Genomic DNA, 144,179 nt, shown 5'->3' on the forward strand with positions numbered 1-144,179 from the left:
TATTGATTCCGATGCTTCACTCCAAGTTTTCTGTATCCCTTGGACCATCTTATCGACGATGAAAAACAGAAATTGCATCGGAATTAAATACAAAACGCACAATGTCGACTTAAGTACAAGAAGACTGACTCTACCTAATGTCTATGGTTTGAACCATTCCTGTGACCCTAGTTATAGATTCCGATGCTTCCCATCAGATTTTCTGTATCCCTCTGACCTTCTAATTGACGATGAAACACAGAAATTGGAATTAAATACAAAAGGCACAATGCTGACTTAAGTACAAGAAGACTGACTCTTCTTACTGACTATGTCGTGAACATTCCCTGTGAGACCAGTTTTAGATTCCGAAGCTTCACTATATGTTTACTGTATCCGTTGGACCTCCTTATTGACGATGAAACACAGAAATTGCATCGGAACTAAATAGAAAAGGCACAATGCCGACTTAAGTACAAGAAGACTGACTCTTCTTACTGTCTATTTTTAAACCATTCCTGTGACACTAGTTATAGATTCCGATGCTTCACTTCAGGTTTACTGTATCCCTCTGACCTTCTTATTGACGATGAAACACAGAAATTGCATCGGAATTAAATAGAAAAGGCTCAATGCTGACTTAAGTACAAGAAGACTGACTCTTCTTACTGCTTATGATTTGAACCATTCCTGTGACACTAGTTATAGATTCCGATGCTTCACTTCAGGTGTACTGTATCCCTTCGACCTTCTTATTGACCATGAAACACAGAAATTGCATCGGAATTAAATACAAAAGGCGCAATGCGGACTTAAGTACAAGTAGACTGACTCTTCTTACTGTCTATGTTTTGAATAATTCCTGTGACACTAGTTATAGATTCTGATGCTTCACTTCAGGTTTACTGTATCCCTCTGACCTTCTTATTGGCGATGAAACACAGAAACTGCATCGGAATTAAATACAAAATGCACAATGCCAACTTAAGTACATGTAGACTGACTCTTCCCACTGTCTATGTATTGAACCAATCCTGTGACACCAGTTGTAGATTCCGATGATTCACCTCAGGTTTTTCTGTATCCCTCTGACCTTCGTATTGACGATGAAACACAGAAATTGCATCGGAAATAAATACAAAATGCACAATGCCGACTTAAGTACAGGAAGACTGACTCTAACTACTGTCTATGTTTTGAACGATTCCTGTGACACTAGTTATACATTCCGATGCTTCAATTCAGGTTTACTGTATCCCTCTGACCATCGTATTGACGATGAAACACAGAAATTAAATCGGAATTAAATAGAAAAGGCACAATGCCGAATTAAGTACAGGAAGACTGACGCTTCCTACTGTCTATGTTTGAACCATTCCTGTGACACTAGTTATAGATTCCGATGTTTCACTTCAGGTTTACTGTATCCCTCTGATCTTCATATTGACGATGAAACACAGAAATTGCATCGGAAATAAATACAAAATGCACAATGCCGACTCAAGTACAAGAAGAATGACCCTTCCTACTGTTTATGTTTTGTACCATTCCTGTGACACTAGTTATACATTCCGATGCTTCACTTCAGGTTTACTGAATCCCTCTCACCTTGTTATTGACGATGAAACACAGAAATTGCTTCGGAATTAAATAGAAAAGGCACAATGCCGACTTAAGTACAAGAAGACTGACTCTTCTTACTGACTATGTCGTGAACATTCCCTGTGAGACCAGTTTTAGATTCCGAAGCTTCACTATATGTTTACTGTATCCGTTGGACCTCCTTATTGACGATGAAACACAGAAATTGCATCGGAACTAAATAGAAAAGGCACAATGCCGACTTAAGTACAAGAAGACTGACTCTTCTTACTGTCTATTTTTAAACCATTCCTGTGACACTAGTTATAGATTCCGATGCTTCACTTCAGGTTTACTGTATCCCTCTGACCTTCTTATTGACGATGAAACACAGAAATTGCATCGGAATTAAATAGAAAAGGCTCAATGCTGACTTAAGTACAAGAAGACTGACTCTTCTTACTGCTTATGATTTGAACCATTCCTGTGACACTAGTTATAGATTCCGATGCTTCACTTCAGGTGTACTGTATCCCTTCGACCTTCTTATTGACCATGAAACACAGAAATTGCATCGGAATTAAATACAAAAGGCGCAATGCGGACTTAAGTACAAGTAGACTGACTCTTCTTACTGTCTATGTTTTGAATAATTCCTGTGACACTAGTTATAGATTCTGATGCTTCACTTCAGGTTTACTGTATCCCTCTGACCTTCTTATTGGCGATGAAACACAGAAACTGCATCGGAATTAAATACAAAATGCACAATGCCAACTTAAGTACATGTAGACTGACTCTTCCCACTGTCTATGTATTGAACCAATCCTGTGACACCAGTTGTAGATTCCGATGATTCACCTCAGGTTTTTCTGTATCCCTCTGACCTTCGTATTGACGATGAAACACAGAAATTGCATCGGAAATAAATACAAAATGCACAATGCCGACTTAAGTACAGGAAGACTGACTCTAACTACTGTCTATGTTTTGAACGATTCCTGTGACACTAGTTATACATTCCGATGCTTCAATTCAGGTTTACTGTATCCCTCTGACCATCGTATTGACGATGAAACACAGAAATTAAATCGGAATTAAATAGAAAAGGCACAATGCCGAATTAAGTACAGGAAGACTGACGCTTCCTACTGTCTATGTTTGAACCATTCCTGTGACACTAGTTATAGATTCCGATGCATCTTTTTAGGTTTACTGTATCCCTCTGACCATCTTATTGACGATGAAACACAGAAATGGCATCGGAATTAAATAAAAAAAGGCCCAATACAGACTTAAGTACAAGATGACTGACTCTTCTTACTGTCTATGTTTTGAACCATTCCTGTGACACTAGTTATAGATTCCGATGCTTCACTTCAGGTTTACGGTATCCCTCGGACCTTCCTATTGAAGATGAAACACAGAAATTGCTTCGGAATTAAATAGAAAAGGCACAATGCCGACTGAAGTACAAGAAGACTGATTCTTCTTACTGACTATGTTGTGAACATTCCCTGTGAGACCAGTTTTAGATTCCGATGCTTCACTATATGTTTACAGTATCCCTTGGACCTCCTTATTGACGATGAAACACCGAAATTGCATCGGAACTAAATACAAAAGCCACAATGCCGACTTAAGTACAAGAAGACTGACTCTTCTTACTGTCTATTTTTAAACCATTCCTGTGACACTAGTTATAGATTCCGATGCTTCACTTCAGGTTAACTGTATCCCTCTGACCTTCTTATTGACAATGAAACACAGAAATTGCATCGGAATTAAATAGAAAAGGCACAATGCTGACTTAAGTACAAGAAGACTGACTCTTCTTACTGCTTATGATTTGAACCATTCCTGTGACACTAGTTATAGATTCCGATGCTTCACTTCAGGTGTACTGTATCGCTTGGACCTTCTTATTTACCATGAAACACAGAAATTGCATCGGAATTAAATACGAAAGGCGCAATGCGGACTTAAGTACAAGTAGACTGACTCTTCTTACTGTCTATAATTTGAACCATTCCTGTGACACTAGTAATAGATTCTGATGCTTCACTTCAGGTTTACTGTATCCCTCTGACCTTCTTATTGGCGATGAAACACAGAAATTGCATCGGAATTAAATACAAAAGGCGCAATGCGGACTTAAGTACAAGTAGACTGACTCTTCTTACTGTCTATAATTTGAACCATTCCTGTGACACTAGTAATAGATTCTGATGCTTCACTTCGGGTTTACTGTATCCCTCTGACCTTCTTATTGGCGATGAAACACAGAAATTGCATCGGAATTAAATACAAAAGGCACAATGCCAACTTAAGTACATGTTGACTGACTCTTCCTACTGTCTATGTTTTGAACCATTCCTGTGACACTAGCTGTAGATTCCGATGATTCACCTCAGGTTTTTCTGTATCCCTCTGACCTTCTTATTGACGATGAAACACAGAAATTGCATCGGAATTAAATAGAAAAGGCACAATGCCGAATTAAGTACAAGAAGAATGACTCTTCCTACTGTCTATGATTTGAACCATTCCTGTGACACTAGTTATAGATTCCGATGTTTCACTTCAGGTTTACTGTATCCCTCTGATCTTCATATTGACGATGAAACACAGAAATTGCATCGGAAATAAATACAAAATGCACAATGCCGACTCAAGTACAAGAAGAATGACCCTTCCTACTGTTTATGTTTTGTACCATTCCTGTGACACTAGTTATACATTCCGATGCTTCACTTCAGGTTTACTGAATCCCTCTCACCTTGTTATTGACGATGAAACACAGAAATTGCATCGGAATTAAATAGAAAAGGCACAATGCCGACTTAAGTACAAGAAGACTGATTCTTCTTACTGACTATGTTTTGGACCATTCCTGTGACACTAGTTATAGAGTCTGATGCTTCACTTTAGGTTTACTGTATCCCTCTGACCTTCTTATTAACGATGAAACACAGAAATTGCATCGGAATTAAATACAAAATGCACAATGCCATCTTAAGTACATGTAGACTGACTCTTCCTACTGTCTATGTTTTGAACCATTCCTGTGACACTAGTTGTAGATTCCGATGATTCACCTCAGGTTTTTCTGTATCCCTCTGACCTTCTTAATGACGATGAAAAACAGAAATTGCATCGGAATTAAATAGAAAAGGCACAATGCCGAATTAAGTACAAGAAGAATGACTCTTCCTACTGTCTATGATTTGAACCATTCCTGCGACACTAGTTATAGATTCCGATGTTTCACTTCAGGTTTACTGTATCCCTCTGACCTTCTTATTGACGATGAAACACAGAAATTGCATCGGAAATAAATACAAAAGGCAGAATGCCGACTCAAGTACAAGAAGAGTGACCCTTCCTACTGGTTATGTTTTGAACCATATCTGTGACACTAGTTATACATTCCAATGCTTCACTTCAGGTTTACTGTATCCCTCTGACCTTCTTATTGACGATGAAACACAGAAATTGCATCGGAATTAAATAGAAAAGGCACAATGCCGACTTAAGTACAAAAAGACTGACTCTTCTTACTGACTATGTTTTGAACCATTCCTGTGACATTAGTTATAGAGTCTGATGCTTCACTTTAGGTTTACTGTATCCCTCTGACCTTCTTATTGACGATGAAACACAGAAATTGCATTGGAATTAAATCAAAAAAGCACAATGCCGACTTAAGTACAAGAAGACTGACTCTTCCTACTGCCTATGTTTTGAACCATTCCTGTGACACTAGTTATAGATTCCGATGTTTCACTTCAGGTTTACTGTATCCCTCTGACCTTCGTATTGACGATGAAACACAGAAATTGCATCGGAAATGAATACAAAATGCACAATGCCGACTTAAGTACAGGAAGACTGACTCTAACTACTGTCTATGTTTTGAACGATTCCTGTGACACTAGTTATACATTCCGATGCTTCACTTCAGGTTTACTGTATCCCTCTGACCATCTTATTGACAATGAAACACAGAAATTACATCGGAATTAAATAGAAAAGGCACAATGCCGACTTAAGTACAGAAAGACTGACTCTTCCTACTGTCTATGTTTTGAACCATTCCTGTAACACTAGTTATAGAGTCCGATGCTTCTTTTTAGGTTCACTGTATCCCTCTGACCATCTTATTGACGATGAAACACAGAAATGGCATCGGAATTAAATCAAAAAAGGCACAATACAGACTTAAGTACAAGACGACTGACTCTTCTTACTGTCTATGTTTTGAACCATTCCTGTGACACTAGTTATAGATTCCGATGCTTCACTTCAGGTTTACGGTATCCCTCTGACCTTCCTATTGAAGATGAAACACAGAAATTGCATCGGAATTAAATAGAAAAGGCACAATGCCGACCTAAGTACAAGAAGACTGACTCTTCTTACTGTCTATGTTTTGAAGCATTCCTGTGACACTACTTACAGATTCCGATGCTTCACTTCAGGTGTACTGTATCCCTAGCACCTTCGTATTGACGATGAATCACAGAAATAGCATCGGAATTAAATACAAAAGGCACAATGCCGACTTAAGTACAAGAAGACTGACTCTTCTTACTGTCTATGTTTTGAACCATTCCTGTGACACTAGTTATTGATTCCGATGCATCACTCCAGGTTTTCTGTATCCCTTGGACCTACTTATCGACGATGAAAAAAAGAAATTGCATCGGAATTAAATACAAAAAGCACAATGCCGACTTAAGTTCAAGAAGACTGACTCTTCTTACTGTCTATGTTTTGATCCATTCCTGTGACACTAGTTATAGATTCCGATGCTTCACTTCAGATTTACTGTATCCCTTTGACCTACTTATTGACGACGAAACACAGAAATTGCCTCGGAATTAAATAGAAAAGGCACAATGCCGACTTAAGTACAAGAAGACTGATTCTTCTTACTGTCTATGTTTTGAACCATTCCTGTGACACTAGTTATTGATTCCGATGCATCACTCCAGGTTTTCTGTATCCCTTGGACCTCCTTATTGACGATGAAACACAGATATTGCATCGGAACTAAATACAAAAGGCATAATGCCGACTTAAGTACAAGAAGACTGACTCTTCTTACTGCTTATGATTTGAACCATTCCTGTGACACTAGTTATAGATTCCGATGCTTCACTTCAGGTGTACTGTATCCCTTGGATCTTCTTATTGACCATGCAACACAGAAATTGCATCGGAATTAAATACAAAAGGCGCAATGCGGACTTAAGTACAAGTAGACTGACTCTTCTTACTGTCTATAATTTGAACCATTCCTGTGACACTAGTAATAGATTCTGATGCTTCACTTCGGGTTTACTGTATCCCTCTGACCTTCTTATTGGCTATGAAACACAGAAATTGCATCGGAATTAAATACAAAAGGCACAATGCCAACTTAAGTACATGTTGACTGACTCTTCCTACTGTCTATGTTTTGAGCCATTCCTGTGACACTAGCTGTAGATTCCGATGATTCACCTCAGGTTTTTCTGTATCCCTCTGACCTTCTTATTGACGATGAAACACAGAAATTGCATCGGAATTAAATAGAAAAGGCACAATGCCGAATTAAGTACAAGAAGAATGACTCTTCCTACTGTCTATGATTTGAACCATTCCTGTGACACTAGTTATAGATTCCGATGTTTCACTTCAGGTTTACTGTATCCCTCTGACCTTCATATTGACGATGAAACACAGAAATTGCACCGGAAATAAATACAAAATGCACAATGCCGACTCAAGTACAAGAAGAATGACCCTTCCTACTGTTTATGTTTTGTACCATTCCTGTGACACTAGTTATACATTCCGATGCTTCACTTCAGGTTTACTGAATCCCTCTCACCTTGTTATTGACGATGAAACACAGAAATTGCATCGGAATTAAATAGAAAAGGCACAATGCCGACTTAAGTACAAGAAGACTGATTCTTCTTACTGACTATGCTTTGGACCATTCCTGTGACACTAGTTATAGAGTCTGATGCTTCACTTTAGGTTTACTGTATCCCTCTGACCTTCTTATTAACGATGAAACACAGAAATTGCATCGGAATTAAATACAAAATGCACAATGCCATCTTAAGTACATGTAGACTGACTCTTCCTACTGTCTATGTTTTGAACCATTCCTGTGACACTAGTTGTAGATTCCGATGATTCACCTCAGGTTTTTCTGTATCCCTCTGACCTTCTTATTGACGATGAAACACAGAAATTGCATCGGAATTAAATAGAAAAGGCACAATGCCGAATTAAGTACAAGAAGAATGACTCTTCCTACTGTCTATGATTTGAACCATTCCTGCGACACTAGTTATAGATTCCGATGTTTCACTTCAGGTTTACTGTATCCCTCTGACCTTCTTATTGACGATGAAACACAGAAATTGCATCGGAAATAAATACAAAAGGCAGAATGCCGACTCAAGTACAAGAAGAGTGACCCTTCCTACTGGTTATGTTTTGAACCATTTCTGTGACACTAGTTATACATTCCGATGCTTCACTTCAGGTTTACTGTATCCCTCTGACCTTCTTATTGACGATGAAACACAGAAATTGCATCGGAATTAAATAGAAAAGGCACAATGCCGACTTAAGTACAAAAAGACTGACTCTTCTTACTGACTATGTTTTGAACCATTCCTGTGACATTAGTTATAGAGTCTGATGCTTCACTTTAGGTTTACTGTATCCCTCTGACCTTCTTATTGACGATGAAACACAGAAATTGCATTGGAATTAAATCAAAAAAGCACAATGCCGACTTAAGTACAAGAAGACTGACTCTTCCTACTGCCTATGTTTTGAACCATTCCTGTGACACTAGTTATAGATTCCGATGCTTCACTTCAGGTTTACTGTATCCCTCTGACCTTCGTATTGACGATGAAACACAGAAATTGCATCGGAAATGAATACAAAATGCACAATGCCGACTTAAGTACAGGAAGACTGACTCTAACTACTGTCTATGTTTTGAACGATTCCTGTGACACTAGTTATACATTCCGATGCTTCACTTCAGGTTTACTGTATCCCTCTGACCATCTTATTGACAATGAAACACAGAAATTACATCGGAATTAAATAGAAAAGGCACAATGCCGACTTAAGTACAGGAAGACTGACTCTTCCTACTGTCTATGTTTTGAACCATTCCTGTAACACTAGTTATAGAGTCCGATGCTTCTTTTTAGGTTTACTGTATCCCTCTGACCATCTTATTGACGATGAAACACAGAAATGGCATCGGAATTAAATGAAAAAGGCACAATACAGACTTAAGTACAAGATGACTGACTCTTCTTACTGTCTATGTTTTGAACCATTCCTGTGACACTAGTTATAGATTCCGATGCTTCACTTCAGGTTTACGGTATCCCTCTGACCTTCCTATTGAAGATGAAACACAGAAATTGCATCGGAATTAAATAGAAAAGGCACAATGCCGACCTAAGTACAAGAAGACTGACTCTTCTTACTGTCTATGTATTGAAGCATTCCTGTGACACTACTTACAGATTCCGATGCTTCACTTCAGGTGTACTGTATCCCTAGCACCTTCGTATTGACGATGAATCACAGAAATAGCATCGGAATCAAATACAAAAGGCACAATGCCGACTTAAGTACAAGAAGACTGACTCTTCTTACTGTCTATGTTTTGAACCATTCCTGTGACACTAGTTATTGATTCCGATGCATCACTCCAGGTTTTCTGTATCCCTTGGACCTACTTATCGACGATGAAAAAAAGAAATTGCATCGGAATTAAATACAAAAAGCACAATGCCGACTTAAGTTCAAGAAGACTGACTCTTCTTACTGTCTATGTTTTGAACCATTCCTGTGACACTAGTTATAGATTCCGATGCTTCACTTCAGATTTACTGTATCCCTTTGACCTACTTATTGACGACGAAACACAGAAATTGCCTCGGAATTAAATAGAAAAGGCACAATGCCGACTTAAGTACAAGAAGACTGATTCTTCTTACTGTCTATCTTTTGAACCATTCCTGTGACACTGGTTATTGATTCCGATGCATCACTCCAGGTTTTCTGTATCCCTTGGACCTTCTTATCGAAGATGAAAAACAGAAATTGCATCGGAATTAAATACAAAACGCACAATGCCGACTTAAGTACGAGAAGACTGACTCTACCTAATGTCTATGTTTTGAACCATTCCTGTGACACTAGTTATAGATTCCGATGCTTCCCTTCAGATTTACTGTATCCCTCTGAACTTCTTATTGACGATGAAACACAGAAATTGGAATTAAATACAAAAGGCACAATGCCGACTTAAGTACAAGAAGACTGACTCTTCTTACTGACTATGTTGTGAACATTCCCTGTGAGACCAGTTTTAGATTCCGATGCTTCACTATATGTTTACTGTATCCCTTGGACCTCCTTATTGACGATGAAACACAGAAATTGCATCGGAACTAAATACAAAAGGCATAATGCCGACTTAAGTACAAGAAGACTGACTCTTCTTACTGCTTATGATTTGAACCATTCCTGTGACACTAGTTATAGATTCCGATGCTTCACTTCAGGTGTACTGTATCCCTTGGATCTTCTTATTGACCATGCAACACAGAAATTGCATCGGAATTAAATACAACAGGCGCAATGCGGACTTAAGTACAAGTAGACTGACTCTTCTTACTGTCTATAATTTGAACCATTCCTGTGACACTAGTAATAGATTCTGATGCTTCACTTCGGGTTTACTGTATCCCTCTGACCTTCTTATTGGCGATGAAACACAGAAATTGCATCGGAATTAAATACAAAAGGCACAATGCCAACTTAAGTACATGTTGACTGACTCTTCCTACTGTCTATGTTTTGAACCATTCCTGTGACACTAGCTGTAGATTCCGATGATTCACCTCAGGTTTTTCTGTATCCCTCTGACCTTCTTATTGACGATGAAACACAGAAATTGCATCGGAATTAAATAGAAAAGGCACAATGCCGAATTAAGTACAAGAAGAATGACTCTTCCTACTGTCTATGATTTGAACCATTCCTGTGACACTAGTTATAGATTCCGATGTTTCACTTCAGGTTTACTGTATCCCTCTGACCTTCATATTGACGATGAAACACAGAAATTGCATCGGAAATAAATACAAAATGCACAATGCCGACTCAAGTACAAGAAGAATGACCCTTCCTACTGTTTATGTTTTGTACCATTCCTGTGACACTAGTTATACATTCCGATGCTTCACTTCAGGTTTACTGAATCCCTCTCACCTTGTTATTGACGATGAAACACAGAAATTGCATCGGAATTAAATAGAAAAGGCACAATGCCGACTTAAGTACAAGAAGACTGATTCTTCTTACTGACTATGTTTTGGACCATTCCTGTGACACTAGTTATAGAGTCTGATGCTTCACTTTAGGTTTACTGTATCCCTCTGACCTTCTTATTAACGATGAAACACAGAAATTGCATCGGAATTAAATCAAAAAGGCACAATGCCGACTTAAGTACAAGAACACTGACTCTACCTAATGTCTATGATTTGAACCACTCCTGTGACACTAGTTATAGATGCCGATGCTTCACTTCAGATTTACTGTATCCCTCTGACCTTCTTATTGACGATGAAACACAGAAATTGGAATTAAATACAAAAGGCACAGTGCCGACTTAAGTACAAGAAGACTGACTCTTCTTACTGTCTATGTTTTGAACCATTCCTGTGACACTAGTTATAGATTCTGATGCTTCACTTCATGTTTACTGTATCCCTCTGACCTTCTTATTGGCGATGAAACACAGAAATTGCATCGGAATTAAATACAAAAGGCACAATGCTAACTTAAGTACATGTAGACTGACTCTTCCTGCTGCCTACGTTTTGAACCATTCCTGTGACACTAGGATTAGATTCCGATGATTCACCTCAGGTTCTTCTGTATCCCTCTGACCTTCTTATTGACGATGAAACACAGAAATTGCATCGGAATTAAATAGAAAAGGCACAATGCCGAATTAAGTACAAGAAGAATGACTCTTCTTACTGTCTATGATTTGAACCATTCCTGTGACACTAGTTATAGATTCCGATGTTTCACTTCAGGTTTACTGTATCCCTCTGACCTTCTTATTGACGATGAAACACAGAAACTGCATCGGAAATATATACAAAAGGCACAATGCCGACTCAAGTACAAGAAGACTGACTCTTCCTACTGTTTATGTTTTGAACCATTCCTGTGACACTAGTTATACATTCCGATGCTTCACTTCAGGTTTACTGTATCCCTCTGACCTTCTTATTGACGACGAAACACAGAAATTGCATCGGAAGTAAATAGAAAAGGCACAATGCCGACTTAAGTACATGAAGACTGACTCTTCTTACTGACTATGATTTGAACCATTCCTGTGACACTAGTTATAGAGTCTGATGCTTCACTTTAGGTTTACTGTATCCCTCTGACCTTCTTATAGACGATGAAACACAGAAATTGCGTCGGAATTAAATCAAAAAGGCATAATGCCGGCTTAAGTACAAGAAGACTGACTCTTCCTACTGTCTATGTTTTGAGCCATTCCTGTGACACAAGTATATATTCCGATGCTTCACTTCAGGTTTACTGTATCCCTCTGACCTGCGTATTGACGATGAAGCACAGAAATTGCATCGGAAATAAATACAAAATGCAGAATGCCGACTTAAGTACAGGAAGACTGACTCTAACTACTGTCTATGTTTTGAACGATTCCTGTGACACAAGTTATACATTCCGATGCTTCACTTTAGGTGTACTGTATCCCGCTGACCTTCTAATTGACGATGAAACACAGAAATTGCATCGGAATTAGATACAAAAAGTACATTGCCGACTTAAGTACAAGAGGGCTGACTCTTCTTACTGTCTATGTTTTGAAACAATTCTGTGACACTAGTTTTAGATTCCGATGCTTCGCTTCAGATTTACTGTATCCCTTGGACCTTCTTATTGACGACGAAATACAGAAATTGCATCGGAATTAAATACAAGACGCACAATGCCGACTTAAGTACAAGAAGAATGACTCTTCTTACTGTCTATGCTTTGAATCATTCCTGTGACACTAGTTATAGATTACGATGCTTCACTTCAGATTTACTGTATCCCTTGGACCTACTTATTGACGACGAAACACAGAAATTGCTTCGGAATTAAATAGAAAATGCACAATGCCGACTTATGTACAAGAAGACTGACTCTACCTAATGTCTATGTTTTGAACCATTCCTGTGACATTAGTTATACATTCCGATGCTTCCCTTCAGATTTACTGTATCCCTCTGACCCTCTTATTGACGATGAAACACAGAAATTGTATCGGAATTAAATACAAAAGGCACAATGCCGACTTAAGTACAAGAAGACTGACTCTTCTTACTGACTATGTTGTGAACATTCCCTGTGAGACCAGTTTTAGATTCCGATGCTTCACTATATGTTTACTGTATCCCTTTTACCTCCTTATTGACGATGAAATCAGTTGCAGAATTTTGGAACACGTATTGTGTTCGAGTATAATGACTTTTCTGGAGACTAGAAATCTACTCAGTAGGAATTAGCATCGGTTTCGAAAAAGACGGTCATGTGAAACCCAGCTCGCGCTATTCGTCCACGAGACTCAGAGGGCCATAGACACGGGTTCACAGGTAGATGCCGTGTTTCTTGACTTCCGCAAGGCGTTCGATACAGTTCCCCACAGTCGTTTAATGAACAAAGTAAGAGCTTATGGACTATCAGACCAATTGTGTGATTGGATTGAGGAGTTCCTAGTTAACAGGACGCAGCATGTTATTCTCAATGGAGAGAAGTCTTCCGAAGTAAGAGTGATTTCAGGTGTGCCGCAGGGGAGTGTCATAGGACCGTTGCTATTCACAATATACATAAATGACCTGGTGGATGACATCGGAAGTTCTCTGAGGCTTTTTGCAGATGATGCTGTTTTGTACCGAGAGGTTGTAACAATGGAAAATTGTATTGAAATGCAGGAAGATCTGCAGCGAATTGACGCATGGCGCAGGGAATGGCAATTGAATCTCAATGTAGACAAGTGTAATGTGCTGCGAATATACAGAAAGATAGATCCTTTATCATTTAGCTACAAAATAGCAGGTCAGCAACTGGAAGCAGTAAATACCATAAATTATCTGGGAGTACGCATTAGGAGTGATTTAAAATGGAATGATCATATAATGTTGATCGTCGGTAAAGCAGATGCCAGACTGAGATTCATTGGAAGAATCCTAAGGAAATGCAATCCGAAAACAAAGGAAATAGGTTACAGTACGCTTTTTCGCCCACTGCTTGAATACTGCTCAGCAGTGTGGGATACGTACCAGATAGGGTTGATAGAAGAGATAGAGAAGATCCAACGGAGAGCAGCGCGCTTCGTTACAGGATCATTTAGTAATCGCGAAAGCGTTACGGAGATGATAGGTAAACTCCAGTGGAAGACTCTGCAGGAGAGACGCTCAGTAGCTCGGTACGGGCTTTTATTGAAGTTTTGATAACATACCTTCACCGAAGAGTCAAGCAGTATATTGCTCCCTCCTACGTATATCTCGCGAAGAGACCATGAGGATAAACACAGAGAGATTAGAGCCCACACAGAGGCATACCGACAGTCCTTCTTTCCACGAACAATACGAGACTGGAATAGAAGGGAGAACCAATAGAGGTACTGAAGGTACCCTCCGCCACACACCGTCAGGTGGCTTGCGGAGTATGGACGTAGATGTAGATGTAGAACTAAATACAAAAGGCACAATGCCGACTTAAGTACAAGAAGACTGACTCTTCTTACTGTCTATTTTTTAACAATTCCTGTGACACTAGTTATACATTCCGATGCTTCACTTCAGGTTTACTGTATCCCTCTGACCTTCTTATTGACGATGAAACACAGATATTGCATCGGAATTAAATAGAAAAGGCACAATGCTGACTTAAGTACAAGAAGACTGACTCTTCTCACTGCTTATGATTTGAACCATTCCTGTGACACTAGTTATAGATTCCGATGCTTCACTTCAGATTTACTGTATCCCTTGGACCTACTTATTGACGACGAAACACAGAAATTGCTTCGGAATTAAATAGAATAGGCACAATGCCGACTTATGTACAAGAAGACTGACTCTACCTAATGTCTATGTTTTGAACCATTCCTGTGACACTAGTTATAGATTCCGATGCTTCGCATCAGGTTTACTGTATCCCTTGGACCTTCTTATTGACGACGAAACACAGAAATTGCATCGGAAGTAAATACAAAAGGCACAATGCCGACTTAAGTACAAGAAGACTCACCCTTCCTATTGTCTATGTTTTGAACAATTCCTGTGACACTAGTTGTAGATTCCGATCCTTCACTTCATGTTTACTGTATCCCTCTGACCTTCTTATTGAAGATGAATCACAGATATTGCATCGGATTTAAATAGAAAAGGCACAATGCCGACTTAAGTACAAGAAGACTGACTCTTCTTACTGACTATGTTGTGAATATTTCCTGTGTGACCAGTTTTAGATTCCGATGCTTCACTATATGTTAACTGTATCCCTTGGACCTCCTTATAGACGATGAAACACAGAAATTGCTTCGGAATTAAATACAAAAGGCACAATGCCGACTTAAGTACAAGAAGACTGACTCTTCATACTGTCCATTTTTTAACCATTCCTGTGACGCTAGTTTTAGATTTCGATGCTTCAATTCAGGTTTACTGTATCCCTCTGAAATTCATTTTGACGATGAAACACAGAAATTACATCGGAATTAAATACACTCCTGGAAATGGAAATAAGAACACCGTGAATTCATTGTCCCAGTAAGGGGAAAATTTATTGACACATTCCTGGGGTCAGATACATCACATGATCACACTGACAGAACCACAGGCACATAGAAACAGGCAACAGAGCATGCACAATGTCGGCACTAGTACAGTGTATATCCACCTTTCGCAGCAATGCAGGCTGCTATTCTCCCATGGAGACGATCGTAGAGATGCTGGATGTAGTCCTGTGGAACGGCTTGCCATGCAATTTCCACCTGGCGCCTCAGGTGGACCAGCTTTCGTGCTGGACGTGCAGACCGCGTGAGACGACGCTTCATCCAGTCCCAAACATGCTCAATGGGGGACAGATCCGGAGATCTTGCTGGCCGGGGTAGTTGACTTACACCTTCTAGAGCACGTTGGGTGGCACGGGATACATGCGGACGTGCATTGTCCTGTTGGAACAGCAAGTTCCCTTGCCGGTCTAGGAATGGTAGAACGATGGGTTCGATGACGGTTTGGATGTACCGTGCACTATTCAGTGTCCCCTCGACGATCACCAGTGGTGTACGGCCAGTGTAGGAGATCGCTCCCTACACCATGATGCCGGGTGTTGGCCCTGTGTGCCTCGGTCGTATGCAGTCCTGATTGTGGCGCTCACCTGCACGGCGCCAAACACGCATACGACCATCATTGGCACCAAGGCAGAAGCGACTCTCATCGCTGAAGACGACACGTCTCCATTCGTCCCTCCATTCACGCCTGTCGCGACACCACTGGAGGTGGGCTGCACGATGTTGGGGCGTGAGCGGAAGACGGCCTAACGGTGTGCGGGACCGTAGCCCAGCTTCATGGAGACGGTTGCGAATGGTCCTCGCCGATACCCCAGGAGCAACAATGTCCCTAATTTGCTGGGAAGTGGCAGTGCGGTCCCCTACGGCACTGCGTAGGATCCTACGGTCTTGGCGTGCATCCGTGCGTCGCTGCGGTCCTGTCCCAGGTCGACGGGCACGTGCACCTTCCGCCGACCACTGGCGACAACATCGATGTACTGTGGAGACCTCACGCCCCACCTGTTGAGCAATTCGGCGGTAGGTCCACCCGGCCTCCCGCATGCCCACTATACGCCCTCGCTCAACGTCCGTCAACTGCACATACGGTTCACGTCCACGCTGTCGCGGCATGCTACCAGTGTTAAAGACTGCGATGGAGCTCCGTATGCCACGGCAAACTGGCTGACACTGACGGCGGCGGTGCACAAATGCTGCGCAGCTAGCGCCATTCGACGGCCAACACCGCGGTTCCTGGTGTGTCCGCTGTGCCGTGCGTGTGATCATTGCTTGTACAGCCCTCTCGCAGTGTCCGGAGCAAGTATGGTGGGTCTGACACACCGGTGTCAATGTGTTCTTTTTTCCATTTCCAGGAGTGTACAAAAGGCACAATGCTGACTTATGTACAAGAAGACTGACTCTTCTTACTGTCTATGATTTGAACCATTCCTGTGACACTAGTTATAGATTCCAATGTTTCACTTCGGATTTACTGTATCCCTCTGACCTTCTTATTGACGATGAAACACACATATTGCATCAAAATTAAATAGAAAAGGCACAATGCCGACTTAAGTACAAGAAGACTGACTCTTCTTACTGACTATACTTTGAATCCATTCCTGTGACACTAGTTGTAGCCTCCGATGCTACACTTGATGTTTACTGTGTCCCTCTGACCTTCTTCTTGATGATGAAACAGAGAAATTGCATCGGAATTAAATAGAAAAGGCACAATGCCGACTTAAGTACAAGAAGACTGACTCTTCTTACTGTCTATGTTTTGAACCATTAGTGTGACACTAGTTATAGATTCAGATGCTTCACTTCAGGTATGCTGTTTCCCTTGGACCTTCTTATTGACGATGAATCACCGAAATTACATCGGCATTGAATACGAAATGCACAATGCCGACTTAAGTACAAGAGGACGTACTCCACTTACTGACTATGATTTGAACCTTTCCTATGAGACCACTTATTGATTCCGATGCTTCACTTCAGGTTTACTGTATCCCTCAGACTTCTTATTGACGATGAAATACAGAAGTTGCATCGGAATTAAATAGAAAAGGCACAATGCCGACTTAAGTACAAGAAGACTGACTCTTCTAACTGTCTATGTTTTGAACCATTCCTGTGACACTAGTAATAGATTCCGATGCCTCACTTCAGGTTTACTGTATCTCATGGACCTCCTTATTGACGATGAAACTCCGAAATTGCATCGGAATTAAATACAAAAGGCACAATGCCGACTTAAGTACAAGAAGACTGACTCTTCCTACTGTCTATGTTTTGAACCATCCCTGTGACACTAGTTATAGATTCCGATGCTTCACTTCAGGTTTACTGTATCCATCTGACCTTCTTATTGACGATGAAACACATAAATTGCATCGGAATTAAATAGAAAAGGCACAATGCCGACTTAAATACAAGAAGATTAACTCTTCCTACTGTCTACGTTTTGAATCATTCCTGTGACACTAGTTATAGATTCCGATGCCTCACTTCATGTTTACTGTATCCCTCTGACCTTCTTATTGATGATGAAACACAGAAATTGCATCGGAAATAAATACAAAAGGCACAATGCCGACCCAAGTACAAGAAGCCTGACTCTTACTACTGTCTATGTTCAGAACCATTCCTGTGACACTAGTTATAGATTCCGATGCTTCACTTCACGTTTTCTGTATCCCTCTGACCTTCTTATTGACGATGAAACACAAAAATTGCATCGGAATTAAATACAAAATGCACAATGCCGACTTAAGTACATGTAGACTGACTCTTCCTACTGTCTATGTTTTGAACCATTCCTGTGACACTAGTTATACATTCCGATGATTCACTTCAGGTTTACTGTATCCCTCTGACCTTGTTATTGACGATGAAACACAGAAATTGCATCGGAATTAAATAGAACAGGAACAATGCTGACTTAAGTACAAGAAGAATGACTCTTCCTGCTGTCTATGTTTTGAACAATTCCTGTTACACTAGTTATAGATTCCGATGCTTCACTTAAGGTTTACTGTATCCCTCTGACCTTCTTATTGATGATGAAACATAGAAATTGCATCGGAAATAAATACAAAAGGCACAATGCCGACTCAAGTACAAGAAGACTAACACTTCCTACTGGCTATGTTTTGAACCATTCCTGTGACACTAGTTACACATTCCGATGCTTTACTTCAGGTTTACTGTATCCCTCTGACCTTCTTATTGACGATGAAACACAGAAATTGCATCGGAATTAATTAGAAAAGGCACAATGCTGAATTAAGTACAAGAAGACTGACTCTTCTTACTGACTATGTTTTGAACCATTTCTATGACACTAGTTATAGATTCCGAAGATTCAGGTTTACTGTATCCCATGGACTTTCTTATTGACGATGGAACACAGATATTGCATCGGAATTAAATAAAAATGCACAATGCCGAATTAAGTACAAGAAGACTGACTCTTCTTACTGACTATGATTTGAACGATTCCTGTGACACTAGTTATAGATTCCGATGCTTCACTTCAGGTTTACTGTATCCGTCTGACCTTCTAATTGACGATGAAACACAGAAATTGCATCGGAATTAGATACAAAAAGCACAAGGCCGACTTAAGTACAAGAGGACCGACTCTTCATACTGTCTACGATTTGAAACATTCCTGTGACACTAGTTATAAATTACAATGCTTCACTTCAGGTTTACTGTACCCCTTGGACCTTCATATTGACGACGAAACTCAGAAATTGCATCGGAAGTAAATAGAAAAGGCACAATGCCGACTTAAGTACAAGAGGACTGACTCTTCCTACTGTCTATGTTTTGAACCATTCCTGTGACACTAGTTATAGATCCGATGCTTCACTTCAGGTTTACTGTATCCCTCTGACTTTCTTATTGACGATGAAACACAGAAATTGCATCAGAATTAGATACAAAAAGCACAAGGCCGACTTCAGTACAAGAGGACCGACTCTTCATACTGTCCAAGTTTTGAAACATTCCTGTGACACTAGTTATAGATTCCGATGCCTCACCTTAGGTTTACTGTATCTCATGGACCTCCTTATTGACGATGAAACTCCGAAATTGCATCGGGATTAAATACAAAAGGCACAATGCCGACTTAAGTACAAGAAGACTGACTCTTCTTACTGACTATGTTTTGAACCATTTCTGTGACACTAGTTATAGATTCCGATGCTTCAGGTTTACTGTATCCCATGGACCTTCTTATTGACGATGGAACACAGAAGTTGCATCGGAATTAAATAAAAAGGCACAATGCCGAATTAAGTACAAGAAGACTAACTCTTCCTACTGGCTATGCTTTGAACCATTCCTGTGACACTAGTTACAGATTCCGATGCTTCACTTTAGGTTTACTGTATCCCTTGCACCTTCTTATTGACGATGAAACCCAGAAATTGCATCGAAATTAAATACAAAAGGCACAATGCCGTGTTATGTACAAGAGGACTGACTCATCTTACTGTCTATGTTTTGAACCATTCCTGTGACACTAGTTATTGATTCCGATGATTCACTTCAGGATTACTGTATCCCTTGGACCTTCTTATTGACGACGAAACACAGAAATTGCATCGGAAGTAAATAGAAAAGGCACAATGCCGACTTAAGTACAAGAGGACTGACTCTTCCTACTGTCTATGTTTGAACCATTCCTGTGGCCCTAGTTATAGATTCCGATGCTTCACTTCAGGTTTACTGTATCCCTCTGACCTTCTTATTGGCGATGAAACACAGAAATTGCATCGGAATTATATACAAAAAGCACAAGGCCGACTTAAGTACAAGAGGACCGACTCTTGATACTGTCTAAGTTTTGAAACATTCCTGTGACACTAGTTATAGATTCCGATGCTTCACTTCAGGTTTACTGTATCCCTTGGACCTTCTTATTGACGACGAAACACAGAAATTGCATCGGAAGTAAATACAAAAGGCACAATGCCGACTTAAGTACAAGAAGACTCACCCTTCCTATTGTCTATGTTTTGAACAATTCCTGTGACACTAGTTGTAGATTCTGATCCTTCACTTCATGTTTACTGTATCCCTCTGACCTTCTTATTGAAGATGAATCACAGATATTGCATCGGAACTAAATAGAAAAGGCACAATGCCGACTTAAGTACAAGAAGACTGACTCTTCTTACTGACTATGTTGTGAATATTTCCTGTGTGACCAGTTTTAGATTCCGATGCTTCACTATATGTTAACTGTATCCCTTGGACCTCCTTATAGACGATGAAACACAGAAATTGCATCGGAATTAAATACAAAAGGCACAATGCCGACTTAAGTACAAGAAGACTGACTCTTATTACTGTCTATATTTTGAACCATTCCCGTGACACTAGTTATAGATTCCGATGTTTCACTTCAGGGTTACTGTATCCCTTGGACCTTCTTATTGACGATGAAACACAGAAATTGCATCGGAATTAAATACAAAAGGCACAATGGCGACTTAAGTACAAGAAGACTGACTCTTCTTACTGACTATATTTTGAACCATTCCTGTGACACTAGTTATAGATTCCGATACCTCACTTCAGGTTTACTGTATTTCTTGGACCATCTAATTGACGATGAAACACAGAAATTGCATCGGAATTAAATACAAAAGGCACAACGCCGACTTATGTACAAGAAAACTGACTCTTCTACTGTCTATGTTTTGAACCATTCCTGTTACACTAGTTATAGATTCCAATGTTTCACTTCGGATTTACTGTATCCCTCTGACCTTCTTATTGACGATGAAACACAGATATTGCATCGGAATTAAATAGAAAAGGCACAATGCCGAATTAAATACAAGAAGATTGACTCTTCCTACTGTCTACGTTTTGAATCATTCCTGTGACACTAGTTATAGATTCCGATGCTTCACTTCAGGTATGCTGTTTCCCTTGGACCTTCTTATTGACGATGAATCACCGAAATTGCAACGGCATTGAACACGAAATGCACTATGCCGACTTAAGTACAAGAAGACGTACTCCACTTACTGACTATGTTTTGAACCTTTCCTGTGACACCACTTATTGATTCCGATGCTTCACTTCAGGTTTACTGTATCCCTCAGACCTTCTTATTGACGATGAAACACAGAAATTGCATCGGAATTAAATACAAAAGGCACAATGCCGACTTAAGTACAAGAAGACTGACTCTTCTTACTGACTATATTTTGAACCATTCCTGTGACACTAGTTATAGATTCCGATACCTCACTTCAGGTTTACTGTATCTCATGGACCTCCTTATTGACGATGAAACTCCGAAATTGCATCGGAATTAAATACAAAAGGCACAATGCCGACTTAAGTACAAGAAGACTGACTCTTCCTACTGTCTATGATTTGAACCATCCCTGTGACACTAGTTATAGATTCCGATGCTTCACTTCAGGTTTACTGTATCCATCTGACCTTCTTATTGACGATGAAACACATAAATTGCGTCGGAATTAAATAGAAAAGGCACAATGCCGACTTAAATACAAGAAGATTGACTCTTCCTACTGTCTACGTTTTGAATCATTCCTGTGACACTAGTTATAGATTCCGATGCCTCACTTCATGTTTACTGTATCCCTCTGACCTTCTTATTGATGATGAAACTCAGAAATTGCATCGGAAATAAATACAAAAGGCACAATGCCGACCCAAGTACAAGAAGCCTGACTCTTACTACTGTCTATGTTCAGAACCATTCCTGTGACACCAGTTATAGATTCCGATGCTTCACTTCAGGTTCTCTGTATCCCTCTGACCTTCTTATTGACGATGAAACACAAAAATTGCTTCGGAATTAAATACAAAATGCACAATGCCGACTTAAGTACATGTAGACTGCCTCTTCCTACTGTCTATGTTTTGAACCATTCCTGTGACACTAGTTATAGATTCCGATGATTCACTTCAGGGTTACTGTATCCCTCTGACCTTCTTATTGACGATGAAACACAGAAATTGCATCGGAATTAAATAGAACAGGAACAATGCCGACTTCAGTACAAGAAGAATGACTCTTCCTGCAGTCTATGTTTTGAACCATTCCTGTTACACTAGTTATAGATTCCGATGCTTCACTTCAGGATTACTGTATCCCTCTGACCTTCTTATTGATGATGAAACATAGAAATTGCATCGGAAATAAATACAAAAGGCACAATGCCGACTCAAGTACAAGAAGACTAACTCTTCCTACTGGCTATGTTTGAACCATTCCTGTGACACTAGTTATAGATTCCGATACCTCACTTCAGGTTTACTGTATCTCATGGACCTCCTTATTGACGATGAAACTCCGAAATTGCATCGGAATTAAATACAAAAGGCACAATGCCGACTTAAGTACAAGAAGACTGACTCTTCCTACTGTCTACGTTTTGAACCATCCCTGTGACACTAGTAATAGATTCCGAAGCTTCACTTCAGGTATGCTGTTTCCCTTGGACCTTCTTAATGACGATGAATCACCGAAATTGCATCGGCATTGAATACGAAATGCACAATGCCGACTTAAGTACAAGAAGACGTACTCCACTTACTGACTATGTTTTGAACCTTTCCTGTGAGACCACTTATTGATTCCGATGCTTCACTTCAGGTTTACTGTATCCCTCAGACCTTCTTATTGACGATGAAATACAGAAGTTGCATCGGAATTAAATAGAAAAGGCACAATGCCGACTTAAGTACAAGAAGACTGACTCTTCTAACTGTCTATGTTTTGAACCATTCCTGTGACACTAGTTATAGATTCCGATGCCTCACTTGAGGTTTACTGTGTCTCATGGACCTCCTTATTGACGATGAAACTTCGAAATTGCATCGGAATTAAATACAAAAGGCACAATGCCGACTTAAGTACAAGAAGACTGACTCTTCCTACTGTCTATGTTTTGAACCATCCCTGTGACACTAGTTATAGATTCCGTTGCTTCACTTCAGGTTTACTGTATCCAGCTGACCTTCTTATTGACGATGAAACATATAAATTGCATCGGAATTAAATAGAAAAGGCACAATGCCGACTTAAATACAAGAAGATTGACTCTTCCTACTGTCTACGTTTTGAATCATTCCTGTGACACTAGTTATTGATTCCGATGCCTCACTTCATGTTTACTGTATCCCTCTGACCTTCTTATTGATGATGAAACACAGAAATTGCATCGGAAATAAATACAAAAGGCACAATGCCGACCCAAGTACAAGAAGCCTGACTCTTACTACTGTCTATGTTCAGAACCATTCCTGTGACACTAGTTATAGATTCCGATGCTACACTTGACGTTTTCTGTATCCCTCTGACCTTCTTATTGACGATGAAACACAAAAATTGCATCGGAATTAAATACAAAATGCACAATGCCGACTTAAGTACATGTAGACTGACTCTTCCTACTGTCTATGTTTGAACCATTCCTGTGACACTAGTTATAGATTCCGATGATTCACTTCAGGTTTACTGTATCCCTCTGAACTTCTTATTGACGATGAAACACAGAAATTACATCGGAATTAAATAGAACAGGAACAATGCTGACTTAAGTACAAGAAGAATGACTCTTCCTGCTGTCTATGTTTTGAACCATTCCTGTTACACTAGTTATAGATTCCGATGCTTCACTTCAGGTTTACTGTATCCCTCTGACCTTCTTATTGATGATGAAACACAGGAATTGCATCGGAATTAAATAAAAAAGCACAATGCCGAATTAAGTACAAGAAGACTGACTCTTCTTACTGACTATGATTTGAACGATTCCTGTGACACTAGTTATAGATTCCGATGCTTCACTTCAGGTTTACTGTATCCGTCTGACCTTCTAATTGACGATGAAACACAGAAATTGCATCGGAATTAGATACAAAAAGCACAATCCCGACGTAAGTACAAGAGGACCGACTCTTCATACTGTCTAAGATTTGAAACATTCCTGTGACACTAGTTATGAATTCCGATGCTTCACTTCAGGTTTACTGTACCACTTGGACCTTCATATTGACGACGAAACTCAGAAATTGCATCGGAAGTAAATAGAAAAGGCACAATGCCGACTTAAGTACAAGAGGACTGACTCTTCCTACTGTCTATGTTTTGAACCATTCCTGTGACACTAGTTATAGATCCGATGCTTCACTTCAGGTTTACTGTATCCCTCTGACTTTCTTATTGACGATGAAACACAGAAATTGCATCAGAATTAGATACAAAAAGCACAAGGCCGACTTAAGTACAAGAGGACCGACTCTTCATACTGTCCAAGTTTTGAAACATTCCTGTGACACTAGTTATTGATTCCGATGCCTCACCTTAGGTTTACTGTATCTCATGGACCTCCTTATTGACGATGAAACTCCGAAATTGCATCGGGATTAAATACAGAAGGCACAATGCCGACTTCAGTACAAGAAGACTGACTCTTCTTACTGACTATGTTTTGAACCATTTCTGTGACACTAGTTATAGATTCCGATGCTTCAGGTTTACTGTATCCCATGGACCTTCTTATTGACGATGGAACACAGAAATTGCATCGGAATTAAATAAAAAGGCACAATGCAGAATTAAGTACAAGAAGACTAACTCTTCCTAATGGCTATGCTTTGAACCATTCCTGTGACACTAGTTATAGATTCCGATGCTTCACTTTAGGTTTACTGTATTCCTTGCACCTTCTTATTGACGATGAAACCCAGAAATTGCATCGGAATTAAATACAAAAGGCACAATGCCGTCTTATGTACAAGAGGACTGACTCTTCCTACTGTCTATGTTTTGAACCATTCCTGTGACCCTAGTTATAGATTCCGATGCTTCACTTCAGGTTAACTGTATCCCTCTGACCTTCTTATTGGCGATGAAACACAGAAATTGCATCGGAATTAGATACAAAAAGCACAAGGCCGACTTAAGAACAAGAGGACCGACTCTTGATACTGTCTAAGTTTGAAACATTCCTGTGACACTAGTTATAGATTCCGATGCTTCACTTCAGGTTTACTGTATCCCTTGGACCTTCTTATTGACGACGAAACACAGAAATTGCATCGGAAGTAAATACAAAAGGCACAATGCCGACTTAAGTACAAGAAGACTCACCCTTCCTATTGTCTATGTTTTGAACAATTCCTGTGACACTAGTTGTAGATTCCGATCCTTCACTTCATGTTTACTGTATCCCTCTGACCTTCTTATTGAAGATGAATCACAGATATTGCATCGGAATTAAATAGAAAAGGCACAATGCCGACTTAAGTACAAGAAGACTGACTCTTCTTACTGACTATGTTGTGAATATTTCCTGTGTGACCAGTTTAAGATTCCGATGCTACACTATATGTTAACTGTATCCCTTGGACCTCCTTATAGACGAAGAAACACAGAAATTGCATCGGAATTAAATACAAAAGGCACAATGCCGACTTAAGTACAAGAAGACTGACTCTTATTACTGTCTATATTTTGAACCGTTCCTGTGACACTAGTTATAGATTCCGATGTTTCACTTCAGGTTTACTGTATCCCTTGGACCTACTTATTGACGATGAAACACAGAAATTGCATCGGAATTAAATACAAAAGGCAATATGCCGACTTAAGTACAAGAAGACTGACTCTTCTTACTGACTATATTTTGAACCATTCCTGTGACACTAGTTATAGATTCCGATACCTCACTTCAGGTTTACTGTATTTCTTGGAACTTCTAATTGACGATGAAACACAGAAATTGCATCCGAATTAAATACAAAAGGCACAACGCCGACTTATGTACTAGAAAACTGACTCTTCTACTGTCTATGTTTTGAACCATTCCTGTTACACTAGTTATAGATTCCAATGTTTCACTTCGGATTTACTGTATTCCTCTGACCTTCTTATTGACGATGAAACACAGATATTGCATCGGAATTAAATAGAAAAGGCACAATGCCGACTTAAATACAAGAAGATTGACTCTTCCTACTGTCTACGTTTTGAATCATTCCTGTGACACTAGTTATAGATTCCGATGCTTCACTTCAGGTATGCTGTTTCCCTTGGACCTTCTTATTGACGATGAATCACCGAAATTGCAACGGCATTGAACACGAAATGCACAATGCCGACTTAAGTACAAGAAGACGTACTCCACTTACTGACTATGTTTTGAACCTTTCCTGTGACACCACTTATTGATTCCGATGCTTCACTTCAGGTTTACTGTATCCATCTGACCTTCTTATTGACGATGAAACACATAAATTGCGTCGGAATAAAATAGAAAAGGCACAATGCCGACTTAAATACAAGAAGATTAACTCTTCCTACTGTCTACGTTTTGAATCATTCCTGTGACACTAGTTATAGATTCCGATGCCTCACTTCATGTTTACTGTATCTCTCTGACCTTCTTATTGATGATGAAACACAGAAATTGCATCGGAAATAAATACAAAAGGCACAATGCCGACACAAGTACAAGAAGCCTGACTCTTACTACTGTCTATGTTCAGAACCATTCCTGTGACACTAGTTATAGATTCCGATGCTTCACTTCAGGTTTTCTGTATCCCTCTGACCTTCTTATTGACGATGAAACACAAAAATTGCATCGGAATTAAATACAAAATGCACAATGCCGACATAAGTACATGTAGACTGACTCTTCCTACTGTCTATGTTTTGAACCATTCCTGTGACACTAGTTATAGATTCCGATGATTCACTTCAGGTTTACTGTATCCCTCTGACCTTCTTATTGACGATGAAACACAGAAATTGCATCGGAATTAAATAGAACAGGAACAATGCCGACTTCAGTACAAGAAGAATGACTCTTCCTGCTGTCTATGTTTTGAACCATTCCTGTTACACTAGTTATAGATTCCGATGCTTCACTTCAGGTTTACTGTATCCCTCTGACCTTCTTATTGATGATGAAACATAGAAATTGCATCGGAACTAAATAGAAAAGGCACAATGCCGACTTAAGTACAAGAAGACTGACTCTTCCTACTGTCTATGTTTTGAACCATCCCTGTGACACTAGTTATAGATTCCGATGCTTCACTTCAGGTATGCTGTTTCCCTTGGACCTTCTTAATGACGATGAATCACCGAAATTGCATCGGCATTGAATACGAAATGCACAATGCCGACTTAAGTACAAGAAGACGTACTCCACTTACTGACTATGTTTTGAACCTTTCCTGTGAGACCACTTATTGATTCCGATGCTTCACTTCAGGTTTACTGTATCCCTCAGACCTTCTTATTGACGATGAAATACAGAAGTTGCATCGGAAGTAAATAGAAAAGGCACAATGCCGACTTAAGTACAAGAAGAGTGACTCTTCTAACTGTCTATGTTTTGAACCATTCCTGTGACACTAGTTATAGATTCCGATGCCTCACTTCAGGTTTACTGTATCTCATGGACCTCCTTATTGACGATGAAACTCCGAAATTGCATCGGAATTAAATACAAAAGGCACAATGCCGACTTAAGTACAAGAAGACTGACTCTTCCTACTGTCTATGTTTTGAACCATCCCTGTGACACTAGTTATAGATTCCGATGCTTCACTTCAGGTTTACTGTATCCATCTGACCTTCTTATTGACGATGAAACACATAAATTGCATCGGAATTAAATAGAAAAGGCACAATGCCGACTTAAATACAAGAAGATTGACTCTTCCTACTGTCTACGTTTTGAATCATTCCTGTGACACCAGTTATGGATTCCGATGCCTCACTTCATGTTTACTGTATCCCTCTGACCTTCTTATTGATGATGAAACACAGAAATTGCATCGGAAATAAATACAAAAGGCACAATGCCGACCCAAGTACAAGAAGCCTGACTCTTACTACTGTCTATGTTCAGAACCATTCCTGTGACACTAGTTATAGATTCCGATGCTTCACTTCACGTTTTCTGTATCCCTCTGACCTTCTTATTGACGATGAAACACAAAAATTGCATCGGAATTATATACAAAATGCACAATGCCGACTTAAGTACATGTAGACTGACTCTTCCTACTGTCTATGTTTGAACCATTCCTGTGACACTAGTTATAGATTCCGATGATTCACTTCAGGTTTACTGTACCCCTTGGACCTTCATATTGACGACGAAACTCAGAAATTGCATCGGAAATAAATAGAAAAGGCACAATGCCGACTTAAGTACAAGAGGACTGACTCTTCCTACTATCTATGTTTTGAACCATTCCTGTGACACTAGTTATAGATCCGATGCTTCACTTCAGGTTTGCTGTATCCCTCTGACTTTCTTATTGACACTGAAACACAGAAATTGCATCAGAATTGGATACAAAAAGCACAACGCCGACTTAAGTACAAGAGGACCGACTCTTCATACTGTCCAAGTTTTGAAACATTCCTGTGACACTAGTTATAGATTCCGATGCCTCACCTTAGGTTTACTGTATCCCATGGACCTCCTTAATGACGATGAAACTCCGAAATTGCATCGGGATTAAATACAAAAGGCACATGGCCGACTTAAGTACAAGAAGACTGACTCTTCTTACTGACTATGTTTTGAACCATTTCTGTGACACTAGTTATAGATTCCGATGCTTCAGGTTTACTGTATCCCATGGACCTTCTTATTGACGATGGAACACAGAAATTGCATCGGAATTAAATAAAAAGGCACAATGCCGAATTAAGTACAAGAAGACTAACTCTTCCTACTGGCTATGTTTTGAACCATTCCTGTGACACTAGTTATAGATTCCGATGCTTCACTTTAGGTTTACTGTATCCCTTGCACCTTCTTATTGACGATGAAACCCAGAAATTGCATCGGAATTAAATACAAAAGGCACAATGCCGTCTTATGTACAAGAAGACTGACTCATCTTACTGTCTATGTTTTGAACCATTCCTGTGACACTAGTTATTGATTCCGATGCTTCACTTCAGGATTACTGTATCCCTTGGACCTTCTTATTGACGACGAAACACAGAAATTGCATCGGAAGTAAATAGAAAAGGCACAATGCCGACTTAAGTACATGTAGACTGACTCTTCCTACTGTCTATGTTTTGAACCATTCCTGTGACACTAGTTATAGATTCCGATGATTCACTTCAGGTTTACTGTATCCCTCTGACCTTCTTATTGACGATGAAACACAGAAATTGCATCGGAATTAAATAGAACAGGAACAATGCCGACTTCAGTACAAGAAGAATGACTCTTCCTGCTGTCTATGTTTTGAACCATTCCTGTTACACTAGTTATAGATTCCGATGCTTCACTTCAGGTTTACTGTATCCCTCTGACCTTCTTATTGATGATGAAACATAGAAATTGCATCGGAAATAAATACAAAAGGCACAATGCCGACTCAAGTACAAGAAGACTAACTCTTCCTACTGGCTATGTTTGAACCATTACTGTGACACTAGTTATAGATTCCGATACCTCACTTCAGGTTTACTGTATCTCATGGACCTCCTTATTGACGATGAAACTCCGAAATTGCATCGGAATTAAATACAAAAGGCACAATGCCGACTTAAGTACAAGAAGACTGACTCTTCCTACTGTCTATGTTTTGAACCATCCCTGTGACACTAGTTATAGATTCCGATGCTTCACTTCAGGTATGCTGTTTCCCTTGGACCTTTTTAATGACGATGAATCACCGAAATTGCATCGGCATTGAATACGAAATGCACAATGCCGACTTAAGTACAAGAAGACGTACTCCACTTACTGACTATGTTTTGAACCTTTCCTGTGAGACCACTTATTGATTCCGATGCTTCACTTCAGGTTTACTGTATCCCTCAGACCTTCTTATTGACGATGAAATACAGAAGTTGCATCGGAAGTAAATAGAAAAGGCACAATGCCGACTTAAGTACAAGAAGAGTGACTCTTCTAACTGTCTATGTTTTGAACCATTCCTGTGACACTAGTTATAGATTCCGATGCCTCACTTCAGGTTTACTGTATCTCATGGACCTCCTTATTGACGATGAAACTCCGAAATTGCATCGGAATTAAATACAAAAGGCACAATGCCGACTTAAGTACAAGAAGACTGACTCTTCCTACTGTCTATGTTTTGAACCATCCCTGTGACACTAGTTATAGATTCCGATGCTTCACTTCAGGTTTACTGTGTCCATCTGACCTTCTTATTGACGATGAAACACATAAATTGCATCGGAATTAAATAGAAAAGGCACAATGCCGACTTAAATACAAGAAGATTGACTCTTCCTACTGTCTACGTTTTGAATCATTCCTGTGACACCAGTTATGGATTCCGATGCCTCACTTCATGTTTACTGTATCCCTCTGACCTTCTTATTGATGATGAAACACAGAAATTGCATCGGAAATAAATACAAAAGGCACAATGCCGACCCAAGTACAAGAAGCCTGACTCTTACTACTGTCTATGTTCAGAACCATTCCTGTGACACTAGTTATAGATTCCGATGCTTCACTTCACGTTTTCTGTATCCCTCTGACCTTCTTATTGACGATGAAACACAAAAATTGCATCGGAATTATATACAAAATGCACAATGCCGACTTAAGTACATGTAGACTGACTCTTCCTACTGTCTATGTTTGAACCATTCCTGTGACACTAGTTACAGATTCCGATGATTCACTTCAGGTTTACTGTACCCCTTGGACCTTCATATTGACGACGAAACTCAGAAATTGCATCGGAAGTAAATTGAAAAGGCACAATGCCGACTTAAGTACAAGAGGACTGACTCTTCCTACTATCTATGTTTTGAACCATTCCTGTGACACTAGTTATAGATCCGATGCTTCACTTCAGGTTTGCTGTATCCCTCTGACTTTCTTATTGACGATGATACACAGAAATTGCATCAGAATTGGATACAAAAAGCACAAGGCCGACTTAAGTACAAGAGGACCGACTCTTCATACTGTCCAAGTTTTGAAACATTCCTGTGACACTAGTTAGAGATTCCGATGCCTCACTTTAGGTTTACTGTATCCCATGGACCTCCTTATTGACGATGAAACTCCGAAATTGCATCGGGATTAAATAAAAATGGCACAATGCCGACTTAAGTACAAGAAGACTGACTCTTCTTACTGATTATGTTTTGAACCATTTCTGTGACACTAGTTATAGATTCCGATGCTTCAGGTTTACTGTATCCCATGGACCTTCTTATTGACGATGGAACACAGAAATTGCATCGGAATTAAATAAAAAGGCACAATGCCGAATTAAGTACAAGAGACTAACTCTTCCTACTGGCTATGTTTCTAACCATTCCTGTGACACTAGTTATAGATTCCGATGCTTCACTTTAGGTTTACTGTATCCCTTGCACCTTCTTATTGACGATGAAACCCAGAAATTGCATCGGAATTAAATACAAAAGGCACAATGCCGTCTTATGTACAAGAAGACTGACTCATTTTACTGTCTATGTTTTGAACCATTCCTGTGACACTAGTTATTGATTCCGATGCTTCACTTCAGGATTACTGTATCCCTTGGACCTTCTTATTGACGACGAAACACAGAAATTGCATCGGAAGTAAATAGAAAAGGCACAATGCCGACTTAAGTACAAGAGGACTGACTCTTCCTACTGTCTATGTTTTGAACCATTCCTGTGACCCTAGTTATAGATTCCGATGCTTCACTTCAGGTTTACTGTATCCCTCTGACCTTCTCATTGGCGATGAAACACAGAAATTGCATCGGAATTAGATACAAAAAGCACAAGGCCGACTTAAGTACAAGAGGACCGACTTTTGATACTGTCTAAGTATTGAAACATTCCTGTGACACTAGTTATAGATTCCGATGCTTCACTTCAGGTTTACTGTATCCCTTGGACCTTCTTATTGACGACGAAACACAGAAATTGCATCAGAAGTAAATACAAAAGGCACAATGCCGACTTAAGTACAAGAAGACTCACCCTTCCTATTGTCTATGTTTTGAACAATTCCTGTGACACTAGTTGTAGATTCCGATCCTTAACTTCATGTTTACTGTATCCCTCTGACCTTCTTATTGAAGATGAATCACAGATATTGCATCAGAATTAAATAGAAAAGGCACAATGCCGACTTAAGTACAAGAAGACTGACTCTCCTTACTGACTATGTTGTGAATATTTCCTGTGTGACCCGTTTTAGATTCCGATGCTTCACTATATGTTAACTGTATCCCTTGGACCTCCTTATAGACGATGAAACACAGAAATTGCATCGGAATTAAATACAAAAGACACAATGCCGACTTAAGTACAAGAAGACTGACTCTTATTACTGTCTATATTTTGAACCATTCCTGTGACACTAGTTATAGATTCCGATGTTTCAATTCAGGTTTACTGTATCCCTTGGTCCTTCTTATTGACGATGAAACACAGAAATTGCATCGGAATTAAATACAAAGGCACAATGCCGACTTAAGTACAAGAAGACTGACTCTTCTTACTGACTATATTTTGAACCATTCCTGTGACACTAGTTATAGAGTCCGATACCTCACTTCAGGTTTACTGTATTTCTTGGACCTTCTAATTGACGATGAAACACAGAAATTGCATCGGAATTAAATACAAAATGCACAACGCCGACTTATGTACAAGAAAACTGACTCTTCTACTGTCTATGTTTTGAACCATTCCTGTTACACTAGTTATAGATTCCAATGTTTCACTTCGGATTTACTGTATCCCTCTGACCTTCATATTGACGATGAAACACAGATATTGCATCGGAATTAAATAGAAAAGGCACAATGCCGACTTAAATACAAGAAGATTGACTCTTCCTACTGTCTACGTTTTGAATCATTCCTGTGACACTAGTTATAGATTCCGATGCTTCACTTCAGGTATGCTGTTTCCCTTGGACCTTCTTATTGACGATGAATCACCGAAATTGCAACGGCATTGAACACGAAATGCACAATGCCGACTTAAGTACAAGAAGACGTACTCCACTTACTGACTATGTTTTGAACCTTTCCTGTGACACCACTTATTGATTCCGATGCTTCACTTCAGGTTTACTGTATCCCTCAGACCTTCTTATTGACGATGAAACACAGAAATTGCATCGGAATTAAATACAAAAGGCACAATGCCGACTTAAGTACAAGAAGACTGACTCTTCTTACTGACTATATTTTGAACCATTCCTGTGACACTAGTTATAGATTCCGATACCTCACTTCAGGTTTACTGTATATCATGGACCTCCTTATTGACGATGAAACTCCGAAATTGCATCGGAATTAAATACAAAAGGCACAATGCCGACTTAAGTACAAGAAGACTGACTCTTCCTACTGTCTATGATTTGAACCATCCCTGTGACACTAGTTATAGATTCCGATGCTTCACTTCAGGTTTACTGGATCCATCTGACCTTCTTATTGACGATGAAACACATAAATTGCGTCGGAATTAAATAGAAAAGGCACAATGCCGACTTAAATACAAGAAGATTGACTCTTCCTACTGTCTACGTTTTGAATCATTCCTGTGACACTAGTTATAGATTCCGATGCCTCACTTTATGTTTACTGTATCCCTCTGACCTTCTTATTGATGATGAAACACAGAAATTGCATCGGAAATAAATACAAAAGGCACAATGACGACCCAAGTACAAGAAGCCTGACTCTTACTACTGTCTATGTTCAGAACCATTCCTGTGACACTAGTTATAGATTCCAATGCTTCACTTCAGGTTTTCTGTATCCCTCTGACCTTCTTATTGACGATGAAACACAAAAATTGCATCGGAATTAAATACAAAATGCACAATGCCGACTTAAGTACATGTAGACTGACTCTTCCTACTGTCTATGTTTTGAACCATTCCTGTGACACTAGTTATAGATTCCGATGATTCACTTCAGGTTTACTGTATCCCTCTGACCTTCTTATTGACGATGAAACACAGAAATTGCATCGGAATTAAATAGAACATGAACAATGCCGACTTCAGTACAAGAAGAATGACTCTTCCTGCTGTCTATGATTTGAACCATTCCTGTTACACTAGTTATAGATTCCGATGCTTCACTTCAGGTTTACTGTATCCCTCAGACCTTCTTATTGATGATGAAACATAGAAATTGCATCGGAAATAAATACAAAAGGCACAATGCCGACTCAAGTACAAGAAGACTAACTCTTCCTACTGGCTATGTTTGAACCATTCCTGTGACACTAGTTATAGATTCTGATGCTTCACTTCAGGTTTGCTGTATCCCTCTGACCTTCTAATTGACGATGAAACACAGAAATTGCATCGGAATTGGAGACAAAAAGCACAAGGCCGAATTAAGTACAAGAGGACCGACTCTTCATACTGTTTAAGTTTTGAAACATTCCTGTGACACTAGTTATAGATTCCGATGCTTCACTTCAGGTTTACTGTACCCCTTGGACCTTCATATTGACGACGAAACTCAGAAATTGCATCGGAAGTAAATAGAAAAGGCACATTGCCGACTTAAGTACAAGAGGACTGACTCTTCCTACTGTCTATGTTTTGAACCATTCCTGTGACACTAGTTATAGATTCAGATGCTTCACTTCAGGTTTACTGTATCCCTCTGACCTTCTTATTGACGATGAAACACAGAAATTGCATCGGAAATAGATACAAAAAGTACAAGGCCGACTTAAGTACAAGAGGACCGACTCTTCATACTGTCTAACTTTTGAAACATTCCTGTGACACTAGTTATAGATTCCGATGCCTCACTTCAGGTTTACTGTATCTCATGGACGTCCTTATTGACGATGAAACTACGAAATTGCATCGGAATTAAATACAAAAGGCACAATGCCGACTTATGTACAAGAAGACTGACTCATCTTACTGTCTATGTTTTGAACCATTCCTGTGACACTAGTTATTGATTCCGATGCTTCACTTCAGGTTTACTGTATCCCTTGGACCTTCTTATTGACGATGAAACCCAGAAATTGCATCGGAATTAAATACAAAAGGCACAATGCCGACTTGTGTACAAGAAGACTGACTCATCTTGCTGTCTATGTTTTGAACCATTCCTGTGACACTAGTTATTGATTCCGATGCTTCACTTCAGGTTTACTGTATCCCTTGGACCTTCTTATTGACGACGAAACACAGAAATTGCATCGGAAATAAATAGAAAAGGCACAATGCCGACTTAAGTACAAGAGGACTGACTCTTCCTACTGTCTATGTTTTGAACCATTCCTGTGACCCTAGTTATAGATTCCGATGCTTCTCTTCAGGTTTACTGTATCCCTCTGACCTTCTTATTGACGATGAAACACAGAAATTGCATCGGAATTAGATACAAAAAGCACAAGGCCGACTTAAGTACAAGAGGACCGACTCTTCATACTGTCTAAATTTTGAAACATTCCTGTGACACCAGTTATAGATTCCGATATCTCACATCAGGTTTACTGTACCCCTTGGACCTTCTTATTGACGACGAAAGACAGAAATTGCATCGGAATTAAATTGAAAAGGCACCATGCCGACTTAAGTACAAGAAGCCTGACTCTTCTTACTGACTATGTTTTGAACCATTACTGTGACACTAGTTATAGATTCCGATGCTTCACTTGAGGTTTACTGTATCCCTTGGACCTTCTTATTGACGATGAAACACCGAAATTGCATCGGAATTAAATATGAAAGGCACAATACCGACTTAAATACCAGATGACTGACTCTTCTTACTGACTGTGTCTGAACCATTCGTGTGACACCACTTATAGATTTCGATGCTTTACTTCAGGATTACTGTATCCCTCTGACCTTCCTATTGACGACGAAACATAGAAATTGCATCGGAATTAAATACAAAAGGCACAATGCCGACTTAAGTACAAGAAGACTGACTCTTCCTACTGTCTATGTTTTGAACCATTCCTGTGACACTAGTTATAGATTCCGATGCTTCACTTCAGGTTTACTGTATCCATCTGACCTTCTTATTGACGATGAAACACAGAAATTGCATCGGAATTAAATAGAAAAGGGACAATGCCGACTTAAGTACATGAAGACTGATTCTTCCTACTGTCTATGTTTTGAATCATTCCTGTGACACTAGTTATACTTTCCGATGCTTCACTTCAGGTCTACTGTATCCCTCTGACCTTCTTATTGACGATGAAACACAGAAATTGCATCGGAATTAGATACAAAAATCACAATGCCGACTTAAGTACATGAAGACTGACTCTTCCTACCGTCTATGTTTTGAACCATTTATGTGACACTAGTTATAGATTCCGATGCTTCACCTCATGTTTACTGTGTCCCTCTGATCTTCTTATTGACGATGAAACACAGAAATTGCATCGGAATTAAATACAAAAGGCACAATGCCGACCTAAGTACAAGAGGACCGACTCTTCATACTGTCTAAATTTTGAAACATTCCTGTGACACCAGTTATAGATTCCGATATCTCACATCAGGTTTACTGTACCCCTTGGACCTTCTTATTGACGACGAAAGACAGAAATTGCATCGGAATTAAATTGAAAAGGCACCATGCCGACTTAAGTACAAGAAGCCTGACTCTTCTTACTGACTATGTTTTGAACCATTACTGTGACACTAGTTATAGATTACGATGCTTCACTTCAGGTTTACTGTATCCCTCTGACCTTCTTATTGACGATGAAACACAGAAATTGCATCGGAATTAAATAGACAAGGCACAATGCCGACTTAAGTACAAGAAGACTGACTCTTGTTACTGTCTATGTTTTGAACCATTCCTGTGACACTAGTCATAGATTCCGATGCTTCACTTCAGGATTACTGTATCCCTTGTACCTTCTTATTGACGCTGAAACACAGAAATTGCATCGGAATTAATTACAAAAGGCACAATGCCGACTTAAGTACAAGAAGACTGACTCTTATTACTGTCTATGTTTGAACCATTCCTGTGACACTAGTTATGGATTCCGATGCTTCACTTCAGGTTTACGTTATCCCTTGGACCTTCTTATTGACGATGAAACACAGAAATTGCATCGGAATTAGATACAAAAAGCACAATGCCGACTTAAGTACAAGAGGACTGACTCTTCTTACTGTCTATGTTTTGAAACATTCCTGTGACACTAGTTATAGATTCCGATGCTTCACTTCAGGTTTACTCTATCCCTTGGACCTTCTTATTGACGACGAAACACAGAAATTGCATCCTCATTAATTAGAAATGGCACAAAGCCGACTTAAGCATAAGAAGACTGACCCTTCCTATTGTCAATGCTTTGAACCATTCCTGTGACAGTTGTTATAGATTCCGATGCTTCACTTCAGGTTTACTGTATCCCTCTGACCTTCTTATTGACGATGAAACACAGAAATTGCATCGGAATTAAATAGAAAATGCACAATGCCGACTTAAGTACAATTAGAGTGACTCTTCTTAGTGTCTATGATTTGAACCATTCCTGTGACACTAGTTAGAGATTCCGATGCTTCACTTCAGGTTAACTGTATCCCTCTGACCTTCTTATTGAAGATGAAACACAGAAATTGCATCGGAATTAAATAGAAAAGGCACAATGCCGACTTAAGTACAAGAAGACTGACTCTTCTTACTGAATACGTTGTGAACATTTCCTGTGAGACCAGTTTTAGATACCGATGCTTCACTATATGTTGACTGTATCCCTTGGACCTTCTTATTGACGATGAAACACAGAAATTGCATCAGAATTAAAAAAAAAAGGCACAATGCGGACTTAAGTACAAGTAGACTGACTCTTCTTACTGTCTATGTTTTGAAACATTCCTGTGACACTAGATATAGATTCTGATGCTTCACTTCAGGTTTACTGTATCCCTCTGACCTTCTTATTGACGATGAAACAGAGAAATTGTATCGGAATTAAATACAAAAGGCACAATGCCGACCTAAGTACATGTAGACTGACTCTTCTCACTGTCTATTTTTTGAACCATTCCTGTGACACAGTTATAGATTCCGATGATTTACTTCAGGTTTACTGTATCCCTCTGACATTCGTATTGACGATGAAGCACAGAAATTGCATCAGAATTAAATAGAAAAGGAGCAATGCTGACATAAGTACAAGAAGAATGACTCTTCCTACTGTCTATGCTTTTAACCATTCCTGTGACACTAGTTATAGATTCCGATGCTTCACTTCAGGTTTACTGTATCCCTCTGACCTTCTTATTGACGATGAAACACAGAAATTGCATCGGAATTAAATAGAAAAGGCACAATGCCGACTTAAGTACAAGAAGAATGACTCTTCTTACTGACTATGTTTTGAACCATTCCTGTGACACTAGTTATAGATTCCGATGCTTCACTTCAGGTTTACTGTATCCCTCTGACCTTCTTATTGACGATGAAACACAGAAATTGCATCGGAATAAAATAAAAAAGGCACAATGCCGACTTAAGTACAAGAAGACTGACTCTTCCTACTGTCTACGTTATGAACCATTCCTGTGACACTAGTTACAGATTCCGATGCCTCACTTCATGTTTACTGTATCCCTCTGACCTTCTTATTGATGATGAAACACAGAAATTGCATCGGAAATAAATACAAAAGGCACAATGCCGACTTAAGTACAAGAAGACTGACTCTTCCTACTGGGTATGTTTTGAGCCATTCCTGTGACACTAGTTATAGATTCCGATCCTTCACTTCAGGTTTACTGTATCCATTTGACCTTCTTATTGACGATGAAACACAGAAATTGCATCGGAATTAAATAGAAAAGGGACAATGCCGACTTAAGTACAAGAAGACCGACTCTTCTTACTGACTATGTTTTGAACCATTCGTGTGACACCACTTATAGATTCCGATGCTTTACTTCAGGTTTACTGTATCCCGCTGACCTTCCTATTGACGACGAAACACAGAAATTGCATCGGAATTAAATACAAAAGGCACAATGCCGACTTAAGTACAAGAAGACTGACTCTTCCTACTGGGTATGTTTTGAGCCATTCCTGTGACACTAGTTATAGATTCCGATCCTTCACTTCAGGTTTACTGTATCCATTTGACCTTCTTATTGACGATGAAACACAGAAATTGCATCGGAATTAAATAGAAAAGGGACAATGCCGACTTAAGTACATGATGACTGATTCATCCTACTGTCTATGTTTTGAATCATTCCTGTGACACTAGTTATACATTCCGATGCTTCACTTCAGGTCTACTGTATCCCTCTGACCATCTTATTGACGATGAAACACAGAAATTGCATCGGAATTAGATACAAAAATCACAATGCCGACTTAAGTACATGAAGACTGACTCTTCCTACCGTCTATGTTTTGAACCATTTCTTTGACACTAGTTATAGATTCCGATGCTTCACCTCAGGTTTACTGTATCCCTCTAACCTTCTTATTGACGATGAAAACACAGAAATTGCATCGGAATTAAATACCAAAAGGCTCAATACCGACTTAAGGACAAAAAGACTGACTCTTCTTACTGACTATGTTTTGAACCATTTCTGTGACACTAGTTATTGATTCCGATGCTTCACTTCAGGTTTACTGTATCCCTCTGACCTTCTTATTGACGATGAAACACAGAAATTGCATCGGAATTAAATAGACAAGGCACAATGAAGACTTAAGTACAAGAAGACTGACTCGACTTACTGTCCATGTTTTGAACCATTAGTGTGACACTAGTTATAGATTCCAATGCTTCACTTCAGGTTTACTGTATCCCTCTGACCCATCGTATTGACGATGAAACACAGAAATTGCATCGGAATTAAATACAAAATTGGCACAATGCCGAATCAAGTAGAAGAAGACTGACTCTTCCTACTGTCTATGTTTTGAACGATTCCTGTGACACTAGTTACACATTCCGATTCTTCACTTCAGGTGTATTGTATCCCTCTGACCTTCTTATTGACGTTGAAACACAGAAATTGCATCGGAATTAAATAAGAATACACAATGCCGAATTAAGTACAAGAAGACTGTCTTCTTCATACTAACTATGTTTTGAACTATTCCTGTGACACTAGTTATAGATTCCGATGCTTCACTTTAGGTTTACTGTATCCCACTGACCTTCTTATTGACGATGAAACACAGAAATTGCATCGGAATTAAATACAAACGTCACAATGCCGAATCAAGTAGAAGAAGACTGACTCTTCCTACTGACTATGTTTTGAACGATTCCTGTGACACTAGTTACTCATTCCGATTCTACACTTCAGGTGTACTGTATCCCTCTGACCTGCTTATTGACGATGAAACACAGAAATTGCATCGGAATTAAATAGAATAGGCACTATGCCGACTTAAGAACAAGAAGACTGACTCTTCTTACTGACTATGTTTTGAACCATTCCTGTGTCACAAGTTATAGATTCCGATGCTTCACTTCAGGTTTACTGTATCCCTCTGACCTTCTTATTGACGATGAAACACAGAAATTGCATCGGAATTAAATACAAAAGGCACAATGCCGAATCAAGTAGAAGAAGACTGACTCTTCCTACCGTCTATGTTTTGAACCATTTCTGTGACACTAGTTATAGATTCCGATGCTTCACTTCAGGTTTACTGTATCCCTCTAACCTTCTTATTGACGATGAAACACAGAAATTGCATCGGAATTTAATACAAAAGGCACAATGCCGACTTAAGTACAAGAAGACTGACTCTACTTACTGTCCATGTTTTGAACCATTAGTGTGACACTAGTTATAGATTCCAATGCTTCACTTCAGGTTTACTGTATCCCTCTGACCATCGTATTGACGATGAAACACAGAAATTGCATCGGAATTAAATACAAAAGGCACAATGCCGAATCAAGTAGAAGAAGACTGACTCTTCCTACTGTCTATGTTTTGAACGATTCCTGTGACACTAGTTACACATTCCGATTCTTCACTTCAGGTGTATTGTATCCGTCTGACTTTCTTATTGACGATGAAACACAGAAATTGCATCGGAATTAAATAAGAATGCACAATGCCGAATTAAGGACAAGAAGACTGACTCTTCATACTGACTATGTTTTGAACCATTCCTGTGACACTAGTTATAGATTCCGATGCTTCACCTCAGGTTTACTATATCCCTCTGATCTTCTTATTGACGATGAAACACAGAAATTGCATCGGAATTAAATACAAAAGGCACAATGCCGACCTAAGTACAAGAAGACTGACTCTTCCAACTCTCTATGATTTGAACCATTCCTGTGACACTAGTTATAGATTCCGATGCTTCACTTCAGGTTTACTGTATCCCTCTGACCTTCCTATTGAAGATGAGACACAGAAATTGCATCGGAATTAAATAGACAAGGCACAATGCCGACTTAAGTACAAGAAGACTGACTCTTCTTACTGTCTATGCTTTGAATCATTCCTGTGACACTAGTCATAGATTCCGATGCTTCACTACAGGATTACTGTATCCCTTGGACCTTCTTATTGACGATGAAACACAGAAATTGCATCGGAATTAAATACAAAAGGCACAATGCCGAATAAGTACTAGAAGACTGACTCATCTTACTGTCTATGCTTTGAACCATTCCTCTGACACTAGTTATAGATTCTGATGCTTCACTTCAGGTTTACTGTATCCCTCTGACCTTCTAATTGACGATGAAGCACAGAAATTGCATCGGAATTAGATACAAAAAGCACAATGCCGACTTAAGTACAAGAGGATTGACTCTTCTTACTGTCTATGTTTTGAAACATTCCTGTGACACTACTTATAGACTCAGATGCTTCACTTCAAGTTTACTGTATCCCTCTGACCTCCTTATTGACGATGAAACACAGAAATTGCATCGAAATTAAATAGAAAAGGCACAATGCCGACTTAAGTACAAGAAGGCTGACTCTTCTTACTGTCTATGATTTAAACCATTCCTGTGACACTAGATATAGGTTCCGATGCTTCACTTCAGAATACTGTATCCCTCTGACCTTCCTATTGAAGATGAGACACAGAAATTGCATCGGAATTAAATAGACAAGGCACAATGCCGACTTAAGTACAAGAAGACTGACTCTTCTTACTGTCTATGCTTTGAACCATTCCTGTGACACTAGTTATAGATTCTGGTGCTTCACTTCAGGTTTACTGTATCCCTCTGACCTTCTTATTGACGATGAAACACAGAAATTGCATCGGATCTAAATAAAAAAGGCACAATGCCGACATAAGTACAAGAAGACTGACTCTTCCTACTGTCTATGCTTTGAACGATTTCTGTGACACTAGTTATAGATACCGATGCTTCATTTCAGGTTTACTGTATCCCACCGACCTTCTTATTGACGCTGAAACACAGAAATTGCATCGGAATTAATTACAAAAGGCACAATGCCCACTTAAGTACAAGAAGACTGACTCTTATTACTGTCTATGCTTTGAACCATTCCAGTGACACTAGTTATAGATTCCGATGCTTCACTTCAGCTTTACTGTATCCCTTGGCCCTTCTTATTGACGATGAAACACAGAAATTGCATCGGAATTAAATACAAAAGACACAATGCCGACTTATGTACTAGATGACTGACTCATCTTACTGTCTATGTTTTGAACCATTCCTCTGACACTAGTTATAGATTCCGATGCTTCACTTCAGGTTTACTGTATCCCTTGGACCTTCTTATTGAGGACGAACACAGAAATTGCATCGGAATTAAATAGAAAAATCACAATGCCGACGTAAGTGCAAGAAGACTGACTCTTCCTACTGTCTATGTATTGAACCATTCCTGTGACACTAGTTATAGATTCCGATGCTTCACTTCAGGTTTACAGTATCCCTCTGACCTTCTAATTGACGATGAAACACAGAAATTGCATCGGAATTAGATACAAAAAGCACAATGCCGACTTAAGTACAAGAGGACTGACTCTTCTTACTGTCTATGTTTTGAAACATTCCTGTGACACTAGTTATAGACTCAGATGCTTCACTTCAGGTTTACTGTATCCCTCTGACCTCCTTATTGACGATGAAACACAGAAATTGCATCGGAATTAAATAGAAGAGGCACAATGCCGACTTAAGTACAAGAAGGCTGACTCTTCTTACTGTCTATGATTTAAACCATTCCTGTGACACTACTTATAGATTCCAAAGCATCACTTCAGATGTACTGTACCGCTGGGACTTTCTTATTGACGATGAAACACAGAAATTGCATCGGAATTAAATACAAAAGGCACAATGACGGCTTAAGTACAAGTAGACTGCCTCTTCTTACTGTCTATATTTTGAACCATTCCTGTGACACTAGTTATCGATTCTGGTGCCTCACTTCAGGTTTACTGTATCCCTCTGACCTTCTTATTGACGATGAAACAAAGAAATTGCATCGGAACTAAATAAAAAAGACACAATGCCGACATAAGTACAAGAAGACTGACTCTTCTTACTGTCTATGCTTTGAACGATTCCTGTGACACTAGTTATAGATTCCGATGCTTCATTTCAGGTTTACTGTATCCCTCCGACCTTCTTATTGACGCTGAAACACAGAAATTGCATCCGAATTAATTACAAAAGGCACAATGCCCACTTAAGTACAAGAAGAGTGACTCTTATTACTGTCTATGTTTTGAACCATTCCAGTGACACTAGTTATAGATTCCGATGCTTAACTTCAGGTTTACTGTATAACTCTGACCTTCTTATTGACGATGAAACACAGAAATTGCATCGGAATTAAATAGAAAAGGCACAATGCCGACTTAAGTACAATTAGACTGACTCTACTTAGTGTCTATGATTTGAACCATTCCTGTGACACTAGTTAGAGATTCCGATGCTTCACTTCAGGTTTACTGTATCCCTCTCACCTTCTTATTGAAGATGAAACACAGAAATTGCATCGGAATTAAATAGAAAAGGCACAATGCCGACTTAAGTACAAGAAGACTGACTCTTCTTACTGAATACGTTGTGAACATTTCCTGTGAGACCAGTTTTAGATACCGATGCTTCACTATATGTTTACTGTATCCCTTGGACCTTCTTATTGACGATGAAAGACAGAAATTGCATCGGAATGAAATAGAAAAGGGACAATGCCGACTTAAGTACAAGTAGACTGACTCTTCTAACTGTCTATGTTTTGAAACATTCCTGTGACACTAGATATAGATTCTGATGCTTCACTTCAGGTTTACTGTATCCCTCTGACCTTCTTATTGACGATGAAACGGAGAAATTGCATCGGAATTAAATACAAAAGGCACAATGCCGACTTAAGTACATGTAGACTGACTCTTCTCACTGTCCATGTTTTGAACCATTCCTGTGACACAGTTATAGATTCCGATGATTTACTTCAGGTTTACTGTATCCCTCTGACATTCTTATTGACGATGAAGCACAGAAATTGCATCAGAATTAAATAGAAAAGGAGCAATGCTGACTTAAGTACAAGAAGAATGACTCTTCCTACTGTCTATGTTTTGAACCATTCCTGTGACACTAGTTATAGATTCCGATGCTTCACTTCAGGTTTACTGTATCCCTCTGACCTTCTTATTGACGATGAAACACAGAAATTGCATCGGAAATAAATACAAAAGGCACAATGCCGACTCAAGTACAAGTAGACTGACTCTTCTTACTGTCTATGTTTTGAATCATTCCTGTGACACTAGTTATACTTTCCGATGCTTCACTTCTGGTTTCCTGTATCCCTCTGACCTTCTTATTGACGATGAAACACAGAAATTGCATCGGAATTAAATAGAAAAGGCACAATGCCGACTTAAGTACACGAAGACTGACTCTTCTTACTGACTATGTTTTGAACCATTCCTGTGACACTAGTTATAGATTCCGATGCTTAACTTCAGGTGTACTGTATCCCTCTGACCTGCTTATTGACGATGAAACACAGAAATTGCATCGGAATTAAATAGAATAGGCACTATGCCGACTTAAGAACAAGAAGACTGAGTCTTCTTACTGACTATGTTTTGAACCATTCCTGTGTCACAAGTTATAGATTCGGATGCGTCACTTCAGGTTTACTGTATCCCTCTGACCTTCTTATTGACGATGAAACACAGAAATTGCATCGGAATTAAATACAAAAGGCACAATGCCGAATCAAGTAGAAGAAGACTGACTCTTCCTACCGTCTATGTTTTGAACCATTTCTGTGACACTAGTTATAGATTCCGATGCTTCACTTCAGGTTTACTGTATCCCTCGAACCTTCTTATTGACGATGAAACACAGAAATTGCATCGGAATTTAATACAAAAGGCACAATGCCGACTTAAGTACAAGAAGACTGACTCTACTTACTGTCCATGTTTTGAACCATTAGTGTGACACTAGTTATAGATTCCAATGCTTCACTTCAGGTTTACTGTATCCCTCTGACCATCGTATTGACGATGAAACACAGAAATTGCATCGGAATTAAATACAAAAGGCACAATGCCGAATCAAGTAGAAGAAGACTGACTCTTCCTACTGTCTATGTTTTGAACGATTCCTGTGACACTAGTTACACATTCCGATTCTTCACTTCAGGTGTATTGTATCCGTCTGACTTTCTTATTGACGATGAAACACAGAAATTGCATCGGAATTAAATAAGAATGCACAATGCCGAAGTAAGGACAAGAAGACTGACTCTTCATACTGACTATGTTTTGAACCATTCCTGTGACACTAGTTATAGATTCCGATGCTTCACCTCAGGTTTACTATATCCCTCTGATCTTCTTATTGACGATGAAACACAGAAATTGCATCGGAATTAAATACAAAAGGCACAATGCCGACTTAAGTACAAGAAGGCTGACTCTTCTTACTGTCTATGATTTAAACCATTCCTGTGACACTAGTTATAGATTCCGATGCTTCACTTCAGAATACTGTATCCCTCTGACCTTCCTATTGAAGATGAGACACAGAAATTGCATCGGAATTAAATAGACAAGGCACAATGCCGACTTAAGTACAAGAAGACTGACTCTTCTTACTGTCTATGCTTTGAACCATTCCTGTGACACTAGTTATAGATTCTGGTGCTTCACTTCGGGTTTACTGTATCCCTCTGACCTTCTTATTGACGATGAAACACAGAAATGGCATCGGATCTAAATAAAAAAGGCACAATGCCGACATAAGTACAAGAAGACTGACTCTTCCTACTGTCTATGCTTTGAACGATTTCTGTGACACTAGTTATAGATACCGATGCTTCATTTCAGGTTTACTGTATCCCACCGACCTTCTTATTGACGCTGAAACACAGAAATTTCATCGGAATTAATTACAAAAGGCACAATGCCCACTTAAGTACAAGAAGACTGACTCTTATTACTGTCTATGTTTTGAACCATTCCAGTGACACTAGTTATAGATTCCGATGCTTCACTTCCGCTTTACTGTATCCCTTGGCCCTTCTTATTGACGATGAAACACAGAAATTGCATCGGAATTAAATACAAAAGACACAATGCCGACTAATGTACTAGATGACTGACTCATCTTACTGTCTATGTTTTGAACCATTCCTGTGACACTAGTTATAGATTCCGATGCTTCACTTCAGGTTTACTGTATCCCTTGGACCTTCTTATTGAGGACGAACACAGAAATTGCATCGGAATTAAATAGAAAAATCACAATTCCGACGTAAGTGCAAGAAGACTGACTCTTCCTACTGTCTATGTATTGAACCATTCCTGTGACACTAGTTATAGATTCCGATGCCTCACTTCAGGTTTACTGTATCCCTCTGACCTTCTAATTGACGAAGAAACACAGAAATTGCATCGGAATTAGATACAAAAAGCACAATGTCGACTTAAGTACAAGAGGACTGACTCTTCTTACTGTCTATGTTTTGAAACATTCCTGTGACACTAGTTATAGACTCAGATGCTTCACTTCAGGTTTACTGTATCCCTCTGACCTCCTTATTGACGATGAAACACAGAAATTGCATCGGAATTAAATAGAAAAGGCACAATGCCGACTTAAGTACAAGAAGGCTGACTCTTCTTACTGTCTATGATTTAAACCATTCCTGTGACACTAGTTATAGATTCCGAAGCATCACTTCAGATGTACTGTACCCCTTGGACTTTCTTATTGACGATGAAACACAGAAATTGCATCGGAACTAAATAAAAAAGGCACAATGCCGACATAAGTACAAGAAGACTAACTCTTCCTACTGTCTATGCTTTGAACGATTTCTGTGACACTAGTTATAGATACCGATGCTTCATTTCAGGTTTGCTGTATCCCACCGACCTTCTTATTGACGCTGAAACACAGAAATTGCATCGGAATTAATTACAAAAGGCACAATGCCCACTTAAGTACAAGAAGACTGACTCTTATTACTGTCTATGCTTTGAACAATTCCAGTGACACTAGTTATAGATTCCGATGCTTCACTTCAGCTTTACTGTATCCCTTGGCCCTTCTTATTGACGATGAAACACAGAAATTGCATCGGAATTAAACACAAAAGACACAATGCCGACTTATGTACTAGATGACTGACTCATCTTACTGTCTATGTTTTGAACCATTCCTCTGACACTAGTTATAGATTCCGATGCTTCACTTCAGGTTTACTGTATCCCTTGGACCTTCTTATTGAGGACGAACACAGAAATTGCATCGGAATTAAATAGAAAAATCACAATGCCGACGTAAGTGCAAGAAGACTGACTCTTCCTACTGTCTATGTATTGAACCATTCCTGTGACACTAGTTATAGATTCCGATGCTTCACTTCAGGTTTACAGTATCCCTCTGACCTTCTAATTGACGATGAAACACAGAAATTGCATCGGAATTAGATACAAAAAGCACAATGCCGACTTAAGTACAAGAGGACTGTCTCTTCTTACTGTCTATGTTTTGAAACATTCCTGTGACACTAGTTATAGACTCAGATGCTTCACTTCAGGTTTACTGTATCCCTCTGACCTCCTTATTGACGATGAAACACAGAAATTGCATCGGAATTAAATAGAAGAGGCACAATGCCGACTTAAGTACAAGAAGGCTGACTCTTCTTACTGTCTATGATTTAAACCATTCCTGTGACACTACTTATAGATTCCAAAGCATCACTTCAGATGTACTGTACCGCTTGGACTTTCTTATTGACGATGAAACACAGAAATTGCATCGGAATTAAATACAAAAGGCACAATGACGGCTTAAGTACAAGTAGACTGCCTCTTCTTACTGTCTATATTTTGAACCATTCCTGTGACACTAGTTATCGATTCTGGTGCTTCACTTCAGGTTTACTGTATCCCTCTGACCTTCTTATTGACGATGAAACAAAGAAATTGCATCGGAACTAAATAAAAAAGGCACAATGCCGACATAAGTACAAGAAGACTGACTCTTCTTACTGTCTATGCTTTGAACGATTCCTGTGACACTAGTTATAGATTCCGATGCTTCATTTCAGGTTTACTGTATCCCTCCGACCTTCTTATTGACGCTGAAACACAGAAATTGCATCCGAATTAATTACAAAAGGCACAATGCCCACTTAAGTACAAGAAGAGTGACTCTTATTACTGTCTATGTTTTGAACCATTCCAGTGACACTAGTTATAGATTCCGATGCTTAACTTCAGCTTTACTGTATCCCTTGGCCCTTCTTACTGACGATGAAACACAGAAATTGCATCGGAATTAAATACAAAAGACACAATGCCGACTTATGTACTAGATGACTGACTCATGTTTCTGTCTATGGTTTGAACCATTCATCTGACACTAGTTATAGATTCCGATGCTTCATTTCAGGTTTACTGTATCCCTTGGAATTTCTTATTGACGACAAACACAGAAATTGCATCGGAATTAAATAGAAAAATCACAATGCCGACGTAAGTGCAAGAAGACTGACTCTTCCTACTGTCTATGTATTGAACCATTCCTGTGACACTAGTTATAGATTCCGATGCTTCACTTCAGGTTCACTGTATCCCTCTGACCTTCTAATTGACGATGAAACACAGAAATTGCATCGGAATTAGGTACAGAAAGCACAATGCCGACTTAAGTACAAGAGGACTGACTCTTCTTACTGTCTATGTTTTGAAACATTCCTGTGACACTAGTTATAGATTCCGATGCTTCACTTCAGGTTTACTCTATCCCTTGGACCTTCTTATTGACGACTAAACACAGAAATTGCATCGGAATTAATTAGAAATGGCTCAAAGCCGACTTAAGTATAAAAAGACTGACCCTACCTATTGTCTATGTTTTGAACCCTTCCTGTGACAGTTGTTATAGATTCCGATGCTTCATTTCAGGTTTACTGTATCCCTCCGACCATCTTATTGACGCTGAAACACAGAAATTGCATCCGAATTAATTACAAAAGGCACAATGCCCACTTAAGTACAAGAAGAGTGACTCTTATTACTGTCTATGTTTTGAACCATTCCAGTGACACTAGTTATAGATTCCGATGCTTAACTTCAGGTTTACTGTATAACTCTGACCTTCTTATTGACGATGAAACACAGAAATTGCATCGGAATTAAATAGAAAAGGCACAATGCCGACTTAAGTACAATTAGACTGACTCTACTTAGTGTCTATGATTTGAACCATTCCTGTGACACTAGTTAGAGATTCCGATGCTTCACTTCAGGTTTACTGTATCCCTCTCACCTTCTTATTGAAGATGAAACACAGAAATTGCATCGGAATTAAATAGAAAAGGCACAATGCCGACTTAAGTACAAGAAGACTGACTCTTCTTACTGAATACGTTGTGAACATTTCCTGTGAGACCAGTTTTAGATACCGATGCTTCACTATATGTTTACTGTATCCCTTGGACCTTCTTATTGACGATGAAACACAGAAATTGCATCGGAATGAAATAGAAAAAGCACAATGCCGACTTAAGTACATGTAGACTGACTCTTCTCACTGTCTACGTTTTGAACCATTCCTGTGACACAGTTATAGATTCCGATGATTTACTTCAGGTTTACTGTATCCCTCTGACTTTCTTATTGACGATGAAGCACAGAAATTGCATCAGAATTAAATAGAAAAGGAGCAATGCTGACTTAAGTACAAGAAGAATGACTCTTCCTACTGTCTATGTTTTGAACCATTCCTGTGACACTAGTTATAGATTCCGATGCTTCACTTCAGGTTTACTGTATTCCTCTGACCTTCTTATTGACGATGAAACACAGAAATTGCATCGGAAATAAATACAAAAGGCACAATGCCGACTCAAGTACAAGTAGACTGACTCTTCTTACTGTCTATGTTTTGAATCATTCCTGTGACACTAGTTATACATTCCGATGCTTCACTTCTGGTTTACTGTATCCCTCTTACCTTCTTATTGACGATGAAACACAGAAATTGCATCGGAATTAAATAGAAAAGGCACAATGCCGACTTAAGTACACGAAGACTGACTCTTCTTACTGACTATGTTTTGAACCATTCCTGTGACACTAGTTATAGATTCCGATGCTTCACTTCAGGTTTACTGTATCCCTCTGACCTTCTTATTGACGATGAAGCACAGAAATTGAACCAGAATTAAATACAACAGGCACAATGCAGACTTAAGTACAAGAAGACTGACTCTTCCTACTCTCTATGATTTGAACCTTTCCTGTGACACTAGTTATAGATGCCGATGCTTCACTTCAGATTTACTGTATCCCTCTAACCTTCTTATTGACGATGAAACACAGAAATTGCATCGGAATTAAATATAAATGCACAATGCCGAATTAAGTACAAGAAGACTGACTCTTCATACTGTCTATGTTTTGAACCATTCCTGTGACACTAGTTATAGCTTCCGATGCTTCACTTCAGGTTTACTGTATCCCTCTGACCTTCTTATTGACGATGAAACACAGAAATTGAATCGGAATTAAATACAAAAGCCACAATGCCGAATTAAGTACAAGAAGGCTGACTCTTTATACTGACTATGTTTTGAACCATTCCTGTGACACTAGCTATAGATTCCGATGCTTCACTTCAGGTTTACTGTATCCCTCTGACCTTCTAATTGACGATGAAGCACAGAAATTGCATCGGAATTAGATACAAAAAGCACAATGCCGACTTAAGTACAAGAGGACTGACTCTTCTTATTGTCTATGTTTTGAAACATTCCTGTGACACTAGTTATAGATTCAGATGCTTTACTTCAGGTTTACTGTATCCCTCTGACCTCCTTATTGACGATGAAACACAGAAATTGCATCGGAATTAAATAGAAAAGGCACAATGCCGACTTAAGTACAAGAAGGCTGACTCTTCTTACTGTCTATGATTTAAACCATTCCTGTGACACTAGTTATAGATTCCGAAGCATCACTTCAGATGTACTGCACCCCTTGGACTTTCTTATTGACGATGAAACACAGAAATTGCATCGGAATTAATTACAAAAGGCACAATGCCCACTTAAGTACAAGAAGACTGACTCTTAATACTGTCTATGTTTTGAACCATTCCAGTGACACTAGTTATAGATTCCGATGCTTCACTTCAGCTTTACTGTATCCCTTGGCCCTTCTTATTGACGATGAAACACAGAAATTGCATCGGAATTAAATACAAAAGACACAATGCCGACTTATGTACTAGATGACTGACTCATCTTACTGTCTATGTTTTGAACCATTCCTCTGACACTAGTTATAGATTCCGATGCTTCACTACAGGTTTACTGTATCCCTTGGACCTTCTTATTGAGGACGAACACAGAAATTGCATCGGAATTAAATAGAAAAATCACAATGCCGACGTAAGTGCAAGAAGACTGACTCTTCCTACTGTCTATGTATTGAACCATTCCTGTGACACTAGTTATAAATTCCGACGCTTCACTTCAGGTTTACAGTATCCCTCTGACCTTCTAATTGACGATGAAACACAGAAATTGCATCGGAATTAGATACAAAAAGCACAATGCCGACTTAAGTACAAGAGGACTGACTCTTCTTACTGTCTATGTTTTGAACCATTCCAGTGACACTAATTATAGACTCAGATGCTTCACTTCAGGTTTACTGTATCCCTCTGACCTCCTTATTGACGATGAAACACAGAAATTGCATCGGAATTAAATAAAAGAGGCACAATGCCGACTTAAGTACAAAAAGGCTGACTCTTCTTACTGTCTATGATTTAAACCATTCCTGTGACACTACTTATAGATTCCGAAGCATCACTTCAGATGTACTGTACCCCTTGGACTTTCTAATTGACGATGAAACACAGAAATTGCATCGGAATTAAATACAAAAGGCACAATGACGACTTAAGTACAATTAGACTGCCTCTTCTTACTGTCTATATTTTGAACCATTCCTGTGACACTAGTTATAGATTCTGGTGCTTCACTTCAGGTTTACTGTATCCCTCTGACCTTCTTATTGACGATGAAACACAGAAATTGCATCGGAACTAAATAAAAAAGCACAATGCCGACATAAGTACAAGAAGACTGACTCTTCTTACTGTCTATGCTTTGAACGATTCCTGTGACACTAGTTATAGATTCCGATGCTTCATTTCAAGTTTACTGTATCCCTCCGACCTTCTTATTGACGCTGAAACACAGAAATTGCATCCGAAATAATTACAAAAGGCACAATGCCCACTTAAGTACAAGAAGAGTGACTCTTATTACTGTCTATGTTTTGAACCATTCCAGTGACACTAGTTATAGATTCCGATGCTTAACTTCAGCTTTACTGTATCCCTTGGCCTGTCTTACTGACGATGAAACACAGAAATTGCATCGGAATTAAATACAAAAGACACAATTCCGACTTATGTACTAGATGACTGACTCATGTTTCTGTCTATGGTTTGAACCATTCCTCTGACACTAGTTATAGATTCCGATGCTTCATTTCAGGTTTACTGTGTCCCTTGGAATTTCTTATTGACGACGAACACAGAAATTGCATCGGAATTAAATAGAAAAATCACATTGCCGACGTAAGTGCAAGAAGACTGACTCTTCCTACTGTCTATGTATTGAACCATTCCTGTGACACTAGTTATAGATTCCGATTATTCACTTCAGGTTTACTGTATCCCTCTGACCTTCTAATTGACGATGAAACACAGAAATTGCATCGCAATTAGATACAAAAAGCACAATGCCGACTTAAGTACAAGAGGACTGACTCTTCTTAGTGTCTATGTTTTGAACCATTCCTGTGACACTAGTTAGAGATACCGATGCTTCACTATATGTTTACTGTATCCCTTGGACCTTCTTATTGACGATGAAACACAGAAATTGCATCGGAATCAAATACAAAAGGCACAATGCCGACTTAAGGACAAGTAGACTGACTCTTCTAACTGTCTATGTTTTGAAACATTCCTGTGACACTAGATATAGATTCTGATGCTTCACTTCAGGTTTACTGTATCCCTCTGACCTTCTTATTGACGATTAAACAGAGAAATTGCATCGGAATTAAATACAAAAGGCACAATGCCGACTTAAGTACATGTAGACTGACTCTTCTCACTGTCTATGTTTTGAACCATTCCTGTGACACAGTTATAGATTCCGATGATTTACTTCAGGTTTACTGTATCCCTCTGACATTCTTATTGACGATGAAGCACAGAAATTGCATCAGAATTAAATAGAAAAGGAGCAATGCTGACTTAAGTACAAGAAGAATGACTCTTCCTACTGTCTATGTTTTGAACCATTCCTGTGACACTAGTTATAGATTCCGATGCTTCACTTCAGGTTTACTGTATCCCTCTGACCTTCTTATTGACGATGAAACACAGAAGTTGCATCGGAAATAAATACAAAAGGCACAATGCCGACTCAAGTACAAGTAGACTGACTCTTCTTACTGTCTATGTTTTGAATCATTCCTGTGACACTAGTTATACATTCCGATGCTTCACTTCAGGTTTGCTGTATCCCTCTGACCTTCTTATTGACGATGAAACAAAGAAATTGCATCGGAATTAAATAGAAAAGGCACAATGCCGACTTAAGTACAAGAAGACTGACTCTTCTTACTGACTATGTTTTGAACCATTCCTGTGACACTAGTTATAGATTCCGATGCTTCACTTCAGGTTTACTGTATCCCTCTGACCTTCTTATTGACGATGAAGCACAGAAATTGAACCAGAATTAAATACAACAGGCACAATGCAGACGTAAGTACAAGACGACTGACTCTTCCTACTCTCTATGATTTGAACCATTCCTGTGACACTAGTTATAGATTCCGATGCTTCACTTCAGATTTACTGTATCCCTCTAACCTTCTTATTGACGATGAAACACCGACATTGTATCGGAATTAAATTGAAAAGGTACAATGCCGACTTAAGTTCAAGAAGACTGACCCTTCCTGTTGTCTATGTTTTAAACCATTCCTGTGACACTAGTTATAGATTCCGATGCTTCACTTCAGGTTTACTGTATCCCTCTGACCTTCTTATTGACGATGAAATACAGAAATTGCATCGGAATTAAATACAAAAGGCACAATGCCGACCTAAGTACAAGAAGACTGAGTCTTCCTACTTTCTATGTTTTGAACCATTCCTGTGACACTAGTTATAGATTACGATGCTTCACTTCAGGTTTACTGTATCCCTCTGACCTTCTTATTGACGATGAAACACAGAAATTGCATCGGAATTAAATAAAAATGCACAATGCCGAATTAAGTACAAGAAGACTGACTCTTCATACTGTCTATGTTTTGAACCATTCGTGTGACACTAGTTATAGCTTCCGATGCTTCACTTCAGGTTTACTGTATCCCTCTGACCTTCTTATTGACGATGAAACACAGAAATTGAATCGGAATTAAATACAAAAGGCACAATGCCGAATTAAGTACAAGAAGGCTGACTCTTCATACTGACTATGTTTTGAACCATTCCTGTGACACTAGTTATAGATTCCGATGCTTCACTTCAGGTTTACTGTATCCCTCTGACCTTCTTATTGACGATGAAACACAGATATTGCATCGGAAATAAATGCAAAAGGCACAATGCCGACCTAAGTACAAGAAGACTGACTCTTCCTACTCTCTATGTTTTAACCATTCCTGTGAAACTAGTCATAGATTCCGATGCTTCACTTCAGGTTTACTGTATCCCTCTGACCTTCTTATTGACGATGAAACACAGAAATTGCATCGGAATTAAATAGAAAAGGCACAATGCCGACTTAAGTACAAGAATTCTGACTCTTCTTACTGTCTATGATTTAAACCATTCCTGTGACACTAGTTATAGATTCCGAAGCATCACTTCAGATGTACTGTACCCCTTGGACTTTCTTATTGACGATGAAACACAGAAATTGCATCGGAATTAAATACAAAAGGCACAATGACGACTTAAGTACAAGTAGACTGCCTCTTCTTACTGTCTATATTTTGAACCATTCCTGTGACACTAGTTATGGATTCTGGTGCTTCACTTCAGGTTTACTGTATCCCTCTGACCTTCTTATTGACGATGAAACACAGAAATTGCATCGGAACTAAATAAAAAAGGCACAATGCCGACATAAGTACAAGAAGACTGACTCTTCCTACTGTCTATGTTTGAACGATTCCTGTGACACTAGTTATAGATTCCGATGCTTCATTTCGGGTTTACTGTATCCCTCCGACCTTCTTATTGACGCTGAAACACAGAAATTGCATCGGAATTAATTACAAAAGGCACAATGCCCACTTAACTACAAGAAGAGTGACTCTTATTACTGTCTATGTTTTGAACCATTCCAGTGACACTAGTTATAGATTCCGATGCTTCACTTCAGTTTTACTGTATCCCTTGGCCCTTCTTATTGACGATGAAACACAGAAATTGCATCGGAATTAAATACAAAAGACACAATGCCGACTTATGTACTAGATGACTGACTCTTCTTACTGTCTATGTTTTGAACCATTCCTGTGGCACTAGTTATAGATTCCGATGCTTCACTTCAGGTTTACTGTATCCCTCTGACCTTCCTATTGAAGATGAGACACAGAAATTGCATCGGAATTAAATAGACAAGGCACAATGCCGACTTAAGTACAAGAAGACTGACTCTTCTTACCGTCTATGCTTTGAATCATTCCTGTGACACTAGTCATAGATTCCGATGCTTCACTTCAGGTTTACTGTATCCCTTGGACCTTCTTATTGACGCTGAAACACAGAGATTGCATCGGAAGTTATTACAAAAGGCACAATGCCGACTGAAGTACAAGAAGACTGACTCTTATTACTGTCTATGTTTGAAACATTCCTGTGACACTAGTTATGGATTCCGATGCTTCACTTCAGGTTTACTGTATCCCTCTGACCTTCTTAATGACGATGAAGCACACAAATTGAACCAGAATTAAATACAACAGGCACAATGCAGACTTAAGTACAAGAAGACTGACTCTTCCTACTCTCTACGATTTGAACCTTTCCTGTGACACTAGTTATAGATTCCGATGCTTCACTTCAGATTTACTGTATCCCTCTAACCTTCTTATTGACGATGAAACACCGAAATTGTATCGGAATTAAATTGAAAAGGTACAATGCCGACTTAAGTTCAAGAAGACTGACCCTTCCTATTGTCTATGTTTTGAACCATTCCTGTGACACTAGTTATAGATTCCGATGCTTCACTTCAGGTTTACTGTATCCCTCTAACTTCTTATTGACGATGAAATACAGAAATTGCATCGGAATTAAATACAAAAGGCACATTGCTTACCTAAGTACAAGAAGACTGAGTCTTCCTACTTTCTATGTTTTGAACCATTCCTGTGACACTAGTTATAGATTACGATGCTTCACTTCAGGTTTACTGTATCCCTCTGACCTTCTTATTGACGATGAAACACAGAAATTGCATCGGAATTAAATAGAAAAGGCACAATGACGACTTAAGTACAAATAGACTGCCTCTTCTTACTGTCTATAATTTGAACCATTCCTGTGACACTAGTTATAGATTCTGGTGCTTCACTTCAGGTTTACTGTATCCCTCTGACCTTCTAATTGACGATGAAACACAGAAATTGCATCGGAATTAGATACAAAAAGCACAATGCCGACATAAGTACAAGAAGACTAACTCTTCCTACTGTCTATGCTTTGAACGATTTCTGTGACACTAGTTATAGATACCGATGCTTCATTTCAGGTTTGCTGTATCCCACCGACCTTCTTATTGACGCTGAAACACAGAAATTGCATCGGAATTAATTACAAAAGGCACAATGCCCACTTAAGTACAAGAAGACTGACTCTTATTACTGTCTATGTTTTGAACCATTCCAGTGACACTAGTTATAGATTCCGATGCTTCACTTCAGCTTTACTGTATCCCTTGGCCCTTCTTATTGACGATGAAACACAGAAATTGCATCGGAATTAAATACAAAAGACACAATGCCGACTTATGTACTAGATGACTGACTCATCTTACTGTCTATGTTTTGAACCATTCCTCTGACACTAGTTATAGATTCCGATGCTTCACTTCAGGTTTACTGTATCCCTTGGACCTTCTTATTGAGGACGAACACAGAAATTGCATCGGAATTAAATAGAAAAATCACAATGCCGACGTAAGTGCAAGAAGACTGACTCTTCCTACTGTCTATGTATTGAACCATTCCTGTGACACTAGTTATAGATTCCGATGCTTCACTTCAGGTTTACAGTATCCCTCTGACCTTCAAATTGACGATGAAACACAGAAATTGCATCGGAATTAGATACAAAAAGCACAAGGCCGACTTAAGTACAAGAGGACTGTCTCTTCTTACTGTCTATGTTTTGAAACATTCCTGTGACACTAGTTATAGACTCAGATGCTTCACTTCAGGTTTACTGTATCCCTCTGACCTCCTTATTGACGATGAAACACAGAAATTGCATCGGAATTAAATAGAAGAGGCACAATGCCGACTTAAGTACAAGAAGGCTGACTCTTCTTACTGTCTATGATTTAAACCATTCCTGTGACACTACTTATAGATTCCAAAGCATCACTTCAGATGTACTGTACCGCTTGGACTTTCTTATTGACGATGAAACACAGAAATTGCATCGGAATTAAATACAAAAGGCACAATGACGGCTTAAGTACAAGTAGACTGCCTCTTCTTACTGTCTATATTTTGAACCATTCCTGTGACACTAGTTATCGATTCTGGTGCTTCACTTCAGGTTTACTGTATCCCTCTGACCTTCTTATTGACGATGAAACAAAGAAATTGCATCGAAACTAAATAAAAAAGGCACAATGCCGACATAAGTACAAGAAGACTGACTCTTCTTACTGTCTATGCTTTGAACGATTCCTGTGACACTAGTTATAGATTCCGATGCTTCATTTCAGGTTTACTGTATCCCTCCGACCTTCTTATTGACGCTGAAACACAGAAATTGCATCCGAATTAATTACAAAAGGCACAATGCCCACTTAAGTACAAGAAGAGTGACTCTTATTACTGTCTATGTTTTGAACCATTCCAGTGACACTAGTTATAGATTCCGATGCTTAACTTCAGCTTTACTGTATCCCTTGGCCCTTCTTACTGACGATGAAACACAGAAATTGCATCGGAATTAAATACAAAAGACACAATGCCGACTTATGTACTAGATGACTGACTCATGTTTCTGTCTATGGTTTGAACCATTCATCTGACACTAGTTATAGATTCCGATGCTTCATTTCAGGTTTACTGTATCCCTTGGAATTTCTTATTGACGACGAACACAGAAATTGCATCGGAATTAAATAGAAAAATCACAATGCCGACGTAAGTGCAAGAAGACTGACTCTTCCTACTGTCTATGTATTGAACCATTCCTGTGACACTAGTTATAGATTCCGATGCTTCACTTCAGGTTCACTGTATCCCTCTGACCTTCTAATTGACGATGAAACACAGAAATTGCATCGGAATTAGGTACAGAAAGCACAATGCCGACTTAAGTACAAGAGGACTGACTCTTCTTACTGTCTATGTTTTGAAACATTCCTGTGACACTAGTTATAGATTCCGATGCTTCACTTCAGGTTTACTCTATCCCTTGGACCTTCTTATTGACGACTAAACACAGAAATTGCATCGGAATTAATTAGAAATGGCTCAAAGCCGACTTAAGTATAAAAAGACTGACCCTACCTATTGTCTATGTTTTGAACCCTTCCTGTGACAGTTGTTATAGATTCCGATGCTTCATTTCAGGTTTACTGTATCCCTCCGACCATCTTATTGACGCTGAAACACAGAAATTGCATCCGAATTAATTACAAAAGGCACAATGCCCACTTAAGTACAAGAAGAGTGACTCTTATTACTGTCTATGTTTTGAACCATTCCAGTGACACTAGTTATAGATTCCGATGCTTAACTTCAGGTTTACTGTATAACTCTGACCTTCTTATTGACGATGAAACACAGAAATTGCATCGGAATTAAATAGAAAAGGCACAATGCCGACTTAAGTACAATTAGACTGACTCTACTTAGTGTCTATGATTTGAACCATTCCTGTGACACTAGTTAGAGATTCCGATGCTTCACTTCAGGTTTACTGTATCCCTCTCACCTTCTTATTGAAGATGAAACACAGAAATTGCATCGGAATTAAATAGAAAAGGCACAATGCCGACTTAAGTACAAGAAGACTGACTCTTCTTACTGAATACGTTGTGAACATTTCCTGTGAGACCAGTTTTAGATACCGATGCTTCACTATATGTTTACTGTATCCCTTGGACCTTCTTATTGACGATGAAACACAGAAATTGCATCGGAATGAAATAGAAAAGGCACAATGCCGACTTAAGTACAAGTAGACTGACTCTTCTAACTGTCTATGTTTTGAAACATTCCTGTGACACTAGATATAGATTCTGATGCTTTACTTCAGGTTTACTGTATCCCTCTGACCTTCTTATTGACGATGAAACGGAGAAATTGCATCGGAATTAAATACAAAAGGCACAATGCCGACTTAAGTACATGTAGACTGACTCTTCTCACTGTCCATGTTTTGAACCATTCCTGTGACACAGTTATAGATTCCGATGATTTACTTCAGGTTTACTGTATCCCTCTGACATTCTTATTGACGATGAAGCACAGAAATTGCATCAGAATTAAATAGAAAAGGAGCAATGCTGACTTAAGTACAAGAAGAATGACTCTTCCTACTGTCTATGTTTTGAACCATTCCTGTGACACTAGTTATAGATTCCGATGCTTCACTTCAGGTTTACTGTATCCCTCTGACCTTCTTATTGACGATGAAACACAGAAATTGCATCGGAAATAAATACAAAAGGCACAATGCCGACTCAAGTACAAGTAGACTGACTCTTCTTACTGTCTATGTTTTGAATCATTCCTGTGACACTAGTTATACATTCCGATGCTTCACTTCTGGTTTCCTGTATCCCTCTGACCTTCTTATTGACGATGAAACACAGAAATTGCATCGGAATTAAATACAAAAGGCACAATGCCGACTTAAGTACACGAAGACCGACTCTTCTTACTGACTATGTTTTGAACCATTCCTGTGACACTAGTTATAGATTCCGATGCTTCACTTCAGGTATACTGTATCCCTCTGACCTTCTTATTGACGATGAAGCACAGAAATTGAACCAGAATTAAATACAACAGGCACAATGCAGACTTAAGTACAAGAAGACTGACTCTTCCTACTCTCTATGATTTGAACCTTTCCTGTGACACTAGTTATAGATTCCGATGCTTCACTTCAGATTTACTGTATCCCTCTAACCCTCTTATTGACGATGAAACACCGACATTGTATCGGAATTAAATTGAAAAGGTACAATGCCAACTTAAGTTCAAGAAGACTGACCCTTCCTATTGTCTATGTTTTGAACCATTCCTGTGACACTAGTTATAGATTCCGATGCTTCACTTCAGGTTTACTGTATCCCTCTGACCTTCTTATTGACGATGAAATACAGAAATTGCATCGGAATTAAATACAAAAGGCACAATGCCGACCTAAGTACAAGAAGACTGAGTCTTCCTACTTTCTATGTTTTGAACCATTCCTGTGACACTAGTTATAGATTACGATGCTTCACTTCAGGTTTACTGTATCCCTCTGACCTTCTTAATGACGATGAAACACAGAAATTGCATCGGAATTAAATAAAAATGCACAATGCCGAATTAAGTACAAGAAGACTGACTCTTCATACTGTCTATGTTTTGGACCATTCCTGTGACACTAGTTATAGCTTCCGATGCTTCACTTCAGGTTTACTGTATCCCTCTGACCTTCTTATTGACGATGAAACACAGAAATTGAATCGGAATTAAATACAAAAGCCACAATGCCGAATTAAGTACAAGAAGGCTGACTCTTCATACTGACTATGTTTTGAACCATTCCTGTGACACTAGTTATAGATTCCGATGCTTCACTTCAGGTTTACTGTATCCCTCTGACCTTCCTATTGAAGATGAGACACAGAAATTGCATCGGAATTAAATAGACAAGGCACAATGCCGACTTAAGTACAAGAAGACTGACTCTTCTTACTGTCTATGCTTTGAATCATTCCTGTGACACTAGTCATAGATTCCGAAGCTTCACTACAGGTTTACTGTATCCCTTGGACCTTCTTATTGACGATGAAACACAGAAATTGCATTGGAATTAAATACAAAAGCACAATGCCAACTTATGTACTAGAAGACTGACTCATCTTACTGTCTATGCTTTGAACCATTCCTCTGACACTAGTTATAGATTCTGATGCTTCACTTCAGGTTTACTGTATCCCTCTGACCTTCTAATTGACGATGAAGCACAGAAATAGCATCGGAATTAGATACAAAAAGCACAATGCCGACTTAAGTACAAGAGGACTGGCTCTTCTTACTGTCTATGATTTGAAACATTCCTGTGACACTAGTTATAGATTCAGATGCTTTACTTCAGGTTTACTGTATCCCTCTGACCTCCTTATTGACGATGAAACACAGAAATTGCATCGGAATTAAATAGAAAAGGCACAATGCCGACTTAAGTACAAGAAGGCTGTCTCTTCTTACAGTCTATGATTTGAACCATTCCTGTGACACTAGTTACAGATTCCGAAGCATCACTTCAGATGTACTGCACCCCTTGGACTTTCTTATTGACGATGAAACACAGAAATTGCATCAGAATTAAATACAAAAGACACAATGCCGACTAATGTACTAGATGACTGACTCATCTTACTGTCTATGTTTTGAACCATTCCTGTGACACTAGTTATAGATTCTGATGCTTCACTTCAGGTTTACTGTATCCCTTGGACCTTCTTATTGAGGACGAACACAGAAATTGCATCGGAATTAAATAGAAAAATCACAATGCCGACGTAAGTGCAAGAAGACTGACTCTTCCTACTGTCTATGTATTGAACCATTCCTGTGACACTAGTTATAGATTCCGATGCCTCACTTCAGGTTTACTGTATCCCTCTGACCATCTAATTGACGAAGAAACACAGAAATTGCATCGGAATTAGATACAAAAAGCACAATGACGTATTAAGTACAAGAGGACTGACTCTTCTTACTGTCTATGTTTTGAAACATTCCTGTGACACTAGTTATAGACTCAGATGCTTCACTTCAGGTTTACTGTATCCCTCTGACCTCCTTATTGACGATGAAACACAGAAATTGCATCGGAATTAAATAGAAAAGGCACAATGCCGACTTAAGTACAAGAAGGCTGACTCTTCTTACTGTCTATGATTTAAACCATTCCTGTGACACTAGTTATAGATTCCGAAGCATCACTTCAGATGTACTGTACCCCTTGGACTTTCTTATTGACGATGAAAAACAGAAATTGCATCGGAATTAAATACAAAAGACACAATGCCCACTTAAGTACAAGAGGACTGACTCTTATTACTGTCTATATTTTGAACTATTCCAGTGACACTAGTTATAGATTCCGATGCTTCACTTCAGCTTTACTGTATCCCTTGGCCCTTCTTATTGACGATGAAACACAGAAATTGCATCGGAATTAAATACAAAAGACACAATGCCGACTTATGTACTAGATGACTGACTCATCTTACTGTCTATGTTTTGAACCATTCCTCTGACACTAGTTATAGATTCCGATGCTTCACTTCAGGTTTACTGTATCCCTTGGACCTTCTTATTGAGGACGAACACAGAAATTGCATCGGAATTAAATAGAAAAATCACAATGCCGACGTAAGTGCAAGAAGACTGACTCTTCCTACTGTCTATGTATTGAACCATTCCTGTGACACTAGTTATAGATTCCGATGCTTCACTTCAGGTTTACTGTATCCCTCTGACCTTCTAATTGACGATGAAACACAGAAAGTGCATCGGAATTAGATACAAAAAGCACTATGCCGACTTAAGTGCAAGAGGACTGACTCTTCTTACTGTCTATGTTTTGAAACATTCCTGTGACACTAGTTATAGATTCCGATGCTTCACTTCAGGTTTACTCTATCCCTTGGACCTTCTTATTGACGACTAAACACAGAAATTGCATCGGAATTAATTAGAAATGGCACAAAGCCGACTTAAGTATAAAAAGACTGACCGTACCTATTGTCTATGTTTTGAACCCTTCCTGTGACAGTTGTTATAGATTCCGATGCTTCATTTCAGGTTTACTGTATCCCTCCGACCTTCTTATTGACGCTGAAACACAGAAATTGCATCCGAATTAATTACAAAAGGCACAATGCCCACTTAAGTACAAGAAGAGGACTCTTATTACTGTCAATGTTTTGAACCATTCCAGTGACACTAGTTATAGATTCCGATGCTTAACTTCAGGTTTACTGTATCCCTCTGACCTTCTTATTGACGATGAAACACAGAAATTGCATCGGAATTAAATTGAAAAGGCACAATGCCGACTTAAGTACAATTAGACTGACTCTACTTAGTGTCTATGTTTTGAACCATTCCTGTGACACTAGTTAGAGATTCCGATGCTTCACTTCAGGTTTACTGTATCCCTCTCACCTTCTTATTGAAGATGAAACACAGAAATTGCATCGAAATTAAATAGAAAAGGCACAATGCCGACTTAAGTACAAGAAGACTGACTCTTCTTACTGAATACGTTGTGAACATTTCCTGTAAGACCAGTTTTAGATACCGATGCTTCACTATATGTTTACTGTATCCCTTGGACCTTCTTATTGACGATGAAACACAGAAATTGCATCGGAATTAAATACAAAAGGCACAATGCCGACTTAAGTACAAGTAGACTGACTCTTCTAACTGTCTATGTTTTGAAACATTCCTGTGACACTAGATATAGATTCTGATGCTTCACTTTAGGTTTACTGTATCCCTCTGACCTTCTTATTGACGATGAAACAGAGAAATTGCATCGGAATTAAATACAAAAGGCACAATGCCGACTTAAGTACATGTAGACTGACTCTTCTCACTGTCTACGTTTTGAACCATTCCTGTGACACAGTTATAGATTCCGATGATTTACTTCAGGTTTACTGTATCCCTCTGACTTTCTTATTGACGATGAAGCACAGAAATTGCATCAGAATTAAATAGAAAAGGAGCAATGCTGACTTAAGTACAAGAAGAATGACTCTTCCTACTGTCTATGTTTTGAACCATTCCTGTGACACTAGTTATAGATTCCGATGCTTCACTTCAGGTTTACTGTATTCCTCTGACCTTCTTATTGACGATGAAACACAGAAATTGCATCGGAAATAAATACAAAAGGCACAATGCCGACTCAAGTACAAGTAGACTGACTCTTCTTACTGTCTATGTTTTGAATCATTCCTGTGACACTAGTTATACATTCCAATGCTTCACTTCTGGTTTACTGTATCCCTCTTACCTTCTTATTGACGATGAAACACAGAAATTGCATCGGAATTAAATAGAAAAGGCACAATGCCGACTTAAGTACACGAAGACTGACTCTTCTTACTGACTATGTTTTGAACCATTCCTGTGACACTAGTTATAGATTCCGATGCTTCACTTCAGGTTTACTGTATCCCTCTGACCTTCTTATTGACGATGAAGCACAGAAATTGAACCAGAATTAAATACAACAGGCACAATGCAGACTTAAGTACAAGAAGACTGACTCTTCCTACTCTCTATGATTTGAACCTTTCCTGTGACACTAGTTATAGATGCCGATGCTTCACTTCAGATTTACTGTATCCCTCTAACCTTCTTATTGACGATGAAACACAGAAATTGCATCGGAATTAAATATAAATGCACAATGCCGAATTAAGTACAAGAAGACTGACTCTTCATACTGTCTATGTTTTGAACCATTCCTGTGACACTAGTTATAGCTTCCGATGCTTCACTTCAGGTTTACTGTATCCCTCTGACCTTCTTATTGACGATGAAACACAGAAATTGAATCGGAATTAAATACAAAAGCCACAATGCCGAATTAAGTACAAGAAGGCTGACTCTTTATACTGACTATGTTTTGAACCATTCCTGTGACACTAGCTATAGATTCCGATGCTTCACTTCAGGTTTACTGTATCCCTCTGACCTTCTAATTGACGATGAAGCACAGAAATTGCATCGGAATTAGATACAAAAAGCACAATGCCGACTTAAGTACAAGAGGACTGACTCTTCTTATTGTCTATGTTTTGAAACATTCCTGTGACACTAGTTATAGATTCAGATGCTTTACTTCAGGTTTACTGTATCCCTCTGACCTCCTTATTGACGATGAAACACAGAAATTGCATCGGAATTAAATAGAAAAGGCACAATGCCGACTTAAGTACAAGAAGGCTGACTCTTCTTACTGTCTATGATTTAAACCATTCCTGTGACACTAGTTATAGATTCCGAAGCATCACTTCAGATGTACTGCACCCCTTGGACTTTCTTATTGACGATGAAACACAGAAATTGCATCGGAATTAATTACAAAAGGCACAATGCCCACTTAAGTACAAGAAGACTGACTCTTAATACTGTCTATGTTTTGAACCATTCCAGTGACACTAGTTATAGATTCCGATGCTTCACTTCAGCTTTACTGTATCCCTTGGCCCTTCTTATTGACGATGAACCACAGAAATTGCATCGGAATTAAATACAAAAGACACAATGCCGACTTATGTACTAGATGACTGACTCATCTTACTGTCTATGTTTTGAACCATTCCTCTGACACTAGTTATAGATTCCGATGCTTCACTTCAGGTTTACTGTATCCCTTGGACCTTCTTATTGAGGACGAACACAGAAATTGCATCGGAATTAAATAGAAAAATCACAATGCCGACGTAAGTGCAAGAAGACTGACTCTTCCTACTGTCTATGTATTGAACCATTCCTGTGACACTAGTTATAAATTCCGACGCTTCACTTCAGGTTTACAGTATCCCTCTGACCTTCTAATTGACGATGAAACACAGAAATTGCATCGGAATTAGATATAAAAAGCACAATGCCGACTTAAGTACAAGAGGACTGACTCTTCTTACTGTCTATGTTTTGAACCATTCCAGTGACACTAATTATAGACTCAGATGCTTCACTTCAGGTTTACTGTATCCCTCTGACCTCCTTATTGACGATGAAACACAGAAATTGCATCGGAATTAAATAAAAGAGGCACAATGCCGACTTAAGTACAAAAAGGCTGACTCTTCTTACTGTCTATGATTTAAACCATTCCTGTGACACTACTTATAGATTCCGAAGCATCACTTCAGATGTACTGTACCCCTTGGACTTTCTTATTGACGATGAAACACAGAAATTGCATCGGAATTAAATACAAAAGGCACAATGACGACTTAAGTACAATTAGACTGCCTCTTCTTACTGTCTATATTTTGAACCATTCCTGTGACACTAGTTATAGATTCTGGTGCTTCACTTCAGGTTTACTGTATCCCTCTGACCTTCTTATTGACGATGAAACACAGAAATTGCATCGGAACTAAATAAAAAAGCACAATGCCGACATAAGTACAAGAAGACTGACTCTTCTTACTGTCTATGCTTTGAACGATTCCTGTGACACTAGTTAAAGATTCCGATGCTTCATTTCAAGTTAACTGTATCCCTCCGACCTTCTTATTGACGCTGAAACACAGAAATTGCATCCGAAATAATTACAAAAGGCACAATGCCCACTTAAGTACAAGAAGAGTGACTCTTATTACTGTCTATGTTTTGAACCATTCCAGTGACACTAGTTATAGATTCCGATGCTTAACTTCAGCTTTACTGTATCCCTTGGCCCGTCTTACTGACGATGAAACACAGAAATTGCATCGGAATTAAATACAAAAGACACAATGCCGACTTATGTACTAGATGACTGACTCATGTTTCTGTCTATGGTTTGAACCATTCCTCTGACACTAGTTATAGATTCCGATGCTTCATTTCAGGTTTACTGTGTCCCTTGGAATTTCTTATTGACGACGAACACAGAAATTGCATCGGAATTAAATAGAAAAATCACATTGCCGACGTAAGTGCAAGAAGACTGACTCTTCCTACTGTCTATGTATTGAACCATTCCTGTGACACTAGTTATAGATTCCGATTATTCACTTCAGGTTTACTGTATCCCTCTGACCTTCTAATTGACGATGAAACACAGAAATTGCATCGCAATTAGATACAAAAAGCACAATGCCGACTTAAGTACAAGAGGACTGACTCTTCTTAGTGTCTATGTTTTGAACCATTCCTGTGACACTAGTTAGAGATACCGATGCTTCACTATATGTTTACTGTATCCCTTGGACCTTCTTATTGACGATGAAACACAGAAATTGCATCGGAATCAAATACAAAAGGCACAATGCCGACTTAAGGACAAGTAGACTGACTCTTCTAACTGTCTATGTTTTGAAACATTCCTGTGACACTAGATATAGATTCTGATGCTTCACTTCAGGTTTACTGTATCCCTCTGACCTTCTTATTGACGATTAAACAGAGAAATTGCATCGGAATTAAATACAAAAGGCACAATGCCGACTTAAGTACATGTAGACTGACTCTTCTCACTGTCTATGTTTTGAACCATTCCTGTGACACAGTTATAGATTCCGATGATTTACTTCAGGTTTACTGTATCCCTCTGACATTCTTATTGACGATGAAGCACAGAAATTGCATCAGAATTAAATAGAAAAGGAGCAATGCTGACTTAAGTACAAGAAGAATGACTCTTCCTACTGTCTATGTTTTGAACCATTCCTGTGACACTAGTTATAGATTCCGATGCTTCACTTCAGGTTTACTGTATCCCTCTGACCTTCTTATTGACGATGAAACACAGAAGTTGCATCGGAAATAAATACAAAAGGCACAATGCCGACTCAAGTACAAGTAGACTGACTCTTCTTACTGTCTATGTTTTGAATCATTCCTGTGACACTAGTTATACATTCCGATGCTTCACTTCAGGTTTACTGTATCCCTCTGACCTTCTTATTGACGATGAAACAAAGAAATTGCATCGGAATTAAATAGAAAAGGCACAATGCCGACTTAAGTACAAGAAGACTGACTCTTCTTACTGACTATGTTTTGAACCATTCCTGTGACACTAGTTATAGATTCCGATGCTTCACTTCAGGTTTACTGTATCCCTCTGACCTTCTTATTGACGATGAAGCACAGAAATTGAACCAGAATTAAATACAACAGGCACAATGCAGACGTAAGTACAAGACGACTGACTCTTCCTACTCTCTATGATTTGAACCATTCCTGTGACACTAGTTATAGATTCCGATGCTTCACTTCAGATTTACTGTATCCCTCTAACCTTCTTATTGACGATGAAACACCGACATTGTATCGGAATTAAATTGAAAAGGTACAATGCCGACTTAAGTTCAAGAAGACTGACCCTTCCTGTTGTCTATGTTTTAAACCATTCCTGTGACACTAGTTATAGATTCCGATGCTTCACTTCAGGTTTACTGTATCCCTCTGACCTTCTTATTGACGATGAAATACAGAAATTGCATCGGAATTAAATACAAAAGGCACAATGCCGACCTAAGTACAAGAAGACTGAGTCTTCCTACTTTCTATGTTTTGAACCATTCCTGTGACACTAGTTATAGATTACGATGCTTCACTTCAGGTTTACTGTATCCCTCTGACCTTCTTATTGACGATGAAACACAGAAATTGCATCGGAATTAAATAAAAATGCACAATGCCGAATTAAGTACAAGAAGACTGACTCTTCATACTGTCTATGTTTTGAACCATTCGTGTGACACTAGTTATAGCTTCCGATGCTTCACTTCAGGTTTACTGTATCCCTCTGACCTTCTTATTGACGATGAAACACAGAAATTGAATCGGAATTAAATACAAAAGGCACAATGCCGAATTAAGTACAAGAAGGCTGACTCTTCATACTGACTATGTTTTGAACCATTCCTGTGACACTAGTTATAGATTCCGATGCTTCACTTCAGGTTTACTGTATCCCTCTGACCTTCTTATTGACGATGAAACACAGATATTGCGTCGGAAATAAATGCAAAAGGCACAATGCCGACCTAAGTACAAGAAGACTGACTCTTCCTACTCTCTATGTTTTAACCATTCCTGTGAAACTAGTCATAGATTCCGATGCTTCACTTCAGGTTTACTGTATCCCTCTGACCTTCTTATTGACGATGAAACACAGAAATTGCATCGGAATTAAATAGAAAAGGCACAATGCCGACTTAAGTACAAGAATTCTGACTCTTCTTACTGTCTATGATTTAAACCATTCCTGTGACACTAGTTATAGATTCCGAAGCATCACTTCAGATGTACTGTACCCCTTGGACTTTCTTATTGACGATGAAACACAGAAATTGCATCGGAATTAAATACAAAAGGCACAATGACGACTTAAGTACAAGTAGACTGCCTCTTCTTACTGTCTATATTTTGAACCATTCCTGTGACACTAGTTATGGATTCTGGTGCTTCACTTCAGGTTTACTGTATCCCTCTGACCTTCTTATTGACGATGAATCACAGAAATTGCATCGGAACTAAATAAAAAAGGCACAATGCCGACATAAGTACAAGAAGACTGACTCTTCCTACTGTCTATGTTTGAACGATTCCTGTGACACTAGTTATAGATTCCGATGCTTCATTTCGGATTTACTGTATCCCTCCGACCTTCTTATTGACGCTGAAACACAGAAATTGCATCGGAATTAATTACAAAAGGCACAATGCCAACTTAACTACAAGAAGAGTGACTCTTATTACTGTCTATGTTTTGAACCATTCCAGTGACACTAGTTATAGATTCCGATGCTTCACTTCAGTTTTACTGTATCCCTTGGCCCTTCTTATTGACGATGAAACACAGAAATTGCATCGGAATTAAATACAAAAGACACAATGCCGACTTATGTACTAGATGACTGACTCTTCTTACTGTCTATGTTTTGAACCATTCCTGTGGCACTAGTTATAGATTCCGATGCTTCACTTCAGGTTTACTGTATCCCTCTGACCTTCCTATTGAAGATGAGACACAGAAATTGCATCGGAATTAAATAGACAAGGCACAATGCCGACTTAAGTACAAGAAGACTGACTCTTCTTACCGTCTATGCTTTGAATCATTCCTGTGACACTAGTCATAGATTCCGATGCTTCACTTCAGGTTTACTGTATCCCTTGGACCTTCTTATTGACGCTGAAACACAGAGATTGCATCGGAAGTTATTACAAAAGGCACAATGCCGACTGAAGTACAAGAAGACTGACTCTTATTACTGTCTATGTTTGAAACATTCCTGTGACACTAGTTATGGATTCCGATGCTTCACTTCAGGTTTACTGTATCCCTCTAACCTTCTTAATGACGATGAAGCACACAAATTGAACCAGAATTAAATACAACAGGCACAATGCAGACTTAAGTACAAGAAGACTGACTCTTCCTACTCTCTACGATTTGAACCATTCCTGTGACACTAGTTATAGATTCCGATGCTTCACTTCAGATTTACTGTATCCCTCTAACCTTCTTATTGACGATGAAACACCGAAATTGTATCGGAATTAAATTGAAAAGGTACAATGCCGACTTAAGTTCAAGAAGACTGACCCTTCCTATTGTCTATGTTTTGAACCATTCCTGTGACACTAGTTATAGATTCCGATGCTTCACTTCAGGTTTACTGTATCCCTCTAACTTCTCATTGACGATGAAATACAGAAATTGCATCGGAATTAAATACAAAAGGCACATTGCTTACCTAAGTACAAGAAGACTGAGTCTTCCTACTTTCTATGTTTTGAACCATTCCTGTGACACTAGTTATAGATTACGATGCTTCACTTCAGGTTTACTGTATCCCTCTGACCTTCTTATTGACGATGAGACACAGAAATTGCATCGGAATTAAATAGAAAAGGCACAATGACGACTTAAGTACAAATAGACTGCCTCTTCTTACTGTCTATATTTTGAACCATTCCTGTGACACTAGTTATAGATTCTGGTGCTTCACTTCAGGTTTACTGTATCCCTCTGACCTTCTAATTGACGATGAAACACAGAAATTGCATCGGAATTAGATACAAAAAGCACAATGCCGACTTAAGTACAAGAGGACTGACTCTTCTTACTGTCTAAGTTTTGAAACATTCCTGTGACACTAGTTATAGACTCAGATGCTTCACTTCAGGTTTACTGTATCCCTCTGACCTTCTTATTGACGATGAAACACAGAAATTGCATCGGAATTAAATAGAAAAGGCACAATGCCGACTTAAGTACAAGAAGGCTGACTCTTCTTACTGTCTATGATTAAAACCATTCTTGTGACCCTAGTTATAGATTCCGAAGCATCACTTCAGATGTACTGTACCCCATGGACTTCCTTATTGACGATGAAACACAGAAATTGCATCGGAATTAAATACAAAAGGCACAATGATGACTTAAGTACAAGTAGACTGCCTCTTCTTACTGTCTATATTTTGAACCATTCCTGTGACACTAGTTATAGATTCTGGTGCTTCACTTCAGGTTTACTGTATCCCTCTGACCTTCTTATTGACGATGAAACACAGAAATTGCATCGGAACTAAATAAAAAAGGCACAATGCCGACATAAGTACAAGAAGACTGACACTTCCTACTGTCTATGCTTTGAACGATTCCTGTGACACTAGTTATAGATTCCGATGCTTCAATTCAGGTTTACTGTATCCCTCCGACCTTCTTATTGACGCTGAAACACAGAAATTGCATCGGAATTAATTACAAAAGGCACAATGCCCACTTAAGTACAAGAAGAGTGACTCTTATTACTGTCTATGTTTTGAACCATTCCAGTGACACTAGTTATAGATTCCGATGCTTAACTTCAGCTTTACTGTATCCCTTGGCCCGTCTTACTGACGATGAAACACAGAAATTGCATCGAAGTAAATACAAAAGACACAATGCCGACTTATGTACTAGATGACTGACTCATGTTTCTGTCTATGGTTTGAACCATTCCTCTGACACTAGTTATAGATTCCGACGCTTCATTTCAGGTTTACTGTATCCCTTGGAATTTCTTATTGACGACGAACACAGGGGTTGCATCGGAATTAAATAGAAAAATCACATTGCCGACGTAAGTGCAAGAAGACTGACTCTTCCTACTGTCTATGTATTGAACCATTCCTGCGACACTAGTTATAGATTCCGATTATTCACTTCAGGTTTACTGTATCCCTCTGACCTTCTAATTGACGATGAAACACAGAAATTGCATCGCAATTAGATACAAAAAGCACAATGCCGACTTAAGTACAAGAGGACTGACTCTTCTTACTGTCTATGTTTTGAAACATTCCTGTGACACTAGTTATAGATTCCGATGCTTCACTTCAGGTTTACTCTATCCCTTTGACCTTCTTATTGACGACTAAACACAGAAATTGCATCGGAATTAATTAGAAATGGCACAAAGCCGACTTAAGTATAAAAAGACTGACCCTACCTATTGTCCATGTTTTGAACCCTTGCTGTGACAGTTGTTATAGAATCCGATGCTTCATTTCAGGTTTACTGTATCCCTCCGACCTTCTTATTGACGCTGAAACACAGAATTTGCATCCGAATTAATTACAAAAGGCACAATGCCCACTTAAGTACAAGAAGAGTGACTCTTATTACTGTCTATGTTTTGAACCATTCCAGTGACACTAGTTATAGATTCCGATGCTTAACTTCAGGTTTACTGTATCCCTCTGACCTTCTTATTGACGATGAAACACAGAAATTGCATCGGAATTAAATAGAAAAGGCACAATGCCGACTTAAGTACAATTAGACTGACTCTTCTTAGTGTCTATGTTTTGAACCATTCCTGTGACACTAGTTAGAGATACCGATGCTTCACTTCAGGTTTACTGTATCCCTCTGACCTTCTTATTGACGATGAAGCACAGAAATTGAACCAGAATTAAATACAACAGGCACAATGCAGACGTAAGTACAAGAAGACTGACTCTTCCTACTCTCTATGATTTGAACCATTCGTGTGACACTAGTTATAGATTCCGATGCTTCACTTAAGATTTACTGTATCCCTCTAACCTTCTTATTGACGATGAAACACCGACATTGTATCGGAATTAAATTGAAAAGGTACAATGCCGACTTAAGTTCAAGAAGACTGACCCTTCCTGTTGTCTATGTTTTAAACCATTCCTGTGACACTAGTTATAGATTCCGATGCTTCACTTCAGGTTTACTGTATCCCTCTGACCTTCTTATTGACGATGAAATACAGAAATTGCATCGGAATTAAATACAAAAGGCACAATGCCGACCTAAGTACAAGAAGACTGAGTCTTCCTACTTTCTATGTTTTGAACCATTCCTGTGACACTAGTTATAGATTACGATGCTTCACTTCAGGTTTACTGTATCCCTCTGACCTTCTTATTGACGATGAAACACAGAAATTGCATCGGAATTAAATAAAAATGCACAATGCCGAATTAAGTACAAGAAGACTGACTCTTCATACTGTCTATGTTTTGAACCATTCCTGTGACACTAGTTATAGCTTCCGATGCTTCACTTCAGGTTTACTGTATCCCTCTGACCTTCTTATTGACGATGAAACACAGAAATTGAATCGGAATTAAATACAAAAGGCACAATGCCGAATTAAGTACAAGAAGGCTGACTCTTCATACTGACTATGTTTTGAACCATTCCTGTGACACTAGTTATAGATTCCGATGCTTCAATTCAGGTTTACTGTATCCCTCTGACCTTCTTATTGACGATGAAACACAGATATTGCATCGGAAATAAATGCAAAAGGCACAATGCCGACCTAAGTACAAGAAGACTGACTCTTCCTACTCTCTATGTTTTAACCATTCCTGTGACACTAGTCATAGATTCCGATGCTTCACTTCAGGTTTACTGTATCACTTGGACCTTCTTATTGACGATGAAACACAGAAATTGCATCGGAATTAAATAGAAAAATCACAATGCCGACTTAAGTACAAGAATTCTGACTCTTCTTACTGTCTATGATTTAAACCATTCCTGTGACACTAGTTATAGATTCCGAAGCATCACTTCAGATGTACTGTACCCCTTGGACTTTCTTATTGACGATGAAACACAGAAATTGCATCGGAATTAAATACAAAAGGCACAATGACGACTTAAGTACAAGTAGACTGCCTCTTCTTACTGTCTATATTTTGAACCATTCCTGTGACACTAGTTATAGATTCTGGTGCTTCACTTCAGGTTTACTGTATCCCTCTGACCTTCTTATTGACGATGAAACACAGAAATTGCATCGGAACTAAATAAAAAAGGCACAATGCCGAAATAAGTACAAGAAGACTGACTCTTCCTACTGTCTATGCTTTGAACGATTAGTGTGACACTAGTTATAGATTCCGATGCTTCATTTCAGGTTTACTGTATCCCTCCGACCTTCTTATTGACGCTGAAACACAGAAATTGCATCGGAATTAATTACAAAAGGCACAATGCCCACTTAACTACAAGAAGAGTGACTCTTATTACTGTCTATGTTTTGAACCATTCCAGTGACACTAGTTATAGATTCCGAAGCTTCACTTCAGCCTTACCGTATCCCTTGGCCCTTCTTATTGACGATGAAACACAGAAATTGCATCGGAATTAAATACAAAAGACACAATGCCGACTTATGTACTAGATGACTGACTCATCTTACTGTCTATGTTTTGAACCATTCCTGTGGCACTAGTTATAGATTCCGATGCTTCACTTCAGGTTTACTGTATCCCTCTGACCTTCTAATTGACGATGAAGCACAGAAATTGCATCGGAATTAGATACAAAAAGCACAATGCCGACTTAAGTACAAGAGGACTGAATCTTCTTACTGTCTATGTTTTGAAACATTCCTGTGACACTAGTTATAGATTCAGATGCTTCACTTCAGGTTTACTGTATCCCTCTGACCTCCTTATTGACGATGAAACACAGAAATTGCATCGGAATTAAATAGAAAAGGCACAATGCCGATTTAAGTACAAGAAGGCTGACTCTTCTTACTGTCTATGATTTAAACCATTCCTGTGACACTAGTTATAGATTCCGAAGCATCACTTCAGATGTACTGTACCCCTTGGTCTTTCTTATTGACGATGAAACACAGAAATTGCATCGGAATTAAATACAAAAGGCACAATGACGACTTAAGTACAAGTAGACTGCCTCTTATTACTGTCTATATTTTGAACCATTCCTGTGACACTAGTTATAGATTCTGGTGCTTCACTTCAGGTTTACTGTATCCCTCTGACCTTCTTATTGACGATGAAACACAGAAATTGCATCGGAACTAAATAAAAAAGGCACAATGCCGACATAAGTACAAGAAGACTGACACTTCCTACTGTCTATGCTTTGAACGATTCCTGTGACACTAGTTATAGATTCCGATGCTTCATTTCAGGTTTACTGTATCCCTCCGACCTTCTTATTGACGCTGAAACACAGAAATTGCATCGGAATTAATTACAAAAGGCACAATGCCCACTTAAGTACAAGAAGAGTGACTCTTATTACTGTCTATGTTTTGAACCATTCCAGTGACACTAGTTATAGATTCCGATGCTTCACTTCAGCTTTTCTGTATCCCTTGGCCCTTCGTATTGATGATGAAACACAGAAATTGCATCGGAATTAAATACAAAAGACACAATGCCGACTTATGCACTAGATGACTGACTCATCTTACTGTCTATGGTTTGAACCATTCCTCTGACACTAGTTATAGATTCCGATGCTTCACTTCAGGTTTACTGTATCCCTTGGACCTTCTTATTGACGACGAACACAGAAATTGCATCGGAATGAAATAGAAAAATCACAATGCCGACATAAGTGCAAGAAGACTGACTCTTCCTACTGTCTATGTATTGAACCATTCCTGCGACACTAGTTATAGATTCCGATGCCTCACTTCAGGTTTACTGTATCCCTCTGACCTTCTAATTGACGATGAAACACAGAAATTGCATCGGAATTAGATACAAAAAGCACAATGCCGACTTAAGTACAAGAGGACTGACTCTTCTTACTGTCTATGATTTGAAACATTCCTGTGACACTAGTTATAGATTCCGATGCTTCACTTCAGGTTTACTCTATCCCTTGGACCTTCTTATTGACGACTAAACACAGAGATTGCATCGGAATTAATTAGAAATGGCACAAAGCCGACTTAAGTATAAGAAGACTGATCTTACCTATTGTCTATGCTTTGAACCCTTCCTGTGACAGTTGTTATAGATCCCGATGCTTCACTTCAGGTTTACTGTATCCCTCTGACCTTCGTATTGACGATGAAACACAGAAATTGCATCGGAATTAAATAGAAAAGGCACAATGCCGACTTAAGTACAATTAGATTGACTCTTCTTAGTGTCTATGTTTTGGACCATTCCTGTGACACTAGTTAGAGATTCCGATTCTTCACTTCAGGTTTACTGTATCCCTTTGACCTTCTTATTGAAGATAAAATACAGAAATTGCATCGGAATTAAATAGAAAAGGCACAATGCCGACTTAAGTACAAGAGGACTGACTCTTCTTACTGAATACGTTGTGAACATTTCCTGTGAGACCAGTTTTAGATACCGATGCTTCACTATATGTTTACTGTATCCCTTGGACCTTCTTATTGACGATGAGACACAGAAATTGCATCGGAATTATATAGACAAGGCACAATGCCGACTTAAGTACGAGAAGACTGACTCTTCTTACCGTCTATGCTTTGAATCATTCCTGTGACACTAGTCATAGATTCCGATGCTTCATTTCAGGTTTACTGTATCCCTTGGACCTTCTTATTGACGCTGAAACTCAGAGATTGCATCGGAAGTTATTACAAAAGGCACAATGCCGACTGAAGTACAAGAAGACTGACTCTTATTACTGTCTATGTTTTGAAACATTCCTGTGACACTAGTTATGGATTCCGATGCTTCACTTCAGGTTTACTGTATCCCTTGGACCTTCTTATTGACGATGAAACACAGAAATTGCATCGGAATTAAATACAAAAGGCACAATGCTGACTTATGTACTAGAAGACTGACTCATCTTACTGTCTATAGTTTGATCCATTCCTCTGACACTAGTTATAGATTCCGATGCTTCACTTCAGGTTTACTGTATCCCTCTGACCTTCTAATTGACGATGAAGCACAGAAATTGCATCGGAATTAGATACAAAAAGCACAATGCCGACTTAAGTACAAGAGGACTGACTCTTCTTACTGTCTATGTTTTGAAACATTCCTGTGACACTAGTTATAGACTCAGATGCTTCACTTCAGGTTTACTGTATCCCTCTGACCTTCTTATTGACGATGAAACACAGAAATTGCATCGGAATTAAATAGAAAAGGCACAATGCCGACTTAAGTACAAGAAGGCTGACTCTTCTTACTGTCTATGATTTAAACCATGCTTGTGACACTAGTTATAGATTCCGAAGCATCACTTCAGATGTACTGTACTCCCATGGACTTTCTTATTGACGATGAAACACAGAAATTGCATCGGAATTAAATACAAAAGGCACAATGATGACTTAAGTACAAGTAGACTGCCTCTTCTTACTGTCTATATTTTGAACCATTCCTGTGACACTAGTTATAGATTCTGGTGCTTCACTTCAGGTTTACTGTATCCCTCTGACCTTCTTATTGACGATGAAACACAGAAATTGCATCGGAACTAAATAAAAAAGGCACAATGCCGACATAAGTACAAGAAGACTGACACTTCCTACTGTCTATGCTTTGAACGATTCCTGTGACACTAGTTATAGATTCCGATGCTTCATTTCAGGTTTACAGTATCCCTCCGACCTTCTTATTGACGCTGAAACACAGAAATTGCATCGGAATTAATTACAAAAGGCACAATGCCCACTTAAGTACAAGAAGAGTGACTCTTATTACTGTCTATGTTTTGAACCATTCCAGTGACACTAGTTATAGATTCCGATGCTTCACTTCAGCTTTTCTGTATCCCTTGGCCCTTCGTATTGATGATGAAACACAGAAATTGCATCGGAATTAAATACAAAAGACACAATGCCGACTTATGCACTAGATGACTGACTCATCTTACTGTCTATGGTTTGAACCATTCCTCTGACACTAGTTATAGATTCCGATGCTTCACTTCAGGTTTACTGTATCCCTTGGACCTTCTTATAGACGACGAACACAGAAATTGCATCGGAATGAAATAGAAAAATCACAATGCCGACATAAGTGCAAGAAGACTGACTCTTCCTACTGTCTATGTATTGAACCATTCCTGCGACACTAGTTATAGATTCCGATGCCTCACTTCAGGTTTACTGTATCCCTCTGACCTTCTAATTGACGATGAAACACAGAAATTGCATCGGAATTAGATACAAAAAGCACAATGCCGACTTAAGTACAAGAGGACTGACTCTTCTTACTGTCTATGATTTGAAACATTCCTGTGACACTAGTTATAGATTCCGATGCTTCACTTCAGGTTTACTCTATCCCTTGGACCTTCTTATTGACGACTAAACACAGAGATTGCATCGGAATTAATTAGAAATGGCACAAAGCCGACTTAAGTATAAGAAGACTGATCTTACCTATTGTCTATGCTTTGAACCCTTCCTGTGACAGTTGTTATAGATCCCGATGCTTCACTTCAGGTTTACTGTATCCCTCTGACCTTCGTATTGACGATGAAACACAGAAATTGCATCGGAATTAAATAGAAAAGGCACAATGCCGACTTAAGTACAATTAGATTGACTCTTCTTAGTGTCTATGTTTTGGACCATTCCTGTGACACTAGTTAGAGATTCCGATTCTTCACTTCAGGTTTACTGTATCCCTTTGACCTTCTTATTGAAGATAAAATACAGAAATTGCATCGGAATTAAATAGAAAAGGCACAATGCCGACTTAAGTACAAGAGGACTGACTCTTCTTACTGAATACGTTGTGAACATTTCCTGTGAGACCAGTTTTAGATACCGATGCTTCACTATATGTTTACTGTATCCCTTGGACCTTCTTATTGACGATGAGACACAGAAATTGCATCGGAATTATATAGACAAGGCACAATGCCGACTTAAGTACGAGAAGACTGACTCTTCTTACCGTCTATGCTTTGAATCATTCCTGTGACACTAGTCATAGATTCCGATGCTTCATTTCAGGTTTACTGTATCCCTTGGACCTTCTTATTGACGCTGAAACTCAGAGATTGCATCGGAAGTTATTACAAAAGGCACAATGCCGACTGAAGTACAAGAAGACTGACTCTTATTACTGTCTATGTTTTGAAACATTCCTGTGACACTAGTTATGGATTCCGATGCTTCACTTCAGGTTTACTGTATCCCTTGGACCTTCTTATTGACGATGAAACACAGAAATTGCATCGGAATTAAATACAAAAGGCACAATGCTGACTTATGTACTAGAAGACTGACTCATCTTACTGTCTATGGTTTGATCCATTCCTCTGACACTAATTATAGATTCCGATGCTTCACTTCAGGTTTACTGTATCCCTCTGACCTTCTAATTGACGATGAAGCACAGAAATTGCATCGGAATTAGATACAAAAAGCACAATGCCGACTTAAGTACAAGAGGACTGACTCTTCTTACTGTCTATGTTTTGAAACATTCCTGTGACACTAGTTATAGACTCAGATGCTTCACTTCAGGTTTACTGTATCCCTCTGACCTTCTTATTGACGATGAAACACAGAAATTGCATCGGAATTAAATAGAAAAGGCACAATGCCGACTTAAGTACAAGAAGGCTGACTCTTCTTACTGTCTATGATTTAAACCATGCTTGTGACACTAGTTATAGATTCCGAAGCATCACTTCAGATGTACTGTACTCCCATGGACTTTCTTATTGACGATGAAACACAGAAATTGCATCGGAATTAAATACAAAAGGCACAATGATGACTTAAGTACAAGTAGACTGCCTCTTCTTACTGTCTATATTTTGAACCATTCCTGTGACACTAGTTATAGATTCTGGTGCTTCACTTCAGGTTTACTGTATCCCTCTGACCTTCTTATTGACGATGAAACACAGAAATTGCATCGGAACTAAATAAAAAAGGCACAATGCCGACATAAGTACAAGAAGACTGACACTTCCTACTGTCTATGCTTTGAACGATTCCTGTGACACTAGTTATAGATTCCGATGCTTCATTTCAGGTTTACAGTATCCCTCCGACCTTCTTAAGGACGCTGAAACACAGAAATTGCATCGGAATTAATTACAAAAGGCACAATGCCCACTTAAGTACAAGAAGAGTGACTCTTATTACTGTCTATGTTTTGAACCATTCCAGTGACACTAGTTATAGATTCCGATGCTTCACTTCAGCTTTTCTGTATCCCTTGGCCCTTCGTATTGATGATGAAACACAGAAATTGCATCGGAATTAAATACAAAAGACACAATGCCGACTTATGCACTAGATGACTGACTCATCTTACTGTCTATGGTTTGAACCATTCCTCTGACACTAGTTATAGATTCCGATGCTTCACTTCAGGTTTACTGTATCCCTTGGACCTTCTTATTGACGACGAACACAGAAATTGCATCGGAATGAAATAGAAAAATCACAATGCCGACATAAGTGCAAGAAGACTGACTCTTCCTACTGTCTATGTATTGAACCATTCCTGCGACACTAGTTATAGATTCCGATGCCTCACTTCAGGTTTACTGTATCCCTCTGACCTTCTAATTGACGATGAAACACAGAAATTGCATCGGAATTAGATACAAAAAGCACAATGCCGACTTAAGTACAAGAGGACTGACTCTTCTTACTGTCTATGATTTGAAACATTCCTGTGATACTAGTTATAGATTCCGATGCTTCACTTCAGGTTTACTCTATCCCTTGGACCTTCTTATTGACGACTAAACACAGAGATTGCATCGGAATTAATTAGAAATGGCACAAAGCCGACTTAAGTATAAGAAGACTGATCTTACCTATTGTCTATGCTTTGAACCCTTCCTGTGACAGTTGTTATAGATTCCGATGCTTCACTTCAGGTTTACTGTATCCCTCTGACCTTCGTATTGACGATGAAACACAGAAATTGCATCGGAATTAAATAGAAAAGGCACAATGCCGACTTAAGTACAATTAGATTGACTCTTCTTAGTGTCTATGTTTTGGACCATTCCTGTGACACTAGTTAGAGATTCCGATTCTTCACTTCAGGTTTACTGTATCCCTCTGACCTTCTTATTGACGATGAAGCACAGAAATTGAACCAGAATTAAATACAACAGAAACAATGCAGACTTAAGTACAAGACGACTGACTCTTCCTACTCTCTACGATTTGAACCTTTCCTGTGACACTAGTTATAGATTCCGATGCTTCACTTCAGATTTACTGTATCCCTCTAACCTTCTTATTGACGATGAAACACCGAAATTGTATCGGAATTAAATTGAAAAGGTACAATGCCGACTTAAGTTCAAGAAGACTGACCCTTCCTATTGTCTATGTTTTGAACCATTCCTGTGACACTAGTTATAGATTCCGATGCTTCACTTCAGGTTTACTGTATCCCTCTAACTTCTTATTGACGATGAAATACAGAAATTGCATCGGAATTAAATACAAAAGGCACAATGCTTACCTAAGTACAAGAAGACTGAGTCTTCCTACTTTCTATGTTTTGAACCATTCCTGTGACACTAGTTATAGATTACGATGCTTCACTTCAGGTTTACTGTATCCCTCTGACCTTCTTATTGACGATGAAACACAGAAATTGCATCGGAATTAAATAGAAAAGGCACAATGCCGACTTAAGTACAAGAATTCCTACTCTTCTTACTGTCTATGATTTAAACCATTCCTGTGACACTAGTTATAGATTCCGAAGCATCACTTCAGATGTACTGTACCCCTTGGACTTTCTTATTGACGATGAAACACAGAAATTGCATCGGAATTACATACAAAAGGCACAATGACGACTTAAGTACAAGTAGACTGCCTCTTCTTACTGTCTATATTTTGAACCATTCCTGTGACACTAGTTATAGATTCCGATGCTTCATTTCAGGTTTACTGTATCCCTCCGACCTTCTTATTGACGCTGAAACACAGAAATTGCATCGGAATTAATTACAAAAGGCACAATGCCCACTTAAGTACAAGAAGAGTGACTCTTATTACTGTCTATCTTTTGAACCATTCCTGTGGCACTAGTTATAGATTCCGATGCTTCACTTCAGGTTTACTGTATCCCTCTGACCTTCTAATTGACGATGAAACACAGAAATTGCGTCGGAATTAATTACAAAAGGCACAATGCCCACTTAAGTACAAGAAGACTGACTCTTATTACTGTCTATGTTTTGAACCATTCCAGTGACACTAGTTATACATTCCGATGCTTCACTTCAGGTTTACTGTATCCCTCTGACCTTCTAATTGACGATGAAGCACAGAAATTGCATCGGAATTAGATACAAAAAGCACAATGCCGACTTAAGTACAAGAGGACTGACTCTTCTTACTGTCTATGTTTTGAAACATTCCTGTGACACTAGTTATGGATTCCGATGCTTCACTTCAGGTTTACTGTATCCCTTGGACCTTCTTATTGACGATGAAACACAGAAATTGCATCGGAATTAAATACAAAAGGCACAATGCCGACTTATGTACTAGAAGACTGACTCATCTTACTGTCTATGCTTTGAACCATTCCTCTGACACAAGTTATAGATTCCGATGCTTCACTTCAGGTTTACTGTATCCCTCTGACCTTCTAATTGACGATGAAGCACAGAAATTGCATCGGAATTAGATACAAAAAGCACAATGCCGACTTAAGTACAAGAGGACTGACTCTTCTTACTGTCTATGTTTTGAAACATTCCTGTGTCACTAGTTATAGATTCAGATGTTTCACTTCAGGTTTACTGTATCCCTCTGACCTCCTTATTGACGATGAAACACAGAAATTGCATCGGAATTAAATAGAAAAGGCACAATGCCGACTTAAGTACAAGAATTCTGACTCTTCTTACTGTCTATGATTTAAACCATTCCTGTGACACTAGTTATAGATTCCGAAGCATCACTTCAGATGTACTGCACCCCTTGGTCTTTCTTATTGACGATGAAACACAGAAATTGCATCGGAATTAAATACAAAAGGCACAATGACGACTTAAGTACAAGTAGACTGCCTCTTCTTACTGTCTATATTTTGAACCATTCCTGTGACACTAGTTATAGATTCTGGTGCTTCACTTCAGGTTTACTGTATCCCTCGGACCTTCTTATTGACGATGAAACACAGAAATTGCATCGGAACTAAATAAAAAAGGCACAATGCCGACATAAGTACAAGAAGACTGACTCTTCCAACTGTCTATGCTTTGAACGATTTCTGTGACACTAGTTATAGATACCGATGCTTCATTTCAGGTTTACTGTATCCCACCGACCTTCTTATTACCGCTGAAACACAGAAATTGCGTCGGAATTAATTACAAAAGGCACAATGCCCACTTAAGTACAAGAAGACTGACTCTTATTACTGTCTATGTTTTGAACCATTCCAGTGACACTAGTTATACATTCCGATGCTTCACTTCAGCTTTACTGTATCCCTTGGCCCTTCTTATTGACGATGAAACACAGAAATTGCATCGGAATTAATTACAAAAGGCACAATGCCCACCTAAGTACAAGAAGAGTGACTCTTATGACTGTCTATGTTTTGAACCATTCCAGTGACACTAGTTATAGATTCCGATGCTTCACTTCAGCTTTTCTGTATCCCTTGGCCCTTCTTATTGACGATGAAACACAGAAATTGCATCGGAATTAAATACAAAAGACACAATGCCGACTTATGCACTAGATGACTGACTCATCTTACTGTCTGTGGTTTGAACCATTCCTCTGACACTAGTTATAGATTCCGATGCTTCACGTCAGGTTTACTGTATCCCTTGGACCTTCTTATTGACGACGAACACAGAATTTGCATCGGAATTAAATAGAAAAATCACAATGCCGACATAAGTGCAAGAAGACTGACTCTTCCTACTGTCTATGTATTGAACCATTCCTGTGACACTAGTTATAGATTCCGATGCCTCACTTCAGGTTTACTGTATCCTCTGACCTTCTAATTGACGATGAAACACAGAATTTGCATCGGAATTAGATACAAAAAGCACAATGCCGACTTAAGTACAAGAGGACTGACTCTTCTTACTGTCTATGTTTTGAAACATTCCTGTGACACTAGTTATAGATTCCGATGCTTCACTTTAGGTTTACTCTATTCCTTGGACCTTCTTATTGACGACTAAACACAGAGATTGCTTCGGAATTAATTAGAAATGGCACAAAGCCGACTTAAGTATAAAAAGACTGACCTTACCTATTGTCTATGCTTTGAACCCTTCCTGTGACAGTTGTTATAGATTCCGATGCTTCACTTCAGGTTTACTGTATCCCTCTGACCCTCTTATTGACGATGAAACACAGAAATTGCATCGGAATTAAATAAAAAAGGCACAATGCCGACTTAAGTACAATTAGATTGACTCTTCTTAGTGTCTATGTTTTGAACCATTCCTGTGACACTAGTTAGAGATTCCGATGCTTCACTTCAGGTTTACTGTATCCCTTTGACCTTCTTAATGAAGATGAAATACAGAAATTGCATCGGAATTAAATAGAAAAGGCACAATGCCGACTTAAGTTCAAGAAGACTGACCCTTCCTATTGTCTATGTTTTGAACCATTCCTGTGACACTAGTTATAGATTACGATGCTTCACGTCAGGTTTACTGTATCCCTCTGACCTTCTTATTGACGATGAAACACAGAAATTGCATCGGAATTAAATAAAAATGCACAATGCCGAATTAAGTACAAGAAGGCTGACTCTTCATACTGACTATGTTTTTAACCATTCCTGTGACACTAGTAATAGATTCCGATGCTTCACTTCAGGTTTACTGTATCCCTCTGGCCTTCTTATTGACGATGAAATACAGAAATTGCATCGGAATTAAATACAAAAGGCACAATGCTTACCTAAGTACAAGAAGACTGAGTCTTCCTACTTTCTATGTTTTGAACCATTCCTGTGACACTAGTTATAGATTACGATGCTTCACTTCAGGTTTACTGTATCCCTCTGACCTACTTATTGACGACGAAATACAGATATTGCATCGGAATTAAATACAAAAGGCACAATGCCGACCTAAGTACAAGAAGACTGACTCTTACTACTCTCTATGCTTTGAACCATTCCTGTGACACTAGTTATAGATTACGACGCTTCACTTCAGGTTTACTGTATCCCTCTGACCTTCTTATTGACGAAGAAACACAGAAATTGCATCGGAATTAAATAAAAATGCACAATGCCGAATTAAGTACAAGAAGGCTGACTCTTCATACTGACTATGATTTTAACCATTCCTGTGACACCAGTTATAGATTCCGATGCTTCACTTCAGGTTTACTGTATCCCTCTGACCTTCTTATTGACGATGAAACACAGATATTGCATCGGAAATAAATGCAAAAGGCACAATGCCGACCTAAGTACAAGAAGACTGACTCTTCCTACTGTCTATGTTTTGAACCATTCCTGTGACACTAGTTATAGATTCCAATGCCTCACTTCAGGTTTACTCTATCCCTTGGACCTTCTTATTGACGATGAAACACATAAAATGCATCGGAATGAAATACAAAAGGCACAATGCCGAGTTAAGTACAAGAAGACTGACTCTTATTACTGACTATTTTTTGTACCATTCCTGTGACACTAGTTATAGATTCCGATGCATCCCTCCAGGTTTACTGTATTCCTCTGACCTTCTTATTGACGATGAAACACAGAAATTGCATCGGAATTAAATACAAAAGGCACAGTGCCGACTTAAGTATAAGAAGACTGACTCCTGCTAATCTCTATGTTTTGAACCATTCCCGTGAGACTAGTTATAGATTCCGATGCTTCACTTCAGGTTTATTGTATACCTCAGACCTTCTTATTGACGATGAAACACAGAAATTGCATCGAGAGTAAATAAAAAGGCACAATGCCGAAATAAGTACAAAAAGACTGACTCTTCTTACTGACTATACTTTGAACCATTCCTGTGACACTAGTTATAGATTCCGATGCTTCACTTCAGGTTTACTGTATCCCTCTGACCTTCTTATTGATGATGAAACACAGAAATTGCATCGGATTTAAATACAAAATGCACAATGCCGACTGAAGTACAAGAAGACTGACTCTTCTTACTGACTATGTTGTGAACATTTCCTGTGAGACTAGTATTAGATTCCGATGCTTCACTATATGCTTACTGTATCCCTTGGACCTTCTTATTGACGATGAAACACAGAAATTGCATCGGAATTAAATAGAAAAGGTACAATGCCGACTTAAGTACAAGAAGACTGACTCTTCCTACTCTCTATGTTTTAACCATTCCTGTGACACTAGTTATAGATTCCGATGCCTCACTTTAGGTTTAATGTATCCCTTGGACCTTCGTATTAATGATGAACCACAGAAATTGCATCGGAATTAAATACAAAATGCACAATGCCGACTTAAGTACAAGAAGACTGACTCTTCCTACCTTGTATGTTTTGAAAAATTCCTGTGACACTAGTTATAGATTCCGATGCTTCACTTCACGTTTACTGTATCCCTTGGACCTTCTTATTGACGATGAAACACAGAAATTGCATCGGAATTAATAACAAAAGGCACAAAGCCGACTCAAGTACAAGAAGACAGACTCTTCCTACTGTCTATGATTTGAACCATTCCCGTGACACTAGTTATACATTCCGATGCTTCACTTCAGGGTTACTGTATCCCTCTGACCTTCTTCTTGATGATGAAACACAGAAATTACATCGGAATGAAATAGAAAAGGCACAATGCCGACTTAAGTACAAGAAGACTGACTCTTCTTACTGACTATGTTTGAACCATTCCTGTGACACTAGTTATAGATTCGGATGCTTCACTTAAGGTTCACTGTATCCCTCTGACCTTCTTATTGACGATGAAACACAGAAATTGCATCGGGATTAAATAAAAAAGCACAATGCCGACTTAAGTACAAGAAGACTGACTCTTCTTAATGACTATGTTTTGAACCAGTCCTGTGACACTAGTTATAGATTCCGATGCTTCCCTTCAGGTTTACTGTATCACTCTGACCTTCTTATTGACGATGAAACACAGAAATTGCATCGGAATTTAATTCAAAAGACACAATGCCGACTTACGTACAAGAAGACAGACTCATCTTACTGTCTATGTTTTGAACCATTCCTGTGACACTAGTTATAGATTCCGATGCATCACTTCAGGTTTACTGTCTCCCTTGGACCTTCTCATTGACGACGAAACAAAGAAATTGCATCGGAATTAAGTAGAAAAGGCACAATGCCGACTTAAGTACAAGAAGACTGACCCTTCCTATTGTCTATGTTTTGAACCATTCCTGTGACACTAGTTACAGATTCCAATGCTTCCCTTCAGGTTTACTGTATCCCTCTGACCTTTTTATTGACGATGAAACACAGAAATTGCATCGGAATTAAATACAAAAGGCACAATGCTGACTTATGTACAAGAAGACTGACTCTTCTTGCAGTGTATGTTTTGAACCAATCCTGTGACACTAGTTGGTTCCGATACTTCATTTCAGGTTTACTGTATCCTCTCCCCTGCTTATTGACGACGAAACACAGGAATTTAATCGGAATTAAATACAAAAGGCACAATGTCGACTTAAGTACAAGAAGACAGTCTCTTCTTACTGTCTATGTTTTGAACCTTTTCTGTGACACTTGTTATAGATTCCGATGCATCACTTCAGGTTTACTGCATCCCTCTGACCTTCTTCTTGATGACGAAACACAAAAATTGCATCGGAATTAAATAGAAAAGGCACAATGCCGACTTAAGTACAAGATGACTGACTCCTCTTACTGTCTATGATTTGAACCATTTCTCTGACACTAGTTATAGATTCCGATGCTTCACTTCAGGTGTACTGTATCCCTTGGACCTTCTTATTGACGATGAAACTCAGAAATTGCTTCGGGATTAAATACAAAAGGCACAATGCCGACTTAAGTACAAGTAGACTGACTCTTCTTCCTGTCCATGTTTTGAACCATTCCTGTGACACTAGATTCTGATGCTTCACTTCAGTTTTACTGTATCCCTCTGACCTTGTCATTGACGATGAAACACAGAAATAGCTAAGGAATTAAATACAAAAGGCACAATGCCGACTTAAGTACAAGAAGACTGACTCTTCCTACGGTCCATGATTTAAACCATCCCTGTGACACTAGTTTTAGATTCCGATGCTTTACTTCAGGTTAACTGCATCGCTTGGACCTCCTTATTGACGATGAAACACAGAAATTGCATCGGAAATAAATACAAAAGGCACAATGCCGACTTAAGTACAAGAAGACTGACTCTTCTTACTGACTATGTTTTGAACCATTCCGGTGACACTAGTTACAGATTCGGATGCTACCCTTCAGGTTTACTGTATCATTCTGACCTTCTTATTGACGATGAAACACAGAAATTGCATCGGAATTAAATACAAAAGGCACAGTGCCGACTTAAGTATAAGAAGACTGACTGTTCCTAATCTCTATGCTTTGAACCATTCCCGTGACACTAGTTATAGATTCCGATGCTTCACTTCAGGTTTACTGTATCCCTCTGACCTTCTTATTGACGATGAAACACAGAAATTGCATCGGAATTTAATACAAAATTCACAATGCCGACTTACGTACAAGAAGACTGACTCATCTTACAGTCTATGTTTTGAACCATTCCTGTGACACTAATTATAGAAACCGATGCTTCACTTCAGGTTTACTGTATCCCTCTGACCTTCTTATTGACGATGAAACACAGAAATTGCATCGGAATTAATAACAAAAGGCACAATGCCGACTCAAGTACAAGAAGACTGACTCTTCCTACTGTCTATGATTTGAACCATTCCTGTGACACTAGTTATACGTTCCGATGCTTCACTTCAGGGTTACTGTATCCCTCTGACCTTCTTCTTGATGATGAAACACAGAAATTGCATCGGAATTAAATAGAAAAGGCACAATGCCGACTTAAGTACAAGATGACTGAATCTTCTTACTGTCTATGATTTGAACCATTCCTGTAACACTAGTTACAGATTCCGATGCTTCACCTCAGGTGTACTGTATCCCTTGGACTCTCTTATTGACGATGAAACCAAGAAATAGCATCGGGATTAAATACAAAAGGCACAATGCCGACTTAAGTACAAGTACACTGACTCTACTTACAGTCCATGTGTTGAACCATTCCTGTGACACTAGTTATAGATTCTGATGCTTCACTTCAGTTTTACTGTATCCGTCTGAACTTCGCATTGACGATGAAACACAGAAATGGCCTCGGATTGAAATACAAAGGCACAATGCCGACTTAAGTACAAGAAGACTGACTCTTCCTACCGTCCATGTTTTAAACCATCCCTGTGACACTAGTAATAGTTTCCGATGCTTTACTTCAGGTTTACTGTATCCCTTGGACCTCCTTATTGACGATGAAACACAGAAATTGGTTCGGAATTATATACAATAGGCACAATGCCGACTCAAGTACAAGAGGACTATTCTCATCCTACTGTCTATGTTTTGAACCATTCCGACCTAGTTATACATTCCGATGCTTCACTTCAGGTTTACTGTATCCCTCTGACCTTCTTATTGACGATGAAACACAGATATTGCATCGGAATGAAATAGAAAAGGCACAATGCCGACTTAAGTACAAGAAGACAGATTCGTCTTACTGACTATGTTTGAACCATTCCTGTGACACTAGTTATAGATTCCGATGCTTCACTTCAGGTATACAGTATCCCTTGGACCTTCTTATTGACGATGAAACACAGATATTGCATCTGAATTAAATACAAAAGGCACAGTGCCGACTTAAGTATAAGAAGACTGACCCTTCCTATTGTTTATTCTTTGAACCATTCCTGTGACACTAGTTATAGATTCCGATGCTTCCCTTCAGGTTTACTGTATCCCTCTGACCTTCTTATTGACGATGAAACACAGAAATTAATCGGATTTAAATACAAAAGGCACAATACCGACTTAAGTACAAGAAGACTGACTCTTCTTGTTGTGTATGTTTTAAACCAATCCTGTGACACTAGTTATAGGTTCCGATGCTTCATTTCAGGTTTACTGTATCCCTCTCCCCTGCTTATTGACGACGAAACACAGGAATTGCATCGGAATCAAATAGAAAAGGCACAATGCCGACTTAAGTACACAAGAAGACTGACTCTTCCTACTGTCTGTGGTTTGAACCAGTCCTGTGACACTAGTTATAGATTCCGATGCTTCACTTCAGGTTTACTGCATCCCTCTGACCTTCTTCTTGATGATGAAACACAGAAATTGCATCGGAATTAGATACAAAAGGCACAAAGCCGACTTAATTACAAGAAGACTGACTCTTCTTACTGACTATGTTTGAACCATTCCTGTGACACTAGTTATAGATTCCGATGCTTCACTTCAGGTTTACTGTATCCCTTGGACCTTCTTATTGACGAAGAAACACAGAAATTGATTCGGGATTAAATAAAAAGGCACAATGCCGACTTAAGTACAAGAAGACTGACTTCTTCTTACTGACTATGTTTTGAACCATTCCTGTGACACTAGTTATAGATTCCGATGCTTCCCTTCAGGTTTACTGTATACCTCTGACCTTCTTATTGAGGTTGAAACACAGAAATTGCATCGGAATTAAATACAAAAGGCACAGTGCCGACTTAAGTATAAGAAGACTGACTCTTCCTAATCTCTATGTTTTGAACCATTCCCGTGACACTAGTTATAGATTCCGAAGCTTCACTTCAGGTTTATTGTATCTCTCTGACCTTCTTATTGACGATGAAACACAGAAATTGCATCGGAATTTAATTCAAAAGGCACAATGCCGACTTAGGTACAAGAAGACTGACTCATCTTACTGTCTATGATTTGAACCGTTCCTGTGACACTGGTTATAGATTCCGATGCTTCCCTTCAGGTTTACTGTATCCCTCTCACCTTCTTATTAACGATGAAACACAGAAATTGCATCGGAATTTAATTCAAAAGGCACAATACCGACTTAAGTACAAGAAGACAGACTCTTCTTGCTGTGTATGATTTGAACCATTCCTGTGACACTAGTTATAGGTTCCTATGCTTCATTTCAGGTTACTGTATCCCTCTGCCCTGCATATTGACGACGAAACACAGGAATTGCATCGGAATTAAATAGAAAAGGCACAATGCCGACTTAAGTACACAAGAAGGCTGACTCTTCCTACTATCTATGCTTTGATCCATTCCTGTGACACTAGTTATAGATTCCGATGCTTCACTTCAGGTTTACTGTATCCCTCTGACCTTCTTATTGACGATGAGACACAAAATTGCATCGGAATTAAATACAAAAGGCACAATGTCGACTTAAGTACAAGAAGACAGACTCTTCTTACTGTCTATGTTTTGAACCTTTTCTGTGACACTAGTTATAGATTCCGATGCATCACTTCAGGTTTACTGCATCCCTCTGACCTTCTTCTTGATGAGGAAACACAGAAATTGCATCGGAATTAAATAGAAAAGGCACAATGCCGACTTAAGTACAAGAAGGCTGACTCTTCCTACTGTCTACGATTTGAACCATTCCTGTGACACTAGTTATAGATACCGATGCTTCACTTCTGGTTTACTGTATCCCTCCTACCTTCTAATTGATGATGATACACAGAAATTGCACCAGAATTAAATACAAAATGCACAATGCAGACATAAGTACAAGAAGACTGACTCTTCTTATCGACCATGTGGTGAACATTTCCTGTGAGACCAGTTTTAGATTCCGATGCTTCACTATGTGTTTACTGTATCCCTTGGACCTTCTTATTGACGATGAAATACAGAAAGTGCATCGCAATTAAATAGAAAAGGCACAATGCCGACTTAAGTACAAGAAGACTGACCTTTCCTATTGTCTATGTTATCAAACCATTCCTGTGACATTAGTTATAGATTCCGATGCTTCCCTTCAGGTTTACTGTATCCCTCTGACCCTTTTATTGACGATGAAACACAGAAATTGCATCGGAATTAAATACAAAAGGCACAATGCCGACTTAAGTACAAGAAGACTGACTCTTCTTGCTGTGTATGGTTTGAGCCAATCCTGTGACACTAGTTATAGGTTCCGATACTTCATTTCAGGTTTACTGTATCCCTCTCCCCTGCTTATTGACGACGAAACACATGAATTGCATCGGAATTAAATTGAAAAGGCACAATGCCGATCTTAAGTACACAAGAAGACTGACTCTTCCTACTGTCTATGCTTTGAACCATTCCTGTGACAGTAGTTATAGATTCCGATGCTTCACTTCAGGTTTACTGTATCCCTCTGACCTTCTTATTGACGATGAGACACAGAAATTGCATCGGATTTAAATGCAAAAGGTACAATGCCGACTCAAGTACAAGAAGACTGACTCTTCCTACTGTCTGTGCTTTGAACCATTCCTGTGACACTAGTAATAGATTCCGATGCCTCACTTCAGGTTTACTGTATCCCTCTGACCTTCTTAATGACGATGAAACACAGAAATTGCATCGGAATTAAACACAAAAGGCACAGTGCCGACTTAAGTATGAGAAGACTGACTGTTCCTAATCTCTATGCTTTGAACCATTCCCGTGACACTAGTTATAGATTCCGATGCTTCACTTTAGGTTTACTGTATCCCTCTGACCTTCTTATTGACGGTGAAACACAGAAATTGCATCGGAATTTAATACAAAAGGCACAATGCCGACTTACGTACAAGAAGACTGACTCATCTTACTGTCTATATTTTGAACCATTCCTGTGACACTAGTTACAGATTCCGATGCATCACTTCAGGTTTACTGTATCCCTTGGACCTTCTCATTGACGGCGAAACACAGAAATTGCATCGGAATTAAATAGAAAAGGCACAATGCCGACTTAAGTACAAGAAGACTGACCTTTCCTATTGTCTATGTTATCAAACCATTCCTGTGACATTAGTTATAGATTCCGATTCTTCCCTTCAGGTTTACTGTATTCCTCTGACCCTCTTATTGACGATGAAACACAGAAATTGCATCGGAATTAAATACAAAAGGCACAATGCCGACTTAAGTACAAGAAGACTGACTCTTCTTGCTGTGTATGGTTTGAGCCAATCCTGTGACACTAGTTATAGGTCCGATACTTCATTTCAGGTTTACTGTATCCCTCTCCCCTGCTTATTGACGACGAAACACATGAATTGCATCGGAATTAAATTGAAAAGGCACAATGCCGATCTTAAGTACACAAGAAGACTGACTCTTCCTACTGTCTATGCTTTGAACCATTCCTGTGACAGTAGTTATAGATTCCGATGCTTCACTTCAGGTTTACTGTATCCCTCTGACCTTCTTATTGACAATGAAACACATACATTGCATCGGAATTAAATTCAAAAGGCACAATGTCGCCTTAAGTACAAGAAGACAGACTCTTCTTACTGTCTATGTTTTGAACCTTTTCTGTGACACTAGTTATAGATTCCGATGCATCACTTCAGGTTTACTGCATCCCTCTGACCTTCTTCTTGATGATGAAACACAGAAATTGCATCGGAATTAAATAGAAAAGACACAATGCCGACTTAAGTACAAGAAGACTGACTCTCCCTACTGTCTATGATTTGAACCATTCCTGTGACACTAGTTATAGATTCCGATGCTTCACTTCAGGTTTACTGTATCCCTCCTACCTTCTTATTGATGATGAAACACAGAAATTGCATCGGAATTGAATACAAAATGCACAATGCCCACTTAAGTACAAGAAGACTGACTCTTCTTACTGACTATGTTGTGAACATATCCTGTGAGACTAGTTTTAGATTCCGATGCTTGACTATATCGTTACTGTATCCCTTGGACCTTCTTATTGACGATGAAACACAGAAATTGCATCGGAATTAAATACAAAAGGCACAAAGCCGATCTTAAGTACACAAGAAGACTGACTCTTCCTACTGTCTATGATTTGAACCATTCCTGTGACACTAGTTGTAGATTCCGATGCTACACTTCAGGTTAACTGCATTGCTTGGCCCTCCTTATTGACGATGAAACACAGAAATTGCATCGGGATTAAATAAAAAGGCACAATGCCGACTTAAGTACAAGAAGACTGACTCTTCTTACTGACTATGTTTCGAACCATTCCTGTGACACAAGTTATAGATTCCGATGCTTCCCTTCAGGTTTATAGTATCCCTCTGACCTTCTTATTGACGATGAAACACAGGTATTGCATCGGAATTTAATTCAAGAGGCACAATGCCGACATAAGTACAAGAAGACTGACTCTTCTTGCTGTGTATGTTTTGAACCATTCCTGTGACTCTAGTTATAGGTTCCGATGCTTCATTTCAGGTTTACCGTATCCCTCTGCCCTGCTTATTGACGACGAAACACAGGAATTGCATCGGAATTAAATAGAAAAGGCACAATGCCGACATAAGTACACAAGAAGACTGACTCCTCCTACTGCCTATGTTTTGAACCATTCCTGTGACACTAGTTATGGATTCCGATGCTTCACTTCAGGTTTAGTGTATCCCTCTGAGCTTCTTATTGACGATGAAACACAGAAATTGCATCGGAATTAAATACAAAAGGCACAATGCCGATATAAGTACAAGAAGACTGCCTCTTCCTAATGTCTATGTTTTGAACCGTTCCTGCGCCACTAGTTATAGATTCCGAAGCTTCACTTCAGGTTTACTGTATCCCTCTGACCTTCTAATTGACGATGAAACACAGAAATTGCATCGGAATTAAATACAAAAGGCACAATGCCGACTAAAGTAGAAGAAGACTGACTCTTCCTACTGCCTATTTTTTTAACCATTCCTGTGACACTAGTTATAGATTCCGATGCTTCCCTTCAGGTTTACTGTATCCCTCTGACTTTCTTATTGACGATGAAACAGAGAATTTGCATCGGAATTAAATACAAAAGGCACAATGCCGATATAAGTACAAGAAGACTGCCTCTTCCTAATGTCTATGTTTTGAACCGTTCCTGCGCCACTAGTTATAGATTCCGAAGCTTCACTTCAGGTTTACTGTATCCCTCTGACCTTCTAATTGACGATGAAACACAGAAATTGCATCGGAATTAAATACAAAAGGCACAATGCCGACTCAAGTACAAGAAGACTAACTCTTCCTACTGTCTATGATTTGAACAATTCCTGTGACACTAGTTATACATTCCGATGCTTCACTTCAGGGTTTCTGTATCCCTCTGACCTTCTTCTTGATGATGAAACACAGAAATTGCATCGGAATTAAATAGAAAAGGCACAATGCCGACTTCGGTACAAGATGACTGACTCTTCTTACTGTCTATGATTTGAACCTTTCCTGTGACACTAGTTATAGATTCCGATGCTTCACTTCAGGTGTACTGTATCCCTTGGACCTTCTTATTGACGATGAAACCCAGAAATTGCATCGGGATTAAATACAAAAGGCACAATGCCGACTTAAGTACAAGTACACTGACTCTTCTTACAGTCCATGTTTTGAACCATTCCTGTGACACTAGTTATAGATTCTGATGCTTCACTTCAGTTTACTGTATCCGTCTGAACTTCTCATTGACGATGAAACACAGAAATTGCATCGTAATTAAATACAAAGGGACAATGCCGACTTAAGTACAAGAAGACTGACTCTTCCTACTGTCCATGTTTTAAACCATCACTGCGACACTAGTTATAGATTCCGATGCTTTACTTCAGGTTTACTGTATCCCTTGGACCTCCTTATTGACGATGAAACACAGAAATTGGATCGGAATTAAATACAAAAGGCACAATGCCGACTCAAGTACAAGAGGACTGACTCTTCCTACTGTCTATGTTTTGAACCATTCCTGTGACACTAGTTATACATTCCGATGCTTCACTTCAGGTTTACCGTATCCCTCTGACCTTCTTATTGACGATGAAACACAGATATTGCATCGGAATGAAATAGAAAAGGCACAATGCCGACTTAAGTACAAGCAGACTGACTCTTCTGGCTGACTATGTTTGAACCATTCCTGTGACACTAGTTATAGATTCGGATGCTTCACTTAAGGTTTACTGTATCCCTCTGACCTTCTTATTGACGATGAAACACAGAAATTGCATCGGAATTAAATACAAAAGGCACAGTACCGACATAATAATAAGAAGACTGACTCTTTCTAATCTCAATGTTTTGAACCATTCCCGTGACACTAGTTATAGATTACGATGCTTCACTTCAGGTTTACTGTATCCCTCTGACCTTCTTATTGACGATGAAACACAGAAATTGCATCGGAATTTAATTCAAAAGACACAATGCCGACTTACGTACAAGAAGACTGACTCATCTTACTGTCTATGTGTTGAACCATTCCTGTGACACTAGTTATAGATTCCGATGCATCACTTCTGGTTTACTGTATCCCTAGGACCTTCTCATTGACGACGAAACAAAGAAATTGCATCGGAATTAAGTAGAAAAGGCACAATGCCGACTTAAGTGCAAGAAGACTGACACTTCCTATTGTCTATGTTTTGAACCATTCGTGTGACACTAGTTACAGATTCCGATGCTTCCCTTCAGGTTTCTGTATCCCTCTGACCTTCTTATTGACGATGAAACACAGAAGTTGCATCGGAATTAAATACAAAAGGCACAATGCCGACTTAAGTACAAGAAGACTGACTCTTCTTGCTGTGTATGTTTTGAACCAATCCTGTGACACTAGTTATAGGTTCCGATGCTTCATTTCAGGTTTACTGTATCCCTCTCCCCTGCTTATTGATGACGAAACACAGGATTTTAATCGGAATTAAATACAAAAGGCACAATGTCGACTTAAGTACAAGAAGACTGACTCTTCCTACTGTCTATGTTTGGAACCATTCCTGTGACACTAGTTATAGATTCCGATGCTTCCCTTCAGGTTTACTGTATCCCTATGACCTTCTTATTGACGATGAAACACAGAAATTGCATCGGAATTAAATACAAAAGGCACAATACCGACTTAAGTACAAGAAGGCTGACTCTTCTTGCTGTGTATGTTTTGAACCATTCCTGTGACACTAGTTATAGGTTCCGATGCTTCATTTCAGGTTTACTGTATCCCTCTGCCCTGCTTATTGACGACGAAACACGGGAATTGCATCGGAATTAAATAGAAATGGCACAATGCCGACTTAAGTACAAGAAGACTGACCCTTCCTACTGTCTATTTTTTGAACCATTCCTGTGACACTAAATATAGATTCCGATGCTTCACTTCAGGTTTACTGTATCCCTCCTACCCTCTTATTGATGATGAAACACAGAAATTGCATCGGAATTAAATACAAAATGCACAATGCCGACTTAAGTACAAGAAGAGTGACTCTTCTTACTGACTATGTTGTGAACATTTCCTGTGAGACCAGTTTTAGATTCCGATGCTTCACTATGTCGTTACTGTATCCCTTAGACCTTCTTATTGACGATGAAACACAGAAATTACATCGGAATTAAATACAAAGGCACAATGCCGACTTAAGTACAAGAAGACAGTCTCCTCTTACTGACTATGTTTGAACCATTCCTGTGACACTAGTAATAGATTCCGATGCTTCACTTCAGGTTTACTGTATCCCTTGGACCTCCTTATTGACGAAGAAACACAGAAATTGCATCGGGATTAAATAAAAAGGCACAATGCCGACTTAAGTACAAGAAGACTGACTCATCTTACTGTCTATGATTTGAACCATTCCTGTGACACTAGTTATAGATTCCGATGCTTCCCATCAGGTTTACTGTATCCCTCTGACCTTCATATTGACGATGAAACACAGAAATTGCATCGGAATTAAATACAAAAGGCACAATACCGACTTAAGTACAAGAAGGCTGACTCTTCTTGCTGTGTATGTTTTGAACCATTCCTGTGACACTAGTTATAGGTTCCGATGCTTCATTTCAGGTTTACTGTATCCCTCTGCCCTGCTTATTGACGACGGAACACGGGAATTGCATCGGAATTAAATAGAAAAGGCACAATGCCGACTCAAGTACAAGAAGACCGACTCTTCCTATTGTCTATGCTTTGAACCATTCCTGTGACACTAGTTATAGATTCCGATGCCTCACTTCAGTTTTACTGTATCCCTTGGACCTACTTATTGACGATGAAACACAGAAATTACGTCGGAATTAAATACAAAAGGCACAATGCCGATATAAGTACAAGAAGACTGCCTCTTCCTAATGTCTATGTTTTGAACCGTTCCTGCGACACTAGTTATAGATTCCGAAGCTTCACTTCAGGTTTACTGTATCCCTCTGACCTTCTAATTGACGATGAAACACAGAAATTGCATCGGAATTAAATACAAAAGGCACAATGCCGACTCAAGTACAAGAAGACTAACTCTTCCTACTGTCTATGATTTGAACAATTCCTGTGACACTAGTTATACATTCCGATGCTTCACTTCAGGGTTTCTGTATCCCTCTGACCTTCTTCTTGATGATGAAACACAGAAATTGCATCGGAATTAAATAGAAAAGGCACAATGCCGACTTCGGTACAAGATGACTGACTCTTCTTACTGTCTATCATTTGAACCTTTCTTGTGACACTAGTTATAGATTCCGATGCTTCACTTTAGGTGTACTGTATCCCTTGGACCTTCTTATTGACGATGAAACCCAGAAATTGCATCAGGATTAAATACAAAAGGCACAATGCCGACTTAAGTACAAGTACACTGACTCTTCTTACAGTCCATGTTTTGAACCATTCCTGCGACACTAGTTATAGATTCTGATGCTTCACTTCAGTTTTACTGTATCCGTCTGAACTTCTCATTGACGATGAAACACAAAAATTGCATCGGAATTAAATACAAAGGGACAATGCCGACTTAAGTACAAGAAGACTGACTCTTCCTACTGTCCATGTTTTAAACCATCACTGCGACACTAGTTATAGATTCCGATGCTTTACTTCAGGTTTACTGTATCCCTTGGACCTCCTTATTGACGATGAAGCACAGAAATTGGATCGGAATTAAATACAAAAGGCACAATGCCGACTCAAGTACAAGAGGACTGACTCTTCCTACTGTCTATGTTTTGAACCATTCCTGTGACACTAGTTATACATTCCGATGCTTCACTTCAGGTTTACCGTATCCCTCTGACCTTCTTATTGACGATGAAACACAGATATTTCATCGGAATGAAATAGAAAAGGCACAATGCCGACTTAAGTACAAGAAGACTGACTCTTCTGACTGACTATGTTTGAACCATTCCTGTGACACTAGTTATAGATTCGGATGCTTCACTTAAGGTTTACTGTATCCCTCTGACCTTCTTATTGACGATGAAACACAGAAATTGCATCGGAATTAAATACAAAAGGCACAGTACCGACATAATAATAAGAAGACTGACTCTTTCTAATCTCAATGTTTTGAACCATTCCCGTGACACTAGTTATAGATTACGATGCTTCACTTCAGGTTTACTGTATCCCTCTGACCTTCTTATTGACGATGAAACACAGAAATTGCATCGGAATTTAATTCAAAAGACACAATGCCGACTTACGTACAAGAAGACTGACTCATCTTACTGTCTATGTGTTGAACCATTCCTGTGACACTAGTTATAGATTCCGATGCATCACTTCTGGTTTACTGTATCCCTAGGACCTTCTCATTGACGACGAAACAAAGAAATTGCATCGGAATTAAGTAGAAAAGGCACAATGCCGACTTAAGTGCAAGAAGACTGACACTTCCTATTGTCTATGTTTTGAACCATTCGTGTGACACTAGTTACAGATTCCGATGCTTCCCTTCAGGTTTCTGTATCCCTCTGACCTTCTTATTGACGATGAAACACAGAAGTTGCATCGGAATTAAATACAAAAGGCACAATGCCGACTTAAGTACAAGAAGACTGACTCTTCTTGCTGTGTATGTTTTGAACCAATCCTGTGACACTAGTTATAGGTTCCGATGCTTCATTTCAGGTTTACTGTATCCCTCTCCCCTGCTTATTGATGACGAAACACAGGATTTTAATCGGAATTAAATACAAAAGGCACAATGTCGACTTAAGTACAAGAAGACTGACTCTTCCTACTGTCTATGTTTGGAACCATTCCTGTGACACTAGTTATAGATTCCGATGCTTCCCTTCAGGTTTACTGTATCCCTATGACCTTCTTATTGACGATGAAACACAGAAATTGCATCGGAATTAAATACAAAAGGCACAATACCGACTTAAGTACAAGAAGGCTGACTCTTCTTGCTGTGTATGTTTTGAACCATTCCTGTGACACTAGTTATAGGTTCCGATGCTTCATTTCAGGTTTACTGTATCCCTCTGCCCTGCTTATTGACGACGAAACACGGGAATTGCATCGGAATTAAATAGAAATGGCACAATGCCGACTTAAGTACAAGAAGACTGACCCTTCCTACTGTCTATTTTTTGAACCATTCCTGTGACACTAAATATAGATTCCGATGCTTCACTTCAGGTTTACTGTATCCCTCCTACCCTCTTATTGATGATGAAACACAGAAATTGCATCGGAATTAAATACAAAATGCACAATGCCGACTTAAGTACAAGAAGAGTGACTCTTCTTACTGACTATGTTGTGAACATTTCCTGTGAGACCAGTTTTAGATTCCGATGCTTCACTATGTCGTTACTGTATCCCTTAGACCTTCTTATTGACGATGAAACACAGAAATTACATCGGAATTAAATACAAAGGCACAATGCCGACTTAAGTACAAGAAGACAGTCTCCTCTTACTGACTATGTTTGAACCATTCCTGTGACACTAGTAATAGATTCCGATGCTTCACTTCAGGTTTACTGTATCCCTTGGACCTCCTTATTGACGAAGAAACACAGAAATTGCATCGGGATTAAATAAAAAGGCACAATGCCGACTTAAGTACAAGAAGACTGACTCATCTTACTGTCTATGATTTGAACCATTCCTGTGACACTAGTTATAGATTCCGATGCTTCCCATCAGGTTTACTGTATCCCTCTGACCTTCATATTGACGATGAAACACAGAAATTGCATCGGAATTAAATACAAAAGGCACAATACCGACTTAAGTACAAGAAGGCTGACTCTTCTTGCTGTGTATGTTTTGAACCATTCCTGTGACACTAGTTATAGGTTCCGATGCTTCATTTCAGGTTTACTGTATCCCTCTGCCCTGCTTATTGACGACGGAACACGGGAATTGCATCGGAATTAAATAGAAAAGGCACAATGCCGACTCAAGTACAAGAAGACCGACTCTTCCTATTGTCTATGCTTTGAACCATTCCTGTGACACTAGTTATAGATTCCGATGCCTCACTTCAGTTTTACTGTATCCCTTGGACCTACTTATTGACGATGAAACACAGAAATTACGTCGGAATTAAATACAAAAGGCACAATGCCGATATAAGTACAAGAAGACTGCCTCTTCCTAATGTCTATGTTTTGAACCGTTCCTGCGACACTAGTTATAGATTCCGAAGCTTCACTTCAGGTTTACTGTATCCCTCTGACCTTCTAATTGACGATGAAACACAGAAATTGCATCGGAATTAAATACAAAAGGCACAATGCCGACTCAAGTACAAGAAGACTAACTCTTCCTACTGTCTATGATTTGAACAATTCCTGTGACACTAGTTATACATTCCGATGCTTCACTTCAGGGTTTCTGTATCCCTCTGACCTTCTTCTTGATGATGAAACACAGAAATTGCATCGGAATTAAATAGAAAAGGCACAATGCCGACTTCGGTACAAGATGACTGACTCTTCTTACTGTCTATCATTTGAACCTTTCTTGTGACACTAGTTATAGATTCCGATGCTTCACTTTAGGTGTACTGTATCCCTTGGACCTTCTTATTGACGATGAAACCCAGAAATTGCATCAGGATTAAATACAAAAGGCACAATGCCGACTTAAGTACAAGTACACTGACTCTTCTTACAGTCCATGTTTTGAACCATTCCTGCGACACTAGTTATAGATTCTGATGCTTCACTTCAGTTTTACTGTATCCGTCTGAACTTCTCATTGACGATGAAACACAAAAATTGCATCGGAATTAAATACAAAGGGACAATGCCGACTTAAGTACAAGAAGACTGACTCTTCCTACTGTCCATGTTTTAAACCATCACTGCGACACTAGTTATAGATTCCGATGCTTTACTTCAGGTTTACTGTATCCCTTGGACCTCCTTATTGACGATGAAGCACAGAAATTGGATCGGAATTAAATACAAAAGGCACAATGCCGACTCAAGTACAAGAGGACTGACTCTTCCTACTGTCTATGTTTTGAACCATTCCTGTGACACTAGTTATACATTCCGATGCTTCACTTCAGGTTTACCGTATCCCTCTGACCTTCTTATTGACGATGAAACACAGATATTTCATCGGAATGAAATAGAAAAGGCACAATGCCGACTTAAGTACAAGAAGACTGACTCTTCTGACTGACTATGTTTGAACCATTCCTGTGACACTAGTTATAGATTCGGATGCTTCACTTAAGGTTTACTGTATCCCTCTGACCTTCTTATTGACGATGAAACACAGAAATTGCATCGGAATTAAATACAAAGGGCACAGTACCGACATAATAATAAGAAGACTGACTCTTTCTAATCTCAATGTTTTGAACCATTCCCGTGACACTAGTTATAGATTACGATGCTTCACTTCAGGTTTACTGTATCCCTCTGACCTTCTTATTGACGATGAAACACAGAAATTGCATCGGAATTTAATTCAAAAGACACAATGCCGGCTTACGTACAAGAAGACTGACTCATCTTACTGTCTATGTGTTGAACCATTCCTGTGACACTAGTTATAGATTCCGATGCATCACTTCTGGTTTACTGTATCCCTAGGACCTTCTCATTGACGACGAAACAAAGAAATTGGATCGGAATTAAGTAGAAAAGGCACAATGCCGACTTAAGTGCAAGAAGACTGACACTTCCTATTGTCTATGTTTTGAACCATTCCTGTGACACTAGTTACAGATTCCGATGCTTCCCTTCAGGTTTACTGTATCCCTCTGACCTTCTTATTGACGATGAAACACAGAAGTTGCATCGGAATTAAATACAAAAGGCACATAGCCGACTTAAGTACAAGAAGACTGACTCTTCTTGCTGTGTATGTTTTGAACCAATCCTGTGACACTAGTTATAGGTTCCGATGCTTCATTTCAGGTTTACTGTATCCCTCTGCCCTGCTTATTGACGACGAAACACGGGAATTGCATCGGAATTAAATAGAAAAGGCACAATGCCGACTTAAGTACAAGAAGACTGACCCTTCCTACTGTCTATTTTTTGAACCATTCCTGTGACACTAATTATAGATTCCGATGCTTCACTTCAGGTTTACTGTATCCCTCCTACCCTCTTATTGATGATGAAACACAGAAATTACATCGGAATTAAATACAAAATGCACAATGCCGACTTAAGTACAAGAAGAGTGACTCTTCTTACTGACTATGTTGTGAACATTTCCTGTGAGACCAGTTTTAGATTCCGATGCGTCACTATGTCGTTACTGTATCCCTTAGACCTTCTTATTGACGATGAAACACAGAAATTTCATCGGAATTAAATACAAAAGGCACAATGCCGACTTAAGTACAAGAAGACAGTCTCCTCTTACTGACTATGTTTGAACCATTCCTGTGACACTAGTAATAGATTCCGATGCTTCACTTCAGGTTTACTGTATCCCTTGGACCTCCTTATTGACGAAGAAACACAGAATATACATCGGGATTAAATAAAAAGGCACAATGCCGACTTAAGTACAAGAAGACTGACTCATCTTACTGTCTATGATTTGAACCATTCCTGTGACACTAGTTATAGATTCCGATGCTTCCCTTCAGGTTTACTGTATCCCTCTGACCTTCTTATTGACGATGAAACACAGAAATTGCATCGGAATTAAATACAAAAGGCACAATACCGACTTAAGTACAAGAAGGCTGACTCTTCTTGCTGTGTATGTTTTGAACCATTCCTGTGACACTAGTTATAGGTTCCGATGCTTCATTTCAGGTTTACTGTATCCCTCTGCCCTGCTTATTGACGACGAAACACGGGAATTGCATCGGAGTTAAATAGAAAAGGCACAATGCCGACTTAAGTACAAGAAGACTGACTCTTTCTACTGTCTATTTTTTGAACCATTCCTGTGACACTTGTTATACATTCCGATGCTTCCCTTCAGGTTTACTGTATCCCTCTGACTTTCTCATTGACGATGAAACAGAGAAATTGCGTTGTAATTATATACAAAAGGCACAATGCCGACTTAAATACAAGAAGACTGTCTCTTACTACTGTCTATGCCTTGAACCATTCCTGAGACACTAGTTATAGATTCCGATGCTTCACTTCAGGTTTATTGTATCCCTCTGACCTTCTTATTGACGATGAAACACAGAAATTGCATCGGAATTAAATTCAAAAGGCACAATGTCGACTTAAGTACAAGAAGACAGACTCTTCTTACTGTCTATGTTTTGAACCTTTTCTGTGACACTAGTTATAGATTCCGATGCATCACTTCAGGTTTACTGCATCCCTCTGACCTTCTTCTTGATGATGAAACACAGAAATTGCATCGGAATTAAATAGAAAAGACACAATGCCGACTTAAGTACAAGAAGACTGACTCTCCCTACTGTCTATGTTTTGAACCATTCCTGTGACACTAGTTATGGATTCCGATGCTTCACTTCAGGTTTACTGTATCCCTCCTACCTTCTTATTGATGATGAAACACAGAAATTGCATCGGAATTGAATACAAAATGCACAATGCCCACTTAAGTACAAGAAGACTGACTCTTCTTACCGACTATGTTGTGAACATATCCTGTGAGTCTAGTTTTAGATTCCGACGCTTCACTATATCGTTACTGTATCCCTTGGACCTTCTTATTGACGATGAAACACAGACATTGCATCGGAATTAAATACAAAAGGCACAAAGCCGACTTAAGTACAAGAAGACTGGCTCTTCTTACTGACTATGTTTGAACCATTCCTGTGACACTAATTATAGGTTCCGATGCTTCACTTCAGGTTTTCTGTATCCCTTGGACCTACTTATTGACGAAGAAACACAGAAATTGCATCGGGATTAAATAAAAAGGCACAATGCCGACTTAAGTACAAGAAGACTGACTCTTCTTACTGACTATGTTTCGAACCATTCCTGTGACACAAGTTATAGATTCCGATGCTTCCCTTCAGGTTTATAGTATCCCTCTGACCTTCTTATTGACGATGAAACACAGGTATTGCATAGGAATTTAATTCAAGAGGCACAATGCCGACTTAAGTACAAGAAGACTGACTCTTCTTGCTGTGTATGTTTTGAACCATTCCTGTGACACTAGTTATAGGTTCCGATGCTTCATTTCAGGTTTACCGTATCCCTCTGCCCTGCTTATTGACGACGAAACACAGGAATTGCATCGGAATTAAATAGAAAAGGCACAATGCCGACATACGTACACAAGAAGACTGACTCCTCCTACTGCCTGTGTTTGGAACCATTCCTGTGACACTAGTTATGGATTCCGATGCTTCACTTCAGGTTTAGTGTATCCCTCTGAGCTTCTTATTGACGATGAAACACAGAAATTGCATCGGAATTAAATACAAAAGGCACAATGCCGACTCAAGTACAAGAAGACTGACTCTTCCTATTGTCTATGCTTTGAACCATTCCTGTGACACTAGTTATAGATTCCGATGCCTCACTTCAGTTTTACTGTATCCCTTGGACCTACTTGTTGACGATGAAACACAGAAATTGCGTCGGAATTAAATACAAAAGGCACAATGCCGACTAAAGTAGAAGAAGACTGACTCCTCCTACTGCCTATTTTTTTAACCATTCCTGTGACACTAGTTATAGATTCCGATGCTTCCCTTCAGGTTTACTGTATCCCTCTGACTTTCTTATTGACGATGAAACAGAGAATTTGCATCGGAATTAAATACAAAAGGCACAATGCAGATATAAGTACAAGAAGACTGCCTCTTCCTAATGTCTATGTTTTGAACCGTTCCTGCGACACTAGTTATAGATTCCGAAGCTTCACTTCAGGTTTACTGTATCCCTCTGACCTTATTGACGATGAAACACAGAAATTGCATCGGAATTAAATACAAAAGGCACAATGCCGACTCAAGTACAAGAAGACTAACTCTTCCTACTGTCTATGATTTGAACAATTCCTGTGACACTAGTTACACATTCCGATGCTTCACTTCAGGGATTCTGTATCCCTCTGACCTTCTTCTTGATGATGAAACACAGAAATTGCATCGGAATTAAATAGAAAAGGCTCAATGCCGACTTCGGTACAAGATGACTGACTCTTCTTACTGTCTATGATTTGAACCTTTCCTGTGACACTAGTTATAGATTCCGATGCTTCACTTCAGGTGTACTGTATCATTTGGACCTTCTTATTGACGATGAAACCCAGAAATTGCATCGGGATTAAATGCAAAAGGCACAATGCCGACTTAAGTACAAGTACACTGACTCTTCTTACAGTCCATGTTTTGAACCATTCCTGTGACACTAGTTATAGATTCTGATGCTTCAGTTCAGTTTTACTGTATCCGTCTGAACTTCTCATTGACGATGAAACACAGAAATTGCATCGGAATTAAATACAAAGGGACAATGCCGACTTAAGTACAAGAAGACTGACTCTTCCTACTGTCCATGTTTTAAACCATCACTGCGACACTAGTTATAGATTCCGATGCTTTACTTCAGGTTTACTGTATCCCTTGGACCTCCTTATTGACGATGAAACACAGAAATTGGATCGGAATTAAATACAAAAGGCACAATGCCGACTCAAGTACAAGAGGACTGACTCTTCCTACTGTCTATGTTTTGAACCATTCCTGTGACACTAGTTATACATTCCGATGCTTCACTTCATTTTTACCGTATCCCTCTGACCTTCTTATTGACGATGAAACACAGATATTGCATCGGAATGAAATAGAAAAGGCACAATGCCGACTTAAGTACAAGAAGACTGACTCTTCTTACTGACTATGTTTGAACCATTCCTGTGACACTAGTTATAGATTCGGATGCTTCACTTAAGGTTTACTGTATCCCTCTGACCTTCTTATTGACGATGAAACACAGAAATTGCATCGGAATTAAATACAAAAGGCACAGTACCGACATAAGTATAAGAAGACTGACTCTTCCTAATCTCAATGTTTTGAACCATTCCCGTGACACTAGTTATAGATTCCGATGCTTCACTTCAGGTTTACTGTATCCCTCTCACCTTCTTATTGACGATGAAACACAGAAATTGCATCGGAATTTAATTCAAAAGACACAATGCCGACTTACGTACAAGAAGACTGACTCATCTTACTGTCTATGGGTTGAACCATTCCTGTGACACTAGTTATAGATTCCGATGCATCACTTCAGGTTTACTGTATCCCTAGGACCTTCTCATTGACGACGAAACAAAGAAATTGCATCGGAATTAAGTAGAAAAGGCACAATGCCGACTTAAGTGCAAGAAGACTGACACTTCCTATTGTCTATGTTTTGAACCATTCCTGTGACACTAGTTACAGATTCCGATGCTTCCCTTCAGGTTTACTGTATCCCTCTGACCTTCTTATTGACGATGAAACACAGAAGTTGCATCGGAATTAAATACAAAAGGCACAATGCCGACTTAAGTACAAGAAGACTGACTCTTCTTGCTGTGTATGTTTGAACCAATCCTGTGACACTAGTTATAGGTTCCGATGCTTCATTTCAGGTTTACTGTATCCCTCTCCCCTGCTTATTGACGACGAAACACAGGAATTTAATCGGAATTAAATACAAAAGGCACAATGTCGACTTAAGTACAAGAAGACTGACTCTTCCTACTGTCTATGTTTGGAACCATTCCTGTGACACTAGTTATAGATTCCGATGCTTCCCTTCAGGTTTACTGTATCCCTCTGACCTTCTTATTGACGATGAAACACAGATATTGCATCGGAATTAAATACAAAAGGCACAATACCGACTTAAGTACAAGAAGGCTGACTCTTCTTGCTGTGTATGTTTTGAACCATTCCTGTGACACTAGTTATAGATCCGATGCTTCATTTCAGGTTTACTGTATCCCTCTGCCCTGCTTATTGACGACGAAACACGGGAATTGCATCGGAATTAAATAGAAAAGGCACAATGCCGACTTAAGTACAAGAAGACTGACTCTTCCTACTGTCTATTTATTGAACCATTCCTGTGACACTAGTTATACATTCCGATGCTTCCCTTCAGGTTTACTGTATCCCTCTGACTTTCTTATTGACGATGAAACAGAGAAATTGCGTTGGAATTATATACAAAAGGCACAATGGCGACTTAAATACAAGAAGACTGTCTCTTACTACTGTCTATGTCTTGAACCATTCCTGAGACACTAGTTATAGATTCCGATGCTTCACTTCAGGTTTACTGTATCCCTCTGACCTTCTTATTGACGATGAAACACAGAAATTGCATCGGAATTAAATACAAAAGGCATAATGCCGACTCAAGTACAAGAAGACTGACTCTTCCTACTGTCTATGATTTGAACCATTCCTGTGACACTAGTTATACATTCCGATGCTTCACTTCAGGGTTTCTGTATCCCTCTGACCTTCTTCTTGATGATGAAACACAGAAATTGCATCGGAATTAAATAGAAAAGGCACAATGCCAACTTAAGTACAAGATGACTGACTCCTCTTACTGTCTATGATTTGAACCATTCCTGTGACACTAGTTATAGATTCCGATGCTTCACTTCAGGTGTACTGTATTCCTTGGACCTTCTTATTGACGATGAAACTCAGAAATTGCATCGGGATTAAATACAAAAGGCACAATGCCGACTTAAGTACAAGTAGTCTGACTCTTCTTACTGTCCATGTTTTGAACCATTCCTGTGACACTAGTTATAGATTCTGATGCTTCACTTCAGTTTTATTGTATTCCTCTGACCTTGTCATTGACGATGAAACACAGAAATAGCATCGGAATTAAATACAAAAGGCACAATGCCGACTTAAGTACAAGAAGACTGACTCTTCCTACGGTCCATGTTTTAAACCATCCCTGTGACACTAGTTTTAGATTCCGATGCTTTACTTCTGATTAACTGCATCGCTTGGACCTCCTTATTGACGATGAAACACAGAAATTGCAACGGAAATAAATACAAAAGGCACAATGCCGACTCAAGTACAAGAAGACTGACTCTTCCTACTGTCTATGATTTGAACCATTCCTGTGACACTAGTTATACATTCCGATGCTTCACTTCAGGTTTACTGTATCCCTCCGACCTTCTTATAGACGATGAAACACAGAAATTGCATCGGAATTAAATAGAAAAGGCACAATGTCGACTTAAGTACAAGAAGACTGACTCTTCTTACTGACTATGTTTGAACCATTCCTGTGACACTAGTTGTCGATTCCGATGCTTCACTTCTGGTTTACTGTGTCCCTTGGCCCTTCTCATTGACGATGAAACATAGAAATTGCATCGGGATTAAATAAAAAGGCACAATGCCGACTTAAGTACAAGAAGACTGACTCTTCTTACTGACTATGTTTTGAACCATTCCGGTGACACTAGTTATAGATTCGGATGCTACCCTTCAGGTTTACTGTATCCCTCTGACCTTCTTATTGACGATGAAACACAGAAATTGCATCGGAATTAAATACAAAAGGCACAGTGCCGACTTAAGTATAAGAAGACTGACTGTTCCTAATCTCTATGCTTTGAACCATTCCCGTGACACCAGTTATAGATTCCGATGCTTCACTTCAGGTTTACTGTATCCCTCTGACCTTCTTATTGACGATGAAACACAGAAATTGCATCGGAATTTAATACAAAATTCACAATGCCGACTTACGTACAAGAAGACTGACTCATCTTACTGTCTATGTTTGAACCATTCCTGTGACACTAGTTATAGATTCCGATGCTTCACTTCAGGTTTACTGTATCCCTCTGACCTTCTTATTGACGATGAAACACAGAAATTGCATCGGAATTAATAACAAAAGGCACAATGCCGACTCAAGTACAAGAAGACTGACTCTACCTACTGTCTATGATTTGAAGCATTCCTGTGACACTAGTTATACGTTCCGATGCTTCACTTCAGGGTTACTGTATCCCTCTGACGTTCTTCTTGATGATGAAAGACAGAAATTGCATCGGAATTAAATTGAAAAGGCACAATGCCGACTTAAGTACAAGATGACTGAATCTTCTTACTGTCTATGTTTTGAACCCTTCCTGTGACACTAGTTATAGATTCCAATGCTTCACTTCAGGTGTACTGTATCCCTTGGACCTCCTTATTGACGATGAAACCAAGAAATAGCATCGGGATTAAATACAAAAGGCACAATGCCGACTTAAGTACAAGTACACTGACTCTTCTTACAGTCCATGTGTTGAACCATTCCTGTGACACTAGTTATAGATTCTGACGCTTCACTTCAGTTTTACTGTATCCGTCTGAACTTCTCATTGACGATGAAACACAGAAATGGCATCGGATTTAAATTTAAAGGCACAATGCCGACTTAAGTACAAGAAGATTGACTCTTCCTACTGTCCATGTTTTAAACCATACCTGTGACACTAGTTATAGATTCCGAACCATTACTTCAGGTTTCCTGTATCCCTTGGACCTCCTTATTGACGATGAAACACAGAAGTTGGATCGGAATTATATACAATAGGCACAATGCCGACTCAAGTACAAGAGGACTATACTCTTCCTACTGTCTATGTTTTGAACCATTCCGACCTAGTTATACATTCCGATGCTTCACTTCAGGTTTACTGTATCCCTCTGACCTTCTTATTGACGATGAAACACAGATATTGCATCGGAATGAAATAGAAAAGGCACAATGCCGACTTAAGTACAAGAAGACTGATTCTTCTTACTGACTATGTTTTGAACCATTCCTGTGACACTAGTTATAGATTCCGATGCTTCCCTTCAGGTTTACTGTATCCCTCTGACCTTCTTATTGGCGATGAAACACAGAAATTGCATCGGAATTAAATACAAAAGGCACAGTGCCGACTTAAGTAGAAGAAGACTGACCCTTCCTATTGTCTATGCTTTGAACAATTCCTGTGACACTAGTTATAGATTCCGATGCTTCCCTTCAGGTTTACTGTATCCCTCTGACCTTCTTATTGACAATGAAACACAGAAATTAATCGGAATTAAATACAAAAGGCACAATACCGACTTAAGTACAAGAAGACTGACTCTTCTTGCTGTGTATGTTTTGAACCAATCCTGTGACACTAGTTATAGGTTCCGATGCTTCATTTCAGGTTTACTGTATCCCTCTCCCCTGCTTATTGACGACGAAACACAGGAATTGCATCGGCATCAAATAGAAAAGGCACAATGCCGACTTAAGTACACAAGAAGACTGACTCTTCCTACTGTCTGTGCTTTGAACCATTCCTGTGACACTAGTTATAGATTCCGATGCTTCACTACAGGTTTACTGTATCCCTCTGACCTTCTTATTGTCGATGAAACATAGAAATTGCATCGGAATTAAATACAAAAGGCACAATGTCGACTTAAGTACAAGAAGACAGACTCTTCTTACTGTCTATGTTTTGAACCTTTTCTGTGACACTAGTTATAGATTCCGTGCATCACTTCAGGTTTACTGCATCCCTCTGACCTTCTTCTTGATGATGAAACACAGAAATTGCATCGGAATTAAATAGAAAAGGCACAATGCCGACTTAAGTACAAGAAGACTGACTCTTCCTACTGTCTATGTTTTGAACCATTCCTGTGACACTAGTTATAGATTCCGATGCTTGACTTCAGGTTTACTGTATCCCTCCTACCTTCTTATTGATGATGAAACACAAAATTGCATCGGAATTAAATACAAAATGCACAATGCCGACATAAGTACAAGAAGACTGACTCTTCTTGCTGACTATGATGTGAACATTTCCTGTGAGACCAGTTTTAGATTCCGATACTTCACTATATCGTTACTGTATCCCTTGGACCTTCGTATTGACGATGAAACACAGAAATTGCATCGGAATTAAATACAAAAGGCACAAAGCCGACTTAATTACAAGAAGACTGACTCTTCTTACTGACAATGTTTGAACCATTCCTGTGACACTAGTTATATATTCCGATGCTTCACTTCAGGTTTACTGTATCCCTTGGACTTTCTTATTGACGAAGAAACACAGAAATTGCATCGGGATTAATTAAAAAGGCACAATGCCGACTTAAGTACAAGAGGACTGACTCTTCTTACTGACTATGTTTTGAACCATTCCTGTGACACTAGTTATAGATTCCGATGCTTCCCTTCAGGTTTACTGTATTCCTATGTCCTTCTTATTGAGGATGAAACACAGAAATTGCATCGGAATTAAATACAAAAGGCACAGTGCCGTCTTAAGTATAAGAAAACCGACTCTTCCTAATCTCTATGTTTTGAACCATTCCCGTGACACTAGTTATACATTCCGATGCTTCACTTCAGGTTTATTGTATCTCTCTGACCTTCTTATTGACGATGAAACACAGAAATTGCATCGGAATTTAATTCAAAAGGCACAATGGCGACTTACGTACAAGAAGACTGACTCATCTTACTGTCTATGATTTGAACCATTCCTGTGACACTGGTTTTAGATTCCGATGCTTCCCTTCAGGTTTCCTGTATCTCTCTGACCTTCTTATGGACGATGAAACACAGAAATTGCATCGGAATTAAATACAAAAGGCACAATACCGACTTAAGTACAAGAAGACAGACTCTTCTTGCTGTGTATGTTTTGAACAATTCCTGTGACACTAGTTATAGGTTCCGATGCTTCATTTCAGGTTACTGTATCCCTCTGCCCTGCTTATTGACGACGAAACACAGGAATTGCATCGGAATTAAATAGAAAAGGCACAATGCCGACTTAAGTACACAAGAAGGCTGACTCTTCCTACTATCTATGCTTTGATCCATTCCTGTGACACTAGTTATAGATTCCGATGCTTCACTTCAGGTTTGCTGTATCCCTCTGACCTTCTTATTGACGATGAAATACAAAATTGCATCGGAATTAAATACAAAAGGCACAATGTCGACTTAAGTACAAGAAGACAGACTCTTCTTACTGTCTATGTTTTGAACCTTTTCTGTGACACTAGTTATAGATTCCGATGCATCACTTCAGGTTTACTGCTTCCCTCTGACCTTCTTCTTGATGAGGAAACACAGAAATTGCATCGGAATTAAATAGAAAAGGCACAATGCCGACTTAAGTACAAGAAGACTGACTCTTCCTACTGTCTACGATTTGAACCATTCCTGTGACACTAGATATAGATTCCGATGCTTCACTTCAGGTTTACTGTATCCCTCCTACCTTCTAATAGATGATGATACACAGAAATTTCATCAGAATTAAATACAAAATGCACAATGCAGACATAATTACAAGAAGACTGACTCTTCTTATCGACTATGTTGTGAACATTTCCTGTGAGACCAGTTTTAGATTCCGATGCTTCACTATGTGTTTACTGTATCCCTTGGACCTTCTTATTGACGATGAAATACAGAAAGTGCATCGCAATTAAATAGAAAAGGCACAATGCCGACTTAAGTACAAGAAGACTGACTCTTCCTACTGTCTATGGTTTGAACCATTCCTGCGACACTAGTTATAGATTCCGATGCTTCACTTCAGGTTTACTGTATCCCTCTGACCTTCTTATTGACGATGAGACACAGAAATTGCATCGGAACTAAATGCAAAAGATACAATGCCGACTCAAGTACAAGAAGACTGACTCTTCCTACTGTCTGTGCTTTGAACCATTCCTGTGACACTAGTTATAGATTCCGATGCCTCACTTCAGGTTTACTGTATCCCTTGGACCTTCTTATTGACGATGAAACACAGAAATTGCATCGGAATTAAATACAAAAGGCACAATGCTGACTTAAGTACAAGAAGACTGACTCTTCCTACTGTCTATGTTTTGAACCTTTCCTGCGACACTAGTTATAGATTCCGATGCTTCACTTCAGGTTTACTGTATCCCTCTGACCTTCTTAATGACGACGAAACACAGAAATTGCATCGGAATAAAATACAAAAGGCACAATGCCGACTCAAGTACAAGAAGACTGACTCTTCCTACTGTCTATGATTTGAAATATTCCTGTGGCACTAGTTATACATTCCGATGCTTCACTTCAGGGTTTCTGTATCCCTCTGACGTTCTTCATGATGATGAAACACAGAAATTGCATCGGAATAAATAGAAAAGGCACAATGCCGACTTAAGTACAAGATGACTGACTCTTCTTACTGTCTATGATTTGAACCATTCCTGTGACACTAGTTATAGATTCCGATGCTTAACTTCAGGTTAACTGCATCGCTTGGACCTCCTTATTGACGATGAAACACAGAAATTGCATCGGGATTAAATAAAATGGCACAATGCCGACATAAGTACAAGAAGACTGACTCTTCTTACTGACTATGTTTTGAACCATTCCTGTGACACTAGTTATAGATTCCGATGCTTCCCTTCAGGTTTGCTGTATCCCTCTGACCTTCTTATTGACGATGAAACACAGAAATTGCATCGGAATTAAATACAAAAGGCACAGTGCCGACTTAAGTTTGAGAAGACTGACTGTTGCTAATCTCTATGCTTTGAACCATTCCCGTGACACTAGTTATAGATTCCGATGTTTCACTTCAGGTTTACTGTATCCCTCTGACCTTCTTATTGACGGTGAAACACAGAAATTGCATCGGAATTTAATACAAAAGGCACAATGCCGACTTACGTACAAGAAGACTGTCTCATCTTACTGTCTATATTTTGAAGCATTCCTGTGACACTAGTTACAGATTCCGATGCATCACTTCAGGTTTACTGTATCCCTTGGACCTTCTCATTGACGGCGAAACACAGAAATTGCATCGGAATTAAATAGAAAAGGCGCAATGCCGACTTAAGTACAAGAAAACTGACCTTTCCTATTGTCTATGTGTTAAACCATTCCTGTGACATTAGTTATAGATTCCGATGCTTCCCGTCAGGTTTACTGTATCCCTCTGACCCTCTTATTGACGATGAAACGCAGAAATTGCATCGGAATTAAATACAAAAGGCACAATGCCGAGTTAGGTACAAGAAGACTGACTCTTCTTGCTGTGTATGGTTTGAACCAATCCTGTGACACTAGTTATAGGTTCCGATACTTCATTTCAGGTTTACTGTATCCCTCTCCCCTGCTTATTGACGACGAAACACAGGAATTGCATCGGAATTAAATTGAAAAGGCACAATGCCGATCTTAAGTACACAAGAAGACTGACTCTTCCTACTGTCTATGCTTTGAACCATTCCTGTGACAGTAGTTATGGATTCCGATACTTCACTTCAGGTTTACTGTATCCCTCTGACCTTCTTATTGACGATGAAACACAGAAATTGCATCGGAATTAAATACAAAAGGCACAATGTCGACTTAAGTACAAGAAGACTGACTCTCCCTACTGTCTATGTTTTGAACCATTCCTGTGACACTAGTTATAGATTCCGATGCTTCACTTCAGGTTTACTGTATCCCTCCTACCTTCTTATTGATGATGAAACACAGAAATTGCATCAGAATTGAATACAAAATGCACAATGCCCACTTATGTACAAGAAGACTGACTCTTCTTACTGACTATGGTGTGAACATATCCTGTGAGACTAGTTTTAGATTCCGTTGCTTCACTATTTCGTTACTGTATCCCTTGGACCTTCTTATTGACGATGAAACACAGAAATTGCATCGGAATTAAATACAAAAGGCACAAAGCCGACTTAAGTACAAGAAGACTGGCTCTTCTTACTGACTATGTTTGAACCATTCCTGAGACAGTAGTTATGGATTCCGATACTTCACTTCAGGTTTACTGTATCCCTCTGACCTTCTTATTGACGATGAAACACAGAAATTGCATCGGAATTAAATACAAAAGGCACAATGTCGACTTAAGTACAAGAAGACTGACTCTTCCTACTGTCTATGCTTTGAACCATTCCTGTGACAGTAGTTATGGATTCCGATACTTCAGGTTTAGTGTATCATTCTGAGCTTCTTATTGACGATGAAACACAGAAATTGCATCGGAATTAAATACAAAAGGCACAATGCCGACTCAAGTACAAGAAGACTGACTCTTCCTATTGTCTATGCTTTGAACCATTCCTGTGACACTGGTTATAGATTCCGATGCCTCACTTCAGTTTTACTGTATCCCTCTGACTTTCTTATTGACGATGAAACAGAGAATTTGCATCGGAATTAAATACAAAAGGCACATTGCCGATATTAGTACTAGAAGACTGCCTCTTCCTAATGTCTATGTTTTGAACCGTTTCTGCGACACTAGTTATAGATTCCGAAGCTTCACTTCAGGTTTACTGTATCCCTCTGACCTTCTTATTGACGATGAAACACAGAAATTGCATCGGAATTAAATACAAAAAGCACAATGCCGACTCAATTACAAGAAGACTAACTCTTCCTACTGTCTATGATTTGAACAATTCCTGTGACACTATTTATACATTCCGATGCTTCACTTCAGGGTTTCTGTATCCCTCTGACCTTCTTCTTGATGATGAAACACAGAAATTGCATCGGAATTAAATACAAAAGGCACAATGCCGACTTAAGTACAAGTGGACTGACTCTTCTTACTGTCCATGTTTTGAACCATAACTGTGACACTAGTTATAGATTCTGATGCTTCACTTCAGTTTTACTGTATCCCTCTGACCTTCTCATTGACGATGAAACACAGAAATAGCATCGGAATTAAATACAAAAGGCACAATGCCGTCTAAAGTACGAAAAGACTGACTCTTCCTACGGTCCATGTTTTAAACCATCCCTGTGACACTAGTTATAGATTCCGATGCTTTACTTCAGGTTAACTGTATCGCTTGGACCTCCTTATTGACGATGAAACACAGCAATTGCATCGGAAATAAATACAAAAGGCAAAATGCCGACTCAAGTAAAAGAAGACTGACTCTTCCTACTGTCTATGTTTTAAACCATTCCTGTGACACTAGTTATAGATTCCGATGCCTCACTTCAGGTTTACTGTATCCCTTGGACCTTCTTATTGACGATGAAACACAGATATCGCATCGGAATTAAATACAAAAGGCACAATGCCGACATAAGTACAAGAAGACTGACTCTTCCTACTGTCTATTTTTTGAACCATTCCTGTGACACTTGTTATAGATTCCGATGCTTCACCTCAAGTTTCCTGTATCCCTCTGACTTTCTTATTGACGATGAAACAGAGAAATTGCGTCGTAATTAAATACAAAAGGCACAATGCCGACTTAAGGACAAGAAGACTGACTCATCCTACTGTCTATGTTTTGAACCATTCCTGTGACACTAGTTATAGATTCCGATGCTACACTTCAGGTTTACTGTATCCCTCTGACCTTCTTATTGACGATGAGACACAGAAATTGCATCGGAACTAAATGCAAAAGATACAATGCCGACTCAAGTACAAGAAGACTGACTCTTCCTACTGTCTGTGCTTTGAACCAATCCTGTGACACTAGTTATAGATTCCGATGCCTCACTTCAGGTTTACTGTATCCCTTGGACCTTCTTATTGACGATGAAACACAGAAATTGCATCGGAATTAAATACAAAAGGCACAATGCTGACTTAAGTACAAGAAGACTGACTCTTCCTACTGTCTATGTTTTGAACCTTTCCTGCGACACTAGTTATAGATTCCGATGCTTCACTTCAGGTTTACTGTATCCCTCTGACCTTCTTAATGACGACGAAACACAGAAATTGCATCGGAATAAAATACAAAAGGCACAATGCCGACTCAAGTACAAGAAGACTGACTCTTCCTACTGTCTATGATTTGAACCATTCCTGTGGCACTAGTTATACATTCCGATGCTTCACTTCAGGGTTTCTGTATCCCTCTGACGTTCTTCATGATGATGAAACACAGAAATTGCATCGGAATTAAATAGAAAAGGCACAATGCCGACTTAAGTACAAGATGACTGACTCTTCTTACTGTCTATGATTTGAACCATTCCTGTGACACTAGTTATAGATTCCGATGCTTAACTTCAGGTTAACTGCATCGCTTGGACCTCCTTATTGACGATGAAACACAGAAATTGCATCGGGATTAAATAAAATGGCACAATGCCGACATAAGTACAAGAAGACTGACTCTTCTTACTGACTATGTTTTGAACCATTCCTGTGACACTAGTTATAGAGTCCGATGCTTCCCTTCAGGTTTGCTGTTTCCCTCTGACCTTCTTATTGACGATGAAACACAGAAATTGCATCGGAATTAAATACAAAAGGCACAGTGCCGACTTAAGTTTGAGAAGACTGACTGTTGCTAATCTCTATGCTTTGAACCATTCCCGTGACACTAGTTATAGATTCCGATGTTTCACTTCAGGTTTACTGTATCCCTCTGACCTTCTTATTGACGGTGAAACACAGAAATTGCATCGGAATTTAATACAAAAGGCACAATGCCGACTTACGTACAAGAAGACTGTCTCATCTTACTGTCTATATTTTGAACCATTCCTGTGACACTAGTTACAGATTCCGATGCATCACTTCAGGTTTACTGAATCCCTTGGTCCTTCTCCTTGACGGCGAAACACAGAAATTGCATCGGAATTAAATAGAAAAGGCGCAATGCCGACTTAAGTACAAGAAAACTGACCTTTCCTATTGTCTATGTGTTAAACCATTCCTGTGACATTAGTTATAGATTCCGATGCTTCCCGTCAGGTTTACTGTATCCCTCTGACCCTCTTATTGACGATGAAACACAGAAATTGCATCGGAATTAAATAGAAAAGGCGCAATGCCGACTTAAGTACTAGAAAACTGACCTTTCCTATTGTCTATGTGTTAAACCATTCCTGTGACATTAGTTATAGATTCCGATGCTTCCCGTCAGGTTTACTGTATCCCTCTGACCCTCTTATTGACGATGAAACGCAGAAATTGCATCGGAATTAAATACAAAAGGCACAATGCCGAGTTAGGTACAAGAAGACTGACTCTTCTTGCTGTGTATGGTTTGAACCAATCCTGTGACACTAGTTATAGGTTCCGATACTTCATTTCAGGTTTACTGTATCCCTCTCCCCTGCTTATTGACGACGAAACACAGGAATTGCATCGGAATTAAATTGAAAAGGCACAATGCCGATCTTAAGTACACAAGAAGACTGACTCTTCCTACTGTCTATGCTTTGAACCATTCCTGTGACAGTAGTTATGGATTCGGATACTTCACTTCAGGTTTACTGTATCCCTCTGACCTTCTTATTGACGATGAAACACAGAAATTGCATCGGAATTAAATACAAAAGGCACAATGTCGACTTAAGTACAAGAAGACTGACTCTCCCTACTGTCTATGTTTTGAACCATTCCTGTGACACTAGTTATAGATTCCGATGCTTCACTTCAGGTTTACTGTATCCCTCCTACATTCTTATTGATGATGAAACACAGAAATTGCATCAGAATTGAATACAAAATGCACAATGCCCACTTAAGTACAAGAAGACTGACTCTTCTTACTGACTATGTTGTGAACATATCCTGTGAGACTAGTTTTAGATTCCGTTGCTTCACTATTTCGTTACTGTATCCCTTGGACCTTCTTATTGACGATGAAACACAGAAATTGCATCGGAATTAAATACAAAAGGCACAAAGCCGACTTAAGTACAAGAAGACTGGCTCTTCTTACTGACTATGTTTGAACCATTCCTGAGACAGTAGTTATGGATTCCGATACTTCACTTCAGGTTTACTGTATCCCTCTGACCTTCTTATTGACGATGAAACACAGAAATTGCATCGGAATTAAATACAAAAGGCACAATGTCGACTTAAGTACAAGAAGACTGACTCTTCCTACTGTCTATGCTTTGAACCATTCCTGTGACAGTTGTTATGGATTCCGATACTTCAGGTTTAGTGTATCCCTCTGAGCTTCTTATTGACGATGAAACACAGAAATTGCATCGGAATTAAATACAAAAGGCACAATGCCGACTCAAGTACAAGAAGACTGACTCTTCCTATTGTCTATGCTTTGAACCATTCCTGTGACACTGGTTATAGATTCCGATGCCTCACTTCAGTTTTACTGTATCCCTTGGACCTTCTTATTGACGATGAAACACAGAAATTGCGTCGGAATTAAATACAAAAGGCACAATGCCGACTTAAGTAGAAGAAGACTGACTCTTCCTACTGCCTATTTTTTTAACCATTCTTGTGACACTAGTTATAGATTCCGATGCTTCCCTTCAGGTTTACTGTATCCCTCTGACTTTCTTATTGACGATGAAACAGAGAATTTGCATCGGAATTAAATACAAAAGGCACAATGCCGATATTAGTACTAAAAGACTGCCTCTTCCTAATGTCTATGTTTGAACCGTTTCTGCGACACTAGTTATAGATTCCGAAGCTTCACTTCAGGTTTACTGTATCCCTCTGACCTTCTTATTGACGATGAAACACAGAAATTGCATCGGAATTAAATACAAAAAGCACAATGCCGACTCAATTACAAGAAGACTAACTCTTCCTACTGTCTATGATTTGAACAATTCCTGTGACACTATTTATACATTCCGATGCTTCACTTCAGGGTTTCTGTATCCCTCTGACCTTCTTCTTGATGATGAAACACAGAAATTGCATCGGAATTAAATAGAAAAGGCACAATGCCGACTTAAGTACAAGATGACTGACTCTTCTTACTGTCTATGATTTGAACCATTCCTGTGACACTAGTTATAGATTCCGATGCTTCACTTCAGGTGTACTGTATCCCTTGGACCTTCTTATTGACGATGAAACTCAGAAATTGCATCGGAATTAAATCCAAAAGGCACAATGCCGACTTAAGTACAAGTGGACTGACTCTTCTTACTGTCCATGTTTTAAACCATAACTGTGACACTAGTTATAGATTCTGATGCTTCACTTCAGTTTTACTGTATCCCTCTGACCTTCTCATTGACGATGAAACACAGAAATAGCATCGGAATTAAATACAAAAGGCACAATGCCGTCTAAAGTACGAAAAGACTGACTCTTCCTACGGTCCATGTTTAAACCATCCCTGTGACACTAGTTATAGATTCCGATGCTTTACTTCAGGTTAACTGTATCGCTTGGACCTCCTTATTGACGATGAAACACAGCAATTGCATCGGAAATAAATACAAAAGGCACAATGCCGACTCAAGTAATAGAAGACTGACTCTTCCTACTGTCTATGTTTTAAACCATTCCTGTGACACTAGTTATAGATTCCGATGCCTCACTTCAGGTTTGCTGTATCCCTTGGACCTTCTTATTGACGATGAAACACAGATATCGCATCGGAATTAAATACAAGAGGCACAATGCCGACATAAGTACAAGAAGACTGACTCTTCCTACTGTCTATTTTTTGAACCATTCCTGTGACACTTGTTATAGATTCCGATGCTTCACCTCAAGTTTCCTGTATCCCTCTGACTTTCTTATTGACGATGAAACAGAGAAATTGCGTCGTAATTAAATACAAAAGGCACAATGCCGACTTAAGGACAAGAAGACTGACTCATCCTACTCTCTATGTTTTGAACCATTCCTGTGACACTAGTGATAGATTCCGATGCTTCACTTCAGGTTTACTGTATCCCTCTGACCTTCTTATTGACGATGAGACACAGAAATTGCATCGGAACTAAATGCAAAAGATACAATGCCGACTCAAGTACAAGAAGACTGACTCTTCCTATTGTCTGTGCTTTGAACCATTCCTGAGACACTAGTTATAGATTCCGATGCCTCTCTTCAGGTTTACTGTATCCCTTGGACCTTCTTATTGACGATGAAACACAGAAATTGCATCGGAATTAAATACAAAAGGCACAATGCTGACTTAAGTACAAGAAGACTGACTCTTCCTACTGTCTATGTTTTGAACCTTTCCTGCGACACTAGTTATAGATTCCGATGCTTCACTTCAGGTTTACTGTATCCCTCTGACCTTCTTAATGACGACGGAACACAGAAATTGCATCGGAATAAAATACAAAAGGCACAATGCCGACTCAAGTACAAGAAGACTGACTCTTCCTACTGTCTATGATTTGAACCATTCCTGTGGCACTAGTTATACATTCCGATGCTTCACTTCAGGGTTTCTGTATCCCTCTGACGTTCTTCATGATGATGAAACACAGAAATTGCATCGGAATTAAATAGAAAAGGCACAATGCCGACTTAAGTACAAGATGACTGACTCTTCTTACTGTCTATGATTTGAACCATTCCTGTGACACTAGTTATAGATTCCGATGCTTAACTTCAGGTTAACTGCATCGCTTGGACCTCCTTATTGACGATGAAACACAGAAATTGCATCGGGATTAAATAAAATGGCACAATGCCGACATAAGTACAAGAAGACTGACTCTTCTTACTGACTATGTTTTGAACCATTCCTGTGACACTAGTTATAAATTCCGATGCTTCCCTTCAGGTTTGCTGTATCCCTCTGACCTTCTTATTGACGATGAAACACAGAAATTGCATCGGAATTAAATACAAAAGGCACAGTGCCGACTTAAGTTTGAGAAGACTGACTGTTGCTAATCTCTATGTTTGAACCATTCCCGTGACACTAGTTATAGATTCCGATGTTTCACTTCAGGTTTACTGTATCCCTCTGACCTTCTTATTGACGGTGAAACACAGAAATTGCATCGGAATTTAATACAAAAGGCACAATGCCGACTTACGTACAAGAAGACTGTCTCATCTTACTGTCTATATTTTGAACCATTCCTGTGACACTAGTTACAGATTCCGATGCATCACTTCAGGTTTACTGTATCCCTTGAACCTTCTCATTGACGGCGAAACACAGAAATTGCATCGGAATTAAATAGAAAAGGCGCAATGCCGACTTAAGTACAAGAAAACTGACCTTTCCTATTGTCTATGTGTTAAACCATTCCTGTGACATTAGTTACAGATTCCGATGCTTCCCGTCAGGTTTACTGTATCCCTCTGACCCTCTTATTGACGATGAAACACAGAAATTGCATCGGAATTAAATACAAAAGGCACAATGCCGACTTAGGTACAAGAAGACTGACTCTTCTTGCTGTGTATGGTTTGAACCAATCCTGTGACACTAGTTATAGGTTCCGATACTTCATTTCAGGTTTACTGTATCCCTCTCCCCTGCTTATTGACGACGAAACACAGGAATTGCATCGGAATTAAATTGAAAAGGCACAATGCCGATCTTAAGTACACAAGAAGACTGACTCTTCCTACTGTCTATGCTTTGAACCATTCCTGTGACAGTAGTTATGGATTCCGATACTTCACTACAGGTTTACTGTATCCCTCTGACCTTCTTATTGACGATGAAACACAGAAATTGCATCGGAATTAAATACAAAAGGCACAATGTCGACTTAAGTACAAGGAGACTGACTCACTACTGTCTATGTTTTGAACCATTCCTGTGACACTAGTTATAGATTCCGATGCTTCACTTCAGGTTTACTGTATCCCTCCTACCTTCTTATTGATGATGAAACACAGAAATTGCATCAGAATTGAATACAAAATGCACAATGCCCACTTAAGTACAAGAAGACTGACTCTTCTTACTGACTATGTTGTGAACATATCCTGTGAGACTAGTTTTAGATTCCGTTGCTTCACTATTTCGTTACTGTATCCCTTGGACCTTCTTATTGACGATGAAACACAGAAATTGCATCGGAATTAAATACAAAAGGCACAAAGCCGACTTAAGTACAAGAAGACTGGCTCTTCTTACTGACTATGTTTGAACCATTCCTGAGACAGTAGTTATGGATTCCGATACTTCACTTCAGGTTTACTGTATCCCTCTGACCTTCTTATTGACGATGAAACACAGAAATTGCATCGGAATTAAATACAAAAGGCACAATGTCGACTTAAGTACAAGAAGACTGACTCTTCCTACTGTCTATGTTTTGAACCATTCCTGTGACAGTAGTTATGGATTAAGATACTTCACTTCAGGTTTAGTGTATCCCTCTGAGCTTCTTATTGACGATGAAACACAGAAATTGCATCGGAATTAAATACAAAAGGCACAATGCCGACTCAAGTACAAGAAGACTGACTCTTCCTATTGTCTATGCTTTGAACCATTCCTGTGACACTGGTTATAGATTCCGATGCCTCACTTCAGTTTTACTGTATCCCTTGGACCTTCTTATTGACGATGAAACAAAGAAATTGCGTCGGAATTAAATACAAAAGGCACAAAGCCGACTTAAGTACAAGAAGACTGGCTCTTCTTACTGACTATGTTTGAACCATTCCTGAGACAGTAGTTATGGATTCCGATATTTCACTTCAGGTTTAGTGTATCCCTCTGACCTTCTTATTGACGATGAAACTCAGAAATTGCATCGGAATTAAATACAAAAGGCACAATGCCGACTTAAGTACAAGTGGACTGACTCTTCTTACTGTCCATGTTTTGAACCATACCTGTGACACTAGTTATAGATTCTGATGCTTCACTTCAGTTTTACTGTATCCCTCTGACCTTCTCATTGACGATGAAACACAGAAATAGCATCGGAATTAAATACAAAAGGCACAATGCCGTCATAAGTACGAAAAGACTGACTCTTCCTACGGTCCATGTTTTAAACCATCCCTGTGACACTAGTTATAGATTCCGATGCTTTACTTCAGGTTAACTGTATCGCTTGGACCTCCTTATTGACGATGAAACACAGAAATTGCATCGGAAATAAATACAAAAGGCACAATGCCGACTCAAGTAAAAGAAGACTGAGTCTTCCTACTGTCTATGTTTTGAACCATTCCTGTGACACTAGTTATAGATTCCGATGCTTCACTTCAGGTTTACTGTATCCCTCTGACCTTCTTATTGACGATGAAACACAGAAATTGCATCGGAATTAAATACAAAAGGCACAATGCCGACCTACGTACAAGAAGACTGACTCATCTTACTGTTTATGTTTTGAACCATTCCGGTGACACCAGTTATAGTTTCCGATGCTTCACTTCAGGTTTACTGTATCACCTGGACCTTCTTATTGACGATGAAACACAGAAATTGCTTCGGAATTAAATAAAAAGGCACAATGCCGACTTAAGTACAAGAAGACTGACTCTTCTTACTGACTATGTTTAGAACCATACCTGTGACACTAGTTATAGATTCCGAAGCTTCCCTTCAGGTTTACTCTATCCCTCCGACCTTCTTATTGACAATGAAACACAGAAATTGCATCGGAATTAAATACAAAAGGCACAGTGCCGACTTAAGTTTAAGAAGACTGACTCTTCCTAATCTCTATGTTTTGAACCATTCCCGTGACACTAGTTATAGATTCCGATGCTTCACTTCGCGTTTACTGTATCCCTCTGACCATATTATTGACGATGAAACACAGAAATTGCACCGGAATTATATAAAAAAGGCACAATGCCGACTTACGTACAAGAAGACTGACTCACCTTACTGTCTATGTTTTGAACCATTCCTGTGTCCCTAGTTATAGATTCCAATGCTTCACTTCAGGTTTACTGTATCCCTCTGACCTTCTTATTGTCGATGAAACACAGAAATTGCATCGGAATTAAATACAAAAGGCACAATGCCGACTTAAGTACAAGAAGACTGACGCTTCCTAGTGTCTATGTTTTGAACCATCCCTGTGACACAAGTTATAGAATCCGATGCTTCACTTCAGGTTTACTGTATCGCTTGGAAATTCTTATCGACGATGATACACAGAAATTGCATCGGAATTAAATACAAGAGGCACAATGCCGACTTAAGTACAAGAAGACTGACTCTTCTTACTGTCTATGCTTTGAACCGCTCCTGTGACACTAGTTATAGATTCCGATGCTTCACTTCCGGTTTACTGTATCGCTTGGACCTTCTTATCGACGATGAAACAAAGATATTGCATCGGAATTAAAACAAGAGGCACAATGCCGACATAAGTATAAGAAGACTGACTCTTCTTACTGTCTATGTTTTGAACCATTCCTGTGACACTAGTTATAGATTCCGATGCTTCATTTTAGAATTACTGTATCCCTTTGAACTTCTTATTGACGACGAAACACAGAAATTGCATCGGAATTAAATTGGAAAATCACAATGCCGACTTAAGTACAAGAAGACTGGCTCTTCCTACTGTCTATGTTTTGAACCATTCCTGTGACATTAGTTATAGATTCCGATGCTTCACTTCAGGTTTACTGTATCCCTCTAAACTTCTTAATGATGATGAAACACAGAAATTGCATCTGAAATAAATACAAAATTCACAATGCCGACTTAAGTACAAGAAGACTGACTCTTCTTACTGACTATGTTGTAAACATTACCTGTGAGACCAGTTTTAGATTCCGATGCTTCACTATATATTTACTGTATCCCTTGGACCTTCTTATTGACGATGAAACACAGAAATTGCAACGCAAATAAATAGAAGAGGCAGAATGTCGACTTAAGTACAAGAAGACTGGGTCTTCCTACTGTCTATGTCTTAACCATTCCTGTGAGACTAGTTATAGATTCCGATGCTTCACTTCAGGTTTACTGATTCCCTCTGACCTTCTTATTGACGATGAAACACCGAAACCGCATCGGTATTAAATACAAAAGGCACAATGCCGACTCAAATACAAGATGACTGGCTCTTCTTACTCTCTATGTTTTGAACCTTTCCTGAGAGACCGGTTTTAGATTCCAATGCTTCACTATGTGTTTACTGTATACCTTGGGCCTTCTTATTGACGATGAAACACAGAAATTGCATCGGAATTAAATACAAAACTCACAATGCCGACTTAAGTACAAGAAGACTGACTCTTCTTACTGTCTATGTTTGAACCATTCCTGTGACACTAGTTATAGATTTCGATTCTTCACTTCAGGTGTACTGTATCCCTCTGACATTCTCATTGACGATGAAACACAGAAATTGCATCGGAATTAAATACAAAAGGCACAATGCCGACTTAAGTACAAGAAGACTGACTCTTCCTACTGTCTATGTTTTGAACCATCCCTGTGACACTAGTTATAGATTCCAATGCTTTACTTCAGGATTACTGTATCCCTTGGACCTTCTTATTGTCGATGAAACACAGAAATTGCATCGGAATTAAAAACAAGAGGCACAATGCCGACTTAAGTACAAGAAGAATAACTCTTCCTACTGTCTAAGTTTTGAACCGTTTCTGTGACACTAGTTATAGATTCCGATGATTCACTTCACGTTTACTGTAACCCGTTGACCTTCTTATTGACGATGAGACACAGAAATTGCGTCGGAATTAAATAGAAAAGGCACTATGCCGACTTAAGTACAAGAAGAATGACTCTTCCTACTGTCTATGTTTTGAACAATTCCGGTGACACTAGTTATTGATTCTGATGCTTCACATCAGGTTTACTGTATCCCTCTGACCTTCTTATTGACGATGAAACACAGAAATTGCATCGGAAATAAATACAAAAGGCACAATGCCGACTCAAGTACAAGAAGACTGACTCTTCCTACTGTTTATGTTTTGAACCATTCCTGTGAGCCTAGTTATACATTCCGATGATTCACTCCAGGTTTTCTGTATCCCTCTAACCTTCGTATTGACGATGAAACACAGAAATTCCATCGGAATTAAATTGAAAAAGCACAATGCCGACTTAAGTACAAGAAGACTGACTCTTCTTACTGACTATGTTTTGAACCATACCTGTGACACTAGTTATAGATTCCGAAGATTCCCTTCAGGTTTACTGTATCCCTCTGACCTTCTTATTGACAATGAAACACAGAAATTGCGTCGGAATTATATACAAAAGGCACAGTGCCGACTTAAGTTTAAGAAGACTGACTCTTCCTCTTCTCTATGTTTAGAACCATTCCCGTGACACTAGTTATAGATTCCGATGCTTCACTTCAGGTTTACTGAATCCCTCTGACCATCTTATTGTCGATGAAACACAGAAATTGCATAGGAATTAAATTCAAAAGGCACAATGCCGACTTACGTACAAGAAGACTGACTCATCTTACTGTCCATGTTTTGAACCATTCCTGTGACACTAGTTATAGATTCCAATGCTTCACTTCAGGTTTACTGTATCCCTCTGACCTGCTTATTGTCGATGAAACACAGAAATTGCATCGGAATTAAATACAAAAGGCACAATGCCGATTTAAATTCAAGAAGACTGACTCTTCTTACTGTCTATGCTTTGAACCACTCCTGTGACACTAGTTATATATTCCGATGCTTCACTTCAGGTTTACTGCATCACTTGGACCTTCTTATTGACAACGAAACACAGAATTTGCATCGGAATTAAATAGGAAAGGCACAATGCCGACTTAAGTACAACAAGACTGACCCTTCCTATTGTCTATGTTTTGAACCATTCCTGTGACACTAGTTATAGATTTCGATGCTTCACTTCTGGTTTACTGTATCACTTGGACCTTCTTATTGACGATGAAACACAGAAATTGCATCGGGATTAAATAAAAAGGCACAATGCCGACTTAAGTACAAGAAGACTGACTCTTCTTACTGACTATGTTTTGAACCATACCTGTGACACTAGTTATAGATTCCGAAGCTTCCCTTCAGCTTTACTGTATCCCTCTGACCTTCTTATAGACAATGAAACACAGAAATTGCATCTGAATTATATACAAAAGGCACAGTGCCGACTTAAGTTTAAGAAGACTGACTCTTCCTAATCTCTATGTTTTGAACCATTCCCGTGACACTAGTTATAGATTCGGATGCTTCACTTCAGGTTTTCTGTATCCCTCTGACCATCTTATTGACGATGAAACACAGAAATTGCATCGGAATTAAATACAAAAAGCACAATGCCGGCTTACGTACAAGAGGACTGACTCATCTTACTGTCTATGTTTTGAACCATTCCTGTGACACTAGTTATAGATTCCAATGCTTCACTTCAGGTTTACTGTATCCCTCTGACCTTCTTATTGTCGATGAAACACAGAAATTGCATCGGAATTAAATACAAAAGGCACAATGCCGATTTAAATTCAAGAAAACTGACTCTTCTTACTGTCTATGCTTTAAACCACTCCTGTGACACTAGTTATATATTCCGATGCTTCACTTCAGGTTTACTGCATCCCTTGGACCTTCTTATTGACGACGAAACACAGAATTTGCATCGGAATTAAATAGGAAAGGCACAATGCCGACTTAAGTACAAGAAGACTGACCCTTCCTATTGTCTATGTTTTGAACCATTCCTGTGACACTAGTTACAGATTCCGATGCTTCACTTCAGGTTTAGTGTATCCCTCTGACCCTCTTATTGACGATGAAACACAGAAATTGCATCGGAATTAAACAGAAAAGGCAAAATGCCGACTTAAGTACAAGAAGATTGACTCTTCTTACTGTCTATGTTTTGAACCATTCCTGTGACACTAGTTATAGATTCCGATGCTTCACTTCAGGTTTACTGTATCCCTCTGACCCTCTTATTGATGAGGGAACACAGAAATTGCATCGGAATTAAATACAAAATGCACAATGCCGACTTAAGTACAAGAAGACCAACTCTTCTTACTGACTATTTTGTGAACATTTCCTGTGAGACCAGTTTTAGATTCCGATGCTTCACTATTTGTTTACTGTATCCCTTGGACCATCTTATTGACGATGAAACACAGAAATTGCATCGGATTTAAATAGAAAAGGCACAATGACGACTTAACTACAAGAGGAATGACTCTTCCTACTGTCTATGCTTTGAACCATTCCTGTGACACTAGTTACAGATTCCGATGCTTCACTTCAGGTTTACTGTATCCCTCTGACCCTCTTATTGACGATGAAACACAGAAATTGCATCGGAATTAAACAGAAAAGGCACAATGCCGACTTAAGTACAAGAAGACTGACTCTTCTTACTGTCCATGTTTTGAACCATTCCTGTGACACTAGTTATAGATTTCGATGCTTCACTTCAGGTGTACTGTATCCCTCTGACATTCTCATTGACGATGAAACACAGAATTTGCATCGGAATTAAACACAAAAGGCACTATGCCGACTTAAGTACAAGAAGACTGACGCTTCCTACTGTCTATGTTTTGAACCATCCCTGTGACACTAGTTATAGATTCCGATGCTTTACTTCAGGTCTACTGTGTCCCTTGGACCTTCTTATTGTCGATGAACTCAGAAATTGCATCGGAATTTAAAACAAATGGCACAATGCCGACTTAAGTACAAGAAGACTGACTCTTCCTACTGTCTATGTTTCGAACCGTTCCTGTGACACTAGTTATAGATTCCGATGATTCACTTCACGTTTACTGTATCCCTTTAACCTTCATATTGACGATGAAACACAGAAATTGCATCGGAATTAAATAGAAAAGGCACAATGACGATTTAACTACAAGAGGAATGACTCTTCCTACTGTCTATGTTTTAAACCATTCCTGTGACACTAGTTATTGATTCCGATGCTTCACTTCAGGTTTACTGTATCCCTCTGACCTTTTTATTGACGATGAAACACAGAAATTGCATCGGAAATAAATACAGAAGGCACAATGCCGACTCAAGGACAAGAAGACTGACTCTTCTTACTATCTATGTTTTGAACCATTCCTGTGACACTAGTTATACATTCCGATGCTTCACTTCAGGTTTACTTTATCCCTCTCACCTTCGTATTGACGATGAAACACAGAAATTCCATAGGAATTAAGTAGAAAAGGCACAATGCCGACTTAAGTACAAGAAGACTGACTCTTCTTACTGACTATGTTTGAACCATACCTGTGACACTAGTTATTGATTCCAATGCTTCACTTCAGTTTACTGTATCCCTCTAGCCATCTTATTGACGATGAAACACAGAAATTGCATCGGAATTAAATACAAAAGGCACAATGCCGACTAACGTACAAGAAGACTGACTCATCTTACTGTCTATGTTTTGAACCATTCGTGTGACACTAGTTATAGATTCCAATGCTTCACTTCAAGTTTACTATATCCCTCTGACCTTCTTATTGTCGATGAAACACAGAAATTGCATCGGTATTAAATACAAATGCACAGTGCCGACTTAAGTACAAAAAGACTGACTCTTCTTACTGTCTATGTTTTGAACCAACTCTGTGACACTAGTTATATATTCCGATGCTTCACTTCAGGTTTACTGCATCCCTTGGACCTTCTTATTGACCGCGAAACACAGAAATTGCATCGGAATTAAATAGGAAAGGCACAATGCCGACTTAAGTACAAGAAGACTGACCCTTCCTATTGTCTATGTTTGAACCATTCCTGTGACACTAGTTATAGATTCCGATGCTTCACTTCAGGTTTACTGTATCCCTCTGACCCTCTTATTGACGATGAAACACAGAAATTGCATCGGAATTAAATAGAAAGGGCACAATGCCGACTTAAGTACAAGAAGATTGAGTCTTCATTCTGTCTATGTTTTAACCATTCCTGTGACACTAGTTATAGATTCCGATGCTTCACTTCAGGTTTACTGTATCCCTCTGACCCTCTTATTGACGATGAAACAAAGAAATTGCATCGGAATTAAATAGAAAACGCACAATGCCGACTTAAGTACAAGAAGAATGACTCGACCTACTGTCTATGTTTTGAACCATTCCTGTGACACTAGTTAAAGATTCCGATGCTTCATTTCAGGTTTACTGTATCCCTCTGAACTTCTAATTGACGATGAAACACAGAAATTGCATCGGAAATAAATACAAAAGGCACAATGCCGGCTCAAGTACAAGAAGACTGACTCTTCCTACAGTCCATGTTTTGAACCATTCCTGTGACACTAGTTATACATTCCTATGCTTCAGTTCAGGTTTACTGTATCCCTCTCACCTTCTTATTGACGATGAAACACAGAAATTCCATCGGAATTTATTGAAAAGGCACAATGCCGACTTAAGTACAAGAAGACTGACTCTTCTTACTGACTATGTTTGAACCATTCCTGTGATACTAGTTATAGATTCCGATGATTCACTTCATGTTTACTGTATCCTTTGGAATTTCTTATTGACGATGAACCACAGAAATTGCATCGGGATTAAATAAATAGGCACAATGCCGACATAAGTACAAGAAGACTGACTCTTCTTACTGACTATGTTTTGAACCATTCCTCTGACACTAGTTATAGATTCCGATGCTACCCTTCAGGTTTACTGTATCCCTCTGTCCTTCTTATTGACAATGAAACACAGATATTGCATCGGAATTATATACAAAAGGCACAGTACCGACTTAAGTATAAGAAGACTGACTCTTCCTGATCTCTATGTTTTGAACCATTCCCGTGACACTAGTTATAGATTCCTGTGCTTCACTTCAGGTTTACTGTATCCCTCTGACCCTCTTATTGACGATGAAACACAGAAATTGCACCGGAATTAAACAGAAAAGGCACAATGCCGACTTAAGTACAAGAAGACTGACTCATCTTACTGTCCATGTTTTGAACCATTCCTGTGACACTAGTTATAGATTCCGATGCTTCACTTCAGGTTTACTGCATCCCTTGGACCATCTTATTGACGACGAAACACAGAAATTGCATCGGAATTAAATAGGAAGGGCACAATGCCGACGTAAGTACAAGAAGACTGAGGCTTCTTACTGTCTATGATTTGAACCATTCCTGTGACACTAGTTATGGATTCCGATGCTTCACTTCTGGTGTACTGTATCCCTCTCACCTTCTTATTGACGATGAAACACAGAAATTCCATCGGAATTAAGTAGAAAAGGCACAATGCCGACTTAAGTACAAGAAGACTGACTCTTCTTACTGACTATGTTTGAACCATTCCTGTGACACTAGTTATAGATTCCAATGCTTCACTTCAGGTTTACTGTATCTCTTGGACCTTCTTATTGACGATGAAACACAGAAATTGCATCGGGATTAAATAAAAAGCCACAATGCCGACTTAAGTACAAGAAGACTGACTCTTCTTACGGACTATGTTTTGAACCACACCTGTGACACTAGTTATAGATTCCGATGCTTCCCTTCAGGTTTACTGTATCCCTCTGACCTTCTTATTGACAATGAAACACAGAAATTACATCGGAATTATATACAAAAGGCACAGTGCCGACTTAAGTATAAGAAGACTGACTCTTCCTAATCTCTATGTTTTGAACCATTCCCGTGACACTAGTTATAGCTTCCGATGCTTCACTTCAGGTTTACTGTATCCCTCTGACCATCTTATTGACGATGAAACACAGAAATTGCATCGGAATTAAATACAAAAGGCACAATGCCGACATACGTACAAGAAGACTGACTCATCTTACTGTCTATGTTTTGAACCATTTCTGTGACACTAGTTATAGATTCCAATGCTTCACTTCAGGTTTACTGTATCCCTCTGACCTTCTTATTGTCGATGAAACACAGAAATTGCATCGGAATTAAATACAAAACGCACAGTGCCGACTTAAGTACAAGAAGACTTACTCTTCTTACTGTCTATGTTTTGAACCACTCCTGTGACACTAGTTATATATTCCGATGCTTCACATCAGATTTACTGCATCCCTTGGACCTTCTTATTGACGACGAAACACAGAAATTGCATCGGAATTAAATAGGAAAGGCACAATGCCGACTTAAGTGCAAGAAGACTGACCCTTCCTATTGTATATGTTTTGAACCATTCCTGTGACACTAGTTATGGATTCCGATGCTTCACTTCAGGTTTACTGTATCCCTCTGACCCTCTTATTGGCGATGAAACACAGAAATTGCTTCGGAATTAAATAGAAAACGCACAATGCCGACTTAAGTACAAGAAGAATGACTCTTCCTACTGTCTATGTTTTGAACCATTCCTGTGACACTAGTAAAAGATTCCGATGCTTCACTTCAGGTTTACTGTTTCCCTCTGAACTTCTAATTGACGATGAAACACAGAAATTGCATCGGAAATAAATACAAAAGCCACAATGCCGACTCAAGTACAAGAAGACTGACTCTTCCTACTGGCTATGTTTTCAACCATTCCTGTGACACTAGTTATACATTCCTATGCTTCAGTTCAGGTTTACTGTATCCCTCTCACCTTCTACTGACGATGAAGCACAGAAATTCCATCGCAATTAAATAGAAGAGGCACAATGCCGACTTACATACAAGAAGACTGACTCATCTTACTGTCTATGTTTTGAACCATTCCTGTGACACTAGTTATAGGTTCCGATGCTTCACTTCAGGTTTACTGTATCCCTCTGACCTTCTTATTGTCGATGAAACACAGAAATTGCATCGGAATTAAATACAAAAGGCACAATACCGACTTAAGTACAAGAGGACTGACTCTTCTTACTGTCTATGTTTTGAACCACTCCTGTGACACTAGTTACAGAATCCGATGTTTCACTTCAGGTTTACTGCATCCCTTGGACCTTCTTATTGACGACGAAATTGAGAAACTGCATCGGAATTAAATACAAAAGGCACAATGCCGACTTCAGTACTGGAAGACTGACTCATCTTACTGTCTATGTTTTGAACCATTCCTGTGACACTAGTTATAGGTTCCGATGCTTCACTTCAGGTTTACTGTATCCCTCTGACCTTCTTATTGTCGATGAAACACAGAAATTGCATCGGAATTAAATAGAAAAGGCACAGTGCCGACCTAAGTACAAGAAGATTGACTCACCTTACTGTCTATGTTTTGAACCATTCCTGTGACACTAGTTATAGATTGCGATGCTTCACTTCAGGTTTACTGATTCCATCTGACCTTCTTATTGACGACGAAACTGAGAAACTGCATCGGAATTAAATACAAAAGGCACAATGCCGACTTCAGTACTGGAAGACTGACTCTTCCTACTGTCTATGTTTTGAGCCATTCCTGTGACACTAGTTATAGATTCCGATGATTCACTTCACGTTTACTGTATCCCTTTGACCTTCTTATTGACGATGAAACACAGAAATTGCATCGGAATTAAATAGAAAAGGCACAATGTTGACTTAAGTACAAGAAGACTGACTCTTCTTACGATCTATAATTTTAAGAATTCCTGTGACGCTAGTTACAGATACCGATGCTTCACTACAGGTTAACTGTATAACTCTGACCTTGTTATTGACGATGAAACACAGAAATTGCATCGGAATTGAATAGAGAAGGCATAATTCCGACTTAACTACAAGAGGACTGACTCTTCCTACTGTCTATGTTTTGAACCATTCCTGTGACACTAGTTATACATTCCGATGCTTCACTTCAGGTTTACTGTATCCCTCTCACCTTCTTAATGACGATGAAACACAGAAATTCCTTCGGAATTAATTGAAAATGCTCAATGCCGACGTAGGTACAAGAAGACTGGCTCTTCTTACTCACTATGTTTGAACCATTCCTGTGATACTAGTTATAGATTCCGATGCTTCACTTCAGGTTTACTGTATCCCTTGGAATTTCTTATTGACGATGAAACACAGAAATTGCATCGGGATTAAATAAATAGGCACAATGCCGACTTAAGTACAAGAAGACTGACACTACCATCTGTGTATGTTTTGAACCATTCCTGTGACACTAGTTATAGATTGCGATGCTTCACTTCAGGTTTACTGTATCCCTGTGACCTTCGTATTGACGATGAAACACAGAAATTGCATTGGAATTAAATACAAAAGGAACACTGCCGAGTCAAGAACAAGAAGACTGACTCTTCCTATTGTCTATGTTTGAACCATTCCTGTGACACTAGTTATACATTTAGATGCTTCACTTCAGGTTTAATTTATCCCTCTGACCTTCTTCTTGATGAATAAACACAGAAATTGCATCGGCATTAAATAGGAAAAGCACAATGCCGACTTAAGTACAAGAAGACTGACTCTTCCTACTGTCCATGATTTAAACCATCCCTGTGACACTAGTTATAGATTCCGATGCTTTACTTCAGGTTTACTGTTTCCCTTGGTCCTTCTTATTGTCGATGAAACACAGAAATTGCATCGGAATTAAATACAAAAGGCACAATGCCGAATTAAGTACAGGAAGACTGACTCTTCCTACTGTCTATGATTTGAACCATTCCTGTGACACTAGTTATAGATTCCGATGACTCACTTCACGTTTACTGTATCCCTTTGACCTTCTTATTGACGACGAAACACAGAAATTGCATCGGAATGAAATAGAAAAGGCACAATGCCGACTTAAGTTCAAGAAGAATGACTCTTCCTACTGTCTATGTTTTGAACCATTTTTGTGACACTAGTTATAGATTCCGATGCTTCACTTCAGGTGTACTGTATCCCTCTGACCTTCTCATTGACGATGAAACACAGAAATTGCATCGGAATTAAATTCAAAAGGCCCAATGCCGTCTTAAGTACAAGAAAACTGACTCTTCCTACTGTCCATGATTTAAACCATCCCTGTGACATTAGTTATAGATTCCGATTCTTTACTTCAGGTTTACTGTTTCCCTCGGACCTTCTTATTGTCGATGAAACACAGAAATTGCATCGGAATTAAATACAAAAGGCACAATGCCGACTCAAGTACAAGAAGACTGACTCTTCCTACTGTCTATGCTTTGAACCATTCCTGTGACACTAGTTATACATTCCTATGCTTCAGTTCAGGTTTACTGTATCCCTCTCACCTTCTATTGACGATGAAACACAGAAATTCCATCCGAATTAAATAGAAAAGCCACAATGACGACTTAAGTACAAGAAGACTGACTCTTCTTACTGACTATGTTTGAACCTTTCCTGTGACACTAGTTATAGATTCCGATGCTTCACTTCAGGTTTACTGTATCCCTTGGACCTTCTTATTGACGATGAAACACAGAAATTGCATCGGAATTCAATAAAATGGCACAATGCCAACTTAAGTACAAGATGACTGACTCATCTTACCGACTATGTTTTGAACCATTCCTGTGACACTAGTTATAGATTCCGAAGCTTCCCTTCAGGTTTACTGTATCCCTCTGACCTTCTTGTTGACGATGAAACACAGAAATTGCATCGGAATTATAAACAGACGGCACAGTGCCGACTTAAGTATAAGGAGACTGACTCTTCCTAATCTCTATGCTTTGAACCATTCCCGTGACACTAGTTATAGATTCCGATGCTTCACTTCAGGTTTACTGTATCCCTCTGACCATCTTATTGACGATGAAACACAGAAATTACATCGGAATTAAATAGAAAAGGCACAATGCCGACTTAAGTACAAGAAGACTGACTCTTCCTACTGTCTATGTTTTAACCATTCCTGTGACACTAGTTATAGATTCCGATGCTTCACTTCAGGTTTACTGATTCCCTCTGATTTTCTTATTGACGATGAAACACAGAAACTGCATCGGAATTAAATACAAAAGGCACAATGCCGACTCAAATACAAATTGACTGGCTCTTCTTACTCTCTTTGTTTTGAACCTTTCCTGAGAGAACGGTTTTAGATTCCGGTGCTTCACTTCAGGTTTACTGTATCCCTTGGACCCTGTTATTGACGATGAAACACAGAAATTGCATCGAAATTAAATACAAAAGGCGCAATGCCGACTTAAGTACTAGAAGAGTGACTCTTCTTACTGTCTATGTTTTGAACCATTTCTGTGACACTAGTTATAGATACCGATGCTTCACTTCAGGTTTATTGTATCCCTCTGACCTTCTTATTGACGATGAAACACAGAAATTTCATCGGAATTAAATACAAAAAGCACAATGCCGACTTAAGTACATGAGGACTGACTCTTCTTACTGTCTATGTTTTGAACCACTCTTGTGACACTAGTTATAGATTCCGATGCTTCACTTCAGGTTTACTGCATCCGTTGGACCTTCTTATTGACGAAGAAACACAGAAATTGCATCGCAATTTAATAGGAAAGCCACAATGCCGACTTAAGTACAAGAAACCTGACCCTTCCACTTGTCTATGTTTTGAACCATTCCTGTGACACCAGTTATAGATTCCGATGCTTCACTTCAGAGTTACTGTATCCCTCTGACCTACTTATTGGTGATGAAACTCAGAAATTGCATCGGAATTAAATACAAAATAGACAATGCCGTCTTAAGTACAATAAGACTTACTCTTCTTACTGACTATTGTGTGAAAATTTCCTGTGAGTCCCGTTTTAGATTCCGATGCTTCACTATATGTTTACTGTATCCCTTGGACGATCTTATTGATGATGAAACACAGAAATTGCTTCGGAATTAAATAGACAAGGAACAATGCCGACTTAAGTTCAAAAAGGACTGACTCTTCTTACTGACTATGTTGTGAACATTTCCTGTGAGATCAGTTTTAGATTCCGCTGCTTCACTATATGGTAACTGTATCCCTTGGACCTTCTTAATGACGATGAAACACAGAAATTACATCGCAATTAAATGGAAAAGGCACAATGCCGACTTAAGTACAAGATGACTGGCTCTTCCAACTGTCTATGTTTTAACCTTTCCCGTGACACTAGTTATAGATTCCGATGTTTCACTTCAAGTTTACTGATTCCCTCTGACCTTCTCATTGACGATGAAACAGAGAGACTGCATCGGAATTAAATACAAAAGGCACAATGCCGACTCAAATACAAGATGACTGGCTCTTCTTACTTACTATGTTTTGAACCTTTCCTGAGAGACCGGTTTTAGATTCCGGTGCTTCACTTCAGGTTTACTGAATTCCGTGGACCTTCTTATTGACGACGAAGCACAGAAATTGCATCGGAATTAAATAGAAATGGCACAATGCCGACTTAAGTACAAGTAGACTGACTCTTCTTACGGACTATGATTTGAACATTTCCTGCGAGACCAGTTTTAGTTTCCGATGCTTCACTAAGTGTTTACTGTATCCCTTGGGCCTTCTTATTGACGATGAAACACAGAAATTGCATCGAAATTAAATGCAAAAGGCACAATGCCGACTTAAGTATAAGAAGACTGACTCTTCATACTGTCTATGTTTTGAACCATTTCTGTGACACTAGTTATACATTTAGATGCTTCACTTCAGGTTTACTGTATGCCTCTGCCCTTTTTATGGACGACGAAACACATAAATTGCATCGGAATTAAATAGAAATGGCACAATGCCGACTTAAGTACAAGAAGACTGACTCTTCTTACTGACTATGTTTTGAACATTTCCTGTGAGTCCAGTTTTAGATTCCGATGCTTCACTATGTGTTTACTGTATGCCTTGGACCCTCTTATTGACGATGAAACACAGAAATTGCATCGAAATTAAATACAAAAAGCACAATGGCGACGTAAGTACAAGAAGACTGACTCTTCTTACTGTCTATGTTTTGAACCATTCCTGTGACACTAGTTATACATTTAGATGCTTCACTTCAGGTTTACTGTATCCCTTGGACCTTCTTATTGACGATGAAACACAGAAATTGCATCGGAAATAAATACAAAAGTCACAATGCCGACTTAAGTACAAGAAGACTGACTCTTCCTACTGTCCGTGATTTAAACCATCCCTGTGACACTAGTTGTAGATTCCGATGCTTTACTTCAGGTTTACTGTTTCCCTTGGACCTTCTTGTTGTCGATGAAACACAGAAATTGCATCGGAATTAAATACAAAAGGCACAATGCCGACTTAAGTACAAGAAGATTGACTCTTCCTACTGTCTATGATTTGAACCATTCCTGTGACACTAGTTATAGTTTCCGATGATTCACTTCACGTTTACTGTATCCCTTTGACCTTCTTATTGACGACGAAACAGAGAAATTGCATCGGAATTAAATAGAAAAGGCACAATGCCGACTTAAGTACAAGAAGAATGACTCTTCCCACTGTCTATGTTTTGAACCATTCCTGTGACACTAGTTATAGATTCCGATGCTTCACTACCGGTTTACTGTATCCCTCCGACCTTCTTATTGACGATGAAACACAGAAATTGCAAATGAAATAAATACAAATGGCACAATGCCGACTCAAGTACAAGAAGACTGTCTCTTCCTACTGTCTATGTTTTGAACCATTCCTGTGACACTAGTTATACATTCTTTTGCTTCAGTTCAGGTTTACTGTATCCCTCTCTCCTTCTATTGACGATGAAACACAGAAATTATATCGGAATTAAATAGAAAAGCCACATTGACGACTTAAGTACAAGAAGACTGACTCTTCTTACTGACTATGTTCGAACCATTCCTGTGACACTAGTTATAGATTCCGATGCTTCACTTCAGAATTACTGTATCCCTTGGACCTTCTTATTGACGACGAAACACAGAAATTGCATCGGAATTAAATAGAAAAAGGCACAATGCCGACTTAAGTACAAGAAGAATGACTCTTCCTACTGTCTATGTTTTGAACCATTCCTGCGACACTAGTAATAGGTTCCGATGCTTCACTTCAGGTTTACTGTATCTCTCTCACCTTCTATTGACGATGAAACACAGAAATTCCATCGGAATTAAATAGAAAAGCCACAATGACGACTTAAGTACAAGAAGACTGACTCTTCTTACTGACTATGTTTGTACCATTCCTGTGACACTAGTTATAGATTCCGATGCTTCACTTCAGGTTTACTGTATACCTTGGACCTTCTTATTGACGATGAAACACAGAAATTGCATCGGGATTAAATAAAAAGGCACAATGCCAACTTAAGTACAAGAAGACGGACTCATCTTAACGACTATGATTTGAACCATTCCTGTGACACTAGTTATAGATTCCGATGCTTCCCTTCAGGTTTACTGTATCCCTCTGACCTTCTTATTGACGATGAAACACAGAAATTGCATCGGAATTATAAACAGACAGCACAGTGCCGACTTAAGTATAAGAAGACTGACTCTTCCTAATCTCTATGCTCTGAACCATTCCCGTGACACTAGTTACAAATTCCGATGCTTCACTCCAGGTTTACTGCATCCCTCTGACCTTCTTAATGACGATGAAACACAGAAACTGCATCTGAATTAAATACAATGGCACAACGAAGACTAACGCACATTAAGACTGACTCATCTTACTGTCTATGTTTTGAACCATTCCTGTGACACTAGTTATAGATTCCGATGCTTCACTTCAGGTTAACTGTATCCCTCTGACCCTCTTATTGACGATGAGACACAGAAATTGCATCGGAATTAAATAGAAAAGGCACAATGCCGACTTAAGTACAAGAAGACTGACTCTTCCTACTGTCTATGTTTTAACCATTCCTGTGACACTAGTTATAGATTCCGATGCTTCACTTCAGGTTTACTGATTCCCTCTGACCTTCTTATTGACGATGAAACAAAGAAACTGCATCGGAATTAAATACAAGAGGCACAATGTCGACTCAAATACAAATTGACTGGCTCTTCTTACTCTCTATGATTTGAACCTTTCCTGAGAGACCGGTTTTAGATTCCGGTGCTTCACTTCAGGTTTACTGTATCCCTCTGCCCTTCTTATGGACGACGAAACACATAAATTGCATCGGAATTAAATAGAAAAGGCACAATGCCGACTTAAGTACAAGAAGACTGACTTTTCTTACTGACTATGTTTTGAACATTTCCTGTGAGTCCAGTTTTAGATTCCGATGCTTCACTATGTGTTTACTGTATGCCTTGGACTCTCTTGTTGACGATGAAACACAGAAATTGCATCGAAATTAAATACAAAAGGCACAATGGCGACGTAAGTACAAGAAGACTGACTCTTCTTACTGTCTATGTTTTGAACCATTCCTGTGATACTAGTTATACATTTAGATGCTTCACTTCAGGTTTACTGTACCCCTTGGACCTTCTTATTGACGATGAAACACAGAAATTGCATCGGAATTAATTACAAAAGGCACAATGCCGACTTAAGTACAAAAAGAGTGACAGTTCCTGCTGTGTATGTTTTGAACCATTCCTGTGACACTAGTTATAGATTCCGATGCTTCACTTCAGGTTTACTGTATCCCTTGGACCTTCATATTGACGATGAAGCACAGAATTTGCATCGAAATTAAATGCAAAAGGCACAATGCCGACTTTAGTACAAGAAGACTGACTCTTCATACTGTCTAT

Source organism: Schistocerca piceifrons, chromosome 3 (genome assembly GCF_021461385.2).
Source record: "Schistocerca piceifrons isolate TAMUIC-IGC-003096 chromosome 3, iqSchPice1.1, whole genome shotgun sequence".
NCBI lineage: Eukaryota > Metazoa > Arthropoda > Insecta > Orthoptera > Acrididae > Schistocerca > Schistocerca piceifrons.